This window comes from Rhinolophus sinicus, linkage group LG02 (assembly GCF_036562045.2).
Source record: "Rhinolophus sinicus isolate RSC01 linkage group LG02, ASM3656204v1, whole genome shotgun sequence".
Classification (NCBI taxonomy): Eukaryota; Metazoa; Chordata; class Mammalia; order Chiroptera; family Rhinolophidae; genus Rhinolophus; species Rhinolophus sinicus.
The window spans coordinates 90,050,699-90,172,594 of NC_133752.1; the positions used below are offsets into that span (position 1 = coordinate 90,050,699).

The window sequence follows — 121,896 nt, forward strand, 5'->3', positions numbered from 1 at the left end:
CCAGTGGAAGAAAAACAAGAAAAATGTCTGGATTCGTTTTCTTTTTCTTTCTCTCTCTGATATTGCTAACTGTATGGGGAAATGATTTTTTGTTTATTTATCACATGTTATCTCTACAGAATAATCAAATTTCTAAGTCTGAAAACAAAAATAAAAGGGGATACCAAAGTGTTTGGGCTGAAAGATGGGTGGCAATCAGAAAATGTTTCAAAATATTAGGTAAAGGACACTGTTTGACAAAGAGATTAGCACGTTGATGAATGTTTGAGCTTGAGAGGGCAACCTGAAGTGAAGAAATTGTGCATGTAATTAGAACAACACAAATCCATATTACTACTGATTACAGCAATAGTTTATTGAGAACTACCCAGCAGTCTTCTACTTGCTTTATGTAATATAATTTAAAACAAACCTATGCAGTAGATATTATGACCCCAATATTTGAAGGAGGAAAATTGAAGCTCTGAAAGTTTACCTTCATGCATGCCATCACATAGGCAAGGGGCAAAACAAGGATGTAAATTCCAAGTCAATAGGTTGCAAAATCTGAGCTCTAAGTCCAAGATTCTGTGTTCCGTTATCTCTTATCCGGATGGCGGGAAAAGCACTCGAGTATCAGTCTAGTAGATACATATTTAGGATTCTCCTGATTTTCTTGGATAATATTATAAATGACTTATATGACCCTTCCCTAAATCTTTCCTGAATCAATATTTGGCTTGATGTTTGCTTTTTAACTTCTAATTCTCTTACAAAAACAGGCATCTTATTATGGGACATACCCAGAGTGTTTAATGGGTCCGTTCTTAAGGATAATGAGAGAAGCAGAGTGAAGCTTCTTTCAGACAGTTAAGTGAATAATGACAAATTGACATAATTGAACATTGGTAACCATACCTTTTCATCAGGAAAAAAAAAAAGTTTTTGCAAGCAACAACTACAACACTTGAAAGCAAGCAAAAAAACAACAACATGAATTAAAACTTAGTTATAAAGCAGCAATTTTTTAAAACATATGATTTTGAAAAATCAGATATTCTCTGCAATAAATTTTCTTCTTTGGCCCGAAAAAGGAAAACACAGATCTAAACGAAGGGATTAGCTTGGATTCATTTAAAACTCCTTACTTTTTTCAAGGGACTACTATCTGTTAAAGTTGTAGAAATTACTAAATGCAATTATTTATCCTTCCACCTGTTGAGGACTTCCGCCGGCTATCATCACTGATTGTCGGTCACAAGTCCTGCCAGTTCACTGATTCAGCACCTCAATTGACCAGACGTTGACATCTGCCATCATCCAGCTCTGACAAAGAGATAATATATAGCTGAGTGCAGTCAGTGAGCAGTGAGCTGATGATTCCATTGCCAACATCTCATTTCTTGAGTGGTCTCACAGCACATTTAACAGGAGAAATGGCTGCAAATGCATTCCTACGACACTGAGATATAGCCCTCGAGTCTAGAATTTCCACTGCCAAATGGTATAATGTCTAATCGTCTCTGGCGTTTTCTCCAAAGTGGCTATCGCCATGATACCTAGGCAATTAAGGAATCCTATTGGCGTAAAGTTCTACCATTCTTCTTGTGGTTAAAGAGATGACAAAATTGATTGTCTGAGGTCACGTGTAAGGTCAGCACTCAACAATCACTCTACAAATACTCAGTGGTATTTGGGATGATTTCAGGTGAGGAGCAAATTGAAGAGTACAAGTCTCTGTTGGTCGGACGCTTTGCTCTGACTTTGAAATAGGCTTCTTCCTAATGCAACCTTTATCCCTAGAAGCACAGAATGAGAAATACACCTCCAGACAATTCAAAGAAAACAGTAAATTGGCAGTTGCTTAAAAAGAAAAGATTAACTTACAAAAGATCATTTTAAGGTCCCCTTTTTGTCAGTGCTGGTTATGTTCAATTGTGGTCATTTGAAGTAGCTAATCAAGACTTTATTTCTCTTTTTGAATGCTTTTCTGCTCATTTGACATTTATTGTTGCTGATATAAATGATGTTTGAACAATAGTGCCTGCTTGGTCTGCTTTATGGTTTTTATATTTCTAAGAATGTATTATATTTTAAGAGCAGAGACTGGACCCATACAATGATAACTTAAAATGATATGGCTATTTATGAATTGATTATTAACTCCTGTTAAGTGAATTTTAATAACTGCCTGTGAATTAGTTAATCACTGTAAGTGAAGGTGTAGGATTAAGAACAGCAGATTTAAAAGACTGTAAGTTCCTATGACTACAGCAACACTCTTCCTTGCTGGGTTTTATTTAGAATAAAATCCCTTCCCTACTGGTCATTTATGACATGTTCAGATGCATGAAACAAAACACAACTCAGAATGGTGTCAATGATAAAGGCATTTATCGCAATGATTAAAGTCCAGAGCCAGGCCTTTTGCAGAGTTGGTGAACTCAGCAGCTTGATGACATTGCCCAAAACCTGGCCTTTTCTTCTCTAGGATGACCAATTTATTCCTGTTTGCCTAGAGCATTCCTGGGCTTAGCACTTCAAGACCCAAATCTGGGAAACTTCCTCCATCCCTGACAAAACTGGATGACTGGTTACCCTATGACCCCGTCTGTCCTTAGAGTGTTCATTTTAGTCCTCAGGCTGGGCTCCTGGTGCTAAAAATGATTACATTAGCTCTAGTTCTCTTCAAATGCATTCAGAAACAGAAAGGTACTTCTCTTTCTATGCCTCTGTATAAGAGCAAATCAACTGTCCTGGAACCTAGCAAACAGGCTTCCCCCATGTCCCATTGATCAGAATGGTAGGCCATCCCTTTTCCTCAAAGCATCATTGGCAAAGGAAATGGAATTGGCATGACAGGCTTACCCCATCAAGATTCAGCCCCCTGGGGCTGGGAAGTCATTTTCCCCAAGCACAGTAATGAAGAGAACAAGGAAGAAAGGCACATGGTGTTAATGGGCTTGGGTGGCATTTGTATAGAAGATATTGTTGGATTCCTATGGGGTTTACTTTTTAGTTGATGATTGACTCCCCAGCCCTGGGGGGAGGAGATCTCTTCCCCATTCACAGTTGAGAATGTCTAGGGGAAGGAAGGAATAGGACCTTCCCAGGTGATTCTGAGATGCCTTCTCTCCTCCCTGCTTTATGATTAGAAGCCCTAGTAATACAAGCTGGACTTCCAGGACTTCAGACGAGTGGTACTAGTATTTCTCAAGTTCCCGCTCTCCAGGGAAATCAGGCTCCAGCTTCGCAGTTCCAAATTCTTTATAAATACAGGCCTGTTGGTGTCCTCATAGTGCACCCCTCATATTTCCAATAGTCAGTAATATCATCACCCCGTCTACCATTGAGGGGTTAAAATATCACCAGTTCCGATGGTATCACAGGCACAGAAGCTATGCGGAGTGGGTGTGGGGCAGGAGTCTTTCACATGGTCTACCGTTTATTTGGCAAGCTACCTTATCATTTGTATCAGAGAAAGCTAGTTAATAAAAGGCTCACTAGAAGAACTACCAATTTATGTATAAAATATCTTTTAATTAGAGGGAAGTTCCTGCCTCGTCTTCCACAGCTAGCAAGACCCATTTAGAAATCATTTTCACTTTTGTCCAAGTTTCTCAATAGCCAAATCGTTAGATTTAAGCCTGGATGCTCTTGAGCTGTAGCATTTCAAAGACAGACTGAAGTTGCGTCTCAGTTACAGGCTTAAAAACTCTTAAACCGAGGTGTCAGACATTAAAGTAAGCCATTTTCTCCCTAACCTGGTAGATATCTTTGTGAGACTTTAAAATGACTGAAGTAACACCTTCGATATTTTCAATGAACTGCAATGTAATGACCCTGTTAGCTGCTTTTTCAGGCTGTCTGTGCGAGGATTTTTATGTGCACCTATGTCCCCTCCACAGAGGATCTTATATGCCTTATCTGCCACATCAACAGTAGTGAATGTCTTTTGCAAATACAGATATTTTGCAAAAAATTATCAGAGTAGGTAGGGAGAGAGTTTGCTGATAGTTTAGAATAATTAAAGGAGCTCCATGTGCAAATGTCAAAATAGGGAAAAAAAATAGCTGAAAATGGGGCAAAGTGACAATACAAATGGCTAGATCTCCCTATTATCACTTGCTGTACATCTCACAAGACAGCTGACGCCCCGCTCTGTATGGGTTCCAGCAGCCAGTGATTTATTGGGTAATTCAGCATTTGCCAGTATGTCTTGTGCTAATTAAATGCATCGCACTCTATTCAGAAATGTCACAATTGATTTGTCTTCTGCAAGCACTGACTTTATTTCAATCTTCTGAAAAAGATTTTATGAGCCCCAGATAACTTATCCTGGCACATTCATCTCCCAGGGTAGCGTCTGTGTGTGAGGGCAGTAAGAGAGGAGATCCTCAGTGAACATTCGATACAAATACCTTTATGAACATCTTATGTATCTGTTATGTGCCATATGTCTGAGAAATAGCATAGGTATAACAAAATTACAAACTGCCCCATTAGCCTATAAAAGCATTTAAACATGACAGAAGCTAACATAAAATGATATTGGCAGTTCCTACTGAATGATGTTAGATCAATCCAAAAAACAGGTACTTTGGAAGTGTTATTTATTACAAGGTGTTTACTAATTCACAAATTGATTTTGACTGAATTTTAACTATTAACTAACTTTCACAGAAGAGGAAATTGTATAATGTCATTTCAGGGGCAGGGAGAGGAAAGGAGACATGGCAGGACAGTGGAGTTTTTTGGAGTATTTAGGAGATGTTAATACATCTCGAAACTGGTATAGGATCACAGAGGTTACAGACTGACTAGTAGCCATTATTTAATTCCAGATATGTTTTCCCACTGTACTCCACCCTCTGCACCCGGTTCCAACGTCCACATTCAACGCCTTTACTAAGGATGAGCCACAAGAATAATGTCCACCTCAGTCCAGAGAAAATCAAAATTCAGCCCCAAACAGCCACCGCTTATGAATTGACAATCTATGCCTCACCAAGAGAAAGCACACCATCTATGTCCTATTGGAAAAGAGCGATTGCTGCCTCTACGTGACAAGGAAAAGATTAGACCTTAAAGAAAAGACATTATGCAATCTTCAGCAGGAAAATTTTAGAGGGCATTTTTCCTGCAAATTAGAAACCCATGAGCTTGCATTACGTCATTTGTCTTCTTGTTTACATTAACATTTGGATTTGGGTGAAAAAAATGCATGAATGAAGAGTAATAATATCAACTTGCAGAGTCCATTTGGTCTTCCTGTAAAGACCCACTTTTCCTTTGAAACTAAGTGTAAGGCTAATCATAAGGGCAGAACTTTTTATGGGGTTCAAGTAGGTGTTCTATTGAAAAAGCCACTGCCTGTTCACTCCTATCTACTTTAGGGTAAATCAAGCCTATGTGAGACTAATTAATCTATTCAGAGGTTCTCAGAATCATCCACTCTGCCATGCTTCTAAAACACTGCAATCAAATATTTTTAAAGTCACTCCATGGGATATGGTTTGTGAGAAGCTAAAGTAAATCTGCAAATGACTATTGAAAGCTCTTTAGCAAAAAACACAAAAAGAATGTATAAGGTAACAGCTTACCATATAATTTCTGATGCCTTTAAACTTTAAGACACTTTTTTTTTTCACTGAAAACAGATGTAGATTCAAGTGACCCTACCTACAAGTACAAAAGAGAAACTCAAAAACAGCTTTCTATCTCCAAATTCCTTCTCTTCCCATCAAGCACAGTTGAAACTGCGTTGTAGGACACTAAGCAAAATCAAAATATCATCAAGAAACATATGGATTAACCCGATTCTAAATCATTTGGTCTAATACCATATCTTCTTAAACTCAGAAGTGCAATGGGTGCTGTGGGGTGTTGTCCAGATCTCACCTTTAGGATTGAGACCCCCATTCCCTGGCTTTTGGAAATATTGGTGACTGAGTTCTTAGCAGTCTCTCTCCAGGAGCTGCCCTTGGTCCAAGGTCACATGCCCTTCCAGAGGGCAGCCCACAATGACTGACCCAGAGAGGAGTATAATCCTGAACCCACGTCTCAAGGTGAGATGACTCTGAAGACCATCTGAGCTTTAGCAGTTCCTGTAAAAATCACTGAGGTCTCTGTTATAATTGCATCGCAATTTGCCTTCCCCATTGATGCACTTTGGCTTCCCTCTCTCCCTTACAGGTATGGTTCCTAATAAACCTCCTGCAATCTCATCTCCATCTCAGAGCCTGTTCACTAGGGAACGTGACCACCTCTAACAATAGCATCAGACTGATCCCAAAAGTCAAAGAATTTCACATTTTGAGCACATAAGAACTAACTGTGCATATACGTTTTCTAAAGATCATTTTTACCAATTATTATTTCTCTATTTTTGGCCACATATAGCCCACGCTTCTTTTGTTAACTTTATTTCTAAAGTTCTAAAACTAGGTACAATCATTATTTGAGTTGTAGGCTCACAGGAAATAAAACAACACATACAGAGTGTAACAGACTGAAAATATAAGTAAATTGGAAAGTTTAAACGTATGTTTTGGGGTGTTATCCATTAAAAAAGCATGAAAAGTGAAAGTGGTTTCAATTGGTTTATAAAAAATATAATATGTGAATTAAATAAATACCCTTGTTTTTTTTTTGTTTTTTTTCGGTTTTACTCAGGATACCAAAAGACAGTTTTCTAGAATTTTAGGGAAAATATGGAAATAAATATAAGAAAACATCAAATTATATTATCCAAGTGATGGTAAAACAGAAAATAAAAGTAGGTTCTTAAAAAATTAGTGAGTCTGCAAATAACAAAACTATAAAAAATGACTGACAATCATTTAAATAAGTTCCAAAAAAGGATTTGCTAAAATTCAGTACTGTTCACGACAACAAAAAAACACTTAAAAAGAATAACAGGGACTTCTCTAATCTGATAAAGAATTTCTCACCCAAATCCATATTTAATTGTGAAATATTTAAAGCTTTCCCCAAATTGAGAAAAAGATGAGGATGCCTGTTTATAAGTCTATTGAAAATCATATGGTTCTTGACAATGTGATAAGGAATAAAAAAGCATAAGAATTAGAAGGTAAGAAATAAGTGTTCATTATTTCTAGTTAACATAATTTTCCACACATGGAAAATGCAAAAGAAAATAAAACTATTAAAATTAGTAACTAAATTTAGCAAGGTTACTGGTTCCAAGGTCAATATATAAAAGTCAATTGTGTTTCTAACGATGAGCAACAAATAAAAAGTGGCATTTTAAAAATTATGCTAGTTACAATAGCATCAACAGACATAAAATAAGTTGGAGATAAATCTAAGAAAGGGTATGCAAGATTTCTACTCTGAAGACTACAAGACATTATAGGGAGAAATTACACAAGATTTAAATAAGTGGATAAATATATCATATTGATGGATTATAAAAATCAATATTGTAAAGATGTCAGTTAAAGCTAAACATATACCCATATACCTGCCTTACAAACCAGTAATTCCACTCTCAGATATTTCCTCAAAAGAAATAAAAATAAGTACCTACAAAAAGACATCCAATAATGTTCCTACCAGCTTTATTCATAATAGCCAAAAACTGGAAATAACTCAAGTGTCCATTAATAGCAGAATCGATAAACAGATTGGGGTATGCTCATATATTGAAATACTGCTTAGCAATAAAAGAACAGACCACTGACAGACACAACAATATGTGCATCTCGAAAACATCGTGATGAGTAGAAAAACAGACATAAGAGAGTACATACTGTATATTCCATTTATATAAAATTCTAAACAGGCAAAACTAATCCATAGAGACAGAGAGCAGACCCATTGTTGCCTGGGGTTGGGGCAGAAAAGAGACAGACTAGAAAGGGACACAGAGAACTTTTCGGTGTGATTAAAATATTGTTTAACTTGATTGGGGGCTGATTACACAAGCATATACATTTTTCAAACTCAAACTATACACTTAAATGGGTGCAATAAATTTTATTTCAAAAATCAAAATTGTGAAAAATCACTAGCTATAAACATATACAGAATGAGAACTCATTCTAAATAAACTCAATGTATTCATAAGATATACATCAATGGTGCTAGCTAGTTCTAGGAACAAAGAGATGTTGAAAATTTTAGATGGATATTTGAAACTCCATACCAGGATTCTAGAGAAAATGAGATGATATACTCAAATGAGATACTTTAAGGAGAATTTAATAAAGGATTTTATTTTTTATTAAATAAGAGAATATATTTAAGAGACATGGGCAGAATACATATAAGAAGACCCTAAGAGAAAGTGTGGTACCCCAGAGGGTTATCACCTTAAAACCAAAGGGAAAAGAAGGGAATGGTTATCAGGACATATAGAAGAGAACACTACGGACAGGTTTGCCTTGATAGAACCTTCAGGAGGGAGAACTGTCACCAGCGAGAAACAACCTACAGGGAGGGGTGAGTGAGGGTAGGGGGAATAAATACATACCGTGTTTCCCCGAAAATAAGACCTAGCCGGACCATCAGCTCTAATGTGTCTTTTGGAGCAAAAATTAATATAAGACGCGGTCGGGTATAATATAATATAATATAATATAATATAATATAATATAATATAATATAATATAATATAATATAATACAATACAATACCAGGTCTTATATTAATTTTTACTCCAAAAGGTGCATTAGAGCTGATGGTCTGGCTAGGTCTTATTTTCAGGGAAACACGGTAGACTCACCCTCCTTTTTCCCTCCTATCTTCTGCTAGGGCCCGCCTTTGCTGAGCACAGCTGGAAGCCAGAAGGCAAGGATGCTCAGTGATACTGTTTGTACAGATAAGCAGAGTGGAGAAGGCTCAAGCATAGATGTGGAGAGGCAAGTGAAATAGATAAAGCATTACTTCCAACTCTTCCAAATCCTTCTCACTGGCCGCAGTTTTTATTTAGTAGGTCAACAGTAGGCCCAGGAATTTGAAGTTTTAAAAGCTATACAGGGGACCCTGATGACCAGTTAAGTGTTTGGATCACTGCACAAAACTATCTGTCTGCGTTGATCACCAACACGCACAATTTATAGTACGGACACACATAGACAAATTTCATGAGAGGCCACCGATAATTACACTTACTTTTAAATACTTATATGTAGTTTCCATCACCTAAAAATGTAAAAAGGCACTGAATCTTTATAATGCATTCTTTCTGGGGGTCTGAGAGAGCCAGTACCACAGGCCAACAGGGCTTTGGCGACTATTAAAAATCCAAGGTGGAGTTAGGCTCCTTCCTCTCTGGGAGTGACAGAGCTTACTACTCAGGTCTTTATCCCAGAAGCTTCCTGGAGAGCAGTCCTGGCGGTCACAAGAAACAAGAGAAATCAGCAACATCAAGCTGCTCAATGGTTCAAGACAGCGGCAGGGACATGCTTCTGTAAAGGCAGCAGCTCCTTGGGGTTTAAAGGATTAGTTTTGCTGAAGGTCATGCCTTTCTTTCTTTTTGCTCATTTATCTATTTATTTATTTATTGCAGGGGGAAGAGGAGGGATCTAGAATTAACTAAGAGGCATCAACTCCCTTCCCAGAGGTGTTCAATGGCCCCCTGCTCCCTTGTGAATAGAATGAGAGAAGCAAAGGAGGAGAGAAAGGCACTGGCTCTCAGGTGCTAGGCAGAAAAGTTCATGACTTTTCCCGAATGGCAAATCACATGGCCTGTCCTTTGGTCCCTGCAGATTAATTTCACTGACAGCATGGAGTAAGGTGAGAAAAACTCAGCCAACTTCAACCTCAGCACAGACATAGTCACATTTTCACAGATGTATTTTTTGGGGAGTACCAAAAAAGCCCTGTTTTCACTTTTAAAATACTTAAAAGGCAAAAAAAAAAAGAACTGAAATTATAATATGAATTTTGTAAAGAATGCACTTTGAATATATTTTTATCTTGAATCCACGTAATCACAGTGTGATGCATACCTCATGAGAAGACAGTTACTAACGCATCTGTAAATGCTTCCCTTTTCATTTAAATATCAGTTAAGTGCGTAACATTTTTATAAAGGAATAGTACATAAATATGTTCATCCTCAAAATGACACAAAAATGTAAGCATGGTTTTCAGCAAAAATGACATGTTTTACATGTATCTAATTTTTTCCACAATATGACATCAATTCCACATTTTTTGTTTTTTGGTGTTTTTTTTTTTTTTTTAGAGGAGTGGGTATTATTAATTCCACCCTCGAATTCCTTTTCGTTCTCTAGATCAGTATTTGACACAGTCTACTAGCAAAGGCTCTGTTTCTATAGACAAGGGCTGCTACAGAAATTTCTGAGATCAAGGAATTGGAATGTGGGACCACAATGAACTGACATAGAGATGCATGTGTCAGCTTCTGTGAAATCAGTATAGATGATGCAATTCTATCATGTGGCCATAAAGCTCTTTTCTGTAGTCATCTCTAGAACTCAGGAGAAATGAAGGTAATTGTCTTCCTGCAGACGTGCCGTTCCCTCTGCTTTAGTCTACACCTGCCCTGTGTATTTGAATTATAAGAGTTAAGATAAAAAAAGCAGTCATAAAGTAATTATACCTGTCTAATTATGTACACATTAAAAAATCAGGCTGAAAACTATGAAATATGTTCTTCCACCTAAACAAATATACCTTCAAAATAACAAAATGAAAAAATGTATGTAAAGCTATGGCTTCTGTAACACTGAAAATCAGTAAAATAGCAAATGTCTAAATTTAGTTGTTTTTGTTTACATCAAAATATTTTGATGGTGTACCAATGAGTAATAAGATAAAAAACTTATAACTCAAAATATAAATAATTCTGTATGTTAGTTTTCTTATTTTCCTTTCTACAAAATAAATAATTATGCTGCTATGATAAAGATAAGTATATTTTTGTTCAATTGTCAATAATCACCTAAAGAATTGTTTACTATAGTGATTTTAAATGACATTTGAATGTAATTTTCATCCAAAATGTAAATTAATGTAAATGTAAAAAAATCCAAAACCATTTTTCATATGCTTTTCAAAAGATATTTTCTTCTATAATAGAATTAGCTAAAATAAAGAAAATACTAATTATATTTAATGTATAGCAAAATTTTTAATTTGATTAAATTTAGTAAAATTTTAAGCAAAATTATATATTCATTTTTGATAGTTTAATTAAATGTCATTAAATATATTTAAAATAAAACAGTTAATTCCAGGGTTCAATGTTCATTTAATTGCCATTGTAAAGAACTGATGTCATGCTTCATACACCTAGACCTACATATGCAAATTTAAGAGTGGGATGAGCTATTTAGTGTCACAACACGTTCCTCTGCCAACACCTGCAACTATTGCAAATATTACAAAAGTTGTGACTACCTCCAAAATCATGGATTAGAAAAGGAAGGGAAACTGGACTGTAGGTTCTACTGGAAATTACACTTGTTATGCAAGAATCGATTGCATTCATGGCATCGTAGAGGAAAGATTTGGTAACAACGTCTATTCCCCCAATTAAGAGCTTCCACTGTTCAAAGCCTACCCAGCCCCCTCCTTTTCTCCAACCCAGCACTACAAAGTCGGCAAACCCACAGAACTCAGACGGTGTTCAATAAAATCGCCTTTTGTTTCAAGGTGAGAGAGCAGAAACTGTGGGTCCATTTTCCCTGGGGCATGAAGGTTCTTAGACCCCACTGCAGCCAAGCAGGATTATGGATATAGCTGTGCCCGTGGTGAGCACAAGTACGTATCTGTGGTAGGTGTTTGCAATTATGTAGGGCCCCCTAAATTTCAGGGCTTGGATTTAGATTAGAGGATCCCACCCCACCACCACCACATAACTCAAAACTGCTCTGTGTGTCACTAAATTCACAACTTCAATCAGACATTGGAGGAACAGGGCAACTGGGTGAAAGGTGACACAGTAGGAATACTGGAACTTGTGACAAACGATTATAGAAAGCTCATGCCTTCCGAACTTTGAAATTCAAAAGCAATTTGTAAACACTCTAAAGTCAATCTTAAGTGTTCTTAATGCACACACACACACACACACAAATGATAACTATGGGAGGTGATGGATGCTTAATTAACTTATGTGGTAGATATTAAATCATCACACTGTACACCTTTAAAAAAATTACACTGTACAAACTAAATATATACAATTTTATTTGCCAATCACACTTTGCTGTTTGGCAGCCGGTTTGAAACCACTGTAACCCATCCTATGAGACTATTACAAAATTATACAAAATAATTTTTGCTACAATACCAAATATGTATATTACAGATATAATGCTTACAGGCGCTACACAACTCCCAGTCCCCAGTCCCAAGTGAAAGAACACAATTCAACCAAACCCCAAAGCTTGCACTGAGTGCAGTGTTTTCTTCACCATAATGTCTCTTGCAAACACGCACACACACACACACACACATACTTCAATATCAATTTCTGCTTATATTGACACTGCTTATATTTCTAGACATGGGGGTAAGTTCCTTCTCTGGTTCACTCTAAAACTTGTTTGTTCGAGGCTAATCAAGATTTAGCTTAGGTTAAATTTCACCGAAGAGTCAATGAAAATGGTGCTCCATGTCTCGCTCAGGACTGAGATCTCTCTTACTTTTTCTCAAGTCGTATCCTCTACGCCTAATGAGCAGTCTAAACAAATCAAGAGGCTTTTATCTAAGCATAAACAACAGCAGAAAGTGAATAATAATCCCCCAAAATGAAACATTTAGTAGTGCTATGTGCCAAACATACTGCTAAAATGCTCTACTCGTTGATTCCTCAGAACTACCCTATAAGACTATGAAGTATTATTATCACTTTCATTTTGTAAATGAAACGAACAAAAAAAGTAGTTAACTTACCTGCCCAAGGTCACACAGCTAGTGTGCTTTAGCCAAGACTCCAGACCATGTCTGCTAGACTTCAGGGTTCATTCTCCTTATCTTTCCCTTTTTTTTGTCTGATGGACATACTTTGCCTCAGATTTTCTACTCAAACAGCTGCCCTCCATTCACTCCATCTTGATTTCAGCTTCTTACCCATTCAAGTCATTCTTTTTGTAAGTTTTGAGTACAGTGTTGAAGCCTATGTATTAAAACAAATATGGCCTCATCTCATATAGATTGCTTTAAAAATAGGATGACAAACTCTTTTCTACATCCTAATATTGCAAGTAATTTCAATAGAAATTAACAAGGACTTTACACAGCGATGCAAACACATTTCTCTACAGAAGACTGCATAACAGTAGTTTATATCACCTAAGATGACCAAGGAATAACTTGGAAAATTAATGGAATTAACTTTTAAAAGTGATGAAATTTTCATCAAGTGGAGATTTTCATAAGGTTAAGGAAACTTAAATGTGATTTAATGAATTTTTAGAAGTGAAACTTTTGAGTGATCTGAAACCACCCTTAGTACAAAGAATCCTTTGACAAAGAAATAGAAAGTTACGTTAAAACAAACAAACAAACAAACAACAACAACAAAAAAAACGTACTGAAGAGTGCAAAAATCCGGGATCACTGCAAACTAATTTTTACCACATTGCTGACCCATTTTTTGACCTACTCATCACTTTCTGCAACTTTGCTCAACCAGAGGTTTAACCTAGAGCAAATGGTTGACCTTTACTTGAAAAGTGAATAATCATCCACAGAAGTTCGTGATTCAGAGGTGGCTCATTGGTGACTGCTGTCCATGAGCACTGTCCTGTATGGATGGACACCTGCTTCATGATTAACCTCTGTTATGGGCTCAGTTGACTTGAGGACTGAGCAAGTGATTAATGAGTGAAGAATTTGGTTTTTTTCCTCAGCTACTTACAGTGCCTGCATCAAGAGAGGATGCTATGGTGACCCGAATATAGAGAAGTGATGGAAAGATGTTGCAAGTGATGACAAAAGCATTATGCAGGAAGTACTGAAGCTACAGGAAATGAATATGAAACAGAAATTAAGTTTTAGGAAGGAAAAAATCTCAGAAAATGAAAGGAGAGGAAAAATTCAAGAAAGCTGGACCTTTAGGAGAAATAATAAAACTTTACATACATTAAACAAAATGAGAGAAACTTCTGGATAACAGAGAATAAGTACTAGCAACAGAATCCACAATTCAAAACCTGTTAAGGCCATCAAATAAAGTAGGTAATTTTTCAATCACATTTGAGCAGGTATGATTTGTTACCCAAATGTCACAAACCATCACCATCACCTTCCACAAGCATCTAGCAAATGTCAATCGTGCTTGATTGGGGAGGTTCTGTTTGGTGTGTGTGTGTGTGTGTGTGTGTGTGAAATTTTCATATTCTTAGTTTTTACCTAGCACATCACTTTGGTACACATGAAGTACATAATAATTTGCTAATTGTTTTGTTCAGCTGACAAACATTGTCATGTATAGGAATACCAAAGCAAAAATAATCAGAAGTGGTCCAAAATATGTCACTGAGTAGCTACTTAAATTAAGGTGTACATAATCAAGATGGCTTCAAAGAAAGTAGCCACTGAGTTTAACACTCTCACTGTGAAAGGAAACGGAAAGCTCTATTCTCATCTCTGAGAGGCCTGAAGAGAGAAGGAGGGAATTCAAGAGCATTTCTAGTGATGGGTTAAAAGGAAACAGCTTAGTGTCCTGGCGAAGAGAGGGAGTCGAGGCAGGGCCTCAGCAGCTGGCCTAAGTGGGTGTGTGAGTGCCTGACCCACTGTGTACGTGCCAGAGATAAGTGGAGACCATGGGCTGCGGAAGATACCAGGGAAGATGGAGGTAAAACAACTGCAAAAATCCACATTCGGAGGGCAGGCCTTGGCACTGTGGATTAGAATATTCCAGAATGTAATGTTTTTCTTTGCTGAAAATCTTATTTTCTTTTTTTCTGGGCATGGAAATCTCCAGTGGGAAAAACAAAACAAAACACGTGAACACAGGAGTAGGCATAGTTGGGATTATGTAAATCCAGCTCAATCCACACTGAAATTGGAAAATCTGAACAGAAAAAAAGAGCAACAAGGCAGATGTAACCCTGGCCCCATCAAGTGCACTTGATTTAAGGGAAAAGACTTTAATATTAGTCTTACCCCCTCCTCCAATTGGCTGTATCTCCACTTAAGGTAAGTCGCGACAACTTTTCCTTCAGGGCCTACAGATACAGCGTAGAAAAGCTACACCTAAAGGCAGAGAAATTAATCTAACCACCAAGCCTATGAACCCACTGAAGCTCTCATTAACAGTCCAAGCTTCCACCCCGAAATCTCCTGTAATCTGAAGACTGCAGTAAGACCTCACGGAGGACAGGGCTACTCACACCCTGTACAGAGCATACCAAATATACTACAAACAGGTTGTGATTGGATTGAGGCTTGTTTGCTAGTTGTTTACTAGTTGTTTATAAATAAGGTTGTTTTTGGATTTAGGCTTACAAAACAAGTTGTTTACTAGTAGGGACTGATAAGAGGGAAGTGAAAGTAAACATGTTTATGTGTAGAGCATACATATGAAAGTAAATATGTTTATGTTTATGTGAGAAACTGAGCATAACAACAGAGGGGTAAACACGTTCACAAAACAACTTCTGGTTATCACCTAAGAAGTAAACAAGTCCAAGGAAAAGAGGATAAAAGCAGAGCTCGAAAGCAGTGCCATGAGTAGTCAGTCCAACTGGGCTAAGACCCTCTGTGAAGTGTAAGGCGCGATATTGGGACTCTCCAAAGTTCTTCCTTGCAAGACCAACTTGCCTCAGATCCATCGTGGGCCCAGTCGTCTCTCCCAGACCAGGCACCTTCTCCATCTCGATTGACTCTGGGACTTGGTTCGTTATTAAATTATATTCTATCTTGTATGACCTATGGTGCTTACCAGAGCATTGGCTTCTGGAGGGACATTGGTTCCCAAATAAAGCTGTGTTACTCACTCTATCTGACCCTGTGTGTCGGGACTTTGTTCCTCACTGGCGTCATGAGTACCACTCAGGGACATAGGGCCCTGTCGAGGGGTTAACATCCCCTTGACTTCCAGGAAGAGACTGAAAAGTGGCGACTGCCCTTCCAGCCGCTCACGACAAACCCACAGTCGACTTTCTGGTAGGAGAACAGGGTTGGCTGGGTAACGTCTACAAAGATAGGGGTGAGATTCCTAAGGACCCAAATGGTACTTATGAATGGTGAGCTCTCTCTGGCCAAATCTCAGCCAGAACTGAGGAGGGAGGCCATGTGGTCTCCAGCAGGGCTGATGTCTAGTAATTGGTGTCCAAGAGGCAACAATTACTTTTCAGGTGTCCTGTCAGTGAAGACCTAAATATATGCTGTACTCAAGAAAATGTCCCAACTATTTGTTATCTGCAAATCCATTACCGGCAAGTAGCCTATAGCTTTTGGCCCTGAAACATGGATATTCGCCTCTTCCTATTAAATATCTTAAAAGGGAAGGAAAGGACAATGGAGCAAAATATGACTAAGCCATCCGTCAGGTCGCCTCTGTGACTATTTCCGCAGACCCTTTGTCCCCTCTCAGTCAGCATTAACTATACAGCCCAATTAAACCTAGCGCTGGTCGTCCACAGGGATTCCTTTCATACAGAAATGCAATTCTCTCCAAGATTCTCAGCATTATCTAATGGCCTGCATAGACTGGTTCCCAGGGGGACAAATTGATCACCATGGCAATAATCAGAGGCTCTCACCCTATAGAGGGGCAAGGTAAAATTCCGAGCCATGGAAGAAGCCTCTCTGACAATCTTCAAAGGAATGCCTCCCTGAGACAGGCTGCTGTTGCCAATTAGGCTGTTCGTATGTACACGTATGCATGTGTATACACACACACACACACACACACACACACACACACACCACCACCACCACCCCACACCCCAGAATCTGACTGGGTGCATCTGTCTCAGCTCAGGTGGTCGCGGTCCGCGCTCTGGAAATAAGACCTGCTCAACCCCCGGAAAGGACACTGGTGGATGCCAGCAAAAATACAACTAACTGGATTGAAGTCAGGAAGTCACTTCACTAGCAACACAGTAGCAGGAAAATCAGGGAAATGTGATCTTTTGAAAATGTTAGAGAAAGCAATGGGAGCCTAAACTGAAATGCTACCATAATTATAAATTGTTGCATTTTACAACACTTTTGTACAGGTTATAACAGGATGAACTGTATCTAATTTAAGTATTTTTCTGCTATCTTGTCCCAACATAGATTTGTGATTTGTGTTTGAGATATCCTCTAAGAGAATAATTAAAAGATGGATGAGGGAAAAATGTAAAAGAAAATATGTACCTGTACTGTATGACCTCTAGAGTAAAATTAGCTTCCCAGTAGCCCAAACAAGACCAGAAAACCAGTTTCCTACTCTTTCTTCCTATAAAATCAATGCACAAAAGTCCATTGCATTCCTATATACTAACAATGAAATCTCAGTAAAAATTAAAAAACAAACAAACACAATTCCTTTTGCAATTGCAACAAAAAGAATAAAATACCTAGGAATAAACTTAATCAAGATGTGAAAGACTTACATACTGAAAACTATAAGACATTTTAAAAAGAAATTTAAGAAGACACAAAGAAATGGAAAGATATTCTGTGTTCATGGATTGGAAGAATCAACATAGTTAAAATGGCCATATTACCCAAAGCAATATACAGATTCAATGCAATCCCCATAAAAACCCCAATGGCACTTTTTGAAGAAATAGAACAAAAAATCATCAGATTTGTATGGAACCACAAAAGACCCCGAATAGCCAAAGCAATCTTAAGGAAAAAGAACAATGCTGGAGGTATCACACTCCCTGACTTCAGCTTGTACTACAGGGCTACAATAATCAAAACAGCATGGTATTGGCAGAAAAACAGATACACAGACCAATGGAATAGAATTGAGAACCAGAAATACATACACATAAATATGGACAGTTTCCTACTCTTGTGTGAAGTTGGCAATTACGCACTCACAAAGCTGAGGTCAAACTGCTCCAGTCGGAAGTTAACATCTTGCATTCATTACCTGTTGTAAGGCAAACGCCTACTTTATTCCTCTGCGCCTTCTAAGACCTTCAAAGCGGGCATTTGGTGTGGAGAACAATCTAGGGAGAATTCTCTACATATTCTAAGGAGAGGTATTTCCTATGTCCTCATGGAAATTTCCCATCTTTGTTAGGTCAGAGGCTGACACGCAGCCCCATGTGACAGGACAGGCACAGGTGGCAGTCAGACTGCTTCTCCGGGGCGCTGCGTGCAGTGGGTTCTAGGTAGAGCCTGTCCCTTACAGACTCTAATGAGCTTGCTGAAAATTGCGCTGAACCCAAACACAGAATGATTTCACAATTAGAAGTTGGAATTGTCTGTTCTCTTACGTTCTTGTCACATTTTTGTATTGTGTGTTAACAGGTCCTTCAAACTCTTTTTAACTAACTCCTTAAATAGACTGCAATTAAAGAATTTCGACGGTGTTATACCACATAGGATAAATCATACTTCGTATCTGTGAAAATAATTTTTTTTCAGAAAAACACTATCTTGTGTTAATTTGCATTAAAATAAATGCAGATTTGACACTGCGTTTTGCAGAAATCCTTTTTACTTTAAATGGCTGCATTTTAAGATAAATAGCAACCTCTTCTTTGCTGTGATAATAGTATAGATTTGACCTCTTTGCTTAATCTCCGAGTCTGTTGAAGAAACTGAGATGTGTGAGTCTACACCATCGGTTCGCTTTGCGGATTACATGCTTGGCCTGTCAGTTTCTCAAAAAATTTGAGTTACGGATCGCTTCCATTCACTAACAATCTTTCTGTCAAGATTTTATGTTAAATATTCTTAATAAGATTCTAACTTAGTTCTATTACTCTTTCATGAAGTCAAAATGCAAACAAAAGAAAGTTGTTTTTAATTCCTCAGACCCATCATTTTGTGAATCTTTGGGAAATTGATGAGAGGGAAGGGGGCAGAACACACGGCCTATAAACCTCACCACAGAGCCCTGTCTTTCTAGTCCCCTTGGTGTTTTTTCTCACTTCAAATGTCTTCATTCTTCCTTATCCTCAGTTCAGGGTGCGCAGGGATATCCTAAAACAAGATGCCACCAAAGCCCAGGGCAGCTGGGAGCCTCGGGCACTTTTCATGTGAAGAGGTCCGTGGTGGCTGGTGGCGTGAGGGAGTGTAGCCTGTGAGTGAAGCAGGTCTGGGTTCTAGTCCCACTGCTACCAGATTTGGCTGAGTGACCCCAAGCAAGGTGCTCAAACTTGCTACGTGTCAGTGTTTTCAGTTGTGCCACGGGTTATACACGCGCCTATCTCTTAGCATTGTTCAAGGCCCAGGTGGATTCACAGTGGAGGTAACGAAGCTTAATCTCCAAGACTGCTCACCTGCCTGGTCTCTTTAAGACCCTGTACCTGATTCTGTATTTGTACTTTTACTTCCTTTCCTTAAGCAGAATTTCCCAACTGGAATAAAATCCAGATTGGCCCCATAAATCCTGCATCTACTCTTGTATGACAATTAAACAGGATAATAAATAGAAGATAATGAGCCCATAACAATCATTGAATAAATGGTATTATGTATTGTCACCAGGCTCACAGGCCTTATCTTGGAACTCGCATTAAGTAAATGCAGAGAAGTCGACCACATAATGACACTGCTTACAAGTTATATAAAGTGTAACGCATCCTACAATGTGTCACCCTGAAGCTGGTAAGATGCCTGAGTAAGCTGCTAGCAACGTATTTGGTTTCAGCCTTAATATCCAATGTGTAACTATACTTGGGTATGTTAGGAAGTTAGGCTGCAAGTGACCGAATCACAGGATGGGTCCACATCAATGTTGAGGAAGAAATATGAAAGTCAAGGGCAAGGAGCCATCTGCAAGGGTGGCAGGGGGAAGGCCTCATCATGGAGGGAGTGGGGAGCGAATGAACAAGAACCAAAACTGATGCTTTCCTTGCACTCAGTATGACTATTTATGCACATGTTTCTGTCATCCATCCACATCAGCACCACCTAAAGAACCTCGATGGAAACAGAACCTCCTCGGCCTAGCCCAGCCCATTAAATCACCCTCTGGAGATGGAGTCCAGGCTTCTGCTTTTTTTTTTTTTTTAATATGCTGCCCCACCCAGGTTTATTCTGAATCCCAGTTACTTTAAGAACCCCTGCTTACAGATTGAACCTGAAATAAACAACAGATCAGATATTTTTTAGGATTCCATATACGTTCCTGCTTGGCTCAGAGGACGACCAAGTTTCTACTGCTAGTACTGCCCTTCTCTGCCATGGTAAGAGACAAGTGTCTGGTTTGTACATTTTCCTTCTCAATAGGTCTATCACAATTGTAGACAAAGAGCATGCCATTCAGACACGTATCACAATTTCAGCAAGGTCAGGTATTTCTTTATATACTGCGGATAAGATGGTTTAATGTTAGCTGAAATGTGGATCTACTGAACAGAGGGACACAATCCTCCTGAAGAAGGTGGATTACCAGCCACGAAAGCCCGAAACAAGGTTTCTGTTAGAAATACAAAATGCTCACTCTTGTGTTCTGACACATTCAACCTTGTTGCCAATAATGTGAACAAAGACCTTTGAAACATGCTTACAAATATACAGACGATGCAAAACATGGAAGGAATAAATGCCCAGAAAGCATGATTAAGCTGCAAAGTAATTCCAACAGATTGAAAAAGAACCAAAAACAAGTAAGATCATGGAATTGAAGAGGGTGAGTGGAAAGAAAAGAAAACCAGGGCTGTTTCAGGAGAGTGTCATGGATACAAGGTTTGTTTGAGCCAATAGTAAAATACAGTTAATACTGTTACTGCTCTTCTTATATGCGCATGTTTTTTGTTTTGTTTTGTTTTATTTTCCAGTTCTTGGAAGAGAACAGTGCTACTCTATTTTGTGCTATTCGAACTATATTTTTTTTGGAATAGATTCATTTCTGAGCATGATTTTAAGAAGATACAGGCTCAAATTTTCATGTAGCCAAAAAGGGATTGCTAAGGTGGTGAGGAGTCTATAAATTAATACCGGGGGTGACAAAAAATGTACACAAGTGGACACTTTGGTCAACGTGGCTGAAGCAGTAGTTCGCCATAATCAGAAGTGTCTGGACGCTGATGGTAACCATTTTGAGCACCTCTTGTAACTGCAGAAGTCAAATGTGACTTGTATTCATCTTTTGTTATTGGTGTATATTGAGTATTACAATATTAATAGTTTTTTCCTTTCTTAAAGTGTGTATACATTTTTCCTTTGACACCCTCTGTGTATAGGCCATACGATAGCTTGGGGGAAACAAAGCCTTGTCTTTCTTCAAAGAATGGATTGTCCGTAAACTTACTCAGTTGGTGCTAGACAACACCATGAGTATGTGATAGTTGTAAGAAGACATATTAACTGTAAAAACAACAACAATGAAACAACTGATATCTTCAAAGATACAAGGAGAAAATCCTGTATAGAAGTGAGCTCCCTGTTGTGAAGGTAATCAAGTGCAAATGAAATGATGACACGGTCAGAACTGCTACAAAATGGATTTTCTCTAATGATATTCTTTGGAGATGGGAATGGACAAATATGAGGTGCTTTAAACTCCATAGTAAGGTTTCTGTGATTTCTTTCCTCTTACCTAGCTAAAGGTTTTAGCAGCAAGTTGAAGAGAGTGAGCTGAAAGCACCTAGGAGTGGGAATTAAAAACAAAAAGGGAATACAGACGTTCAATAACTGTGTATGGAGCGCATACTAAGTGCCAGACCCTATTCTAAGCATTAGAGATACAGCAGAAAAACAAATCCAACCCCAACCCCTGCCCTCATAGAGCTTCTATTCTATCAAGAAACAGTTATGCCAGGGGATTTGGTAATTTCTTCCTGCTATGAGACGGCAGAATAAAATAAATGGAAGTGAAACGGAAGCATAATTGTGCCAAGAAGGACTTATTTGAACAAATACGTTTCAGTCTAAATAAATCCCAAGATTGCTTATCAATGTAATCTATCCCATAATAAAATTTCACTGACTTCTCCAAAGCACTGCAGTCTATTCATTTAGAGAGGGCACGTTTTCTGGCCCTACCCCCTTTTTAAACATCCCCAAATGACTTTCTGACTCTATCAATATTGGCTTCTTTACAGGAGGTCACCACCTACCAGATGTTCCATCCATCACTGCAAACAAGTTCCCCTTGATATATTGATTATTTCATTTCTCTTGTCTTGTGGCCACAACCTCCTCTCTAATTAATGGATCACTCTTGGTTCTAACAGTGTGTACGTCTTTGATGTTCCCGATTGTAGTGTCCACCTGAATTACATACTCAGCTGCCTACCTCTTTTAGCGGCTATTTCCTATCTCTGACTTAATGATCTTCTTGGACCCTGGCTCTGTTTACCTTGCTTTAGGAGAACTTCAAACACTTTGCCAAATTCCAATTCCAGTTTTGTTTCCGTTTCCTTTCGCGTCTTCTAAGGTAGACTGTCTTTTCATTGTCTCCAGGCACCTTTGGCAGTGAATGGCTTTAGCGCTAAGTCTTACAGAATCAGATAACCCCCCTACTTTCTCTCTGCTTTTCTTCCTGGTTTCTGTGCAATTCTGTTCACCTCCAGGAAAACAGCTGTTGGGCCGTGAAGGTCAACGGTGAGGGTGTTGAAGTTAACAACCTCAGCAAGCCACTCTACATTGATCTCTAGTCTGCTAGAACACTCATATTTCTCCCCCTAGAATTAGATGCTCAGCTAGCTGCCAGGGGACCTCTTCCCAGACAGGGCCCAATTTGAACTACCTGAGAGCTTTTCACCAAGCTGTTATGGGAGACTAACAACCCACATAGCTCATGCTATGTATGCCACGTTGGTGAGGGTGCTGCATTCTTGCCAACCAATCAAACCAATACCTCAATCATAGAAGACTAATGTTCCTTTGCTTCGATCTTTGAAAGGGAAAAATAGCTAATGTGATTTTCTCCTTCATAAAGGCTTCTATGCAGTAAGTGGCTGGGATTAAACTATGCAATCACGTCATCTATCTGTTTGAAAGCCTGTCACTCTTCTGCTGCATTTGCCAACTTGTTCCTTTATCAGAAGGGCTCCATAGCGTGAGAAGTGGGAAACGGAGCATTATGATACTGGGTAATATAATTCTAAATACCACCAAGGCCATAAAATGGGAAGTAAGTGATAAATAATTTATATTTATCAGAATGACTGACTCTTATTACAAGTTTGGCAATATGATATCCTCCAGTACCGCACAGACATATATGGGGAAAGAGATCAGAATTTCAATAGTTTGCTAGGGTTGGATTGAATTCTTGTTTAAAGCCCTATGAACCTCGTGTGAACCTCATGGCCTTTTTTTCACCAGTCTCTAGAAAAGAGAATGCTAGTCTTCTAACAGAGAAATAGACAAGTGGAAAAAGAAATCCAATTCAACAAGATAATTTAGAAAAGAAAATAGGGCAGTAAGCAAGAGAGGTAACATGCTATTGATATTTCTATTCTTGTTTTCACTCCAACTCTACCAGCATAAAGTAGAGAAATCCACTCATTCCTTAATTAATTCACTTCTTCACTCATTCATTGTCTTAAACACCTCAAGTGTGTAAGATACTGTATTAGCAATGGCGGCTTTCTGGACCTGGGGGAGCAGGCGGGTGCCATCATGAGAGTTGACATCTGTCACAACAAAAACAGAAAGTTTCGGTGCAAGGAGTCCAAGAGCCAGGACGTCTACCTAAGGCTGTTGGTCAAGCTATATAGGTTTCTGGCCAGAGGAACCAACTCCGCCTTCAACCAGGTGGTGCTAAAGAAATGGTTCATGAGTCGCACCAACCGGCCACCTTTGTCCCTTTCCCGGATGACGCGGAAGATGAAACTTCCTGGTCGGAAGGGCAAAACTACTGTGGTTGTAGGGACGCTAACAGATGACGTGCGTGTACAGGAGGGCCCCAGACTGAAGGTGCATGCCCTTCATGTGAGCAGCCGTGCCCAGAGCTGCAACCTCAAACCCAGGGGAAGATCCTCACCTTCGACAGCCTATCCTGGACTCCCCCAAGGGCTGTAGCACTGTCCTGCTCTCTGGTCCTTGCAGGGGCCGAGAGGTGTGCAGGCATTTCCATAAGGCTCCTGGAACCCCACACAATGACACCAAACCCTACGTGTGCTTCAAGGGCCGGAATTTCAAGTGCGCCAGAGGCCGTAGGGCCAGCCACGGCTACAAAAACCCCGGATCATGCCATGTGATTAATAAGCTTTTGGATGCTGATTGAAAAAATGAAAGAAAGAAAAAGAAAAAGTAAAGAAATTGTGGAAGATGCAGCAAAGATACAATTCTTGCCTTCAAGAAGCTTATTCTCCCATACCTCACCCTGGTCTAAAATTTGGGAAGCATAACTCCAGCTTTAGGAAGGAAAAGTGAGCATATACCTGAGTTAAACACAAATTATCTTTTTCTTCATCCTCCTATATTGATGATATCTGCCTAAATCAGAGCTGTTCCCATTTAAAAATGTTTTCCTGGGGCCAGGTCCCTGATTTGAAATGTGAAAGTTCAAATACTCTTTCATTTCTTAAGTAGTATAATCAGGGAAAAGTCATTTCTCAAATGGTCACTTAGACTTGAATACATCTTTCATGACAGATGCAGAAATAATCAATGATCAGAGAGGCATCTCTCTCTAAAAATAAACTTATCTCTACACACATGACCAAAACTCCAGACTGCCTTTTTTTTTTCTTGGCGGGATATACACATATGTCATACATGAACACAGTGTAAGATACGTGGTTATCTTCAGTATAGGCATACGTCAAATATATTGCTGGTTTGGTTCCAGACCACCTCAATAAGGCAGGTCTTGCAATCAAGTGGGTCGTACTCTTTTTTGCTGATGTAGGGTCTTGCCTTCCATTTGTAAAACATGCAACATCTATGAAGCGCAACGAAGCAAAGCTAATTAGTTATACCTGGAAATACCTGCCAATGCAGTTAATTAAAACCACCAAGACATTTTGCCTTTTCTGCCTAAGGGGCAGCGATCTGTTCCAAGCAAAGCAGTAGTGGCAGTTCAGCGTGCACGCATTCTCCTGCCACCTAGCCATCTTTCTTTTAGGGGAGGCTCTTTTAAAGGAGTTTATTTTCCAGTCCAAAAAAGGTTTTTCAATAAACGCTAAGCTCAGAATACACATTTTGCAACATTTCTCTCCCATTGTAGCTGCACACGAACTTCCTTTCTTTAGCATGCTTTCTGCTTTAATCCAACTATCTTTGTTTAGCCTGATGGAACCATGACTCACTTGCATTCTTCCAACCAGCTTCTCCTACCTGCACTCATACCATATGTCCACTCCCTTTAATCATTAAGCCCTTAGGACACTAGGTTCTGGTCAGCGTCAAACTCACTTAAGAATAAAGCTTCAGGTCTATCAACCATGACCAAGATACAATAACCAAGCCTCCAACTAGAATAAGGTTTTAGTCAAAGATAATACCGCGGCCTCAGTTATGTTTTAGCTCTGGACTTACGAAAGCAGAACAGCCCCCACACACCGCATCCCCTGGAAACCAGATAGAACAATGCTATGATTGACACCAGGACCTGGAGCCATGATCAATTTCTCCCAGGCTTAGCCCCAACCAATCAGTAGAGCCCATGACCCCAGCTCCCATAGTAACCATGATTATTGATTGTGCCCTTGTGTGATTGACCTAGCCACTAGAGGCCATCTGGGAGCCAGGATTTTGATAGCACTAGCTCACCTCTGTGTCCCGGCTTGGTACCAACTCCTTAAATAAACCTTTACTCCCTTCTCTACAATCTCTTGTTCATGGCTTGTTTGGCTTGGATGCGTGCGGGCAAGCAGATCCTTTGAGTCTGTGGTAACACCATGCCTGCAGCTGCAAGCTGCACTAGAGAGACAGCCAAGATGGGAACACTAAGGGACACAGCAGTGCCCTCTAGTTACCAAATTTCAGTGACAGTGAGTAGAGGTGCTGGGCTGGTCCCCTTTCTTCCAGCCATGACATTGAGGGCTTTGGGGCACATGAAAGAAGGAAGTAGCACTTTACCGACATAATAGCTTATAAATGACCCCTTTCTCCTCCACACACATTCTACTTCGTTCTCTACAGCCGTGCCGGAACATAACCTCGACGTTGAATTAGCAAATTTCTCAGAATTGCCCAAACACAACAAGCTCTTTTTGGCCTCCGAGTCTGTTCTTACACTTTCAGGAACAGTCTTTGCTTCTCCAACCCTTTCCTGCCTCCAGACGCTGACTTATCTTCCAAAACACAGTTCAGAAACCACCTCCCATGATCTTTTCTGCACCCTACTCCACCTCAGAGGAATAAACTCTTCCCCACCGTTAGTTTCCTACTGTGGTCGCAACAACAGAAACTTATTATCTTACAGTTCTGGTGGTCTGACGTCCTAAAATCCAGGTGCCAAGCAGGACTACATTCCTTCTGGAGGCCAGGTGACAGGGGAGAACCCTTCCCCTGTTTTCTCCACCTTTTGGAGGTTGCCTGCATTTCCCGGCACTCGGCCCCTCCCTCAAATCACCCTTGATTTGTGCTCACATTTCCCTCATTTCACTGACTCATCTGACTTCCTCTTTCCCTCCTTAGGACTTTTCTAATTACATTGGGCCCACCTGGATAATCCAGGCTACTCTCCGGATCTCAAGATCCTTCAATTATTTCCCTCTGCAAAGTCCCTTTTGCATGTAAATTAACATACTCACAGGTTCTAGGGATTAGGACAGACACCTTTTTTGGGGTGTGGGTATTATTCTGTCTACCACATCTCGGTTTGAAGCACTACTGTCCTGTGTCAAATGCCCATGTTAGCTGCATAACATTTGGGTACATTTTATTTATAAAGGTCACCCCAACTGGCTATTGTCTCTCACAGGGAGGTACCTTGGGTCTTTAAATTGTTTCTTCAGTGTCTGGAATTTTGTTCGTTACTGAGCATTTGTTCAGTAAATCAAACTGAATGCTTATGGAAAAGAAACTAAGAAAAACAAACAAAAAAAATAGTAAGGGCCATTTAACTATAACACTATTATTTGACTATAAAATAGAATAAATGAGTTTCACATCTACATGGACACCAAAACAAATGGTTGGAAAAACACAATAAATTTAGCATGTTGGCATAATGTTTCATAGATAATCACAGAACAACAAAACACAACTGGTCTAGATCAGGAGTCGGCAAACTACAGCCGTGGCCACGTGTTTTTGCAAATAAAATTTTATTGGGATACAGCTATGTCTATGTCTTTACCTAATAGCGGCTTTTGTGAGTTAGTGGCAAAGTTAGATAGTTGCAATAGAGACTATTGCAAGTGAATAGAGAATATACTAGTGAATATTGCAAGCCTAAAATATTCACTATTTGGCCCTTTACATAAAACATTTGCTGACTCCTTGTCTAGAAAGTGAGGAAGATTAAATCAGAATTTTGATCTAGGCAGGTAGGATTAAATCATTCTGAAAGCTGAATTCACATAGTCAACCGTCATGCCATTTGAACACCAACGATTTAGCTGAGTAGGCTAATATTCTAATCCAGCCATGAAATGATCAAGGTGGTTAATTGAATTATTTTGGGTATCTTAAGAGAGCTGAGATAAGCTAGGGGTGTATCTAATTTCCTAAGAAATGATCAAATGTCAAATTTCCTAACTCCTTCTTTACGACTATGGACTCAATCGTCTTGTCAGTGCTGAACAGAAAATTATTTCTAAGGTGCCCTTAGATAATTATTCCAGGATTCAAGATGCATCATTTCTACTTCCTACTTGCCTTTTCTGAATGCATTCACAGACACTAAGGCGAAAGTCATTCAGTTCTCTTTGATAGAAATTAACCTATTTGTAACAGGAAATGAAATGAGCAAAAGAACAAAAGTCAGAAAGTAAATTATTTTTCTGAAGTATTACCTTTCAACAAAGATGGTTTTGTAGTTTAAAAAACAAAGGAAAAAAAAAAACTAGGCCACTATCTATGGTATTTGCATGAAGTTAGAACTTTCATCATGTTTAGTTTGAGAGAAAATATTGATTGGTCAAGTCATTTTTGCCACAGCATTTTGAGCAATATCCCTTTCATTTTAAGAAACTGTAAGACAGAACATCAGAAACCACTATTATAGAACTACTACCATTGAACCTAGTTTCTAATTCTCAGGAATTGACATTAAGAACCTTGAGTAATAATTCCAGTTTTGCCACTTGTCATATGAGCTAAAAGTCACACGAATTTCTGTGGCCTCGATTTCCCCATATGTAAAATTACAACAATATCTTCTGTGCCTAACTAATCCATAGCACTGCTGTTTTAATAAAATGAGGTCATCTTTGTGAATTTGTGCAAACACTATACAAGTGAAAGATATTATTATTATCTGATTGTCGCATTAACGTCTCCCCAAATTGTCTATGGTATTAAAAATGTTATGGTCATAAACATCTATAATAAGGCTGTATAGTTGACTATGAAATTCTCCTTGTGAGTTTCATAGTTCAGATTTTATTCTGATGTAATAAATGAGCCTAATTAACTTTTATTGCATGCATTATTTGTGGGAATGTTTTAACATGGTAAGTATAGCCATCTTTCTTAGCATTGCACAAGGACTACCAAACCCAGAAGTGCTGTCGTTAAAAATGGGATGATTTCATTTGGAGATTTGAGTTTGGTTTTATTGCTGAGATTAACAAATGCTGCTGTTGAAAATGAAACTGTTTTCTTTCCAGCACTTCATATTTTTGCATGGTTAAAGAAACAGCAGTAACATGATTAGATGTCAGTAATTAAATATCTTTGTAGAACAGTATTTTAATAGCATATATTTAGAACACAGCCATATCCAAAACATTCAATTACATAGATACAGCTTTAATATTTAACAGCTTGTTTTTTAACTACCAACCTTCTGGTGAGCTGATGTTGACTGTGTATAAAGGAAAGCAATCAGCTTAGTGTCAAATTAAGAGAAGTGGAATATATTATAATGGCATTTTTTTATGTTTTGCTATTCTCACACTCAGCCAAGGATAATGTTTTTATTTAATACATTTAAATATCGATTCATCTCTCTTATTTTTAGTAACAGGAGCCTTCAATTTTCTCTAAGGAAAATGAAAGTTTATCCAAGAACTAAAGAAGCAAAACAAAAAAATGTCACTTCACTTAAGCATCATGGGAAAACACGTGTGTAAGAAGCAATAGTCAGTAACCCAGGGCCCCCCTGAATTCCCAGAAAATAAAACATTGAAACCACTGGAAAGGCATCTTGGGAAGTAGAAAAGAAAGGCTACTTCAAGCCTCTCTCTCTCTCTGCCATCCCCTCAAAGGGAATGGCAAGGAAGCTAGGCTCCTGTCACGAGCCTCTGTGTGTCTTTTACCTAATGTTAAGTATGCGTTTATAACAAATTCATTTATGTTGCACTTTGTTTTTGAAACCAACTCAATATTTTTCCTAAATTTTGATTTTGATTCCAGTTTCATGACTCATTACTCTCAGCCAGGCCTCAGTTCTTTTCACTAAACAACAATGAATTATCCATCAGTAGGGTGATCTTTAACAACCTGTGAGGGTAGGGACATGGCTTATGCTATTTCTAGGTCCCCAGAGCAATCATGAGCAGGAGGGTTCAGAGAGCAAGATGTTTATCAACTACTGATTCATTTCTCTGGTTCGGTCAAATAAGCAGATAGCATAGACACAACTGAATCTGAAGTTAAACGCTAGGGTTCAAAATTGAGTGTCTCCACTTGCTCCCTGTCTGGCCCAGGGCGAGTTGCTAACTATCCACATCACAGTCTATTATCTGTGCAATGAGAGCTAATAATAGTACCTACTTTCTGGAACTGTTAGAATGTTTAAGCCTAGTGTGTAATCAGTACTCAATAAGTCTCAGAAGAACAAAGGGGAGGCAGAGCTAGAGAAAAATCAAGCAAAGAGGAAACATTATAGGTAGAGAGAGTGCCTGTTTCGATTGGAGCAAATCTTTTGGGGGAGAGGCGGGTAGGAGGGCAATGTAGGGAGAGGTGAGTTTTACAGGAAAGCAAATGAGACACTACTTCACCAGCGGGTTTTTGTTCCCTCATAGCAGTTTTCGTTCATGGGGTTACCCCGAAACAAGAAAGTTGTGACGAGTGCAGTATACTCCCTCTTAGAACCTTAAAATATTGTCCATGGCGTCTGTCCTTTGCACTTAATTATGATGACAATACCACTGGGTGTAGTCTGGAGCAGGCCACGTCATTTGGGTGTGAACAACTGGGTATGAGCCTCAATACTCTGGTGATAAGTGAGTTCCTGGGTAAATAGTCATTGTTTAGCTGATCTTTCTGATAAACTTGAAACTAATCCCCACCATTACCCCTGGAGCATCAAGTACCTTGTATAGAGAAGAGGAAGGCCAGCGGGGGCTCACATTACTTCTAGGGCATGAAGACACTGAAGCCCCCAGGGACATGCAGCTGAGTGACGGCATCGTGAAGGCAGCAGCCTGGGGGGGGTGGGGGGGATACAACCAAGGTCTACTCCGCTCTCTCCTTCTGCTGTGTTCTCTACCCAAGATCATCATCAATATCCTTTAGCACTAAATGGCCTATCAAGGGTTGAAATGGAAGAAAAAAACAAAAACCTTTATTTCTGATTCATCTTTCAAGCTCTCCAGAGGAGGGGATTTTGATAAAGAAGGACCATAAACGTTCTTTGGGCTGTGGAGCCGGGAGAGGATAAACACTGGTCTCATTCAATCTGTTAGGAGGAAGAACTAAAACGGCACTGGAAAAGCAATATTTCTATGAAATCCTCCCTGATCATTTCCGCCAGGGTCTGCCCAGCTTAAAAGCCACACTATTTAAAAAGAAAGAAGTGCAGATATTTCTGTGAATAATGTGGGCATGCATTGGGAAAAAGCCCGGCAGAATAAGTCAGAGAGATAGCATGAAAATGCCTTTTCATATTCGGCATAGAAGAAATCTTATCTTCAAAAAAAAGAAACCACACACAACATTCTGATGAATATATGAGCTGCTAATACGCTGCTATAGCTAAGATTCCATCTTGGAGGGAAGAGGAATGATTTCATTATGCTGTTTTGAAAAGAAACCTACAGAGAATGAAGAGGAAGTGCCTCCACTTAAAGATTGGAGAGTGTGATATCACATTCTGCGACGTTGTTCTCTGTCACCCGCCATAATAGCATCCCAGATAGCTATAGAATTTGACACAAGCAGAACAGTAGAAAAAGCCCTTTTTACCTCTGGTTTAAAAACAATGGGAAGAGTGAGGATGCTCCGTCCATCAAGGACCAAGCAGGGAGCTATTTTTAAGTTAGTAGTTACTTCAACGTCCTTAACGTGAAAGAGCACTTGAAAGAAGAGATTACTAACTACTTTGCATCTATAGAGTAATAGCAGATCATCTCTCAGCCTATCAGAAACAAACAAGCAGAAACTTGTTTCATTCATTCTGAAATAATTTCAATCCAATTCATCGGAAATAATTCAGTGAAAACAGTTGGCCCCACAAAGACAAATCAGTGGAGTAAAATGAACCAGAGTGAGCAATATTCTCCACTCTGACACCTTCAATTCACCACAGCCCAGGGTTTCTCACCATTGACATTTGGGGCCAGATAACTCTTTGCTGTGAGGTCCTTTTTAGCAGTATTCTCAGCCTCGAACCACTAGATGCTAATAGTATCCACCCTCCAAGTTGTGACAACCAAAAATGACTCTACACATTGCCACGTGTTCCCAGGGTGGGAGGAGGGAGGGATGCAAAATCACCCCCAGTTGAGAACCACTGCCCTGAACACTGTCTTGCTTTTCATTGATCTGTAGCCTGTTGTCCATTCAGATTCCTCATAAGATTCATCTGATATCACCACCAACTTCTCCACTATCTCAGGCCTCACTTCCAAAGGTGTTGGTCCATCTTACCTTTAGCAGTTCACCCTTTTCTTCCCCTTAGATGCTCCTTGTGCAGGTCACTTCGTTTTCTTAGGCACTGGTGGGCTGACAACTCCACCAAACTGCTTTAAGGCCTCTATACAGTACTTCTTGCAAAGTTAGTGAGCCCTGGGTTCAAATCCTCCTCTGCCACTTAGAAGCCACGAGACATTTAGGCAAATCATTTTCTTTTCCGGGTGTTGACTTCTTATATGGAAGAGAGAGAGAGAGAGAGAGAGAGAGAGAGAGAGAGAGAGAACACATATCTACCCTAAAGCAATGTGACTGATGAAGTGGTACTGTATGTTAAGTCCCTACCAGGATCTGGAGGTACTTATTTCATGACAGCCTATAAAATTGGATATATGAGATGGCAATTAAACTCGTGAACTCATCCGAGAAAAAGTGCTACATACCTCATTGCTGAGTATAACTACAGTCACTTTTGAAGTGCTCCCCTTGGGAAGCTATGTGCTGATGTCCACCCTTCGAAGCAATTTTGGAACTCTTTCTAGAATGGCCATCAGAGCTGTCCTGAATGTATCAAAATATCTTCCTTTCAGTATTTCCTTTATCTTTGGGGAAAGAAAGAAGTCATTGGGGGCCACATCAGAAGAGTAGGGAGGATGTTCCAATGCAGTTATTTGTTGACTGGCTAAAAACTCCCTCACAGACAGTGCCCTGTAAACTTGTGCATTGTCGTGATGCAAAAGCCATAAACTATTGGCAAAAAGTTCAGGTCGTCTAATTTTTCACACAGCCTTTTCAGCACTTCCAAATAGTAAACTTGGTTAACTGTTTCTCCACTTGGTGCAAACTCATAATGAATAATCCCTCTGATATCAAAAAAAGTTAGCAACATCATTGCAACAAGTTCACAAACTTAATTGTCAGACCTCATATATTGCGTAGACACAAAGAAATATTTTGAGGGTAATAACAGGAGGCCAGTTGGAGTTGAAATACTGTTTGATCAACTAGGACAGGAATCAAAACCACCAGTATTGGGAATGAAAGCACGGTCAGGAGAGACAGCAGGGACACAAGTGGGTACAGATCACTTGGGCATTTGCAGGCAGTTGAACGGTTATGATGATCAGGGCCAGGAAATATGGTGACTGAAGATGGAAGTAAAAATAGCTGGTATTGAGAGAAAACACTACGTATGCCTAAAATGGACACACATGAATCAAGGTATATAGCTGTGATCAATGCTTTGTTTCCTTGAGTTTCACTAGCTATTTTCATTGATTCTCTAGCTAATTTGGAAGCAGTCACCTGTTTGTAAAAGAACTCCCCATCTCCTTTAGATTAATGTTTTACCTGCTCAGTGTTTCTCTGATTGGTTCATCACTTCAAAATCAAAACTAATTCCTAATGAACTGTGACATTTCTATGGCACCTATTTTTGTAACAATGCAAAAAAAAAAAAAAAAGCCTGAAAATGTCTTAGTTGCATATAAAGTCATTCTAATCCGTATTTTTAAAGGGAAGGTAAGTACTTAAAAAAACAACAATTTAGAGAATTAGGATTTCAGAAAAATAATACAAAATGTATTGCATTGTTAAATCCATTTGTAAAGTGGATTTCTTCATGTCTACAATAGTACATGAATGATAATTAGGTAAGGTTTAAAGATGAATGCATTTACAATCTTCCCTTTAAATCCAATATTAGTATAAAATTTCATTGTTGCTTAATTAGAGGCTGAACTAGTAGGCCAATATATTTCTTTATGTAACAATAGTCGTGAGAGAAATTATTGTGTAGCATCAAAATAATAGAGCAGTACCTGGCAATTGCATTTTTCTATCAGATGGATTTCTAATAGTTCTATACAATCACTATTAGACCAAGCCTCAGCGAGGCATGTCAGGAAAATTAAAACAGACAGGCACCTCTTTAAGGCACTTGGTACAATTTAGTTTGACTTAATAGGGTCTTTCTCGGGGAGTCTGAATAGAAGTATAAGCAGTTCCACCAAAATTTTCAGATCTTATTTATGTTAGAAATGTCACTTGCTTTTGATCATGTTGTCACGTGGACCTTTAATTTGACTGGTACAGAAGGTTGGGCTCCTACAAGATATTATCTTGTTCTCTACACACTTAAATGTTTCTCTGCTTTCATTTCAGTTTGAACAAATGTGCATCTGATAATAACTCACCGAATCGTGAGGTTCCTCACGTCAGTATTCTGTGCACATCTTTTCAGCCATCTCTCTTCAGCTGCTATGTATGGCTTTCTCTGCATCCATTTTTAGGTGTCTTGTATGTTATATCCAGTTTTATCACTCTATTTTCGAACAACTACAAAAGAGATCTTGCCTCTATAAAAATTACAAATAGAGACACTTATTTTCCATCTTAATAGAAGAGAAATCCTATAAATTTTATGATCAAATGCTTTCTCTCTTTTAAATGTTAAAATAACGACGAAGTTCACTTTTATTGCATTGTCTGCTCCATTTTTGAAAACAGTTTAGGGTGCATATCCAGACTGTGAAACTTTCCATAGCAACAAGATATATGAAAGAATATGGCTTTCTTTTGCATTTTCTAGGATAAATGGCTGTGAGCTACCTTGATTTTGCCTTTTAAATGCATTCCTGCAACATTCACAAATAGGACCGACCCCAACATTTATTGTGCATGCCTCAAAACCAACTGAGTGAATAATTTTTCTTTTCTAGCTATATTTTTAATTATGACTGGTATTATACACTGAATTTCAGAGAAGTAAATTTTTGTACTAGGTACTCACATAAGAGATGAGATCAGTTTCTTTTTATATAATCTGGGGGATAGAAGTTAGATATGTGCTTAAGGAAGATCTCTCTCTCTCTCTCTCTCTCTCTCTCTCTCTCTCTCTCTCTCACACACACACACACACACACACACACACACACACACACACACACACGGCTATATGACCTCCAGGATCTGAACCATGCCTAGGATTTGGTGAAAGCAGGAGTGAGGTAGAGTGTGTTTGTATAGTGGGGAACACAGTGGCCTTTGTTGACAGTGTTTAGACTTGGGGTAAAGTCCGTACATTCTAAAATCTTAGACCTCCCTGTTGTGTTCCCTACCTCACTAGATATTTTATCTCCTATGAGATGAGAAGCCTGGCCAACTACAGTAAATGGGCATGAGGATTCATTTAACATTTTCTAAAGCCCCAAAAGTCACCCATCTACTAGCGAGAGATTCCTTGGTTCAAGAGTGTGGCCAAGAAATCTTAAATCAACAGTCAGACAACCTGGTGTGGTTTGGAAGGCTAGTGGTGCCTGGATAATAATATTTAAAAAGGAATTATTGCATTTGTGACCAAGGAGATAAGGAAGAGTGATCCTTATTTTTTTTTAATCTTTATTAAATTTATTGAGGGGACATTGGTTAGTAAAATTATATAGGTTTCAAGTGTATAATTCTATAATACATCATGTATATATCACACTGTGTGTTCACCAGCCAGAGTCAGTTCTCCTTCCATCACCATTTAGTTGGCCCTTTACCCTCATCTACCTTCCCCCTCCCCACTTACCCTCTGGTCACCACTAAACTGTTGTCTGTGTCTGTGCATTTTTGTTTGTTTGTCTTGTTCGTTTGTTGCTTTCAGTTTTATATGCCACATATCAGTGAAATCATATGGTTCTCGACTTTTTCTGTCTGACTTGTTTCGCTTAGCATCATAATCTCAAGATCCTTCCATTTTTAATACTTGTGAACAAAAGGAATTTGTGTTATTGAAATGTAAGGAGCTAATGATAGCTCTACAGCATGATGCTTTGGAAATCTGGCAGCACATGTCTCTGTTTGCAGAACTGCATCCCTCACACAGGCCGTGTTTATAGAGTTCTGGTTTACTTTAAGCAAAGGTATCTGTTACATATTTGTTGATGTTCTCTTACCTTGTGTTGTTGATGCTGTTTTGCGTTTATATGAAGAACTACCAAAGTACAAGGTTCTGTTTCATGTTTCTCATAAACTATCTATTTACTTAAACATGGAAATCTGTAAAGGAATAGTAGGGAAAAACAACACAAGAGAAAAATTTGCTCTATATAAGATGTGCATGTTCTTGACTTTTTAAAAATTGTTTTTATTAAACACGGAATGGATACCAAAGAATAATTATGTGTATAAGGTATGATGAATCACAATAAATTTGACAAACATGCAGCCTCCACCCTGGATAAGAAATAGAGTGTTTAGGGCACCTTGGAAGGCTCCCAGGTGCCACTCCATGATGTCATAATGCTCCTTCCTGGAAGAAACCACTACCGTGGATTTTGGGTTCTCATTCCCTTGCTTTTCTTTGTAATTTGGTGTATATGTTTATATCTTCAATCCATACTTTAGTATGGAATGTTTTGAGTTGATATAAATGGGATCACTGTCTGAATTCTTCTGCAAGTTGATTTTTTCACTCAGGATTATTTTCTGAGATACAGTCAACTTGATGTGTGTAGCCATATTTTCTTCTTTCCCACTGATGTGTAATACTGTCACATTATTTAAAGAAAAACACAGGAAGGAAACTTGGCTGTAAAATGGCATACAACTTCAGTATTTGTTGTTTTAGAAACTTGTATGTTCATTTCTATTTTAGCCTCCGACTCAACTTTATGCTTCCTTGGAGAAAAGGAGTGATATATTATTTATTATTGCTCAATGGGAATTTAGAGATTGTTTTTCTCAACTATCTCACCTTACGTGTGAGATGCCTAAAATCCAGGTAAATGAAAAGATAAGAGGACACTGCTATAATCAGGCCTCGGTGTGCCTAGCTCTTGCCTACATTTCATACCTTCTCAATTAAAGGAAGGCTTTTTTACTGTGAGAGGGGCCGGGCCTAGACTCATTCCAAAGTGATCAGAGGTCCTGATTTTTAGGAAAAATGCAGGGACTTGATTGTATAATGCCTATTCATACTCTTAACTACAGTCGTCCCCCCTGATCCTCAGTTTCTCTCTTCTCAGTTTCACTCACTTGCAATCAACCACAGTCTGAAAATATTACATGGAAAATCCAGGATACAGACAATTCCTAAATTGTGTGACATTCTGAGTGACATGATAAAAATCTCGAGCCGTCATGGTCTGAACCACTCGGGGTTTGAATTATCACTTTGTCCCACGTCTCCACACTATAGATGCTGTAGAAGCTTCTCGTCATTAGTCACTCAGTAGCCATCTTGGTTACGTGTGTGTGTGTGTGTGTGTGTGTGTGTGTGAGTGAGAGAGAGAGAGAGAGAAGGAGAGAGAGACCACATTCACTTAACTTTTATTACAGTATTGTCATAATTGTCCTATTTTATTATCCATTATTATTATTAGGCTCTCACTTGCCTAATTTATAAATGAAACTTTACCATAGGTAGGTATGTAAGGAAAAAAACATAGTATCAACAGGGTTTGGTACTATCCAAAGCTTTAGGCATCCACTGGGGATCTGGGGATCCCCAAAGGGTATCCCCAAAGGATAATGGCAACTGCTGTACTTATTTCATTCTCTGTCATCTAGAAAATAGGCTCGTTGTAAGTTGCAAAGTATTTCAGAATGCAGTATGCACAAGAATCTCCTGTACATTCAGTATTTGTGACTACCCTCCCAGAAACGTTGATATATTCAAGAAGGATTATGGAAAAGTCCAGGAATCTCCATTTTTAACAAGCACCCAGCTAATGGATACAGTCATCCAGTAACCTCCTTGAGAAAATACATAAAGGAAATAAGCTTGTATAGTGTCTTGGAAAATAAGATATCAAGAATATTCTTGGTTCCCGTGAACAGAATTAAAAAGATAGGAGCACAAAAAAAACAAACAAACAAACAAAAAAAAAAACAAGAAGAAGAAGCAATTACAAGCTTAACTTCAATAACTACATGAGGAGGGTGGAGAATAGAAAACAGTGTAAAAGCTGTTATTTTCCTTTTTTATTGATATCTAACTGACATATAACATTATATTAGTTGTACAATGTTATGATTCAATATTTGTACAGATTTCAAAATGATTGCCATGGTAAGTCTAGTTACCATTCATCACCACACATAGCTAAAATTTTTTTTCTTATGATGAGAACTCTTAAGATGTACTCTTTTAGCAACTTCTAAATATTCAATAAAATATTATTAACTATAGCAAACATGCTGTATATCACATCCCCATGAAGTCATGGGGATTATTTTAGTTTATTTTATACCTAAAAATTTGTATCTTTTGACCCCTTCACCTACTTCTCCAACCCACTACCCCTCACCTCTGACAACCATCAGTCTATTAAATGGCAAGGTTTCTTTTTTTTAATGTTGAGTAACATTCCATGATATATATGAGGTCTGACAATTAAGTTGGCAAACTCATCCTGGAAAAAAGGGCTACATACTTCATTGCTGAATATCACTATGGTCACCTTTGAAATACTCCCCTTGGGAAGCTATGCACCGATGCCAGCGCTTAGTCCACCCTTCAAAGCAATTTTGGAACTCTTTCTGGAATGGCCACCAGAGCTGTCATCGTACTACCCTTGATGTCCTGAATGTCATCAAAATGTCTTCCTTTCAATATTTCCTTTATCTTCTGGTAAAGAAAGAAGTCATTGGGGGCAGATCAGGTGAGTGGGGAGGGTGTTCCAATACAGTTATTTGTTTACTGGCTAAAAACTCCTTCACAGACAGTGCCCTGTAAACTGGTGCATTGTGGTGATGCAAGAGCCATGAATTGTTGGCGAAAGTTCAGGTCATCTAACTTTTTCACGCAGCCTTTTCAGCACTTCTAAATAGTAAACTTGGTTAACTGTTTGTCCACTTGGTACAAATTCATAATGAATAATCCCTTTGATATCAAAAAAGGTTACCAATATCATTGTAACAAGTTAGAGAACTTAATTGTCTGACCTTGCGCGCGTGTGTGTGTATGCCAAAAAAATGTATACACATTTTAAGAAAGGAAAAAACTGTATTAAAATTACACTGATGGTAACCACTTTGAATACCTCTTGTAATTGCAGAAACCAACGTGACTTGTATTCATCTTTTATTATCGGTATATATTGAGTATTACAATTATAATACAGATTTTCCTTTCTTAAAATGTGTACACATTTCTTGGCACCCTCTGTATACATATATTTGGTATATATATACATGTGTATATATATATATATTTGATATACATATATATATATTTGATATATATGTATATATATATTCATTTAATATATATGTACACATATAACAAATGTTTTATATATATGCATATAATATATATAATTTTCTTTATCCATTCATCCCTCAGTGAACACTTAGGTTCTTCCCACGTCTTGGCTATTGTAAAACTAGAACTGATCATCTATTAAAGTAAACTGAATAAGAAAATCAACTACTCATAGATTGCTAAGGCGGCGCACACAGTGTGACGTTAGGAATATTGAAAGACTCTGACTGCAAAATGCTTACCCAAGGTGCCACCCTGTAATCTGAAATTCACACCATCAGACAAATCACTGCTTTGGATTAAGGAAATATATCTCAAAGTGTGTTCTCCATGGAGCATTAATAGGTGTTTTATTAAGAAAAAACCATACACACAGATAGGTTCTTCAATGTCATAAATTTGGGAAAGCCTCAGGTTTAAACAAATAGCTCTCTTTACTGTAGAATTTAACCTGTGCTTGGGAAAAACTACAACGTTTTATTAATCTTCAATAATGGACATAAATAGGCAGTCTTTTCCAAATGTGATTGACCACGGGATACTTTTTTTTTTTTTTTTACAATGTACTGTATTTGTCTGGTGTTTCTCAGATTAGAAAACTCACCTTTCCCAGAAGACCCCTAATAGTATGCAAATGTCCTAACTAGATGGACAACTCATGAGCCCATTATCATTCATGAATACTTGAGCATGGATTTCTTTTCCATCAACATAATTAGCTTTAGAGAACAGAAACTTGCAGTGACAAGGGACTTAACATTTCGGTGTGACTGAAAGACAAAGAGTGATGCCTGGAGGATTCTAGCATAGGCTTGAGGAGCATGCCAGGCAGGTGAGCTCAGGTGGAGCACTACTCAGTAAGAATTACTACAGATCCCAGCGCTACCAGACAGGGCATAATGAAGAGCCCAGGGAGCACAGGTGACAATCACCAAACAGACTAAAGTGGAAGTGAATAGGGAAAATGGTGGAAGATATTACAGGCAATTTTTGTTCATGGAAATCTTTTGCCAAAGAGTACCGTTCCTGGGGGGTAAAAAAGAAAAAAAAAATCACTGTTTCTTATTCCTAGAAGCTATGATCACCCTCTTTACTTGAAAGTCCATTGAATGTAATTCTGTCTGCAGTCAAATATAAACAAGTATAACTACAGTTGCAAAATAGTGGAGATCTTCAGGAATACAAAATGAAAGCCCAATAGTCAATATACTGTGACTCTCCAATGCTCTGGAGTTTAACACCAATCATATTTGAACTACTTTTTCTATGGAAAATAGGTTAATTTCACTATTTTAAAACCATTACAGGAAGCCCTCACTTAATGTCATCAATAGGTTCTTGGAAACTATGACTTTAAATGAAACAATACCTAATGAAACCAATTTTACCATAAGCTAATTGAAAAAACAAGAATTAAGTTACTACAGTCTATACCTGGTAAGAAGAACAGCAGCAAACTTCTAAATGAAGACCTGAAACACTTCTAATATTAAACATTGAAATACGTGTGAGCTATTTCACATGTTTCTTAACATACAGTTAAGAAAGATTCATAAAAACAAGCAAGAATGATTTTCCAACCCACTTAATTTCAAGTTCAGAGTCACAAGTGGCTGGAGCCTCTCCTGGCAGCTGAGGGAGAAAGGCAGGGACCTACCTGGACAGGACACCCTTCCATTACAGGGCCACTCACACACCCCACCCTCACTTAGACTGCGACACACACACATGCCGATGAACCTCATGTGCACATCTTTGGGATGTGGGAGGAAACGGGAGTCCCCGGAGGAAACCCATGCAGGTGTGGGGAGACCATGCCAACTCCACAGGCAGTGACTCCCGCCGGGAATCGATTTTGTTTTTTCTCATCAATATTACAAGAAAACAACATCGAGTGGAATGATGTTGAGGACCTGCTATACTCAAAACCACACAATTTTAAATTCTGTATTTTGAACGTATTCTTATGATGAGTGTTTAAGATTCACCCCCTAGGAGGACATACAGATGGCCAATAGACATATGAAGAGATGCTCAATGTCACTAATCATCAGAGAAATGCAAATTAAAACCACAACGAGATACCACCTCACCCCTGTCAGGATGGCTACCATCAATAAATCAACAAACAACTAGTGCTGGCGAGGATGTGGAGAAAAGGGAATCCTCGTGCTTTGTTGGTGGGATTGCAGATTGGTGCAGCCACTATGGAAAACAGTATGGAGGTTCCTCAAAAAATTAAAAATAGAACTACCTTATGACCCAGCAATTCCATTTCTGGGTACTCAAACACTAATTCGAATAGATAGATGCGTACACCTATACGTTCACTGCAGCGCTATTTACAATAGCCAAGATATGGAAACAAGCTAAGTATACATCAGTAGACAATTGGATAAAGAAGAGGTGGTGCATATATTCAATGGACTATTACTCAGCCATAGAAGCAATGAAAGCTTGCCATTTGTGCCAACAAGGATGGATCTAGAGGGTGTTATGCTAAGCGAAATAAGTTAGACAAAGAAAGACAAATACCTTATGATTTCACTTACACCTGTTTGTGAAATCTAAAAAAAACAAAATAAATGAACAAACAAAACAGAAACAAACTCACAGATACAGAGAACAAACTGATGGTTGCCAGATGGGAGGAGGGGTTGGGCGGCTGGGTGCAAAAGGTGAAGGGATTAAGAAGCACAAGTTGGCAGTTACAAAATAATCATAGGGCTGTAAGGTACAGCATACGGAATAGAGGCAATAACATTGAAACAACTACGTATAGTGCCAGGTGGGTACCAGACTAATTGGGGGGACCACTGCCTAAATTATATAAATGTCTAATCCCTATGCTATACAGCTGAAATTAATATAAAATAATATGTCAACTGTAATTAAAAAGCAAAAATTAAAAAAAAAGACTCACATCCTAGGGAAAGCACCTATAATAGTTTCCCATGGGATAGTAATTGCTACTGCAAAGTGAAGTTTCAGTCAAGACTCTGAACTAACATGGGAACACTATTCTAATTTTAAAATGAAAGTTCTCAGATATTTTAAACGATTAGGGATTCACTTGAACCTAAAAGCAACTTTTGTACACTACCTCTCCTAACTGAATATAGTTCAAGAGAAAGTGGTGACAGGTTTTATTTTGGGGAGATGCGCCTGTCACATCAGCACCGTTGTTCAATGAAGACATGATACGTGTGTGGACTGTTACTTTGAACTGCATCTTTTTCCAACTGAAGAAAAAAATGTGTCTTGCCATAACAAGAGTTTTTTTTTTGTTTTTTTTTAATTCTTCCCACCTAAAGCCATGTTTCCCACTTTTAATACTCACATTCAATGAAATATTTTTATGGGAAGTTTGTACGGCCTGTCAAAAGGCGCAATCTGCCTGTTATACGATGTGCTAAGATATTTGTACCCTATCAACTGTTAATTAGCATGACAACCTGCGAGTATTTTTTTTTTTTTTTTCCGATTTAGTGTACCTCTTGGTTTCTAGTCTTAGGTTAAAAGCACAGGCTGACATAAACTACTCTCATTTAACACTTTGTCCGCATTCTCTGGATGCTGACAGAAATATTTTTGACGCTGATATGTCAGGCTGTCCTGTTATCTGAAAGAGGAAAGGAGGCAAACAAAAAGGTAGGGAAATAAACATTTACAGGACTTCACCTGCTCCCAGAAGAAAAATAATAATCCCATCTCTGAAGGAGTCTAAGCAATATCTCATTCCTACGGACTTTATTTTAAAATATTGAATTTGACTGATGTTTAAAAAAATGATGTTGTTTTCTATAATCAATGATGTAAGAGTACCTTGTTCTTTTAAATAGGTCCCTGATTAATCTGAAATTCTGTCTTTTCCACCTGTTTTTCCTCTTGGCCTTTCTGTCTGTCCCCCAGTGATTAGGAAGTCATCTTTAAAAATAGGCTGGTTTGGGATCGAGAATCTGAGCTGAACTATAGTGATCGCTGAGGGCAGGGGTGTCTGCTACGTCAGGTGCGAGCAGTGTAGAGCCAGACTAGGTTTTCATGCAATTTATGAGCAAGAAACGACTTCCATCCAAGGCAAAGGGATTTCTATCCAGTCTGTGGGCCAGGTAGAGGAATAGCACAGCGCTGCTTTGGAACGAAGTACAACCTAAACAACTGAGTTAGAACAGGCATGTATTACCCACCAGCATCTTCATTCTGAAAGCTCTGCCAGTGTTACCACTGGAACATCGTTTGCAGAGTACATGACCAAAGGCACATACAATGGACCAAAATTTGCTGCAAAATAAGACACAAGCAACATTTCCTTTCAGACCACTGATACCAAAATACTGCTCCAATCAAAATAATGAAACAAGTTATTTAACATGGTTGCCTTTTTCCTTCCCTTCTCTCTCTCTCTCTCTCTCTCTCTCTCTCTCTCTCTCTCTCTCTCTCCTTCCTTCTTTCCTTCCTTCCTTCCTTCCTTCCTTCCTTCCTTCCTTCCTTCCTTCCTTCTTTCTTTCCTTTCTTTTCTCTCTATCTCTAATTCTATCTCTATTTCTTCCTTCCTTCCTTCCTTCCTTCCTTCCTTCCTTCCTTCCTTCCTGCCTGCCTGCCTGCCTGCCTGCCTGCCTGCAAAAAACAAAGCCAGCACTTGCTTGCATTGTCTTCTTTCTCCACCCCCTGACAAAGTCAAAGGACTTCTTATCTCAAACCATCATTGGCTCCAGGTCTCTGGTTACCAGGTTTCATTTTATGTAGTGACTCAGGACAGAATGTTTAGTGGGACAGCCCAAGCACCATTAAGATGGACTACCTACCGTCAGTGGTATTCCTTGGGTACCATGGGCTTAACCGAGGCCAGACGCTCTAAGTGACCTGCAGTGGACATGAAGTCTTTCCTGGTGCCCCTCTAGGCCCAGGCTCTCCAGATCTGCCCTGTCCTAATCCCAGCAGGAAGCCACTGAGGACAGAACCATTCCCATCAACGTCTCATCTTCTCTGCCAAACTTCCCCGCCCCACACCGCACCTATAAAAAGGAAGCCCTTGGGAGAAGTGCTACATCATGTTTCACCAGGGAAAGCTTGGGAGCTCTGATTTAAGGGGCAGAGAGGAATAATCCAGGTCTTCTCCTTCCTTCAAAATCTGCCTAATACGAAACAGTCTTTCTTGCAAATACATAGCTTTTGACTTAGTTAAGCCTCTGTACACTCACGCTCTGAATGCTGGAGAATTTTGAGTATTAGCGTTAAAATAGTCTCCTCAATGTGTGAATATTGTAGACATTATCCTTTGGGGAATTATAATCCCTACAAGGCTGAGACTAGGTCAAGTGTATTCATTTATTATGGAATTTAACTATTAGTGTTCTATGTGTGTAATTCTGTTGTTGAGGGAACTTCTGTAAGTCACTTCTGCCTTATTTTCTGTTTGTAAAGAGTACCACCATTAGCTCATTTTAAAGACAAGTTAAATTGGGGCAAAACTGTGTTAAGAAATATGTCATTTGCTGTCACTTTGCGCCCCTGATTTGTAGCAGTAATCCTTTCCCTGCTTTATAGAATCCTACACCCAGGAGAGGGTGGTGGTGGAGGTGCCTGAAATACTGGGTGATTCTAAGAATAGCAAGGAGATAGTTAACATCAGAGTTGGGAGAATGGCTGCTTCTGGTCTGTGAGAGGGGGTGAGTGGGAGGGTAATGAGACTAGAGAAGAGTGTGCAGGGAGCACCTATTACATTGGTAGTGTTGGGTGGTGGGTTCACAGATGTGTATGAGTATTTTATTACTAGGCTTTATAACTACCATAATATTTATTGAATACATTCTTCTTTGTCGACTAAAATTACCGTGTACCTACTATTCAAATAAGACTGTCAGTTGAAACTTCCACACATTTATGCTCCTTATGTTAAAACAGACGGTTCTTTATTAAGACGACCACACCATCCTTACATCCTATTATCATCTAAATATCAGAATAATTAAATGAACTATTTTAAGGAACCTTAAGAAAAAGAGTGCCAAAGACTAATATAGAAGTTTTCCCATTACATTTGTTATTATTAACACAAACTCTACCCTTAATCTCACATATGGGCCGTGATTATGGGGTCCTCTGACTCATTCTGCTTCTCTAAAGTTCAAACCTTTCTCTGAGACCTCAGATTCTTTGAGTTAAAAAACCTTTTTGAGTTTGCTTACGCTTTAGCAGTGGGTGATTTTTTGAAATCCCTGCAAATGTACTTTGCCTCCTTCCAAGAGGAGAGGGTTAGATACTAAATTGTTTTAAGATCTTTTTCTGGCTCTAAAAATCTCTGATGACCAAGGAAACATCTGTGACAACCAAGGAAAGTGTTAGCTTATCTTTCCAGCTCGCCTGTTGTCAAAGAATCCAGTTCCTTCTTCACACAATTGAAGAGAAAGAAGAATGCCTGGAATTAGGAATGACTCTGTCCCCTGACTCCTTACTTCTTTACTCTCCCATGTGAGTCAACTATCCTTAGTCACCAGTGGACCACCTGTTGCATCCTCCCACCTGCCCAGTGCCCCCCACCATCCACCACACACATCACATATAGGCGCCTGGCCTCACAGTTTCTCTAGATTAGCTCCAATCTCGCTTCTGCTCATCTGTGCCAGACACTCATTCCCTTGTCTAGATAATAACAGCTAACATTTATTGATCCCTTCACTATGTACTGTGCTAAGTACTGAATTGCTGGGTAGTTAGTTCTTAGCTAGTCCTAGATTTGAATCTCAGCTTAGTCCTTCATTAGCCATGAGACCTTGAGCAAAAAGACTTCACATCTCTGAGCCTCCATTTCCACATCTGTAAAATGGAGATTGTGTAAGTATAAAATCGAAAAAAAATGTTTACAAAGGGCTAGGAGAACAGAGATGGGTACATGGGCTGTCAATATCTGATAGTTATTTTTGTTACTATTATTAGCATTATTGCCAGGGCCACTATGTTGGTCAATATCCCTAAATCCTTACACCTAGGCTCCTTCCCAAGACTCTCCTGCTTGATTTTCCTGCCCTTCCCCTGACCTCTGGATGTCTGATGCTACTCACATGGGTGATCTCGTAGAGTGCTGCACTCTGAGGCCCAACTACCCTCTTACCTAAAAGCACACGATTCACTTCATTCTATTTGCTGTTTCTGACTTCTCTATACCTCAACCCTAATTACCCCTCCTGTCTATCCAACCTCTCAGTATTGCTCTGAAGACTCCAAGTAAGACACTTTCATAGTGCATATCACGTAAGCCCCATGCAAACCCTATGAAGGTACAGGGTGTCTGCCATCCTCAACACATAAACTGTATCTCTCGTCCCAAAGCAGCATCTTCAATTCTCATCATCTCCCAGTGGGACATGGCATGTATCAAATCTGCTAAGTCACATGGCCATGCCTACCTGCAAGAGAGGCTGCAATGTGCAATCTTTAACTGGGTGGCCATGATCCTGCTAAATTGCCAGGTTTCCCCGAAAATAAGACCTAGCCGGACAATTAGCTCCAATGCATCTTTTGGAGCAAAAATTCATATAAGACCCAGTCTTATTTTACTGTAATATAAGACCAAGTCTTATATAATATAATATAGTATTATATTATAATATAATATCCGGGTTTATATTAATTTTTGCTCCAAAAGACACATTAGAGCTGATTTTTCGGCTAGGTCTTATTTTCGGGGAAACAGGGTGTTAGCGTGAGAGAAAAGGAGAACAAGGAGAACAGATCTTAAGGGCAACCAGCAAGCTGCCAGAGTGAGGTAATTTTCTAGCAGTGTCATTTTCTATGAGGACACTGTGGCTTGGGGAAGTTAAGAGGTTCCACAGCAAGAAAGTAGAGGAGCCGGGAACTGAAGCTAGAATTCTGCAGGTCCTGGGGGGTACTGCCTGGCTTCCCATGTTCAACAAGAAGGTAGCTGCTTCCAGCACTCTGTCAGGAGGTCAGTTCTAACAGAAGACCCTGGTTTCTCCCCTTATTCTAACAAGAAGATTGAAGCAAACTCTTTTCTTTAGTTATTTTATCTACAACACGATTTTTACATACCCTCGTATATTTTTATGTACCCTAGTATATTGTTACTTCTCTTAACAATATTTACTAAGTAAGTGACACAATTTTGCCAACTAATCACAAAGAAGAGTTCTTTGGCAACTAAGGTTGCAGAGGCTGTGTTCCTTACACAGTACAAAATACTGTGCCCCCCCCAAAAAATGTACACATATTTTAAGAAAGGAAAAAACTGTATTAAAATTGTAATATGAAATATATACTGATAACAAAAGATGAATACAAGTCATGTTTGACTTCTGCAATTACAAGAGGTGCTCAAAGTGGTTGCCATCAGCGTAATTTTAATACAGTTTTTTCCTTTCCTAAAATGTGTATACATTTTTTTTTGGCACCCTCTGTATTTAAGACCAGGTTTAAACAAGGTTTCTGAATAGCAACTTAAACTAATTCCATGTCAAACCCCTCCCCCAGCAGATATGATTTTAAAAAGATCGTAAAATGAAAGCAGTTATCCATATTACTTAAAGAAAAGAACATGTCATGTTATTTGAATTGTAAATTCAAGTCATCCTTTTAATGTTTGCTTTGAGTCCACATTGTTTTGTTTTTCAACACTGAGAAAACTGCCATTTGGTATTCTTCACAGACACATACGTTCGGACTTACAGTTAATGAACAGCTTTCCTGCTGACTTTTTTGGGTTTAATTTTATTCTGTTTAAGTTAGCTCTTACCACTGTATTTATTAGAGATCAATAATGACATTGTTGTGTGCTAATAGATGCCTCTAACACTTAAACAATTCTGTCAATGATTTGGAAGCCATCATGGAAGCCATTTAATATTAGTTTTAATGACTGGCTAAAAGAAGGTGGTTTTCAATTTGCATATAGAACCATCCAATTCTCTTCCCAGGACAAACACTACCTCAATCAGGGTAGGCTACCTGCTATAACAAATAATCCCCACATCTCAGTAGCTTAAGACAATACAAGTAAATTTTTCACTCCCATTTTTTCATAGTCAGGGTTGATAGGACAGCTCTGCTCCACATGACCATTCAGATACAGCCCCATTCTCTACTGTGGCTCCATTCTCCAGGTTCTAGGCATTCTCTCCATCATGCCCCTGAATGAAGAAAGAGTGGAGGATGGTGGGTGGGTGGAAAGTTTTTTGATGGGCCAGTTCTGGAAGGCACAGACCACTTCTATCATCCCATTGGCTGGCACTCTGTGGCAGGACCACACCTAATTGCAAGGGAGGCTGGGAAATGTAGTATAGCTATATGCCCAGGAGGAAGAGGAAAGCTGGGTTTAGTGAGCACCTAACTGTTAAATACCTTTGATTCTCTGCCACAAATACCAAAAGAAATAGCTAGTCAAGAAAAACAACAACAGGCAATTCAATTTAAAAGCTTTAAAAATTAATGCTATAATTTCAAATTCTAACCTTTTATTTATACTAGCAAATCTAATGAGACTAATAGGTTTTGCAAATTCAAGTCAACCTTTTACAAGTTATTTACAAACAACTGTCTAAAGTAAAAATATTTTTTGTTGTGGTAAAATATTCATAACATGAAGTTTACCATTTAAACCATTTTTAAGCACATATTCCAATGGCATTAACTATACTCATATTGTTGGGCAACTGTAAGCACTATCCATCTCTACAATTTTTTCATCTTCCCAAATTGAAACTCTGTACCCATTAAACACTAACTCCCAATTCCCCTGCCCCTCAGCCCCTGGCAACCACTATTCTACTTTCTGTCTCTATGAAGTGGACTCCTTGTAGGCACTTCAATATTGGTGAAATCATACAATATTTGTCTTTTTGTGTCTGGCTTATTTCATTTTGCATAATGCCTTCAAGGTTCATCCAAGTTGTAGCACTATCAGAATTTCATTCCTTTTTAAGGCTAAATAATATTCCTTTGTATGCACATACTACATTTGCTTATCCATTAATCCATCAATGGAGACTTGGGTTATTTCCACCTTGTGGCAATTTTGAATAACAGCTGCTATGAACATGGGTGTACAAATATCTGTTTGAGTCCCTGCTTTCACTTCTTTTGGATATATAGCAAGAAGTGGAGTTGCTGGTTCATTTGCTAGTTCTATGTTTAATTTTTGAGGAACTGCTCTCCTGTTTTCCATAGTGACTGTAAAGTCAGAATAGTATCAAAGACATACTTGTAATTAGCATTTACAAAAGGTTGTTATGATTAATCTGTAATGGTATAGTTCCCAATAAAAGCTTCCTTGAATTGGGGGATTATGTGTTTTCAATTTTGCCCTTTAAGAACTAGAATAATTTTGAATGAAGAGAGATCCAAGATGGCATAGTAGATAAACACTGTGCCTGCTTCCTTCAGTGAACACATTAAAATTACAACTAAATTACAGAAAAATCAACCTGGAGAACCATCTGAAGTCTGGCTGAACAAAAGTTTTATAACTAAGGATATAAAGAAAAAGCAATGTTGACACTGATAGGAGGGGCGGAGACAGGAAAAGGGATGGCCCCAAACCTCTGTGTGGCAGTTAAGAATCAGGAGGGATATCTCAGTCATGGAAGTTCTCCCCAGAGGATCTAGAGACCCAGCCACATCCCAAGCTCCCCAGCCCAGAGTACCGGTGCCAGGAAGAGCTGCCCTCACAACATCTGGTTGTGAAAAACAGTGGGGATTCTGGTCATACAGATGGGATGGAAAGTTGTGGGAAACCCAGTAGTCCTTTTAAACGGCCCATGCGCAGACTCACTCACTTGCAGACATTCACCCTTGGCTCTGGCAAAGGGATGGTGACTTGGGAGGTGTTGGAGGCATACAGGGGGCTAATTGAGGCTTCGAGGGTGAGAGCCGAAGGACAGTCGCCATTTCCCCTGTGTGTGGGCCTTCTCCCCTGCAGCCGGCAGGTGGGTGCCATCTTTCCTGTGTTCAGCCCTCCTCCCAGAGGCCAAATCTGAATCTGGTTGGCCTGATGAGCTCCTGCTGAGACCAGGCTCCACTCAACTCCCCCAATGTCAGAGGCACTGTCTTGTGAGCAGCCAGCCTCACCCACATTGCACTCTTTCTTAGAAAACTAGGCAGATCCACAGTCCCCAGGTGGGCAGCAACTGGCCTCAGGGTGCTCTGAGACTTTTGCTGAATCACTCCAGGCTCAAGCTCAAACCAGAGTTTACATTCACCTGGTGACCACAACTCTTCCCACTCTAGTGGTACTCTGAGATCCTGCCTCACCTAACTTGCATACCGTTTGGGGCTTTATCAGTGGCTAAACCTTAAGGGAGTTGGCAGGTGGTAGCAGGCCTCAGAATGTCCTGGTGTTTTGTGGAGATACCCAGGCCTGGTACCAGTGGCAGCTGTCCTCAGTTTGTTCCATGGCCTCTCCCACATGCTTTCAGATTTAGCACAGGCAGCACACAAATATGGATCACTTTGTAGCTCCTACCAGGTAGTCCCCAGCCAGTCACAGTCAGTGGTTGACTTGGGTCTGCAGTGGAGCCCTTCCCAAGATGCCACACACACACACAAAATAGTTGGATGTTGGTTGGCTTCAGATCACAGCAGAGTATCGCCCAATTAGCATCACAAGATGCACAAACAAAGGGTGGCCACAACGGACACCAGAACCCGCTGGAGTGAATCCCATTCAGTGTGTGGGGGGGGGCAAGTCCCCTACACAGCAGTTAGTAAGCTGTGGACATGGCCAAACCCCATAGCCAATCAGCCTATGGGTCAATCCCACCTCTTGAGGTGCCAATAGGAATAAAGTCTCAATTATAACAGGAGGCACACACAACCCACACAAGGGGCACTCCTGGAGCACCTAGAGCTAATGACCTGGGAGACTGTGTCAGGGCACATACTACATAAGGCCACCTGGCCAAGACCGGGAGACATAGCAGATCTATCTAATACATAGTAACAAACATAGAGAGGCATCCAAAATGAGGAAACAAAAAATGCATCCCAAATGAAAGAACAGGAGAAAACTCCAAAAAAGGAAACAAAACTAAACTAAATGGAGGCAAGCAATGTACAAGATACAGAGTTGAAAACAATTATTATAAGGATGTTCAATGAACTTATGAGAACTTCAACAAAGAGATAGCAAGCGTAAAAAAGGGACCTAGAAACCATTAAAAAGAACCAGTGAGAAGTGAAAAATACAATAACTGAAATGAAGAATGAACTAGAAGGAATTACCAGCAGACTAGATGAAGAAGATGATCAAATAAGTGATTTGGAAGACAAGGTAGCAGAACACACCCAATCAGAACAGAAGAAACAAAAAAGAATTTTAAAAAATGAAGATAGTTTAAAGACCTCTGGGTCAACATCAAGTGTAACAACATTTGCATCATAGGGGTAACAGAAGAAGAGAGACAGAAAGGGACTGAGAAGCTATTTAAAGAAATAGTGACTGACAACTTCCCTAACCTGGCAAAGGAAATGGACATACAAGTCCAGGAAGTGCAGAGAGTCCCAAACAAATTGAACCCAAACTGGCCCACACCAAGACACATTATAATTAAAATGACAAAGATTAAAGACAAACAGAGAATCCTAAAAGCAGCAAGAGAAAGGCAATTAGTAATTTTTAAGGGAGTTCCCATAAGACTATCAAGTAATTTCTCAACAGAAACTTTGCTGGCCAGAAGGGATTGGCACAAAATATTCAATGTGATGAAAAGCAAGGAACTACAACCAAGGGTACACTACCCAGCAAGGCTATCATTTAAAATCGAAAGACAGATAAAGAACTTCCCAGACAAGAAAAAGCTAAAGGAGTTCATCACCCCAAACTAGTATTAGAAGGAATGTTAGATGAACTTCTTTAAGATTGAAAGCAAGAGAGAGAGAGAGAGAGAGAGAGAGAGAGAGAGGCGATCAAAAACAGGAATACTACAATGGTACTAACTACATATCTACAACAATTACTTTCAATGTAAATGAGATTAAATGCTCCACTCAAAAGATATAGGAGCGCTGAATGCAGAAGAAAAAAAAAACCCTTACATATGCTGCCTACAAGAGACTCACTTCAGATTGTAAGACACACACAGGCGGAAAGTAAAGGGATGGAAAAAGGTATTTCATGAAAATAGAAACGAAAAAAATTAAAAGCTGGTGCAGCAATACTTATACCAGGAAAATTGACTTTAAAACAAAGGCTGTAACAAGAGATAAAGAAGGACCCAGTAATCCCACTTTGGATATTCACCCAAAGAACCCCAAAACACTACTTTGATGGGACATGTGCATCCATATGTTCACTACAGCATTGTTTACAATGGCCAAGATGTGGAAGCAGCCTGGGTGTCCGTAGATGGAAGAATAGATAAAGAGGAGGTGATATATATATCTAGTGTCAGATGCAGAAAGACAAATGCAATGTGATTTCACTTACATGTGGAATCTAAAGAACAAAATAAACAAGACAGAACTACAAACTCATAGATACAGAAAACATTTTGATAGTTGCCAGATGGGAGGGGGTTCAGGGTGTGGGTAAAAAAAGGGTAAGGGATTAAGTACAAATTGGTAGTTACAAAATAGTCATGGGGATGTAAAGTAAAACATAGAGAATAGTCAATATTATGGTAATAACTATGTATAGTACCAGGGAGTACTAGACTAGTCAGGGGGATTACTTCTTAAATTATATAAATGCCTAACCACTATGCTGTACACCTGAAATTAATATAAAATATTGGGTGCAACTGTAATTGAAAACTTTTTTAAAAGGGGGGTGACGTGAAGGGGTATAAGAGATGCAAATTTCCAGGTATAAAACAAATAAGTCATGGGGATGTAATATACAGCATAAGGAATATAGTCAATAATATTGTGATAGCTAGTACAGTGTCACATGGTTGCTGAACTTATCATGGTGATCACTTCTTTAGGTACATAAATGCTAAATAACTATGGTGTAATTCTGAAATTAATATAATATTGTATGTTAGCTATATATATGTGTGTGTATATATATATATATATATATATATATATATATATATATATATTTAAGTCTTAGAACAACAGAATAATTTTAATTTCATTTTTCTTTTGCCACTAGTGAAGTATTAAAATATATTGAGTACTTAGCTGTATTCTCTGGGAGATATAAAAACTAGGAATTTATAGAAAAATGTGTGTTGAAAGCTCTGTCCTAGCCCTCTTGTGATATTGGTATGTAATCAATTTCCTGGAAATGATGGGAATGATTTATTACACCATGACTAAAAATTAAAGCAGGAAAATCTCTGCAGTACTGTAAATTTTAACTTCCAAATAACAATTAAAACCTGACAGCAACACCATTTAGGAAATGATATCATCATCACTGTGCTTTTTTTCTGCTGCTCATTGTAAATTTTCTGAACTGTTTTATGTTTTGTCCTCTCCAGACTCTTTTTTTTGTGTAAATATTTAAACAACTAACTAGGTGAGATGAAAACCTGAGTGCTTTCCAGAGATTTAACCCAAACAGCAAGGGGTTTTGGATGTTTCATTTTGATTGCATTCTCTCCTCCAATTTAGTGTTTCTGAGTACAGGTACTGTCAAAATTCAAAGACACGATGAAAATGAAAAGCAGGTACTGTGGAAATGAGAGTGCATTTGAACTAAACCCTTAACTAAGAGATTCATTTGGAAACCTTTGGTTCCTTAATAATGTGATTTTTAACCTCACTGTTTCATCACACACATATGACAGTACATTGATATTCTAGGGTTCAAAAAAGTATCTCCAAGTTAAACTTTTCCAACATGAAAGGCTGAAAAATGAAGCTGGGTACAAGGTTTGATGCCAGTTCATCATTTTTGACAGCAGAACATCATAAAAGATCTCTTTTATCCATTCTTATCCGCCTGTCCTCAGGGTGAGTAGATTTGAGGGCCAGTACTAAAGAATATTTATTTTTGTCAATAATTTTTAAATAGGATAGCATGTGATGCTTAACTAACAGTAGTGCCTAATAATCACTTACGATACAAAATGAAATTACAGTATATATTCAAATACTATAGACCACCAAAGTTTTTCACTGTTGTGTGTTGGATTTGCATGAATTTCTCTCCCCTTTTTGGAAAACACCTGTTCACAATAGTTTGACAAATCTCCTGAAATAAAACTCCTGCCTATTAATTTGATGTTTCTTTGAAGCTACTTCTTCCAAAGAAAAATTAAATCTAGACTAGTTCCTCTCTAACGTTTTCTTTTTAAGGAGTAAAGCCATAGAAATGAGAGCCTGCATGTGAAATCCATCACAAATCTTATACAATGGGTGCATGTGGGCAGTGGAGAATTTAGTAACTTCCATAAAGGAAAACTGAAGTCATTTTTTAACATGAATCTGGTGTATAATTTCATGTCTGGCAGCATGGGCTAGTAAAATACATAATATTATAAATAATGGACTTTTAGGCCTCTCCTTAACAACCATTGTCAGGTATACATTTATCCGGCTTCATGGTTAGAGCACATGTAATCTAAGTGGTAGCCAGCACTGAAATCACTCTAGAAGGTTCCCTTTATCCACCTATTCATTATACAACCTCAGTATGAGCCCCAGCCATTCCTAGTAATATTCAGCTCTCTCAGTACTCATCCCTCTGAACTTTTTAACCTCTACATTTATTCTGCTATCTCCTACCTCGGGGCCCTAGTTGTATCCCCTTCCCTGTTCCTTGTATTGAAGCAGCCACCATTCTTAAGGACCACTGCTCTCCCTTAATATTTTCTCCCTGCCTAGCCTCTCCTAGCCAACTTCCCGATAACTTCTTAGGCTTTTTCTTCCTGAAAAAAACAAAAACACAAAATGAAAGCTTTATATCCTTTTCTCCTCTTTTTCTGACTTCAATATGTTAATTTGTTTCCTATCCTTCTAGCTAAGTGCCCGCTCTCTACTAAGGTTTGGAGTAGCATCAACCAAACCGTCCAGGCCCTTCTCTCTCTAAGTCTGTTTTCTTGTCTGTAATCGGAGGAAAGAGAGATCCTACCACATGCAGGTTGTTCTAAAAATTAAGGTAACACATACAGAGTACCTGTTAGGAAACCTGGCAGAGTTGGCCTCAGGAAACACCATCTATTATTATTATTATTATTATTATTATTATTATTATTATTAAATGTCCACTTTCCTTTCAGATGACAATTGGAGGTTCTACTTATGTGAGTACTTGTCCTCTTTTTCTCAGAATCCAGGATACGATTAATTGTGACACTTAAAGGTATTGCTCTGTATTATGGCAACTGATCCTAGTACAACATTTTGTAGGCAGTGTCACCCATAGTCAGTAAGCCTACTTGAGTCCCACGAGTTGCTGGGACTACTTCAAGGACTCTGGTACAGGCTCTATTTTAAACACGAGAAACCTCAGGCCCAGGGACATGAGACAACTGATGAATAAACAAACCCAAAGCTGCCTGTATTCAGGATGGCGATCCAAATCCTAGTCGTGACACCAAATTGCCGATGCTGCCCCTCTGATTTGTTATCCTTGGAGAAAACTCAGAGAACTGCTAAAGCCTCCACGTTCCAGGTTTTTCTATGGAGGAGAACCAGGATTGGAGGTAAATGCAGCTGCTTCCCATTCCCCGTGGGGTCTAGCCCCTAACCCATTAGACTTGGCCAAACTAGACAGAGATGAGAAATCTCTCCTTCCAGGATATTTGGGGATAATCTACAACAGGCTCCTGTGCAGAGGAAGTGGGTTCCCAGCACAGCCACTTAGAGGATCTTGGAGCTACAAGCCTGCTGTCCCTTCCTGGAGTAGGACAGGGACACGCAAGCAGGCTGGAGCCCAGACTTGGCCCGGAGGTGGGCGGGGCGGGGTGTGGCTCTGTGGGCGTGGCCTAAGGCCAGGGTGGGGCGTGGCCAGGACACCCAAACACAACCCAGGGGCCTGGGGGCGGGGAGAAGACTAAAAAGGAAGGTGAAGTGGGAGAGGAGCGGGGAGACGATCAAGGTCCGCGAAGTTGCCCCTGCTGAGCGTCCCAGGGGAGAAGGCTGCGCTCGGCGACCCGAGGGAAGGCGCCCGGGAGCCGGAGCGGGCACAGAAGCGGTGGGCCCGGTAGGAAGGGTGGGGTCCCACGCCAGGAGCCGCCGGAGCAAGGTCGCGGCCGAGCTCTGCGCGTTAATCCCTGCAGGGAGCCCCCGCGGAGGTCCGCCCTGGGGAAGGAGTCTTAAAACCGCCCGCGCTTTGGCGTGCTGCTGCCTTTCCCCGAGAGGTCGGGGAAAGCTGCAAAGTCGAGGATCTTGAGGCTGCGCGAGGCCTAGGAGGCTGGCCTGGGCTTGGAGGTGGCTGGTTGCCCCAAAGACTAAGGTCCGGCGAAGCCCGGCCTGAAACCTGAGGCCGAGAGTCTGCGCAGAGCGAGGCCCGAGGGCCCCACGTGGCCAGCGCTCAGTGTTGCTTGACTGAAATGCCCCGGGTGGCGGTGGGCAGTTGTGCTGCGGTGGGGGTCGGGGGGCCGGGAATGTATTCCATGTCATTCTCCTTTAATAAGTTTTGAAATCCTACCTCTAAGTCTTGGGCCTCAGCCTCGCCCTGTATTTTTCAGTCTCATAGTTCTTATATCTTAAAGATATTCCAAACACACTTAAGTGTGCCTTCCCTATAGATACGAGTATGGTATTTACAGCTGCGATTTGGGGATGTTTGGGGGTACACCTCAGGTGCACTGACACCGCTTAGGGGGGCACGTTTACAGATGAGAACTTCCTCCCTGTGTAAGGTCCGTTTGTCCTTAAATCTCCACTACAGTGGAGGAAACTGACAAGCATTTACTCCTATCCTAAAGTATCATCACATTCATTGTCATGCAGAATGAACATCAGTAAGAAAACAGCCCTAAGATGTATGACACCTACTTATCCAGTGACATATTACTCCATATAGATAGGAGGGATGTATAGCAGTTATCCTATAGGCCTGATGTAATTCCAGAAATAACCAGCCCCCTTCCAAAAGAAAAGTCCGTGCACATTGCAAAGAATAAAATCAGATAACTTGCTGACTGTTGACTGCAAGATGGCAACCTAATTTTTAAAAAGGATAATTCAAACACGAAATGCAGAAAGTGCTAGTTGATGAAATTAGGTTTTCATTGGTGGAGGCTAACTGTTGCTTGATCGTTATAAAAATTACTAAAATATATGTAATACGGATTTTTGGAATAAAATAGCAAAATACATTTTATTGCCATGCCTTGATCTTAGAATCATAATAGGAATGTCCAAGCCTGTATTTTTGGACAGTAAAAGCTAATCCCCAGGGGTCTTCTCTGAGCTCTGTGTGCTCTAATTTAATCTTCTCCACAGCGCAGTGAGATATCCTTATGTCAGAAGAGGAAGGTAAGGCACAGAGGGTGAGGCTACACTCCTGGAAAGCTTAGGGAAAAAAAAAAAATCTGTGTTTTTGGAACTCTGCAACCTGTGTTCTTACCCCTTAGCTCCTTGTACTTTATTTTTCACAAGTAGACAGTAAGAGAAGAGGTTGCTCCTTTCAAGAACTCTGGACCCGTGAGAGGAGCCTAAGCTAGTTCTGCTTCCAGCTCCTGACTTTGTGCCTACTCGTCTTTCCCAGCCACATGAAAGTAATTGGTCTCTATGTCTCTACTCGACCTAAAAATCTATAGATTTGTAAAAATAAGATTCTGCTTTTGCCAATTAATGATATTGCTGGTCACATTTGGTGCTGAAATTACTGGGTGGTCAGGAAGGGTCAGTTTATTCATTCAATTAATGTGTGCTGTGTACCTGGGTAGCACTAGGCTCCAAGAGACAACCGGCAGATGCGGAGTCCCCTTGGACTTTGTCTTCTGGCTTAAGGCAGAGGAGCCTGGAGAAACGCAGAAGGAGCTAACAAACAAGTTAATTAACAAACAGCTCCCAGTTGTAAACAGAAGGCTGTGATAAAGAAAAATGGAGGGTGGGGGGAGGAGAGAGCCCATTGGATATGGTGGTAAAAAGGAGGCCTTGCCAAGACCTTCTGATTTAAAAGGATAAGTCGGGCCTAATGATGTTCATTGCCTGCATTGGGACCTGCAAGAGCAAAGGAGGCCTGAAACAACTTGGCATGTTCTAGAAATTGCCAGAAGGTGTTTGTGGGTGGAGCTTGAGTGATTGGTTCCAGATGAAGTTGGAGACTCGGGGTGGGACCAAGTCGTGCAGGGTTTTTTGCGGCCTGGTGAAGACTATAGATCTTCACCTTATAGCAATGGGAAGCCACTGAAGGGTGGCAGGCAGGGGGGTGACACGCAGGGGACTATAATGAAACCCAAACGAAAGGCGATGATGCCTCAGGTTAGGGGAGTGGCAGCACAGACAGAGAATGTGGAGTTTTTCAATGTCACTTGATCAGTGGGGACTTTCTGACAACCCTATTTAAAATAATGTTCTAACGCTCCTCAAACTCCCTGGCAACTCTCCAGCCTCCTATTCACTTTAGCTTTCCTCCATACTACTTACTCCCATAGGACACACTATATTTTGTTTGTAGATTGTTATTTACTCCCTCCCTTGAGAATGTCAACTACATGAGGGTTGTATGTTCTGGTTACTGCTGTTTCTCCAGCACCTGAAGCTGTGCCTGATGCAGAGAAGGCCAGGGAAACGTTTTGTTGTATGAATGGATTTAATAAAATGGTTTGGGTTTGGATTCCGTAGAACTTGCTGATTAATGGGATTTGGTAGTGAAAGAAAAGGAGAAATCAAGGATGGTTCTCAATATGCTGGCTTAGAAACTGGGTAGATGTGGATATCGAACTCTTTCGCAGCATAAATTGATTTCATGTTGTTGTTTTTTTGTTTTCAAAATGTGTCAGAAATCCACAAAAAAGAAAAAGTTGGTATTTTGACTATGTATTTAATAACAATTTGAGCTTCTTTGTATATGCCATTATTTTATGTATACAAATTTCCTATTCATTCTCGAAAAACACAAAAACATAGAAAAATGTACATCTGCTTTCCTAAACTTCCTTTCTGGAAGTTTCCATCTGCAGTCAGCAGATGGAAATATTCATTCAGATATATCTGATCGTCATGGCAAAAGAGTTAAGAAGGTGAAGGCTAGGGAAAGAATAAATTGGGAATTGGGGTAGGTGAGATCAAAAGTTCTGTTTGGTACATATTAAGTCTGTGGTGTATGGATTAGTTATCTATTACTGCATTAAAACAATTAGCCTACAATTTAGCAGACTAAAACAACACATAAATTATCACACAGTGTCTGTGGCTTTGAAGTTTGGCGTGGAGTAGTTGCGTGATTCTGGCTCAGGATCGCTCATGAGGTTATGGTCAAGCCATCAGACAAGGCGGCAGTCATCTCAAGGCTTAATTGGGGCTGTAAGACCAGCTTTGGGCTTTTCTACATGGCTGTTGACAGCTGGCTATTGGACAGAGACTTCAGTTCCTTGCCGTATGGATCTCCATGGGGTTACTCATGATATGGCTTCCCCCAGAGCAAATGACTCGAGAGAGAAAGAGAACCCAAGATGGAAGCCACCATCTTTTTAGAACTTGATCTGTGGATATGACAAACGATAACCTCTGTGATTGGTCACACAGACCGCCTGGTACAGTGTGGGAGGGTGTGAATTCCAGGAGAGATAGAGTTGTTGGAGGCCACTGGAGAAGCTGCCTACTACAAGGTCTCTGAGATGTCCAAGGGGAAATGTCATACACGCTGTTGGGTATACTGTACTGTAGTTCACGGGAGAGATCTGACTACAGTTCATTATTTGGAAGTCATTCTTCATGATATACGAAGCTGTTGGAAATGTACAAGAGGACCCAGAAAGAGACTATAGATACACAGGGGAAGAGGACCCTGGACCCGTTTGGGAAGAGGCCAACATTTAGAGGTCAGTGGAGGAGGAGCCAGCAAAGGAAGATGAGAGAGGTGGGAGGAGAAGCAGAACAGTGTGTATTCTGGAGGTGACGTAACTGAAAGGTAAGTTTCACCAGACAACTTTCTCTTCCCCATGAAGGGCAGAAAATACCTTGAATATGGCTGAAGAAAAAGATTTTTCTGAGAAAATGCAATCTCATACAACTTAGAGTATGAGTAGTTAAATTTTGACCCAGATAGGAACTAAGAACAAGACAACATATATCCAAATAGAACATTTAGAGGCTTGAAAAGTCTATCGCTGTATACTTAGTGCCCTCTAGATCTGGGGTGTGGCCATAAGATCCCTGGGATTAGCTAGTGGATCTTTATGTAAGACTGTTAGAGGTTGCTCTTGGAATTAGCTTGAAGACAAAATACTTAACTGTATATACAGCATGGGAGGAGCTGGTGACCTTGGAAAAATACCCATCCTTGATTCCATATTGCTTTCAAGTGTCACGGTACAAGGAGCCGTTTTCCTCAAACGTCTTAAATACCCCAGTGAACTACACAGTAACCATGGTAAGCATTCCTGGTTAAGCTGTGTCCTGCTCAGTAGTCCTGTGAACTTTACAGTTACTAGAAGGACCTGAGATGGTTGTTAAATATATTTTTCATACACCAAGTGTGGCCTCTTCCTTCTGTTTTCTTTAGCTGCTATTTAGAGTATTTTTTCAATGGTCCAGGTTTCTCTAAAAAGACTTGCATTAAAAATAAAACAAAACAAAAGCCTTGTCATTCATACACATCCCTCCCTCACTTAAAAAAAGAAAAATGAAGAAAAATAAAATGTCTGCTCCCACCTGGCCACCTGGCACAAACTGGCTCTGTGGTTCTGATTACCTGTTTCATGAAAACAGTATCTGCCTGAGTACTCAGCATGGGAGGCATGAGTGTTAACCTGTCCCCTCCCAATTAGGCAGGGCCATGTGACTTGCTTTGCTCAATGAAATATAGGTGGAATGACCTGTGTTACTTCCAGGTGGAAGCTTTAAAAGCCAGTGAGAGATTTGTCACACACTCTTTCCTCTGCCAGAGTGACCATCAGTTTTCTAGACCATGGTTATTCTGTCAGCATGGGTCATGGGACAATGACAATGAGCAGAGCCCCCGGCCCCCCAGTTACTCTGTAGTAGACATATAGCGTGAGCTAGAAATAAGCTTTTGCTGTGCAAGATCATCAAAAAGACCTTGAGATTTAGGGATCTGTCTGTTAATGCAGCATGCCCTAGTCTATCTTGACTATTGTACTCAGGTAAGGTCTGAGCCACATGCATGCAACAATTACTGGTCTCCAGTTTACCAGACACCTTGGGATCCTAAGAGGGAAGGTGCTGCAGGGGGCTTGCTCTTATAACTAATGCTCTTCTTACTGTCGGTGAGCTAGCAGGTGCCCTTGTTTCCTGAATGCACAAGTCAGCTTCATGATTTTAATCAAAAGTAGCAAAAATGGCATTTAGATGTTCAATTACATTCTGTAAGGGCAGCTAGTGTTGAAAGACATAAAATGAAAATACAGAAAGTTTCAATGCCCAGAGAGGATAGGAATTAAAGCTCTCATTTATATTTTAACAAACACTGTGTGTGTGTATGTATTTTTTAATTTTCAGCATCCTACCAAGTTTTGCAACATAGAGGAATGTTCACAGTTTCATTGTTAAGACATGATTCTTCCCAAATGTAGTTATCAATGGATGCATTTCAGAAATTATTTTGTCATCAAAGGACATTTGAAATGAATCATCCATACTTACCATTGACTATTTTTTATTTTTAAAAGCAGCTTCAAAGAGTATTTTAAATGTGATTTCCTGGCTATCTTATTTTGGATCTAAGAGTATTAGAACTAGGTTTTGCTCTCAACATCCTGGAGGCAATGTGTTCACTCATTTACTCTGACTTAAGCAGAAATAAAGCAGGGAGCATTTAGCTGTGGGCAGAGAGAGCCATGCTGCCTTCGTAGGGATGCTGGCTATAAATTCACTCTCCCTAGAGGTTAACAATCAAAATTCTCCCCCTCTCTTACTCACACGAGTGATATGATGATGATAAATTGCTTGGACATGACTGCCCTAAGCACGAGTGTGATAAATTATGTCATTTGGGGCATGGCTAAAGATTCTCCATTGTCAGTCTGCAACATTGAATATCGGCAGTATTCATAAATAACCTTCTGTCAATTGTGGTCTCCACTGCGCATATTAAATTCTCTGTTTTCCCCCATCATGGTTCTTAGTTCTTAATCATCCTCTATCTTCCCTTGAATTCACTTAGCTAATCAACCTTTTTTATTTTCTGTTCCCCACTCTCTAAAAAGGTGGGGTGTTCTCACAGCTGTGTTCAGTAAACATTGAGTCTTTCTTCACAGAAATTGTTAAAACAGTAATTATTAGTGCTTTTCACTAAATCCAGAGTAATAACAGCTTATCTTGCAGTAGCTTAATTGGGTAATTATTTAGTGTTTGAAAAGCACTTTAAAGAAAATATTGGTAAATACTGTTGTTCATTTAATGCTTCTTTGTGCAGTTGAAAGTCCACTGCAACCACAAAATCCTCAGTTGGACTGTGTGCCAACAATGATTTCTTTTTTAATATGGCTTACTATTTTCAAAATTATGTATGTGTTGATTTCTGAAATATTTAAAATATTTTCATAGACTCTCAAGGTCATCATGTTTATGCCATCCCAATTCTATGTCTCATTCACTACCATCTTTATATAGGAATACGTATTAAGGCTCTCATTTTTATTTTGAATAACACTATATATATATATATATATATATATATATATATATATATATGTATGTATATATGTATAATTTATATAATATATAGCATTTTTCAAAATAAAAATGAAAGCCTTATATATATATTATATATAAACATATATATATAATATATATATTTTGTTTGTTTGTTTGTTTTAATTTTCAGCATCCTTCCCAGTTTTCCAATATAGAGGAATGTTCACAGTTTCAACTGAAAAGTTAAATGTTACCAGTCTTGGATTCTGAAAGTTTGGAGGAAATATAAAGTGGGACCCCCAGTTCAGAGGTATTTCACATCACACAGCTTCCATAGACATCCTGTGTGGTATCGGCTCAACTTTTCAGCAAGCTTTCCTGTTAGGCCCTGACAAATAACTGCAATAATGATTTATTTACTCTGAGTCTGTACATTGAGCTACCACCTCACTGTCATCCAAATTTGTCAAAAAGGGTTGGATTATATTGCATATGCCCGGCCAGCCCTCTCAACAAATTTCCTACTCACTTGACGAACCCAGAGCCTCCAGGTGTCATTAAAGGCCACCCCTGTAGCTTGGATTAGATGGCCTCTGTTACTAACTGTATTCATTTACTAGGGCAGCCATAACAAAATATCACAGGCCGGATGACTTAAACAACAGAAATTAATTTTTTCATAATTCTGGAGGCTAGAAGTCCAAGATCAAGGTGTTGGTAGATTGGGTTCTCATGAAACCTCTCTTTTTGGCTTGCAGATGGCCATCTTCTCCCTTTGTCCTCATGTGGTCTTCTCTCCGTGTTGGAGGGTCCACTCAGTTTAGGAACTTCTCTGTCACATTTCTTGGAGGACAGCTTTGTGCTGTAACTTGAAACATTGAAGTAATTAGATAAAAACTAAAGAAATTTTATAAAATGCATATAATCAGGTATATACCTTGTTATCTGAACAACTATCCAAATATTTGTTATAACAACTTGCAAATGTATTTACCCGAGATTTCCTCTCTGAATCAAACACTTGCCATGACTAGTCTACAAAGGGCCATCAGCTAGCGTGACAGGACATAGCTTACGCTGTCAGCTTCATTCACAGCTTTGCCCTAGGGGGTGACGGTTTGTGCTCACATTGTTTAAATGTGTGGTTCATCATTTGCCTCCATATTATCAACTGAAAATGTCTAACAAAGCAGAAGAATCTCTGAAGAGAGATGATGATGAGCCTAAGAAGTGAGACAAACTCTTACATTTGAAGAAATATTGGGAATGTGAAACCAGGAAAGGCCTCAGTTTGACCCTTACCTGTCTACATCTACCATGCATGGTATGGTTGATTCTGGAAAACGTTCTGTGTTTTGCTAAGCGTTGCAATGTACCTTCAAACTTGAATAATGATGTCTTTTTAATTGTAGAACTATGTCTTTTGTTGTAAATGAATAGCCAGAAGTCCTTAGAGGATTGTTATGTGGTTAGATAGGCGGAGGTTAATAATTTGGGGGATAATTGGTTGACAGTTTTGAATGAGCTGCACATTATTTTTCCCTTGAAAAACTGTTTTTAATTGGAATTTATTGTTGAAACTGGGTGATGGAGACCTAGGGGTTCACTATACTACTTTCTCTATGTTTGTGAACTTTTGAAAATGTCCATATTAAAAAGTTTAATAAATTTAAAAAAAGAAGAAATGAATGAAATAGATAGCCTTCTGCAATACAAAATTTGATACCATCACATTTTCAAGGATAGATTACATTTGAATGTTGAGGTAGGCGTGCATATGTAAGAGAACACACATGTAGTAGAATGTGTTTTTTCCTATCAGTTGCTCCACAGAAAAGAATTGTTGAAACCCTTCTTCAGGAAAACTATCACAGCGTCTTTGCTAGTTCTGACCTAGATTACTTGACACATGTTTTTATTTATTGCTCCCTTGCGTACGGCGTGTCTATCACTTCATGAGTCAATGCCTTTTGACTAGTTACAGAGCTTCCCAGGCTGCATTTTCTCCAAGTTCAGTCTTTAACTTTAGAGACTTTCCATTTGCCACTGTACAAATCCATTTTACACAGGAATTCAAGAAGAGGGCACTTGCTTCCACCACACCATGCCTGGCTCACGCCTTCTGCCCAATGCTTTTCAACACAAACGTCCTCCACTGCTTCAGGAAGATCTTTATAGGCTGACAGTAAGCAAGAAAAGTTTTCCACTGAACGTACTTCAGAGGAACGGCCCTGCCTGTCACGGCCATTGCCTATCTAAGTTCTCCCAGCTTCCACATGTAGGATTAGGGACTGTCCTGGGCCTCACTCTAGAGTCTCTCTCACATTTCTGCATAAATATAAGGCCTGACATCCATTCCCTTTGCCTCTGTGTTGCTTGGAACTTGCCCCATTTTCCTTCAGAAAAGTACATCTTCAACATGTTTTTCTTTCTCCCACATAACTAAATATTTTGGAGCAACTCAGTGCATACGTAGTCAATAGTTTGCCATTTTAAGTACTGACATTAATGAGCCTTTGACTTCCAGCCATATTTGATGTGGTGGCCATACAGGGAGAGAGAAGTTTCTTGCAGATCAAGTTGTCGTGCCCCTTTTTGACCTTCCTCATTCCTTCCAGCCATTGCCTTTTCAGTTTATGTCTATCAGTGTATTTCAGGAGAAAGAGCAAAACATTTCAAGCTAACAGACCCAAGTTTAAAATGATCTCCATGACGATTCTATATAGTTCTATATGTTCTTGTCTACTGAATTTCATTTAATTGTTCGATTTGAAATATGTCAAAGAACATATACAGTTTTTAGCATTCAGGATACCTCATGGACCATTGCTACTACTTATTCTCGCTATGGTGAGGTCAAAATGATTAATTTCTAAATTCCTTTGCTTTTAGATATACCAAATTAGGACTGTAAAAGACTTTTATGTGGAATTTTCATAGTGCATTACATAGGGATGCTGTAGTTTTTTTTAAACTTGTTTCCACTTCTTTATTTTTATATTGTGTTACCATGTTTCCCCCAAAATAAGACTGGGTCTTATATTAATTTTTGCTCCAAAAGACGCATTAGGGCTTATGTTCAGGGGATGTCATCCTGAAAAATTATGCTAGGGCTTATTTTCCAGTTAGGTCTTCTTTTCGGGGAAACACAATAGTAATACCTAGGCTAAAGTATGCTTTCACTAATTATTTGTATGTTATCTAGTGATTTTACAACATTGGCATTAAAGGGGAGTTTCTTTACCTGTTGTTTATGTATGAAGAATGATGTATTAAACTGTGGAGTTTTATTCTATAAAAACTAGAAAGCTTATTAAGTGGCTATACTATGTCTGAACATAATGTCCCTATCCATATTCTTTACAGCATATAATATCATATTTATGTTTTTAAATTAACATAAAATATCAGCAATTAGAGGATCAACAAAATGGTCTGAGAGTTAGAATTGGATAATGGCTTTCTCTGCCTAATTCGTAATCAAGATTATATTTCTGATCAGTTAGGGAGTTGTTACACACAGAACAGGAGTTAGGCCTGAAAATATAAATGTGTTTCAGGACGTTATAGAGATGTTAAATGCCCTTTAATTTTTACAAACTCAGTACAATATTCATAGAATGAATGAATAAATTTATCATTCATTAATATCAAACTGGTCAAATTTGATTCATTCTCGTGTCATCTTTCAGAGTGTTTGCTATGCCTAGATACTACCTTTATTACTAATTACTTAATATTTTTCTTTAAACCAACTCACTGTTGTACTTCAGCCTCGTCCTGAGCAATAATATCCATGAGATTACAAGCTTAAAAATAAGTACTTGTTTAAAACATTTTAAAATGCATAAATAGCACCTAAAATTGGCTTGACCCACCAGTGAGATATATGTCACACCTTCTTGAAAACACTGACAAAAACCAAGCAGATTATTGACTTTTTTACTTATTAATAAAATAATTGTTGGTTGTAAAGTTGGTATGAAACAATTTTCAGAATAGTTTCTGTACTCGTATGTGATGATTAGGAAATGTGAAAACTGTGTATGTACACACATACACATAGGTAATGGATTGTTTTAGCTGTTATTTGGCAAATAGTTAAGTGTTTTCAGTAGCTTACACAGTCCACATTATTTATTTGAGGGCTAATAAGGCCACCCTTATTGTATACTATTTCATTCTTATTCATAAGTACTATCAGGAGTTATAATAAATAACTAATAACTGGAATATCTGGGTTTTCTTTATTTCATTCATCCCTTAGTAATAGTCTGAAGTTTAAAGTATGGTAAATACTGTACTATGGTTTGTTAGAGTATGGTTTGCCCTGATGTGAGATCAGAAGAAGAATTAGTATAGAGAAAGATATCAGCAGGTTTCACATTCCTTGTATAGAAACATTCTGCCTGATTTTCTAGAATATGTATATGTCCCCATTCATTTAGGTCTAAACAAGATGAACCAATGGAGGAGCTGCTGATGAGGTGGCTTAGAGGTCATTTAGTGCCTCTTCACTCGGAATCATAGAACATGCATCTGAAAAGAACGTTAGAGATCTGCTTGTTTAACTCCTTTGTTTTATTAATGAGAAAACAGACCCACAGACTAGGTGATTTGCCCCAAGACACACTTTTAGCATATCAACTTTTTGGTAATATTTCTATAGTTAACATTCTAGCTATTCCTTCTCTTGGGAACATCATGATATGTTCATAAGAGCATTATGTTGTCCCATCTGTGTGCATTCTGCCATTTGTGAGATAGAGTTAACATTAATTTTTGGTGGCATCCAAGATATTTTACAGCTACTATTGTTTGTATCAAATAAGAGATTATTGACTATTATCAGGAATGATGTCTGTTGCCTTGAATACATTTGAAGAAGAGAGGAGAACTATGATCTTTTTCTTAGAAGTGTCAAGATATATTTTACATAATAAATAAAATTTCTGTTCTTATGGTTAGTGCACTTGGATTCATGCATCCCAGAGTCTTGATTTTTAATCTGTGAGTATGTCTGATAACAGAGCAAATAATATTAAAACTGATATCCAATGTAATAAACATTTCAACATGAACGCGTAATGAAAAATGTATGGAATGAGTTACAGTGAAGAACAGGCCAAGAAGGGAGAGTTCAACTTCATGGGCTGACTAAACAAAAAGTCAAGGTAGAATAGGGTAGAGAGTGCCTCAAATTTCACCTATGAAATTAAAAATAACTTCTGAAGACAGGACAGCTCATTTTGCTTATGTAATAAATTTAGATTGCTCCACAGCTTGTTGGTGAAAGTAGCTGTGAGCACTAGGAGGGCATATCTTTATTCCTCTGTGTTCCAATTTCAAGTGTTATTCCTTCTTTTTGGAAACTGAGCTATGGAGCAGTGCTGAGATCTCACAGGCACATGTGAGTCGAGAAAGGGAAAACTGGCAGCCATGAGCCCTCAGAACGTGCTGATTTGCCACAACCCAAAAGGCAAGCGAGTCTTGAATAATTCCAGAGACATTGCCGGTTGTTAGTTCCTCTGCTGTGAACTCCTTGAGAGTTAGGATAATCCATTTGCTATTCTCTTGTGATGTCCCCAGAGAGAATCGGATGATCAGAGGCCCCTCAAATGAACACTCCACCCTGCCAGTCTCTGCAGTGTGTGCCATTTGTCATGGACACGACATTGTCATTACACCTTGGCTTTAAACCGGAGAGAGTACTGAGGGCTGGGCAGTGCTTTCCTGAGCTGGGGTTTCCTTTTTCTAGCCCTTGATCTGATGCTTGCAGAGAACATCTCTGCCCATTCTTCTCAGCAATAAAGAATGAGGCTCTGCCTTCCACTCTCTGCTCTGAGGGCAGTGGAGATCCCTGCTGAGAGGTTTCCTGCCCACAACCTGTCTTCTTGCTTCCTCTGCAGGGGGCTGTGGCTGCGTCCACTACTGGGGTCTTTGGTGGCCTTTCTTCCTCCCCAGAGTTAGTGAATGAACCCTGCTAACACTCACTCCCTGTCTGCTACACAGCCTTTATGTTTAATATGTTTAACCCTTTGGTTATTTACCAAACATTCTGTCTTCAGGAAAACATGGTTTGGTTGCTCTGACATCTAGGTAATACCAGTTACTCCATCGGACTTGGTTTATCCCAAGAGTCTTAATTGCATTTACCGACACGCTGTATATCATTTGTTGTAAACCTGATTACATTGGAAACTCCTTGAAGACAGCAACCGTGTCTGCTTTTTCTTTCTTTCTTTCCTTTTCTTTTATTTTTTTAATTAAAGTTTATTGGGCTGACAATGGTCAGTAAAATTACATAGGTTTCAAGTGTACAATTGTGTAATACATCATCTATATAATACATTGTGCTTTTTCTTTCAATACCCCAGAGAGGGCCTGACCTAATTTATCACTGTGGTTTGAGTACTAAGCCAACAAACAAAAAGAACAAACCAAAACAAAAACCTTACATCCTGTGAAAGAACGTCTATTCAGTTAAGGGTTGTGTGGCAAACCTGACTGCAAAATGCACTGACCTTTTGAGAAGTGAAATGCTTCATTGCTGAGCACCGTATTTTTTTTTTTTAAGCTTTCGTGTCATAACAACATGGCTCCATCACAATTAATCTTATATGGTAATGCGGTGACGAGATGATTTCTCCGGAGAATCTATGCTAATACTATTAAAATGCTCTTACAATGTCAAAATGATTGCAGTGGAAGCACGTGGGGACTGTGCTATGTGATTACGATATTATAGTGATGGGCGATTACCATAGGAAACTACTAATTGAACTCTACAGGGACTTGCATTATGAAGCCATTATAACATGAGATTATAATGACACAATAACTTGGATGCACTTTTCGTGATGTGAAAACTAAAAGCTAATTGGAATGCAAGTAGTATTTCCATTAAATTGTAATTAAACACTGGAAGCAATGCTTGTTTAAATTTAAGACGGAGACCTGCAATCCAGAAAGGAAAACTGGGGGGAAGGAATGAATGCCAAGTATAAGCTTAGGATTGGGTAGAAACCATTTACTACTCTGCCCTTTAGTACTTACGAGAGGTGTAAAAGCTCTCAACTCAGGAGCCTCCGCAGACTGTCTGCCTCTCTGCTGGCCCTCTCAGTAACCCAAACCACCATCAGGACACGAGGACCCTGGATCTAACTCCCATTTCCATCACTACCGCCACTTGACATTTCAAGCCTTCTTGTTTTCATTTTCGAAGTGGGTAGGATTGTACCTTACCTCCTTCAATCCAAGAGATGAAAGCAAATTATTTTTTTTTCCATGAAAAGTAACCTTTTCAAAACTACAACAGAATTAATCCATGTCCAAAATCAGACTAAACAGATAAGCACAAAGAGGAAAAAAAAAAATGTTACTCCCTAGAAATGACCTGGATGAGCATCTCTCGGTATTTTCTTTCAGACTATTCCTGTGTATAGTACCAGTATGTATTATTTTTTTGCTTCAAAAAGGTGCATTATACAATTCTTTTAAAACATAAGTATTCATTCTTCCCCTCCCTTCCAGTTGTAAGATCTATTTCTTATTCAGGGGAATCCAGTTGATAAGTTTTTATTTGTTTTTTAAAGGTCAGCTCAAGCTGGAAGATTTTACATGTCACCCAGGACACATATTTTACTGTTAGGAAATGGTATTTGGCAGGATTTATGCCCCGCATATATTGGTTACAGGATAGTTTTGTAGTCAACTTTTCAGATTCTGAGAGCAACATGTTGGGGCAGCTCATTAACACTTCCCTCTGTTTACGATTGAATGATGCAAAGAGTTGTAGTTTGTTCTCAACTGGTAGTTACTCTACGGCTTAGGTCAACCTAAAGACAGGTTATGAAAAACTAGGAAAATTTAGGAGCAATGGAACTTGTTACATATACCCCTGCATTAACTTGTTCAGCTGTTATAAGGACACACACTAGCTAATATATACTCCCTCTTAAATATGATTCAAAGTAGTTATTACTCCTTGGTTTAAATATAGAGAAGATGAGTTGTTTTTATTAAGTATTTAGTTCTCACTTAGATACGCTGTATGCTTTAGAGTTATTTTTATTACCACTTTTGGCAACAACCAATTTAAGTAGGGAAGTCTAAATTACTCAGGTAATTTTTTGTAATTAGGAAAAATGAAAGCACAGTGCAATTAAATGCTTTGCTTCTTCATGTCACCGGTGGAGTTGGTGTTAGCTTTTCCGGTCCTAGATAATCATAGCTTCTTCCTTAGGCCAGTGAGTGATGCCACCCCTGAATAGTCCCTCCATATTAATGGACACGAGCATGACTTATGTGATGTTTATAGTTAAATAAAAGAAACATTTGTCTGACCCGTTAGGAGTTTGGGTTCTAATCTGGCCTTCAAAAGATCAGGGACTCAGTGTTTGCATCTAAAAATAAAGTCATTGAATTAAGTGGTGTATCTCCATAGTCCCTTTCAGTTCAAAAATTCTGAGATCAAATAGCATTTAACATTAACTGAAACTTACCTATTTTAATTATAAATACAGTACTATTCATATTAACATTTAATAAATATATTTTACTTACTGGAAAACCATTCATCTTAATTCAAAACAATACCTTATTTAATAATGTGATGTGTCTTAGCAGATTTGTAATTTGACTTAAATTTATTTTTAATTTAGGAAATTTATTAACATTATTAAAGTTGCACATATAAATCTAATCCAAAGATTAAAAGTATATTCCTTTGGTCTACGTGCAATATTGTTAAAGTACAGTTAGAAAGGAAACTTTTGCACAATTATACAAGTATATAAATAGTTATATTGAATAATATTTAAAATATGTTCTTTCTGTGAATTCTTAGGAAGCAGGTGATAGCAATGATTAAGGTACCAAGTTAAAATACGGTGCCAGACAAATCTTTCTAAATCTTTTATGGCACTTTATTTTTCATGGGGAAATATATAAGAAATCACATCCCCTTTATGTTTAAATGCATATAGGTGACCAGGGATTAGTTAACATTTATTTGGCTGTAGGGAATTTTCCTAATTTTGGAAGTTTGTTTTAATCTAGAGAATCCATTAGATTTTTTTTTTTCATCTCAGATTGGGAAAGAGTGATTATTCCTCTACATCATGTGTAATTATTACAAATTTGCCCCTGATCCCATTGCAGTAAATCAGTTTTCAGGAGAGGAAATAAGCTCTTTGTAAATTTATTTTTAGTACATTAAACACTAGTCTTCCCCTAAAAGAGGTTCTGTGTCAGGTGCCGCCCTCTTTTAGGACTAGGCAAACTGTTGTCTTCTTTTCTAGACCCATTAATAAACACTATCTTAAAACTTTTTCTCAAACGTGAGGATCTACAAAGTCTCAACAAAATTTTTGATTCTGTGTTTTCATTTTTATGATAATCTAAATAATTTTAAGTATATTGTAGATGAATATAACCATCTGACAACCAAATACTGCCATAGGATATCATTATTTGTATCTCTATTTGTTTTTCAGACTTCAGTGATACAAGATTATTAGTAAATGATAGCATTTATCTTCTTTATGATTCCCCCCCCCCCACACACACACACACTGGGATCTTTGCTTCCTGGGAGCCATGACTATATTTTCTGGGATGTCAGGAGGTGGATAGATTGGGAGAGTGGTGTCACACTCTGGTAAAGTGGTTTGGGCCCTTTCATTTCCTTTATAAACAGTGGAGTTGGTTTATCCACTAGCTCATATATGATAACTGTACATGTGTTGGCTTTACAGAAGTTGACTTTAGAGTCGGTACTATTAATATCACCCAAAGGGTAGAACCAAGGCTCAGGTCTAGTTTAGTTTTCTACTCCTTTCCATTTTGTCTAGCCCTGCAATTTACACTGTGTCTTTAGCATAACCAACTCTGCTCCCAATATGACACCCTTAAGACTGGTGCCCACTCCTCTCCCCTGGGCGCCTAGGGAAGGAAGCTGTGGGCAGCACCCTGCTGAGTTCCTGAGGAACCAGTCAATCAAAGCTAAGGACGATTCTTGTCCTGTGTTCTTTTGTGAGAAAAGGGCGATGTATATTTTCTTCGGTGCGCATTTTCGGTGCTCATTTTGTTAAGTGTCAGTTGACTCTCAGAGATCACGGTTTTTATACTGTTCTTTAACGTCTCCCAAGGGATGCTTCCAGAGCCTACAGCAGTGTATTCTGCCTTCAGTGAAAACGGAAGATAGGCCATCATCTTTGTCTGAATAATCCCCCCATTTCCTTGGTGGTGAAATGGGAACAATAATAATAAAAGTGGATATCATCCTATGTCCTATGGTCCAGTCTTCTAGTTGGGTACTTTTCGGTGACTCACCTTCTGCGGATCCCATGCCTACTTCACAGGGACGTTAGGAGATTTAATTAGTGTGTAGAGTGCCTTATGTTCCTCAGAGAAGCACACAGCCTTCTTATTGTAGATAATACTTTAAAATTCCATCATCTCTTGAAGGGAATGAAACCAGCAATATAGGAAGCTGGGCTCCAATGCAGTTAGTGTTTCAGGAAGACACATTCATACAGTGCTATATTAATAGTGGTCATGGTGTGGGTTTGAGAATTGACAGTTCAATAACCATGAACTTTCTCATTGTTGTAGATGTTTAGATTAAATTTTTTCCCATTTAGGGTCTCTATATATTGAAGTCGTGCTGATTTTAGTTAACTTTTAAGACTTTCCAATTTGGTTTCCAAACTATGGTTGTGAAAAGTACCTTATACAGCTGTCGTTGTAACGCTTTTGTAAGTTTGAAGGGGGGAAAAAGAAAGAGTGCTCTTCTAGATTTCCTGTGCCCTGAAAATGTAGTCCTACTCTTAAAATCCCTGAGGAACAATGAAAAGTGCTTTAGTTTCCTAAATCGTCTTCTGGCCTCCTGTCTCCAGCATCCGGTGTGTACTCATACTGCTCTTTTAACTACCATCCTCATACAGACCTCATCCTTCGGGGACAGCCCAGGAGTCCGTGTTTTCCACTATGGACCTGACCTACAACCTGTGTTTGAGACTCGGCAAATCCTGAAACATGCCCTCCATTGTTCCTGTCACCAGAATGCCTCCTTGTAAAAATTCTCTTAATGTTCTGTGGCCTAGCTGAAATGTCACCTCCTCCAGGAAGCATTTCCAATCCCTCCAGTAGCAGTGAATGTCTAGACGCAATGCCTTGATGCACTTGGCTTTGGACCTCTTTTCTAACATTTACTGCACTGTGTTTTATATCATAGGTGTCCCACTAAGATATAAAAAAATATCAATCCTGCATTGAATGCTCACCATGTGCCAGGCTGGTTTTAGGGTGCGGGGGAGGGTATAGTGTGGCTCTTCAGCTTTCTAGGGCAAGGTTGTTTCTTTTTCATCTTTGTTTCCCATAGTATCCTCCTTTGGACATAGTAGATCCTCAGCAAACATTTGCCACATTGACGTGAAATGTATTCAGCTGAAATCTGTGGGTGCCTGGAAAGCAACTCCTTTATGTTGCCTTCCTATGCTCTGAGAATTTAAGGCTCATGGTATCCCCTCAAACCTATAAATCAAAGCAGCTTTTCTCAATATTTCAAGGAGAATAACACTAGCTGGTTACACGACTATAAGGAAGCCAAGATGCTCATGAAAACATCAGACTACTTTTGGCCACCAGTGTGGAGCTGAAGCAGGGAAAGAACGAAAACTGTTCATCGGTTGAACAGACACTTAAAGAATATCTGCTTCCTTGCCAATTGCTAACATAGCTCAGTTGGTACCTACTTCTCTGTGGGTGGCATGGGATTAAAGTGGTTACCAGCACAAAACCTAGTTACATGTGAGACTCCCCTTTTCATCACGCATGGGTGGCATTTGTCATTCACCTGTCCACGTAGGCAGCAGGCCGTGTTTGGAAATCAGGAGAACAAGACAAGAAGGGCTAGAATCAGGATGGAAGAGATTGCCTTACAGTGACACTCAACCATTTTTCAGCCTAACTACCATGTTTTACATGAAACAGAGTAGGCCTGACAATCTAAAAGTACACACACCTCACTGATTCTTTTAAACTCTGAATTAGTTAAGCAGGATAGCGAAAGTCAAGACTTTCCAAAGAGAGTCTACTGTGTAGTCTTCAAAATAAAGAACCTGAGATGATTTTCTGGGAAATACCTTTTAAATATATAGTTATTCGTGCAACTGAAATGCTCTCTGTGATTCAAGGAAGATAGTTTAAAAATTAAACTGCCTTAAAAAGAAATTAGTGTGGATGGTCGATACATCTAAAAAACTAGCCTAACAGCCATTATCTAGTGTTTCTCCTGTAAAGAAATGGTTCCTGCTATGAATTACCTACTGTAATTTTACTAAGTATTTTTAGTTTCCTGATTTATAATTGGCTACTACCCATTCAGATAGGAAATGCCCTTGAAGAGAAAGTCACTTACTGTTGTTTTTATATGTTCTAGAGTCTTATTTAGCAACGGAAAGTTTAAAAAAAAGCACATGTATTCCTGTGTGGTATTGTGTTGGGCACAGATGAATTACCTAAAACAGCATGTTTATGACCATCTGAGAACTTGGAGCATAAAGATACAGGAAAGTTGTAAAACCAAACATGGTATCAAAATCCATAGCCCAAAAAGTTGGGGAAAACATTTGCCATGGTTTTTCATAGTTTTCAGCTGTTTTGACTTAGGAAAATCATGTGATATGCCATGAAAGGGGTGTGTTTTGATCTCCTGTCAGAAATATATTAAATATCCCAGGACAATTTTTTTAGCCTTTTGCTAACAATTGCTAACCTGTTCTTCCTTTCTGGTCCTGATTTTTCTTCCATTTCTAATGTCCCTGCTCCTGCTTTTATATTTGTTTTCTTCACCGTATGTGTGTTCTGTGCAAGTTACTTCAATTTCTTTGTGGAATAAAGCTTGATTAAAACAAGCAAGCATATAAATGTGAGTTAAGTACCCACTATGTGCCGGGCATTGCAGGAAGATGGGAACTGAGAAGTTATACATGTGCTCTGCCCTGAAGGAGCTCAAAGTCTAATAGAGAGAAACATTAATGTACGAGGTTGAGTTTCAAGGTTAAACTTGACGTGCTAGGAGAGAACCTAAAGTCAGCATCTCACCCAGATTGCTTAAACAACAAGGAAGAACATCTGGAAATGCTTCTAATTAGAAATGGCGCCAAAGCCCCACCCTGAAGGTCCAGTGAAAGTTAGCCAGGAAAGGAAAAGGGTTGGGGAAGCGGTGTGGGAGTGGATTGGGTTTGTAAGCTCAGGAAAAAGAGGCAGAAACACATTCAAAGACCTGAGACCAATGCAGACGTGTTGACTTCAGAGAAGGACGGGCAGTTCAACAAGGCCGGAGCCCTACATGGGTTGAAGGGGCACCACCAGGCTCCAGGTTCAAATTTGTTTCTCAGGGTCGGAAGGAAGGCTATTCAAGAGATACGTCCAGGTCTGTAAGGCAGGGTGAAGGCAGATCAGAAAGGCATGCAGCACCCGTTTAGAAGCTCTTACTGTGATCCATCTGAGAGATGACAGTGGTTCCAGCTAAGGTAGTGGTTACGAGGATGAAGAGGGAAAGGCGAATTAAAGAGCCAGCAAGTGGTGGGATGTATGGCATTTAGAAACCAAGTATGTGGGAGTGAGGCAAACGTCTTGGATGAAACTTGGGTTATTTTTTGACACGGGCAGTTAGGTAGAGGTGATGTCGGAAAAAGAGTAGAGAATGCAGTCGTCTAAATTCTGTCTGAGGACTAAATATGGTGACCTAAGTAAATTGTTATGTGCGGTGCTCGACTCATAGTAGTTATCCAGTAAGGTTGCAGTTGTTGTCATCGTTGGCTAAACTGGTCTGATGAATCCCAGGAGAACTCTGTGAAGTGCTGGTCATAATCCATCTTTGGCATTCTCCACACAGACCCAGATTCCAATTGCAACTTTCCAGCTCTGTGACTGTAGATATGTTTCTTCACTTTTCTTGGCCTCAATTTCCTTACAGAATACCAACCCAGGCACATTTGAGATAAATACAACATGCTTTGTGTGGTACCTAATACACGGTAGGAGCTCAGTAAATAATAGCTTAGTAAATGAATGAAAGGCATCACCGTTGGTTCCCAGACTCCAAATAAGGGTGGGCATTCTCTCTTATCTTTGTATCTCCCGTTGGCCACACCTGCTTAGCATCTAGTCTTATACTTAAGGGATGCCAAATATTTATTGAATCTATGATAACTGTTTTTTGTTTTATCTTTCTTACTGTTTTTCTGCTAACCTGCCAAATGCTGTTAACCCTCCTAAAAGAAAAAAAAATTCTTTTTATGGTTTTCTTTTTATATGGTCTATCTTTAATTAACATTTATTTCTTGTGATCCTTCTTTTTCACTTATAAATAAATGATGACCCATACTTTATAATTTCTTTCCTCTGAAATGTCTCCTTGACAACCCCTATCTGCATGCCTAAGCCCATACAGGAGCGTATTCAATAGAGGGATCTTGGTCCTTGTGTGGTTTGACTGTGACAAAAATTACTCAGGCTGCTGAACCTTTGCCAGAATTCTCACTGGGCTTCAGGACTTCCACTAGAATCTAGATCAGTCCATGAAGGACTTGGTCAGACAATCTGAATTTAATCAAAGTGAACCAGAGCCACTGCAAAGACCTGTAATTTGATCAGAAATATTTGCACACGAACAACATCAAATCTCAGGCATGACTGGCAAATTAGCAATTCTATGATAATAAAGAAGGATTTGAAATAGCTCTAGAGTTCATAAATCTTTTCCTGTCTGTGTATTTTAGTTGGAGGGTTCAAGATCTATATTCTATTATTTTACCTGTGATATTAGCATAAGCATCAGATAGGTTTACACTGGTAACATTGATCTTTTCCCATTTTATTCCCCTTTACTTATTATAAATGAAATAGATAAACATAAAAATCTGAAAAATACATTAAATTGCATCAAAGAAAAAAAGTATCTATCTTTGTTCCTTCTACTACCCAAAGACACACGTAACATTTTAATATTTCTACTTAAGCTCTACATACGTGTAGATATATACACTCTCCATAAATTTATAATATGTTCAATAGTTTTGTATTTTGTTTTTTCTTATAATAAGGGCATTTTCCTCCACCATTAAATAGTCTTTGAAAATATAACTTGAATGTTTGCATAATGTTCCATCGTATAGGTAAACAGGCCCACGTTATAGGCTATTTTGGTCTCTATTCTAAATAACGCCGTAGTGAAACATGTGTGCATAAATATTTCTTACACGTATCTAAAGATTTCCTTAAGACAGATTCCTAGAGGCAAAGTAATGTTTTAGGACTCTAGGTGCATACTGCTAAACTGCTTTTCAGAAAAGTTGGGTAAATTTGCATTTTTGCCAGTATTGTATATTTTTGCTGGTATTGTATATGGACTGCCATTGCATCACCACCCTCTCTAAGGTCCCTCTTTCTTATCTTTCACAAACCAATCAGTAAGCAGTTGGATGTCTTTTCTTTAGTTATAATTGACAATATTATATTATGTAGTTTTAAGTGTCTCCTAAATGATGCTTTCTGTTGGATCCTCACAACATAACCGCGTCTGTTAACTTTTAGAACTAAGCTGGCATGTAAGCGGACAGCTTTTTCCCTGAAGTGTGAAGCTAGGTTTCTAGTCATGAAAAACTCCAAATGGTTATTGGATGCTTCCTGTGTTTCAAATGCAAGTTAAGTTTCTTAAATGTGTTATACATCGTAAATGATTTTATTCCTTAGCACTATTCATGAGAAACTAAAATCAAGTATACCTCTCTCCCACTATGTTTTGGGGTTTCTCTGGCAGCAGTACTTCCAAATAAATATCTGAGTTAATTGTTATTTGGTATTTGGACAGTTATTTGAAGTTTATACAGTATTCCATTATGTTGTATCATCTGGAATTATTTTTTGAAAAATACACCATGCTTCAGGTTTAGTTTGTAAGCATGAGAAGTTTATGTATATACCCACTACGCTCTTCACCTGTCACTAAGAATGTGTAATTTCAACTAGACTGTGATGTTTGTACATAAAAGGAAAAGTAATTATTTGTAGGATATTTTCATTCTACAAATTTGGATTTGGAGTCTGATTCTATATATTACATGTGCATTTCACTTGCAAACTTCAACAACAAAAAAAGGGAAACTTTCATCTTATTGGCATTTCAGATTTATACTAAATCTTTATTCATTTTACAATGAAATTTTGGCTATTTCGCTCATTCTTTAATTAAGGCACAAATTAATTACAGTTGACCCTTGAACAACATGGGTTTGAACTACGTGGATCCTCCTATACATGGATTTTTTTTTTCAATAAATATACAGTCGGCCATCCATAGCTCTACTTTCACATCCTTAGGTTCCCAACCTTGGATCCAAAACACTGTTTTCAATTCCTGTTTGGTTGACTCCAAGGATGGGGAGAGCTGACTCTATGCGTTGTTTTACATAGAGACTGCAGCACCTGGGGATTTTGGAATCCGTGGGGGTCCTGGAACCAGTCCCCCTCTGATATCGAGGGATGACTATAGTTAAATTTTGGGGGAGTCAAAAGTTATACTTGGATGTTCAACTGTGCGGGGGTTGGCACCCGTAACCCTCGCATTGTTCAAGGGTCAACTGTCCTTTCTTTCTCTCAGTTCGGTTTCAAAGATGGAAACCAAATGCTAGAGACTATGTAAGTATAAGGGATGAAAGAGAGACCCCCCCCCCCGTTCCCCTCCTACACACACACACACACACACACACACACACACACACTGAGCATACAGTTAAACAGAGTCAAATCCCTTAATAGATCAATTCAGTACAATGTGACATGTGCTGGGAGATGCCGTTAAATCTCGTTATATGGTATCTTCAATACATGTGCCCCCGACCCGAGTTAAGAGGTAAACCAAATCGATGCACTAATGAACTGACCACTCAAACATGAATCCCCATTCAAGCATTCCTACTTACACTAATTTCTGTTCCTGCCTAGCATCCAGCATCTTTTTCTTCATTGCTGGCTGATTACAATAAACATGCATAAATATCAAGTAATAAGATGTGAATAGATTGCAAAGTAAACTTTCTTTAGAAGACGCAGTTTGTTATGGAGTTGATAAAAGTAATATTGGAGAAATGCTAACCCACATACGAAGTCCAACGAGGATGTGACAGTCTTAGACTCTTGACAGCCCAAGAGGAAAAACTTGGGCATGGAAAGTGTCAGGGTAAGTGCTTCTGAATATTAAGTTACATAACAATTGGTTAATAAGAGGACTTTGGTAAAAAAAAAAAAAAGTGAAATGTATTTACAAAAATCACCTTTTTCATCACTGGTGTGCAAGAGTCAAGTAAAGGATGTCATATCACATAATTTTGTCCTCCCCCAAATTCCAACATTCAATTAATTCTTTGTTCTAAGAATTAGGACATATTTATAATTATGACTTCTTTTTGTCAGATTTATTTTATTTTCCTAATTTGAAATCTTAATCAACTCCTTTAAATGTGGCTCAGCATTGGTCTCCATATATTTTGGTTATCTCTTGCTATGTAACAAACCATTCCCAAAACACTAGTTTCAAACAACCATTTATTATCTCTCATAATTCTGCGGATGGGTGAGACTCTGCCGGGTTGGCTATAGCTGGGCCTGCAGTCATGTGGGATCTGGGCTGGGTTAGAATGTTCAAGATAACTCACTCACTTTTCTAATCCCTTGACAAGGCTGAGTTCAGTGGGCACCCTAGGGTGACGGGTGAGGGGGGGAGGCTCTCTCTCCACGTGGTCTCTCCTTCTCCACATGGGAGGGTAGCCAGACTTCCTACACTGCATCTCAAGGTTCCCCAAAGCACAAAAGCAGAAGCTACTTCCAAAGATTTAGGTCCCAAGTTGACATGTAGCATCACTTCTGCCGCACTCTATTGGTTAAAGCAAGTCACAGGTGAGCTCAGGTTCAGCGTGGAAGGGGTCTCCGTGAGGACGTGACTATTGGAAGGCACGGTTCACCGAAAGCCATCTGTGGAGACCAGCTAACACTGTACTATGTGCATTCATTTAAAAAGGCATTCCCAATACCAGTTATCCATAGAGAACAATGACCTCCTATAGCTATAATCACTTCTGTGGGTCATTTCCCAAAACCTAATGAGCTGAGAGGTCAAGCGTAAAGTCAAACTGCTTTGAACAACCACAGGCCTCATATGAAAGAATTCATTTATAAGCAAAATTAGAGCCTCAGTTTGATCAGAGACTTCAGCCCCTTATTGTTTTTTTTTTTAAAGAACAAATTTAAATTCATTTGCCTAAGGATACTCAGAAAATATTTGGAAAATAAGTCGAAATGTAGTAATTCTGGACATTTATACCATGTTTCCCCGAAAATAAGACCTAATTGGAAAATAAGTCCTAGCATGATTTTTCAGGATGCTTGTAATATAAAATAAGCCCTACCATATTTCCCCAAAAATAAGACAGAGTCTTACATTACTTTTTGCTCCAAAAGACGCATTAGGGCTTATTTTATATTACGAGCATCCTGAAAAATCATGCTACAGCTTATTTTCCGGTTAGGTCTTATTTTTTGGGGAAACCCGGTAATTTAGGTAGTGCTTTTATGTATCATCTTGCCTGTTTTTCATTCCAAATCTTATGCAGTAGATATGATTCCAGTTTTCAAGTGAGGAAACTAACTCACTGTAATCTTTTTTTTTTTTTTAATTAACGTTTATTGGGGTGAGAATTATAAGCTTTTACAATCACACAGCTAGGAAACACTGGAGCCTGGACTCCCAGTTCAGGGTTATTCATCCCTCCTACAGTTCTCATTTAAACTTAGAAGGATGTAAAACTTAAATTCATTCACATAATCTCAATCTCTCTCTCTCTCTCTCTCTCTCTCTCTCTCTCTCTCTCTCTCTCTTTCTCTCTTCATGTACATGTATGTATGTATGCACTTGTATAAAATATACATTTGAAAAACTGTTCTTAAAGTATAGCCTTTGTGGATAGTAAATAATCTATAGAAAGTCAATACTATCCATTTCCAGTTAAAGGATATCACAGAAGCATGGATGTCATCTGGAAGTCATCTGGTTCAACCCCTTCATTTCACAAGTGGGAAAACAGGCTCAGAGTAGTTAAGTAACTTGCCCAAAGTCACACAGCTACTTAGTGGAAGAGCCAAGAGCTCTTGATCCAAACTTAATGTTCTTTCAACAAAACCAAACCACCTCAAGAATAGCTTTCCAAATGAAATTGTGTGAGGAATATGGGTGTTTTATATGTTTTAAACATTAATTTGTGATTTTCCAGGAATTTAACACAAATTTTAAGCTCTTTAATGACTAAATACAGTTAAGGGCCAGCTGTGCAATTTGCTCAAAACAGGAGACAACCTATTACTAGGAATCCATGGAAGAGAAAATTTTCTATGAAAAGCTGAGCACTCACTTCAATGTGGAGAGGTCTTTATGAAGAAAAAAGTTGTAACTGCTGTATAAAGCAGTGTGGTATATGTTTCACTCCCAGGATTATATGTGAGTAGCAAAATCAAATTTACATCACACATTCTCACAGTACTGAGTGTGTAACCTTCTTGTGAGAATGAGAAGAGCTAAGATGAGCTAGATCTCAGTTTTCCAAGTGAAGAAAAACATAAAGGTCAGTTTCATAGACAGTGTTTTGACAACACTACACTTGTCCTAACTCTCGGATGTTACTACCGTGTTTCCCCGAAAATAAGACCTAGCTGGACAATCAGCTCTGATGCGTCTTTTGGAGCAAAAGTTAATATATGACCTGGTCTTATTTTACTATAAGACTGGACCTTTAATATAATATAATGTAGTATAGTATAATATAATACAGGGTCTTATATTAACTTTTGCTCCAAAAGACACATTAGAGCTGATTGTCCAGCTAGGTCTTATTTTCAGGGAAACACGGTATAATATGTGGTGAGTAATGCTGAATTTTGACCTGAGTAGAGATAGTGGCTTTTTCCTCCCGCCCTCTCCTCCCCTCCACTCTCTTTCTTTCTTCCCCTCCTCCTCCCTCTCACCTTTTCTCTTATTAAGGAGAAAACATTTTCAGTTTGTTGACAGATAACAAATTTAAGAAGCCAGTACAGTGATGTACCGCTTAATGATGGGGATACATTCTGAGAAATGAGACATTAGGGTGATTTCATCGTGCGAACATTCTAGAGTGCACTTACGTAGACCTGGATGGTCTAGGCCACCACACACCCAGGCTCTATGGTACAGCCTGTCGCTCCTAGGCTGCAAGTCTGTACAGCATGTAACTGTCCATAACAACATGCGACTAAATCAAACACAAGAGAAATGATACGATCAAGAAACATAATAAACATGAAATGCATGAGGCTGCTGCTGGCATAACAGCATTCTGTTTTACAATGCACTGTTTAAAAAAACTATCCGTAGAAAGAGTACACTCTAAAATAACAATTACAAGTATAGTAACTAGATAAACAGTATCACAGTTGTTTATTGTCATTATCAAGTATTAGGTACTGTACATAATTACCTGTGCTGTACTTGTACATGACTGGCAGCCTAATATGTTTGTTTCCACCAGAATCACTACAAATAGGTGAGTGACGCGTTGCATTACCACGTTAGGAGGCTACGACATCACTAACCGATAGGAATGTTTCAGCTCCATTAAAATCTTAGGGGACCACTGTCGTATATGTGGTCCACCATTGACCTCAACGTCATACTAATGCTATTGACCAACGAACGTTATAGCGTGTGTGTGACTTGAAGGGTTGGCCAGTTAGCACAGGGTTTGACTAGAGTCAGTTAAGCCACAAGCCTGATGCCTTCAGTGGAGCAGCCCGATGTGATTTCTGACTTTAAAAATCACTTGACTTAACTGACCTGTCAGCTTAGATGAACTATTCACCTCAAAGAGTGCAGGGCAGGAAAGGCTTGAGCTGACCCAGAGGAGGGCACCTTCCCCTGGCAGACCCGTCTGTGAAAGCTTTTTTCCAGGAGTGTCACTTCCTAGGTACATCTCTGCCACCATCTTTATATTTGTTATTTGGAATTTGGAAATATCCCCAGGTTGTACGTCCTACTTCTTTAGTCACGGGGGGGGGGGGGGGGGGGGGAGGCTTGGGAACGACACCTACCATTTTTTTTTTTTAATACAAGATACAAGCTGCTCATTCTATCTCTGAGTGGTTTTGTTTTATTTATGTCATAGCTGGAAGAACTTGCTGGGTCCCGTTATTGTTCGGCACACTGAAGTGGTTGGATTTCTTTCTCTTTATCCAGAACATGGTTATTGATTTTTTTTGACAATGTTTAATATGAAAAGTTATAAATCTCCATGCACTAGGGCCATTTAACCATAAATATCTGAGCAAGTGGACATGTAATATGTGCAAGGAGGAAATCCTTGTGTCACCGCGGTTCAGCCACCAGACCCACGCTGTTTGAGAAAAGACATGTCACAGGCTTGAACCTGCATGTGGCAGAAATATTCAAAAGAGCTTTAACAAATAGTATGTGGTTTTTAAAATATTTTGGTCACAAATCAAAGTCAGCTTTAAGGGCAGTGTTCAGAGAGTACCGTCGCTCTGTGGTGTGATATAACCCATAAAAAAATAGGAGTGCCCACATATTTGCATCAGCCGGGACTTTTTTCTTAGGCGTCCATTTATGTGGGGGAACTTTTATAGCACCAGCAAGACCGGTTAGAAACTTCCATCTGCTGCACCTCTTAACTGCTGCTGCTTCCTCACCATCGCCACTGGTGTCATCTTAAAACAAGCTACCACCTGATTTTTTCCCAAATTCTGGCAACACCCACTGAACCTCCTTCTGTCCCATGCTCCAAGGGGCTGCCAGATTATTCAGTTCATACCGCCTCCTGCATAAAACTCTGGAATGCCTTCCCATTTTTGATCAGTTAGGGTTTGATCAGGGAAAGAAAACAACTATAAGTGAAATGTACTCAGGGATTTATTATAGAGATTAGAGTTTACACCCCTGTTAGATAGGTGAACTGAAAACCAATTCGCCAGACATAACTTGCCAAATTGACGAGTATACGTAAAATTGCACCGCAGGGACCTTTCACCAGGTCTATAGAACCCGATGCACCAGAGCCAGGAAGAGGGCATATGTCTGTGACATACGGAGGACAGCAAAATGCATTCAAGAGAAACTCCACTCATTCATACATAGAATATTCAGGAAGGCCTACCTTCTGAAAGGTGAAATGTAACTGAAATGGATATTCAGCCTAGGTAGACAAAAAAAATCTAAGCAGCATGGATGAAATAGCTGTGGCAAAAGCCTCAGTGAAACTAAAATTGCCTGGGGACTACCCACCTACCACCCAATCTTCAATACTTGGGCAAATTTGCTATATATTCTATAAAAGTGAATTTATGCCCATATTTTCAAATTGACAAATCCTACCTATTGTCTCTGGTTTCTAGCTCAGTGTTGAATACTGTTTTCTTATTCTCTTCTTCTATTGTTCTTCCCTTCCCCACCCCCGCTTTTAATGTTCTTTTTTGAGTCTATACCCATTGGAATTAGAAGGATTGTTTCTTTTGACCAGGATGTAATAGTAATTGCCAACCATGCTCAGTCTCTCCATCCACTCAGATTTCTGCTTTGAAGCACAACAAAGCTTTGACACACGTGTTTATAGCTCCAGTTATTCCTTTCCCACTACCTTGTGTTACTGCTGAACGTGTTAATGCTGAATGAAGCTTCCCATGGATTTTCAGCAAAATGTCAGAAGCCTGCATTTTATTGTTGGGGGTCACTCCTGTCGGGGGGTCACTGCAGCTCTCACTGTCCATTACTGTCCTCTGTGTCTAGGGAACCCTCATCTCTATGATGGAACGCTGGCCTGTATTTGGAGGAAAAAACAACTTCCAGACTGAGTGTGGACCAAAGAGTATTCCCTAGCTGCACAGAAACCATGAGCTCTACAAACATATTTTATCCCACTACAAGATACATTCCAGCTTAGAGCCGTGCTGGCTACAGTTTGTTCCTTAATCTTTTCTTATCCTTTAAGTAGGGGTTACATTGTCTGTGATCATAGGAAGCACCAACTAGTTCTGCCTGAGAGCGTTTAGAGGAATTTCCCAGAAGAGGTGACATTTCGTAAGTGATTTTTCCCCCCCCACAAAGACTCACAGCTTGTGAGCTTGAAACTTAGCAACACTGCTCTTTCAAATGTATGTCAATTAAATATGCAGTTTGGTAGTTTGCTAGTAAAAGTGATAGTGTTTTTATCAGTCTTCTGGCCCCCAGTGACTCTCTAGGAACACATCTATAAGATACTCAGCCAAAAGGAAGGAAAGAACAAATGAACGGCCATCAAAGACTGAATCGATTATTAATGGTACTGTGAGTTCAACTAAAAGAACTAGCTATGTACCTCTTGCTCTCAGTAAGAGGGAATAAAGCATTGAAAAGTAGTTCCTAGCCACCATCAGTGAAAAATATTGCCCTGTGTTGTGACAGGCAGCTACAGTGATTCTCTAAACAGATGCCGTCGTCTGTCATCATGGCCACCATGTGAATTATTTAGATGTTGGAAACTTGGCTTACCAAAGAGTACTGTCAACCAAACATGAATGGCCATGCCAGCTACAAGTCCTAAAGTTCTCTGGTACACAGTCTAAATCAATCATTTATACGTCTTGGGCCAATATGCATCACACACCTAACTAAGTTCCAGATAATCGCAGTAGCTTGATGCAAATTGGTCTTTAACTCAGTGCTCCCTTTTTCCCAACCCTTACCTTGCCTTACGTAGGCATTTTGTCCATTAAAAATTTGTCTTACTCCCACTGCTCCCCCACTTGACTTCTTCTCTAATCAACCACTCTTTGTGAAAAGAAATAACCTAGGAGATACATCATAGCTCCTAGAACTAGCGTAACAAATCTATTTGTTGAGTGTGTGCTACCATGTTTCCCCGAAAATAAGACCTAGCCAGACAATCAGCTCAGCTCTAATGCGTCCTTTGGAGCAAAAATTAATATAAGACCCGATATTATATAAGACCCAGTATTATATTATATTATATTATATTATATTATATTATATTATACCAGGTATTATATTATATTACCCTATATTATATTATATTATATTATATTATATTATATTATATTATATTATATTATATTATATTGACCCGGTTTTATAGTAAAATTAGACAGAGTCTTATATTAATTTTTGCTCCAAAAGATGCATTAGAGCTGATTATCCGACTAGGTCTTATTTTCGGGGAAACACAATATGTACCAAATTCTTTAACAGGTCTTTTTACCTGTGGTACCTAATTTAATTCTTATGAAAGCCTATGAAATGTACGTTTTACTCTAATTTACAGATGAGAAAACTGATGCTCAGAAAGTCAGAGAAGTCTTTCAAAGGGATGTAGGGAAACATCATTTCAGAATGTCTTTTAAAGGAATAATTTGAGAGCTTCCAAAGGCACTGTCTTTTACCCAGTTCCCAGCCAGTTTTTGTCACCATTCTCTGAATGTGTCTGGTGGGTGCTCAGTATGGAACACTGGTTTCTGGCAGGGGTTTTGCTCTTGGCCACCTTCATTGGTGCCTTTTTTTCCTCTCCAAGTGAAATCCCTTCATTTAGGAAAGGTACTTTTGAATGAAACTGCTGGAATTGGGGCTCTTGCTGTCACTGATGGAAACTTGGGGAAAACTTAATTTGTGTTACACATGAAAGTGAATAGAGGATAAATAGAGAGGTATTTACTCTTTTTTAAAGACAGCAGGTTTCAGTTTCAATAAATTATAGTTGCTTTCATTTTAACTAAGGATTTTTGCTGTTTTAATTACATTTATTGGGGTGACATTGGTTACTAAAATTATATAGGTTTCCAGTACAATTCTGTAATGCATCATCTGTATATTGCATTTTGCTTTTAATTATTTTTCATTGAAGTATGTTTCTGACGATGTGCCCTAAACAAAATAACATATCTAGAGTGGAGAGGCTTTGTTTGTTTTTGTTTTTTCATTAGTAAACCTAAGTGCTCCCCTCGGTTATTTTGTGGGGAATAAACTGGGAAATCATCAAGGTCAGAGATTTTGTCTCATGCCTCTTTCTATCTCTGATTGCTGACACATGGTGGGCCTTCAACAGAAGTTTGTTCAGTAGGATAGTGAATGAAGGCTGGAATGATCAGTAGCCCCAATACATTTAATTTAGCTGAAAAATGACAAATGAAACAGTTCTGATACATGGCTGGTTTTGATATGTTATTGATTATGAAGAGTTTTTTTTTTTAATGGTGATTACTGCTGCATTATCCAAGGAAGTATAGCTATGACTAATGAGATAAAATTAAGCAAAAGAAAAATGTGAACTGAATATCAAGACATATTTCCAGTAGATGAGGTTGGGATTTAATCAGGCAGAGGACTCCCAGTGGAAGTGCTTGGGGGACATTTAACACCTTGCATGTCACTTAGAGCTGCAGTGAACTTACACAATTTACAAGGGACAGACTCTGACTGTCGCAGGATGATAAGTGAGATCGTATCTCTGGTTTCATTGATTCTTTCTTACACAGGGGTACATTCACAGCCTCCTATCCCCTACGTAAAGAATTTATGTGTGTGTTAAATTTTCTGATTATTGTTTTCTTTTTTCCAGAAAACACTCTTTTTAAAGAATCTCCTGGTACCATCAGAAATGTCTTCCTTAAGTGGCAAAGTCCAAACTGTTTTGGGCCTGGTGGAGCCAAACAGACTGGGCCGCACCCTGAGCCATGAACATTTGACAATGACCTTTGACTGCTGTTACTACCCACCTCCTCTATGTCACGAAGCTACCTCTAAGGAACCTATTATGATGAAAAATTTGTTTTGGATACAGAAAAACCCTTATTCCCATAAAGAGAATCTTCAGTTGAATCAGGAGACAGAAGCCATCAAGGAAGAATTGTTGTATTTTAAAGCCAGAGGTGGAGGGGCTTTGGTGGAGAACACGACCACCGGGATTAGCCGGGATGTGCAGACTTTGAAGTGGCTTGCCGAAGAGACAGGCGTTCATATCATATCCGGAGCTGGGTTTTATGTGGATGCAACTCACTCTACAGAGACCAGAGCCATGTCAGTGGAACAGGTAAAAAGCCTTAAGTTCTGTAACAGTGTTTGTGTATACATTCTGAATAGCCAGAACTTCAGATGTTGGATTATCCCCACATGTCATCTACATTGGGAAATGTCATTGGCTCCGACGTAGCTGGGCGTGCTACAGAAATTTGCTAGCTAACAAAGACATCTACCAATTGAGACTCAAATTAGGAACATTTCATTTCACAACGAAAAAGTGATCAGAATGCACTGGTCACTGAAAAACTCAACGTGTTCATACTTAGATTCATATAAGAGTATTTCATATCCATGCTCAGTGTGGTGCCCCAGGCTGTTTGTAAACCTCAGTTTCCCATGATAAGCTTCAGGTATACAACCTCAATTTTCTTTCTGGATTTTATAATAAACAGCAATAAAAATTCACTGTAGGGTGAAACTTGGCAGGCAGAGACTTGGCACATTTGCAAATATGTTTCCTTTGCCTTTTACAAAACAGGAGGGGTGGAAGAAAATCCATTCCCCTGTTTTTGTCATAATAAGATTTTAAGCAAGAACGGGCAGGAAGAAGCAAATATTTCACGGACAAAAAGAACAAGTAAACAGTAAGCCTTTTTTTTTGCACGTATGTGCTCTCTTTCTATACATACATGTATGTGTTTATACATATTCGTATGTATCTTCCATTGCCTGCTTCATAGGCATAGCGTGTCAAGCTGCAGTCTTTGCAAAGAATCACTTAATCTTTAAAATACTTTTATTTCAAAATTTTATCTGCATTATTTTCTAATCAGGCCTTTCCTTTTTATATATATTTATACTATCTGAGGACTGTCACAATGTCAGCTATTGCACAGTATTCCAACCACTCGTAGCAGTAACTACACATGACCAAAAATGTAACATCAGTATTGTGTGCTGTGAACTTTCTACGCTATGTAGGATAAAGCACTGCATCAATAAGAGAGAATTAAAGAATTACTTGGTACAGTTGATACAGATTCAAGGGCAGTCTTTTTATGTTCTAGATGCTCTTAAGGTTAAATTACAGATTTCTTTTTCTCATTTGAATATATTTTCATTAAGTCATGCTTTTTTGTTTGTTTGTTTGTTTTTCCTGTAGCTTCCTAAAGCCATGACTTTCTTGTTGAATAATCACAGTGAGATATTACTGAATCTTTGATTTAGAATAACTTGTTGAATTTGAGATTTGGCCAGCAAAATGCCTTTTTCTTTGATCAATTATGAGTTGAATAAATTATGAATACATTTTGAAAACAATGAATGACTAAATGAATAAATTCATTCACATGCTGTGGTGACTCTATGGTGACAAATTCCACAGTCTATACCATATTTTCATTCCCACCCTTCCATTAGCTTACTGATGTCCTCATGAATGAAATTCTCCATGGAGCTGATGGAACCAGTATCAAGTGTGGCGTTATTGGAGAAATTGGTTGCTCCTGGCCTCTGACTGAGAGTGAAAGAAGGGTTCTTCAGGCAACAGCTCACGCCCAGGCTCAGCTTGGCTGTCCTGTTATCATTCATCCTGGAAGGAATCCAAGTGCGCCCTTTCAGATCATCCGAGTATTGCAAGAAGCAGGTGCAGACATCTCCAAAACAGTTATGTCACACCTTGACAGGTAAGCAGACTATGTACAAAGGAGTGCAAACTACCACATGATTATGGAGGATTAGCTATGTAGGGGCCAGCAAAATAACTGACTATATAAACAGACGTTGCCTGCAGTTCATTTTATGAACAAGCCTAACAATGTTGTAAAGGGTACACATTAGCGTTTCGATTGAATCAATTAGGGAATGAACACAGTACCAATGTGACTAATAATACATTGCAGTTACTTCTAAGTTGGGATTCCTGGAGATGAGGATGTATCTTTCATTGTTTCTCAAAAACCTTGGCATTCTCTTCAAATATTGCTTCACATATTTTCTTTATATTTGCATCATAAATGGCAATTTGGTATATGTGGGATCTAATTACCTATCCTCCATGTCTCTTAACATCTCCTTCATATTTCCATTCATTTGCATCTTTGAGTTGTAACTTCTTCAATTCTGTCTTCCCATTTACCACTTCTCTTTCCAGCGGAATCAAACTATTGCTTAGCCTATCGATTTGGTTTATAATACTAAGAACTATTATTTCTTCTTTATTTCTGTAAGTTCTATTTGTTACTTTTCAAATCTGCTTGGTTAACTTTGTTAATTTTTTTTTCCTTCAACCAGTTTTCAATTCAATTGTTAAAACATATTAGGCATACAATGTTTACCTTGTAATTTAATAAATCTAATTTCTATTCTTTTTACTGTAACTTATAGTTTGTTTATTCTTCTGGCTTTCATTAATGTGAGATTATTTCCTTGTATTAAAATTTTCTTTTATTTTGATGTTAGATTCCTTGGAAATTATCATGAGTCTGGCTTGGGGTTTTTTGCTTTTTTTTTTCCCTGTGTTTTTTGTTTGTTTGTTTGTTTGTTTATTTCTTGTAGGCAATTAGGGGCACTAGCAACCTGGAATTACTCTAAACTAAATTTTAAAAAAATTAATTGGGGTTAAATACACATAACATAAAATTTACCATCTTAACCATTTTTAAATGTACAGTTTGGTAGCAAGTACATTCACATTGTTGTGCAACCAATCTCCAGAACACTTTTTATCTAGCAAAACTGAAACTATACCCATTAAACAATTCCCCATTCCCTCTGCCCCTGGCCTATGGCAACACCATTCTACTGTCCCTCTTTATGAATTTGAAAACTTTAGGAACCTCATACGAGTACAAGTAAAATGATTCAGTATTTGTCTTCTTGTGACTTTTTAAACTAAACGTTTGACTTGAGGGGTTCAGAACTACACAGGTGCTATGAATTCTGGCCCCTAAACTCAGTGAGTACAGGTTGTGGTTATGGATTCTCAGGCGGGACGTTTTTCTCAACCTGCCTCCCATTCGCCAGAGGACAAGACTGAGAAAGACATATAATCTCTAAAGACTCCCTCTGTGGGCCAGTTTTAACCTAGTCCACCCACATGAGTGTTGTCTCTGGGTGAGAGGAGTTGTTCCTTTATGTGCTGGTAGAGACTGTGCATCCAATCTCTCCCACCGTATTCCGGCCCTGGCTCACTGTTACCAGGCCCCATAAAACCCCCAGGACTATGGTAGCTCTGGATTTCCCCTTACTCCTCATTTCCTCTGCTCTCTTGTTTTTGTCCTCTGAGCAAGCCCTTTACTTTCCCACCATCTCAACCAAGCATTTAAAACTATGATTTATCTCCCTTCCAGGTAGTTAGTATTTTACATATGCTATGTCTGGAAGGTTTTCAGTGAACGTTTAGTCTGCCATCCTGCTAAAACCGGCTCACAATGATCCTTAAAGAAGAATCTTTCTAGCACTATTTCCAGTTAGACATGTAGGTAAGTTAGGAAATTATGCTTGGCACGAAAAGGAAATACACTTTCATTGGAAATTGTGAAATAAACCTTAACTCCTAGCACAGTAAAACTTCCTTGCTCATACATAAACACAAACAATGTTTATTCCTTGCTCATAAAATCAATATAAAATAAATATATATGTGTGTCCCTTGCTCATAAAATCAAACATATATGTGTACACACATATGTGTATGTATTTTCTTTTAAACAATAAAGCTACATTATCTGATTTTCATTGACTACCACGTCAATGCCTCCCTCTAGAATGTCTCCGGATGAAATGGGGAGGTTGACCTGACATCATACAAACTCTGTGCATCCTAGAAAATCCTGAGGCCATTTCTAGAACCCATTCTGTGTCTCTATTAGGGATATTTCAGGGTTCTGCTACCTGGCAAAGAAATACTGGGGGTGCCAAAAAATGTATACACATGACTTTATTCATCTTTTGTTATTGGTATATATTATTACAATTTTAATACAGTCTTTTCCTTTTTTAAAACGTGTGTATATTTTTTGGGCATCCTCTGTACATAGAAGTATGAACATTTCAGTAGAAAGGCAACCGGGGAAAATGCCTTTAGAAAAAGCAGTGCATTTGGAAAAACAAACTGGATAAAGTAACAGAAAAAAATAATCAGGGAGGCAGATGCAGTCAACTTTAGCCTTTTGATGTGACTGTTCACAGCAAGACATTGCCAGGCTGAAGTTTGACTAGGTCAGCCTTTCACAGACTCTCTGAGGTCTGCTGGGTTGCACACACAATCTGATCTGTACTGAGCGGGCAAGGACTTCAGCTTTTATAACGGGGACAAATCACAAAAGGGCATGTATTTCATGCAACAAAGTGCACAGATGACATACAAAGAGGAAAGCATCCTGAAAACAAGGCCTCCAGGAAAACAAAAACAAAAACAGAAAATCATTTTGTTTTTCCCACCATGTTTTTCGGGCTTAAAGGAGAAGGTTCTGAACCCACGGGCTATTGTGATTGTGAGGTAACCAGTCAAGGTATTGGCTGTGCCCTGCAGTCCCTTTTAGACACTGGGCTTTCTAGCCAGACTGACGCTCAGCTTTGACTATCTGTAAAATCGTTCATTTATCCCCTTAAATGTAGGATTTCTATCATTGGAGAAAACAAAATAAAATATTCCAGGATGTCCACAATCACAATGGAACAATTAAATGTTTTTGAAAATATATAAATCTTCACTAGCATTCATGCATAAGGCGTTTAACCTTAAAATACACACACACACACACACACACACACACACACACACACACACACACACAGCAACAACAACAAAACTGCTGTCTGCCTGTCTGTTCAAAAGGAGCAGTTGGGACCCCGAGAGGGAAGAGTTAACAAATGGCCATCACCTTAGGACACCTCTGAACCACACTGTTGTCATGTGACCACTTGTGACCTGCTTAAGGTCATTTACCTGGAGATAACAGCCTGACAAGATAAATCTGCTTCTGTGTCTAGGCCCTCCCCTAACCATCTGTTCTCTTTAAGAAATATGGGCCTGTGGAAGTGCCGTGGACTGCTGTGAATTTAACCCGAGGGAACCTCGTAGGGGGCTGCCCTTGACAGTTACAGTCGCCCAAAGTCAACATTCATTGCAAAAGAAGAGCAGCACTGAGGTGTTCTTTTTGGGGCTGTTAATCTTACAAAGGCTTTATACCTTTTAATCATTTATTCTAATTTTACTACCTGTTAAAACTGTACCCACATTTCCAGGTGGCATATTATCACAGCACTGCCTCAGCCCTCGGTCTAATAGGGGTTATGTGATTGAAGAAGACACCACACAGATAGTCTTTTTGAGATCCATTTCCAAGGACGTTTCATCCTTAATATGCAGTAGAGTAGCTGTAAGTATTTTAATGACAACACAATTCTTTCATTACCAAGGATACTTGGGTAAAACAACATGGCTGGAAGGTATTTGGGTGCTAACTATTGACTGATTACATTTTGAGGCCCCAGGAAGGCATCAGACAGGTGCTATGCCTCAGTCTTTTTCTAATTGGTTATCTATTTAACAAACCAAAGGGCTTTGATGGAAATCCAGGGCTTAGAGTTTGAGGAGGGGCACAATAATAAATTAAGCGCAGGAAAATAGCACATCTCTTTGAAAATTGCTCCCTGTGGAAGGTGGAAGAATTTGACCCAAGTGTTTCTGACAGGGGAGAAGGGAGAACACAGATGATGGGCTAACAACACATTTTATTCTCTTTACCCCTGATTATTCATGCCAAATCTGCCCACCTCTTTAAAGGATACAATTTTGATACATTTTTTTTCACGCTGTTAATGAGACGTAGTGGAATATTCCTTCGTTTCCTTCCTTCCTTCTTCCTTTCCTTTCCTTCTTCCTTCCTTGCTCCCTCCCTCACTTCCACAAATATTTATTTTGTACCTAATTACCATAAACCAGACACTGGGAGGTAGCAGAGAGCAAGACCCAGTCTCTGCCTTCAAAACGATTATTTAATTATAATTATGGTGACTTTTAACCTTAAGATTGTCTTTGAAAAGCCACTAGAAAATCATTATCTGGTATCCTCGGAACTGTAGACTTTTAATTCCTGTGACTACTATTGAATATGAAATCAGTCAAAAACAATTCCAGGCAAATTTTTGGCAAACTGAAATTGAGCAAAACATTTTTATATATTTAAATAGTGGCACTTTTCAAATGAACAGTTGGAATGTGCGACACATGAAATGGTTTAAACATTTAGAATCCTGTGTGTACGGTCCTGTGTTTCCTAACGGTTTATTATCAGGGTTATGTGTGTGCAGGCATTATGTATAGTATGCACTGTGCAGTATATATATTGTGCACAACTTAGTTGGTCATATCGGCTTAGATCCAACCACAGAATGAGAAATTAAGAAATTCACTCTGGCAACAATAAGCAAGTAAACATTTCTCAAAGACTATATTTACTAAGAACACTTCGTTATTCCCATTTACTCGTGTCCACTGACAATTCTTCTGTTATCACTACAGCAGATGATAGGAAAATAGGAAATAAAAACCTTTTAAACATGTCATCGTGGCTACCGGTATACGTTCTTGGGTTTGACTATGGCTCGATTTTACGTAAAACCTACACTGGTTTGCAAAGAGTACTCACTGACATAGAAACACACACCTTGGATCCATTTCAGTTTGAAACTGTGTGATGACATTGCCACAGCTATGCTTTCATGAGTGCAGTGACTAGTCTCTGCCTGCATGGGACAATGGAGAAATAGGGGGTGCTGGGGTCACCAGGCCTCATTTTAGTTCTGACACCAGCACTTTCTTGCTGCGTGACCTTGAGCAGGTCACATAAGCCTCCAAGTCTTTTGCTCATCTGTCAAAAGGGGTTAAAAAAAGTTATTTTTAACCTTTTAAGTGTCATGCAAATGTCTTCCTTTATGATTTATCATGGACTTCTTTTCAGGGCCTGTTTACAAAGAAAATCCAGACAAATGTTTGACAAACTGAAATGTAGAAAAGCTCTGCGATGTGTATATGAGTGCTGAATAAAATACAATTAAGGCATGCCGGTATTGATATCTGTTGAATAGCTCAAACTGCATTCTTGAACAGACTTTTGGGCAGACCAGCCCAAGGTCAGGGCGAACACAGGCACTGGTCATGCATTCTCTCAAGTACATTTTACACACCAAAACCTTCCACTAGTAATTTTTTTCTTCTAAAGCAATTTTTCATGACTCTGACACCATTCCCATGAAATGTGACATTTTAACAAATAGGATTGCCATGTCTATGAGATTTATCTTCACTCTCCTCAATACCATCATTCCTTGAACTGTGTATCGCCTTACATGAAAAACACAGCCTCTTTTGTGCTATGTGGCAGCTGGAAAGTTCATATGGTAAAAAGCTGTATAAACAACAAAATGTATTTTAAAATAATATTTTAATTATATTTCACAATTCAGAGCCAACTTCGGGTGTTAGTCTAATTTAAACAAGGGGTTTCTCTCTTGCAGCCATCTGTTCCTTTTGCTGAAGCCTACACTTAAGTCATAATATTGAAAGTATGACATCATCCTTTCCTGTGATGTCATTAAACATCTCTGTATGGTATGGGCCCAAGCAGTCAGAGGACTGAAAGTGAGGGGGGAAGATGAGTGTTTAGATAACGCAGAATAAAATAAATGCATGGCAATCTAAATTATTTTCCTATTACTTTTCATTCCTAGTTACTCGCTAATATTGAAAAGATTATTCCGTAAAAGTAATGCCTTAACTCAGAAAGAATCCTATAAAAAAAGATGAATAAATCTTTAAAATACCTACATAAATGGTGATAAACTTGTGTATTAATGTCAATGCACTATTCTAATTGATGGTTTTGAGTTTGTGTGGAACCAAAGTTGCTGGTAAATATTTCACTGAAGTAACAAATTATACTTTCTAATGATAGACAGTGTTGAGGTCACACATTAAAAACGTACCTCATTCTATTTAGTAGTTTCTATTTTGACATTAAAATAAATTAATTGAAATTTATTGATTAATTTTTCAAGTTTTATAATTATGGTGGAACTGCCATTAGCAGTATAATATACATGAATAGTGTTTTAGAATTACATCAACATTTACTTTATTAAATTATAGTAACTTATGTATTAATTTCTTCTAAACATTGCATTAGAAATATTTTAAAATTCATTTTAGATTATTACATGAATAGTCCTAGGTGGGTTCAGTAAATCATTTAAGTAGTTGTTGAAAAACTCATAAAATAATAAAGAATCCCCCATAACACTGTACAACTATCCATTGGTTTTATATTGAGGAATTCAGTGGCGAAGGGTGTCAATACATTTTTATAATAATAAGTCATTGAAAATCAACATTGTTTGGAATAAGTCAGTTGTATATAAGCATCCATTTATTAGTGTATTTGAATGTCAATTAAAAATATATTTGGTCAAGTTCATAAGTTTTAGCATTGACTATATTCTGTGTTTCTCCATGTTCAGACCCTGCTAGTCTGGTCTCAAACTAGAGCTGCCCTCATGCTGCTCACCCTTCTAGGCCCGGGAATTCACAGGTCAGAATAGTTGATAGAAGGGGAACTGACTCTGGGTGGTGAACATACCATGTGATAGATAGATGATGTATTACAAAAATGTACATTTGAAACCTATATAATTTTCCTATCCATTATCACTCCAATAAATTTAATTTAAAAAAAAATGGCGGACAAACTGCAACCAAGTCACAGTGCAATATACTGGAAAGTGCACTAGACAACCAGTAGGAATACCTGGGTTATTGATCACATAGGAAACCCGAGCCTTAGTTTCTTCCTGTATGGAATACCGTTAATATGTGGCATAATTATTTCACCGGTTCATTATGAGTTTCAGAACCTGTTTCTCCCACGTTCTTGGTATCATTTAATGACACCGATATCTAATCAACTGCCCAAGACAGGCTTGATTCTCCTGATCCAGTGCTATCAGGATGGGACAGAGCCTCATGGCTTACTCTTCCCCTGCTCTCTGCATTGACAACAGCATTACCCAGCCAGATGTTAGCTTCCATTCCTCCCTCCCCTGTACCCACACATGGTAAGACCTGTCTGCCGCACTAAGAGCTCAGTAGACAACCCCTCTTATCCATCCCTATGCTGTCAACTTAATTCAGGCCCTCATTTGTCACCTGCACTATCATAGGAGTCTCCAAACAGGAGCCACTCCCTTAGCCCTACTCCCTCATCTAGTCTCCACATTGTCACCATTTTGAGCTTTCCAAATGCAAATATGATTACATCCCTCCACCCTGATTTACAGCCCTTTATTTGTTCCCCTTCATCCTCAGCACAAAATCCAAACATCTTGCTTATCTGATCCCACACCCATCCCTCCACCTCATCTCCCATTGTCTCTAATACACACACAGAATTCGGGCTAACGCCACACTGACCATGACTTTGAGCGTCCTGTGCTGATTGTTCTTACATGCTTCTTCTCACACAAGTTGGTCCCTCTGCTGTGAATATCCCATTTTCCCTTATCTACTCGACAGAATCTTTCTTCAATATGCAGCTCATCAGAGGTTTTCTTCTCTACAAAGCTTTTCCTGAACAAGACAAGCAGTGTTGGCCAGCTCCTTTTTTTGTGCCAGCCCAGTTCCTCGTAGAGCTTTTATTATTATACTGAGTAAGGTCAGTAAAGCAATTATTTGTTTCCATGTCTCTTTTCCCTCATAGACACTGAAATTCTTGAAGGATGGGACTGTGTGTTATTTGTCTGTGTTTTTCTAGCTTATATCTCATGGTAAGTAGATGACCAACAACTTCTTATTAGATGGATGAATGGGTGAATGGATGGATGGACATCGGGTGGATGGGTGGATGGGTGGGTGGATGGATGGATGGATGGATGGATAGATGGAGTGATGGATGATGCTTCTTCCTTCATGCACTTTAGCTCTGACAATTACAAGCTTACTTAAGGAACAACAAGCTCTTTTACTGCCTCTCAGATGGTTATTTTCTATATTGTCCATCCCTCACCCAACACTTGAATGCCACCAACTTTTATCTGAATAGTCTTCTTCAAGACTCACCTCAAATGAGTCACTCCTTTCATTATTTCATAATACTTTGCATTTACTTGTATTATAAAAAGCGTTCAACACATTTAGTGGCAATCGTTAGTATAAAATATCTATCTCCTTCCCTAGACTTTAAGTTCCTTCAGACAGCACTTTAAATTTTTTATTCGTATCTGTATTCCCAGCACAGAGGTGAGCACATGGTAGGTGACAGCATACGAGAGTAGATGTTTGCTGAATTAATTCAGGAGAGTGTGTTGGAATGCATGCAATGAAATAATGTATCTGAGAGTTCTTTAAAACTATAAAGCCCAAGACAGATGTAAGGCATTGTTATCCTATTGCTCACACCCACGAATCACATCCTTTCCTCTGCTCCTTCGTTCTTTCTACCTAAATAACCCATAGACCCTTGTCTAAGTTATCACTTCACACAGACTTCCTTGCTCTCACTCAGGGTGCATTTTGACATTAAACTAAACCCCTCAGCACTTGGATAAGATCTAGAATATAAAGAGGTATGAAAAAGAGAATCAACTGTCCTGCCTTTTAGTGCCAGCCTGAAAACACTAGGAAATGATAACCATATTCTGAAAATAAAGGTAGCCAAATCACTTTAGATACCATTTTCTTAGCTAAGGGCAATATGTTTGTCATAAATTTATGCCTGTTCTTTATATAGAGAGAATTTGTTTATTAGATGAGGAGCAAAAGTGCAAAACACGCAACAGAAGAAATAATAGAATAGGAATGCCAAGAACAAATACTTCATACAAAAATCTCTCTTCTTTCTGGGAAATCCCAGGATATTTTACAAATGACATTGCAATCACTTGATCCACCTTGAAGAAGGAACTTTCTCCAGTGTGAAATGCAATGGCTCTTTTGCATCTCACAATCGCCTCACTGATTGTTTAGGGCAAGAGGTGAAAAATACTTACCTTAAAGCCTGAGGAAGATTGGAATAAGAAAGTACATAATTATTATGGATAAAGAATATTGAATGAGCAGAACTGGCTGAGGCTGACACCTCCACTCATAGGAGAAGTGCTGTGAGATCATTGATGCCTAGGAGGGGCAGGACCTCTGTTTAATCCTTATCTGAAAGACGTCAAGTGGAGTACATTGTCCCACCTTACAATTCTGACATCTGGGGTCAATCCTTTCTCCAAGTGAAAAAAAAGTCACTTGCATAAATGCAACTTCAGTCGCACCTTGACAGTCCCTGGAAGTCATCCAACGGAATGCCAATTTCATGTGGTTAAGTCACCTTGTTAGACATTCACGGTGCAGGGTGCTCCGAGATGTCTTTATAATGGGGTGGATTTCTCCACGGGGAAGTGCTGGTGAGAAGGAATGGAGCTGCTGTGGGTGGGTAGGTGGATCCTCTCATCACCAGAGGGGCAGAGCGATCTAAGAGCATGGCTTCTGAAGACAAACGCAATCTGGGTTTATTCTCAACTCCTCATTTTGGAAGTTGAGTTGCTTATCTTTTCTGAGAGTTTCCTCATCTATAAAATGGGGACGATCATACTTTCCTCATATAGTGTTTGTAAGGATTAAATGGGTAGGGCTGCTTTCAATACCTGGTGATGATTAAGTGTTTTATTAGTCTTGCTTCACCTGCTTCTCCCCTCCTACCCCTCATTAACATATAATACCAAATTCTATTTTTTTTTCAGGACTTCTCTATGAAAAATATGCATGTCACTAACACTGTTTTCTCCCCATCAATTTGGTATTTCAGTAAGGAGAATTTAAGTGAATTCATTTCTTAATTTCCTACACACTAATGTTCAATTATCCAGAGGGTGTCATATGACTAAATGTCAGTAAAAAAATAATATTTAAATGTGTGTGTGTGTGTGTAATTCTTAATGCTAGCAAATTTGTCTGCCTCCTTTTTTTAACTGCATTTTCCTAATGTCCAAATAGCAGCATAATTGCTTCTCTCCTGAAGAAATCTTCTCCCCTACATATGACTGTAAAATTTTTAAGTGGTTTACAGAGGGGCCATTTCCCTCAAAGTCATGTTCCTTTCTATATGCTATTCCACAGCATAAGAATTCCCAGGGGCTACTCTTGAAACTTATATGTGTAGATAAATCTTATGGAATCTGCTAGTCTTTCTCTAGAAAGATACCTCTACCTATGGTGATATTCTTCAGGTAACACTGATAATGTAAGTAGCATTTATACATAACTGACATCTAGAGATATGGATCCCTACACATTCCCCATTCCTCTTTTAGATGAGGCTGTTGTAAGACCATCTCCAAAGAGACCACGCACTCTGAGTCCTGGGCTGTTCCTCTGAGGGAAGTGGGAAGCCATTGGTGGGTTCCGAGCAAAGGAGGGACCTGATTTGACTTGGGCATGAAGATAAACTTTGGTTGCTGTATTTGAATAGATTATAGTAGAAGGAACGTAGAAGAGAGGAGACTAGTAGGCAATCTATTGCAGGGATCCTGCAAGAGATGATGGTGATTTGGACCAGAAGGGTAGCAGGGAGGTGGTGACCTGTCTGGATTCTGCTCATATTTTGAAAGTCAAGCCAAAAGTCTGTCCTGGTGGGCTAGATGTGAAGTATGAAAGAAAGCAAGCAGTCAAGGGTGATTACAAGTTTTGGGCCTGAGCAACTGGATGAATTGCCATCAACAGAGATAGGGAAGGGTGTTGGAAAGCCTGGTTTAGGGTGGCAGATGAGGGGTTCAGTTTGAGACATGTTAAAATTGAGCTGTCTGTTAGACACCCAAGTGGAGATGACAAGCAGGCAATGAGACATGCAAGACTGGATTTCAGGGGAGAGGTCTGACCTGGTGGTAGAAGACCGATAATATGTGCCCCTTACTCCTTGTATGTAAGAGGCTTAGCGCATTGCCAGGCTCCTAGTAAGAAGGTAAGCAATGGCCATGATTAACAGTTCCTGCTCCTTTGACAATGACATTCAAATTGTCTGAAGTAACTGACGGTTACTCTCTGAACTAGCAATTACAGACCTCCACGAAGTAATCCTTTCTTACTGTTGGGGTTTATCACCCCCTTTGATGGTAAATTCCCATTTTTTAAAGTTCAATTTGAGGGTACTGTGGGGAGGAAATTAAATTTCAAAATAAATATGAAAAAACATGATGTGCACAGTCAATACAATTTTGGAAAACATCTTTTGAGTACAAAATATTAAGTGAAAGGAGAAGTCGTATAGTATATGATAGCTAAGAGAGTAGATTCTAGCCTTGAAATGAATTTATACTTCAGCAGATTTTCTCAAGTAGCTGTCTTAAATCCCAGTTTCCTCATCTGTAAAATCACCGTGTGATGGAATTGTGGGAATATTAAGTAAGATAATAAATATATATAAAGCACTTAGCATGATGCCAGACACACTGTAAGTTCCCATAATGTTCAGTTATTATGATAAGCAACTTTATTGTTTTCAGTTGGCTCTGAGACCAAAGATTTTCCTATGGTTTTTCATTTACCATGTACTTTTTATTGAATATATTCCTTGATAGATCATTTAACATTTAGGAAACTTAGTCTCGCGGCTTTAGGCCTTGAAGGAAACAGGTATTAGGAGCATAAATAAGAGTCTAATCCAGCCTGTCATTGGTACCACCATTCCTCTTCTTGAGTCCCTGCCCATCTGCCAGTACCTTGCTTATATTGGTAATTAAGCTTACATTGGTGATTAACAGACTGAATGAATTGACTCAAAAGGAAAAATACTAAACTCATCTCTTCCCCCTTATGTTATTTTAATTGTGTAAATTTTGTTTTTAAGTATGGCTCATTGAGGAAAACAGAATATGTTTACTATACGAGTAGAAAAACACAAACTTTCAGCCTAGAAATTTTGGAGGCAAAAGATGGTCTCCATGGTAAGAAGATGGAAAAGGAGTAGTATTAATAGAAGATAGCACAGAACTAATGTGTATTTTATAGTATAAAGATATTTTAGCTTCCCTGCCTAAAATAACATTGTGAGCTATAAGTTATGCTAAATTGGTGAATAGAATAAAAAGGAGCCAGCTATAATGCGATTGCTTGGCATGAACTCCCGGAAAGCATCTCAGGACAGCAGAAACCTCTTGCACTCATGACACACAGAGGCTTAATTGGTCTTCCTACAGCTTGGAAGGAAGGTTTGAAAATGCTTCTGGTCTCTTAAAAGCAGATTTATAGACATAAAATAGTGCTTTACTCCTTGTATCGTGGAGTTGCCAAAGTAATAGTATATTAGAGCAGATTAAAGCTTAATAAGACAATGATTGTCTGACATTCTAACTCTTCTCCTGACCAATCTTCGTTCCCAAATAATCACTTCCTTTTTCTAGGTCCTTAATTCCCTTTACACAATGTCTAATGGGTGTATTTTTCCCTCACATTGTTTCCATATTTGTTGTCTTTTGGTAGAACGTATTTTTTTTCTTGCTTTTTTATTTCTACCGCGGTATTTTGGGGGCTAACTTAATGCATCCCTTTTTATTTGTTATAATCGAAATTTCTTGAGATCATCTACTCTTGCTCCAGACTCCACTCCTCTGGCTATTTACTGTCTACGTACTTACAATTTTCTCCTTTCCCATTCATTTACATAGCTTTGCATCATAAGTAGTGACATTCTTACTGTGACTTCGATTGAAATGAGAAGATATCCACAAAAGTCATTGTAAAGTAATGCATTGTGTGTGTAAAGAAATAAGCACACCAGAACAAAAATATCTGTAGGAGTATCGCCCCTTTAAAAAAAATTGCAATGATATTCACACAGACTTTGAAATGAATGTTAGAACCACGTCATGAACTCCACAAGAAAGGACCCTATTAGCTTACCTTAGCTTCAGGTGTTACGCAGGTTACTCTTCCTCACCTGATTCGCCATGCCCAATGCCTTTGATAGTTTCCACAGTTCACAGCAGTTCCACTAAGGATTTTCAACTCATACGGACCATATCCTGAAGACAATTCTGTAGGAGAATTACAAAGTTGTTTTTGAGTAATGGTAGGTAGCATCATTAAAATGTCTATAGTTCCCAAGTACTTTGAAAGGGGAAATTCCCTTTTGGATGGGTAAACTCGCTCATGTCTGGTAACACAGTGCACTTATATTTTTTAGTCACATCATAAGAGCCAATTCAAAAGTTCTATTACTTAAACTATGTTTCAGTGCATCATGTGTCTAAAACGTTTAATCTGTGTGTGTGGAAAATAGGCTCTCGATAATAATGACACATCTGTCTAATTGTCTCTAGGACAATACTTGATAAGAAGGAACTACTGGAGTTTGCTCAATTTGGCTGTTACTTGGAGTATGATCTCTTTGGTACGGAACTCCTTCATTACCAATTCAACCCGGATATCGACATGCCCGATGACAATAAAAGAATTAGAAGGTAAATATGATTAAATCTCTCATAGTTCCCTTTTACCAGCCCATTTGATTTTCATGTCTGGGTGGGGATTAGCAAAGATTCAGAAAACGATAAGCAGGCAGAATCAGAGACTTGCAGAAAAAAATACATCAACGCTGTTTCAGGGAGCAAAATCTCTATATATTATTTCAAGAAGAAAATGAGTCATCCTAAATTGGCAAAAGCTTAGCAGAGACTTCCGTGTAGATGGGCAGCTAGCTGACAAGAAACACAGATAACATGCAACCCCTGCCATGACAATAAGAGAACAAAAGACATTTTCCTCTTCTTATCCCTAATGAAGTAAGCTGTTTCTTTCCCAGGTTGACCGTGCTCAAGTCATAATGTCATACAATGAGGTTTTGAAATGTTTTATTAAAAATACTTACTAAAGAGTTGATGGCAACTTATGTGTCGTAAATATAATGTCTAAAGACCCAATATCATATAAAATCCAACCTTTTGAAATTGTCTAATATGTGGTGAAAGCAAACAATTGTACAAGTAATTCTCTGTGACCAAGTGGAGGACTTGGGGAATCAAGGATAGATGGCTACCTGGTTTGTCTTGGTTACGTGGTGATATGAACATTGGTTGCACTAAGTTAGGGAACCTGGGAGGAGAAAGAGACTTGAGATTGACAAGAATGACTTTAGTTTGAGAATATCTACGTGTTGCTACCTAGTGGGGCCCTTGGATAAGAGTGTGAAGCTCAGGGTCGAGACTTGGACTGAGACATAAACCTAGACATCATTGGTTTGTATGTGATAGCTGGAAATATGGGAATAAATGAGATCGCTCAGAGAACAGAATGAGGACAGAGCCCTGGGGAGCACACACGTTGAAGGGATAGGAACAGTCACTCAAGGACAGGTTGAGAAGTTTGCAAAGTGATAATCTCAGGGAAACATGTTTTTATGGAAGTTGGTGAAGAAGGATGCTGAGAGCAGAAGGGCTTGAACACTTGTAATAGGTGGGATAACAACCGAGATAAAGACTGAAAAGAATCCATTGGGTTTCACAATCAGCAGGTTCTTATTTCACAATCAGTAAGTGCAGTCTTGGTGGAAAAGGATTGAGGAAGAAGTAGGCAATGAGAGAGAGATAATGTGCAGGTTTTACTTTCAAGAAGCTTGGCAGTAAAGGGAAGTGGGGTGTAGGGTTAAAGCTAGAAGACAAGACAGGATCAAGGGAAGGTTTTGTTAGGAGTTGAGCAATGTTTATGTGGCTGAAAGCAAGAGCAGAGAGAGAGAGAGGGAGGGAAGGAGGGAGGGAGGGAGGGAGGGAGAGAGAGAGAATCCATGGAAGTAAGTGGTACCTATTCTACAGCATTGTTATAGAATTTATATGAAACAAAATATGCCAGGTTTTTAGCTGAGTGTCTGGTACAGAATAGGGAAGTGGTCAGTCAATGTTAACTTTAAAAAATCTGGAGAGATAAGAGATACAAAGCAAGGCTCCTAAGAAGACAAATAGGTGGAATCTGGGAGGCAGATAGAAAGTTGGTTGAAAGGAGGTATACTTTCTCCACTGAAATGAGAAGAGGAGAGGCAAGTAATGGGATGAATACAGATAAATGTCTTGATGGGAGGAACATGAAACTGAGAACATGCAGCCTCATATGTTCTCTAACATGCCCGGGAAGTAGACACAGTCATCTCCTGAGAAAGGAGTAGATGCAGGGCCGGACCTTGCAGAGGAGGATGTAGGCTGGGAATGGATGTCGAGTGAATGAAAGAGATATGACGAGGGACTGTCAGTGGAAGACCCAGTGGAGGCTAGAGACCATGACAGCATGGCTGTATATTGGGACCAAGGCACACATGATTTGGTGATTATTTTCTCAAAAATGTTTTGTATTTTGGTGGTAGGACCAAAGAAGCTTTGTGAGTAGGAACAAAAAAGTGAAACGCTGGAGAGGTTGGGGGTTGAAATTCTGTCTGAAACATGGTCGAAAGCTGTGGGAATCAGGGAGGGGTTTACATGAAGGTCATGAAGTCCAAGCTGGAGGGAAGAAAACAGAGAGAGAAATGGGAAAATATGCAGCAGGGCCAAATAACCGGAAGCTTTAATGAAATGGAGAAATACAGATAGTAGAAGAGGGTGAGTGACAAAGTAGAAAGATGTAACTGGTGGTCAGAGTGGGAAACTGAAGATTGACATTTTGGAGAGGAAGTAGTTCTCCATGATGACAAGGAACAGAATATGGTGATGAGTGTAGAAAACTGGTGGAAACGGGAGTAAGCAAAACTGGAGTAGAGAAGTGATGTCCAGAAACTATGAGGCTCAAGGAGCAATAATTGAACATATGCACCCTGGGGATGAGGGGCAGAACCTGAGCTGTGGGCACAGCTGGGACAGCCTGAGGATCTTTGCCCTGAGAAGTCCACCTTCATATCTGTGTGCCTTGCGCTGTCCCTGTGTATTGGCTCCCCTTAATGGCCTCACTCACAGTAAAATATACTCCCAGTTTATTTTCATTGGAGAGAGCTAGTTGATCAACGTTACACTAGTTATGTAAAAATGGAGACACTCAGCTCTACATAAGCAAACTGCTCTGAAGTCCTGACCAGTGAAGCTAGGTCTTTCTTTCTTTCTTTTGCCTGCCTCCCTCCCTCCCTCCCTCCCTCCCTCCCTCCCTCCCTCCCTCCCTCCCTCCCTCCCTCCCTCCCTTCCTTCTTTCCTTCCTTCCTTCCTTCTTTCCTACTTAAACCAATTTGATAGATTCATTATTTCTTTGTTTAATTTTATGATTTCAATTATTGTCCAGAAGCCTCATTCAATACAGGCAGTTTTCCCTAGGGCCCTACTAGCTTATGCCGTATTCAGAGGTGAATATTGTCTGGAATTAAAATGGAGCGCTATGGTAGGTTTTCATCATCTGTCATGATCTCAAAACCATGATTTCCTGATGAATATCCTCAACACATGTTTTATAATTCATCTTAGAAATAGGAAGTTAGCTCCCAGGACCTGCTTCCTTTGTGGCAGTGAGGTGTATCTTTTGTACCCCTATGCCTTCCATGAGGCTCCAAGACCTTCTGGAATAAGAGAGAGGGGATCTGCAGAGGAGGAATCTATGCAGGCGATATGGGGGGAAGGATGACCAACAGCTCCCCCACTATTCGTTCTTAGCTCCTTTTGGTTATTAATTCAAGAACAAGAATTTAATTTTGTCAGCTTTCATTGTACCAAATGTAAACATTCTAGATGTATGGAGATATATATATATATATATATATATATATATATATATATATATATATATATATTATGTGTATGTGTTTATGTGTGTGTGTATATATATATGTGCGCTTACGTATACCTATATATACATGTATGTATGTATACTTAATCTTCCTTAAATTAAAACCAGGGGTTAGATCATTTGACACAGGTCAGCTCACAGTAGTTACTGAGTGACCTTCTGGGTTGTGTGTGTCTCAGTACCCGTGTTGCTCACCTCTTGGGCACTTGATTTCCACCATTCATTGGCAGTCCTTACCTAAGCCCTAGCAGTCTTAAAGCTCTGAAGTGCAATAACATACAAGCACGCGTCTGCCTACCTCTGGTTTTCAGCACCAGAAATTCTGTGTCTAACACCTGTTTTCAATCTTATGCTCCATTTCTCAAATCTTATTATATCTCTTCCTTTTCACACTTTGCAGTCTCTCTCTAATATTTGTTTGCAAAACACTAACTCATTTGTATTTCTATAATTACTATGATTTTTTGTCTTCTCATCTTTAGTGGTTCCTTCCTTCTGGCGGCATCTCTGGAACTACTGTTCTTCCATACAATGGCATAGCGTGACAGATGAGCTCATTTTAGGAGTGACCAGGCAATTTTCTTGATAGTCCGGATATAATTGTTTCTAGAGCCACATAACATTATCTTTCTCATGAGACAACTAGTCTCCAGATTCCTGACTTAATGAGTTCTAAGGGTTCCCATTTTCCAATGAGTATCCTACCCTTTATAGTCTTTTCATACTACTTCACAATTCAATAGCTTTGTAATTCAGGCTATGACATAAGACCTCCTTCAGGAATTTGTTTATCCATACGATATGCCTCTGTAAGTAACGAGATCTTTTTTTTTACCTTCAAAGAAAAGAGACAAAAACTTGGGGGGCGGATGCTCAGAAGAAATAAGGGGGGAAGTATACCCTAAAATTTCCTGTAATGTAATACTCCTTTTTGGTTGTGGAGCAAGCTTTGTCACAATAAGTTTCAGTACTATGTATTCAACTCTTTCTCTTCTTCATAAGTGATCACATAACTCTCTTAGTTAATTCCTAGTAGAGAGTTTGTTCCAAAAGTAACTTCACATGAGAACTTGTGGACATTACAGAAATTTTAAGGAGGCAAAGAACTGTGGTGGCACAATTAGCATTCCATGTACTTACGGGACACACATGGGATACATGTGACGTGAATGAAGAGTTTTAGACAAAATGCCTTGGTCGGGTCTTCTTTTCTGGCACCTGTATCCCTTTGACCGGAAAACACGTGATCTAATCTTCAATTATAATTTATTTTAAAATGTATGTTCTCAGAGGGCAGGGCTTTGTGCTTGAGCATTTTAGGGAGTACCCCACATTTTGCTTACTGTAGTAGCTATTAAATGACTCATGCACTAGGATGCCAAGAAATACTATGGAAACAAAAAGGATACCTAGATCCATTTGGGAATCTAGAGTCTGACAAGACGATCTAGCAAATGCCACAGAAGAGCCACTGTCTCCAAGTTGCATCACTGCCATCAGAGACCCATGGAAGTCACGACAGACACTGCCCAGAGTCCAGACAGATGCAGATGGTGGCTGTTGGAAGTGACGCACACTACAGATTACAGCATTTAACAAAGCAAAGAGGATTCCATGTTTGGACAATAGCAAAGTCCTTTTGTCAACTGACAATAAATTGAAAGGAACGACTCATTATTTATAACAATCTTGTTGAAATGGAAGGAGGGGAGAGGAAATTTGTATGGGTCAACCGAATGCTCCAAGAGTAAGTCAAAGTTCCCATAGACTTCGAGAGACAAATGCTCAAAATACAAAGGGACTGTTGCTGACCTTTTTAAAATGACTGTCTAGCTTATTATCAGTGTGCCCTTCACTTTCAAACCAACTGACTTTAGTCCTAGAATTTTTCACTTGTATGAAGATTCCTTTTGTTTCCCATTTTGATCACAAATAGTCATTGATGTTATTTGCTAGAAAAAAAGGAGAGAAAATGAGATCTGAAAAATGGGCCCACTACGAGAGGCATTTCAGTGGAGAGCTGGCTGCAAATGCAGAACAAAGTTATTTAGTGAAATGCCATTCATTCAAATGGACACCTCCTGTTAGAAGCTATCTTTTATGCGGTATTGCCAGGCGTTGTTATAAATATCACAGGCTACAAGTTTCTGTGTGCATGGAATAAGGATCAGGTTCCTACCACAATGCAGTAATATCTTTACCATCAGCACACAATGTTTATTAAGGGTCTCCCAGTACACATGCCATACGACGAGCACAATAGGTTTATGAGTAAGAAGTTTAAAGCACCTCGAGAATTGTAAATGTGAGACAAATGCCATATAATGAGTTAACATTTATTCACAGGGTGCGTCTTCTGGTGGATGAGGGCTATGAAGATCGAATTCTGATGGCACATGACATACACACGAAGCATCGGCTGATGAAATATGGAGGTCACGGCTATTCTCACATACTCACCAACATTGTTCCTAAAATGTTGCTTAGAGGTATAACTGCGAACGCACTTGATAAGATACTAATAGAGAACCCTAAGCAATGGCTAACTTTCAAATAGGATGGTTATGAATTCACACCTTGTGTATAAAGCTTAAAAAGAACATTCGCAGTGATGAGAGACATTAATCAGAGCTAAGTAGGACTGATGATGGATCGTTTCCTTTTGATGAGAATTAGGAGTTTTGCCTTCTCAGAAACTGGCTATTACATCTGCATCTTTAGGGGGTTAGTGAGCCTCACGGAGCCCTATTGCTTTGCCTTAACAAAATAAATACAGAAGTACCTATTTCCAAACAATCATTTACCGTCTATATCCCTTTAGTAGAGTTTGTTTTGTTTTCTTAATCTGTCAGCTGCACTACTTGAGAAAATTTAAAGTGTTTCTAGTTAAATTACCCCCTTCTGGAGCAATCTAATGTTTCTTGTAATATTGATGATCCTACTAATTATCCTGCTGTTCTTTAATTAATGTTTAATGAATAATATGGCACTTTAAAAGAGCTTCTGCAGCAAGGGAAGTTAAATTTTGAGACTTTTTTTTTCCAACAGATACTGTAAGACAATTACCAACTAATTCACAATGTTACCCATATCGTGGAAGGTTAATTATATGCTGTCCACCCATCTATATATACTTGTAATAAATCAATTGTGTTGCCTGTGGCTTTCTGGTACCCATTTTTACTCTAAATTTTGTTGTATTTTGAAAAATTTGTATAAAGGGGCACGAACACATACAAAGTACTGAATTATAAAAATTCAATCATAAAAGTCAAAATATATTACATAATATAGTTTAATGAATCATTACATTTATAATAACAAAGGCCACAATTTAATTAATAATGTATAATGCAAAAAAAGAAAAACTTTTGCCTTATATATATATTCTCTTTATTTCCTTTACCTTTTATTTGTTTTTCTTTGGGCCTAAACAGAGAAAATAATGCTTATTTATCTGAAGAAAAGGTCATACCTATTAGAAATGACAGTCTGATTCTAGGGCCTACTCTTTAAAAGGTATACAGCCCTGATGTTTTGTGTAAATAAAGCCTTTTTAAAAACTCTTAGTTAAAACTCTCCATTGATGTGCACTGCTGTTTATAAATTAATCTTTTGCCTGAATCTTCACTCTGCTGTTCAAAAAAAAAAAAAAAATCTCCAAACCCTTGTAATCAATTCTTCTTTAATAAGTATATACTGTTAAATAGAAAAAAAAGTCCATTGCAAGTCCTTTATGAGTTATCTTACATATTAGAAAGACCAAATAGAATTAGTCATTATTCTTGGTGAATGGACTAAGTGTTTTTGACCATATGAATCATGACAGTTACTCAGACAAAGCCATTTAAACCAAGCAAACAGGACCTTCAGTTGGGAACACCATACATAACTCTTTTGGAAAGGTGAGGTTTGCTAAATAAAAAATATTTCTGAGGATCAAAGATGATCAAACTTCCTGTGTATCAGAACAGAAAGAACCCAAGAGAAATGAGCCAGGAGAACAGACTCATTCTTTTAAATGAAAAAATGCAAATATCCTTCACCACTAAAACAAGCAGATTTTTAAATCTCTGTTTTTGAAATCTACTTGTCAAAGAGTCTTCAAAGGCAGCAGAGAGGGAACAGATTTTTCATTGTAATAGTGGAAGTTGTCGGATAGTTAGGATCTATCACAAGATGCATTTTTAATTTTTTTCTTAGATTTAAAGAGATGAATTTTGGCAGTGTAGTTTAACCAGAGAGAACAGATTTGCAGTACTACTCTCAAGATCTACTTTACTGTCAGCTTCAATCCACCTGAGAAAAAAAGGAAAAATTGATAACTCAAATGCATATAATTCATAAACATTGGAAAGAAGAGCCACTTTGTTTCAGCAGTTCTAATATTAACCATCGGCCACACAATGCAGTGAAAAGTATTGATTGGCAGAGGGTAATAGAGAAGCCATAGGCTTAATTTACAGACATGTGATGTATAGAGCATTTTAACCTAATAAAATTTAATTTTCTGGATAACTCTTAAAAGAGAAGTCACTTAAATAATTTTGCTATTCTCTATATTTTTTGTCATCCAAAATATATTTCAATCCAAAATCAAATAATTTGTGTGTGTTGGTATGTGTGTATACACGTACATTTTTATTTAAATTAAATTTTTGAGGCTATACCAGCCACTGTGCCTATGGGCTGAAGCCATATGCATATTATATTTCATCTAACATATATATGTGTATATGTGTGTGTATGTGTGTACATATATATGCACACACACATACATGTAGCAAGTATTTGTATAAAATATATACACTTTGTTGTCATACTGGTTGTATGTGAAATTGTTTGTTTTGGAATAACCTCAGGCCACGGCGTACAGTAAGTAACTATTTGAAGGCCTAACTTCGTGTCCTCTTGGTGATTCATGCAGTAGCTCAAATTAAACCTCTGTGCATTGGGTTATGAATAATCTTCTGTTCCAAAGAAGGCAAAAGCTTCAGCCTGATTTAACACTACAGAATAAATTTCTCTGACTTCCCAAGTAGATCTAAATGCATTCTATTAACAAAATGGACACATAGGGGATTTTCTAAATACCGTACATAATGACACGTTCTCACACTTCTAGGGTGATCCTATGATATAATTTCAACCTCCATTGTTAAAGATTATCACCAGAAAAGAGAGAAAAGAAAGTTCCTAAGAAAAGGAAAACGGGAACATGAGCACAGGCTTGGGAATTCCCTCACATCCAGAAAATTCCAGGTTAAGGCTTGAAGTTGAATCCTTCCCAGGTCTAGCTCTAAAGTTAACAAGAGTACAAGGCAAGCCATTTCTTTGGGGACAGCAGCATCATTTCAGTTAGACCTTCTGCAGGGTAAAATCATTCCTCTCCCACACACTATGGATGTCGGACTCCAAGTATAATAAGTAGGTACACTCACAAGAACCAAAGCTGACATGGGTAGAGCAGCAGGATCACGGTACACCAAAGGATCATATATATCGAAGAAATAATTCAGTGTCTTAGATTTTTCTATAAAAATTTGTGATCTATATAGGATTTCATTCACATGGACACTTACAATAAGGAGTATTTGCTTTGGCGGTAGTGGATCACACATCTGCTTATCTTGCTTTTAATATATTTTTTTTTGTTACATAGTGTTTCTGAGTATACAGATGTGAGTCAGGTAGCATTCGAATGCCCCACATATACACAACTGAGGTGCCCCACAACTGGCATTCCCCTGGGATCCTTGATGCACTGACGTTAGCCACACGAATCCAGTGTCCAAACTCAGAATCCTAAGCTTAGTGTCTGCACTATCAGTCAGCGTAAATAATAAATCCAGAAAATGTGCTGTATTTGTTGTTGTTTCCTCCGTGGGCTTTCCCGCCATCTAATTTGATGTAGACTTCATCTCCTGGCTCCAAATGGAGGACCACGCTGTTGCTGGCGTAGTCGTAATTCTGATCAGCGTCCTGGGCAATCGCGCTGGCACGCACCTACGTGGAACAGACGAGAATTAGAATCTGTCAGAGAGCATTCTCAAGTTGTCTTCTTTGCCAGTCACACAGCAGCAGAAGCCGATGCTCTGCCATCGCCCAGCATTGAGCACAGAACAGTCTTTGGCCTCAGAGCTCGACGAGGACATTTCTGTAACCGTTTCAACTGTTATTGGAAAGGGGGAGTGGAAAGGAGAAAATAGTGCTTTTGTGAGGATCTTTCCAGCGGTCTCCTCAGCTGACGTGTTATAAACAATGCCTATCAATGTATTCTCTTCCTAAATCACTACTTGTCCTACTGCTTGCATCTCTATACCCAATCCCTTCATTAAGTGGAAATAATATTATAGTAAAAAAAATTTTGCATTTTAATTTAAGCCAAATAGCAATATTCTAACGAGGTGTTGATGAATACATAACTTCAATCGAAACTTCAGGTAGTCCTCACGTTATTGGAAGATTGAGACCCACAGTAGGTACAGACTCAGAGAAATACCACTACTCTAACTCTGCTATATAGGAAGAAAAAAAGGAAGAAAGCCTTTTGATTTGGGGTTTTCAAAATCTCATTCAAGTAAAGCCCCTTTTACTATAGGTTAACTTATTTAATCATCTTTGGCTATATCACCCAACTTTTAAGAGGTTTTTTTTTCTCTCCTATCTGTGCCTTTTTATCACTTAATTGTGATGTGTGCACTTAAATCATTTAATTTCAACATATCTAAAAGTTATAGAAGGAGCTAAATTTCCATGATTTGAGGTCTCTCCAATTGCTAGAAGTTTTGAATGATCTCATTGAACACCCTTTTATATTTCAGTGATTCTAAATGTGGGGTTTGCTCTGAAGATGGAGCTTGCCTATAAACCCACTCATGTTGAGCCTGTGATCTCATTAGTGAGTTGATAGACATTTGCAAACAGTCAAATTGCCTATCATATCAAGTAACGTGGACATTCTGTCATATCCTCAACTCAAATTAGGCTTCATGTCCATGTAGCTATATTTTGATTCTGCCTTGGAAAAAACTTGCCAGTAGGCAGACTTGTATTTGATTTATTTCAGTAAAACATCTTCTAGTTTGTGGCTTGTTTCTGCTCCCGTCTAATGATATTTCCCTGAATAACATAGCAAGTGATTTAGTGGTTTTATAAACCTGCACTATGTAATAATGCATGAGTTGGGGTACAATATGCCAGGTTTTATCACTTGGCAAAATGAGGGAAATGAGACATAAGTCAAGAATTTCCATGCATGTCTTTCAAAATGTAAATGATAGGTTTTCAAATTAAAGTTTCATGTGGTATGTTCTCACATTAATGCTGAGATGTTAAAAAAGGAGAAGGCTCTTTGACACTGCTGAACTTGTCAAGTAATTTGAGTAGTATTTTAAAAATTTCTTTCTGGATATCATATAGCAAAAGGAGAAAAGGACTTACAGGATTTAGCATTGTTTAACACTGGACTAATTGACACTAATATAATGAAAGCAATATACCATTCAATTACGTTCAGAAGCACTGACTCAAATGTATACACCAATTTAGTGAGGTGATCTTTTTTGATTATTAAGTAATAATACAATTTCATGTCATAATATTTCCCAGGAATTAATCACAATTTGTAGGAGTTGAGTGCTTTGATTCATTAATTTCATTTAGTCATTAATTCCCAGGGGAAAAAATCTACAAGGAGGCCAGTGCTATTATGACCTGATACATTTTTTTATGTGTGGATTTTTAATGGGTGAGAAAAATTTAAATACAAAATAATAATTAGTCATATTAGCAAAATATCATCAATCCATAATATATTTCCAGCTATGATTAATAAACCAGACACATTTTATTTAGTGCTTTAGGCATTTAGTATATATTCTATGGGAATTATGTTTTACACTGTTTTCTATATGAAGGCATTTGGAAACAAGGACTCATTAAAATCACTTGATTTAGAGACAATAATCTTAAAAATATGTATAATGTAGTCTTTATTCTGTAGGTTACAACCACAAACCCATGTCAATATGACCATTTCTGTTCAGTAGTGGTAACCACAAAAACCTGTAAATGGCATTAGTGGGATCCCACAGACTGGAAGTTTCCCTTACGGTTTTCACTTCCTTTGTTGGATAAAGCCGGTGTGCTTGCTTTTTAATGAAAGTGATTCTCTAAGATTTTTACCTATCCTGTACCGTAAGACTTTCCCCATTAAATAACTGCCATATTCCAGTATACTTTGTATGACTTTGGTATGCCTGCTCACCTGCTCATACTCTCAAGGTATAATAGAACTTGAAATTTCAAGCTCTAGTCTCCAGCTCGGTGACTTCCAATGATTCTTCCTTTAAGCCATCAAACTATTGAGAGAGGTAACGCAACTACCCTGGAGGCTATTTACAGGTTCCTGCATGTACACTGATTTCAGTATTTTCTCTGGAAATATGAAGCATCCTTTCCTTAGCTCGATATACCCATTTCTACCTAAATGTATGCTAATATCTTTTCATATCATAAGTTAAGTATTTAGATTCTGCTTGATCTTTAGTGCATGTTTCATGGCCCCTAAAAAGATAATGAATTTGACATTTTACTCATCTTGCTAACAAAAGAATATCAACCTACAAACTATTCACTGTTTACAATATACTTGTATCTCTTGTTCACTGGTGCTATAACATACATTCTTAGAGTAAAAACTGGTCTTTAATTATACAGTTCTAATCTTGAGCTGGTTTTAGTTTTTATTATAGTGGCTTATTATAGTAGTTTACAGTGACTGTATTCCAATAGCAATATTTTTTATTCAGGTTTTCTGCTAAAAGTATACAAACACATGAAAAATATTTCCTGTTTCTAGGTAAGGCTATTTGAGTCCAGTTTTTACCTTTCATATGCACTATCATGGGCTTTCAGCAAATGGTAAGATTAAATTTAGGTTGATGGTTTCATGAGGAATTTGAGAACCACATTGCTTTCAGTGATATGTTTGTGACAATGGAATAGGTTGTGTAGCTTTAGCATTATCATATTAGTGAGGGTTTATCATTAGAGACAATATTTATGGTAACATTTGCTAATTGAATTAATTGCTACTGATGTTCTCATAATTTCATTTTCATTGTACTTCTGTGGAATCATAAACAAAAGGTTAAGTGGTGCATCATGTTAATTTACTGGTCTTTGATGTTTCCATCTGTGATCCTGCGTTAACGTGAAGCATAAATAAAATGGTTCTCATATGGTAACTGTCCAAAAGCATTCCTCTATTCTAGAGTGAACTGCATTTTCAGTTTAATTTTTGTGCTTCTCAAATCCACTTAAACCACAGAGCATTACACTGACATGGATCTCTGAGTTTCTGTTTTATGAAAACAAATTAGGTCAGCTCAGAGGGGGAAACTGCCATTCTAAGAAGTGACGAGAGAAGAGCATAATTGAAAATCAAGGATAAACTATTTAGTTAATAGTAATAAAGAAAGATTTTATAAGATTTCTCCTTTGCAACTGCCTGCAGACCAGACTCTACAAAATGGTTCTATACTAGAGATAAAATTCCTTAATAGTAATATTGTAATAACCATTCCCTCAAATAGCCTATGGGGAACTCGAAAACATACTGTTTGCTACTATATTTATTTTTTCTGAATTACTTGTTGCACACCTTTGCAGAGTAGCAGATTAAGAATGCCAATGGAAAGCATTATACATTTAAGGTCAGATAGTCTGCCTTGTTCTTTTTTCCTGATCCTCAAAGAATGTACAGGCTGGGATGATACAAAGGAGCAGTCTACACTCCAAACAATGAGCTCATTTAAAAACAAAATGCACACAGAACACATATGTGGGATGGGGATCTCGGAATCAATGTAACATACCTGGGCTTATCAGTCTAGACACCAATGTTTAAACTAATTTAAACGTATTGTTCCCTGGTTTTTTATGCAACTGTAATTTCTAGATATTTAAAGATGTGAGCACTTTTATACTTTGGCTGATAAAACTCGAATCTTATTCCATTTTAATGAATACCTCAAAAAACAATCTTTTCAGGGTAACAGTATTTTCCAGACCTAACCTTTGAGTCAGAAGAGAGCCAATTTGTAAATAAATGGGCACCTCATCGCTGCCTGCTGAGGGGCTGTTCATAAACCATTTTGTAAGTGTGACACAATAGCTCTATATTGGTACAGTGAGTCATACCCTTTTTATCCATTTACCTATAACTATCCCAGTGCTCTGTGACTAATTTTTATTTATCTTAATATTATTTTCATGCATAATAACTGTAATGAACAACCCTATCAGTGCCTCCTGGTGGCCACTTTCCCTCTTTTGTTCCACCAGTCCTGAGGACTTACTACTTCTAAATTTCTTTAGAAGGAAGGAGAGGTAGGAAGGAGAAGGGACAGGATAGGATTTTTTTGTCCTTTCTAGCTCTGGTACATTCAAAATATTTGTCTTTCACTTTTGAAAGAATTCTGACACTGAATTAGGTCTTTGGAAGAAATCCAGCTTTAATACTCTTTAATAGAAACCCGGGTTATAGCCAAAAAGTTGTGAATTCAAGGGGCTAGTGACCTGAAGCCCAAGAGCCCGTTAAATTAAAGTTGGCAATGGCAGGGTGGAGGGCCACGCCTGTGCTACCCAGTAAGCAAAGTTCCAGCTTCCAGCCCAAGAACTCAGCCTAGACTACAGACTTCAGGCTACAAGAACTCTGCCCCCAGAGGCTGCTGATTCAGGGTGTGCAGAGGGTCAAATTACACTTTTAGGCAGTTACAAATATTATTTTCCTCTTCTAAGGAATCACACACCTTGGTGTTGCAATGACCGCGAGTTTTTCACGCAAATAGGAAAGGGTCCCCTGCATAAAACTGAAGCCCTGTGGCACTTGTGGCAGCGCCGACTAGCTCGAGAGGGCAAAACCTCCTGGTCCGGGGCTAATCTGAGGCTATTTCACAGTCAAGGCCGAGGCCGCTGCCGGGTGTGCGAGCAAAAGCTGGCGCTCTCACGCAGGCGCCCTGGGGCCCACTGGCCGTGAGGCCCTTACCCGCAGGGCTGGGCTCGGCTTCTTGCCCTCCTTGCCACCTGCCTGTGCGTCTTAGAACCTACTCCAGTAAGCGAAGTTTCAGTTCTGTGTTTGGGAGCCTGTTTTACGGTGTAAACTCGTGAGTGTCAACTTTCCCTTTTGTTATCAGCACTCTTTACCTCTCCCCCTTCTTCTTCTGCTGAAAACTGAACGGGAGTTTGTGCCCTGAATTTGACTCTCCGTGGATTTCCAGGTCTGAGACATTGCTGGGACCATGCGACTGCAGGTCCCAAGGTCCTGCTTGGTTGGACTCGCTCCTTCGGGGCCTTTTTTTCTCCCTGGAGCCCTTGTCTTTCTCCCCCGGGTTTGGGTCTGTTGCCCTGGCACGCCCATTCCGGACACTCCCAGCCCTCCCATTCCCGCCAAAGCTTGAGAGCCTTTCTAAACTGTTGAGGAGCCCACAGCCGGGGGTCGCTTCCTGCTGCCCTTGGACTTCCACGGACACAAGCTGTGCAGGGGACCTAGCTCCTGGCTTCTGGTCCCTGGAGGGTCTAGCTCTTCCTCGCGTGCACGAATTTAGGTCCTCGCCTCGGAGCCGCCCTCTCTGGCTTAGGACCTCTGCCTCCCCAGGGTGGAACAGCGTCCTCCTTCACATTGCTCCCGGGAGCCCGGCTGCCGCGCCCTTCCTCCCAGGGCTCCCACCCCATTTCCGGGGTCTCCTCCCTCTCGCCTGCACCTTCCCGCGTTCCTTCCCCGCCCTCCCCGTGCCTGCCCGCACTCACCTGGTTGTTTTTGCAGAGATCAGCCCACATGCTGGTGCCATCCCCTCCTCGCATCAGGACGTGGTAGGTAAAGAAGTAGATGCCCGGGATAGAGCAGGTGAACTTGCCCGTGGTGGGATCGTAGTGGTTACCGAGGTTGGTGACCACGTCGTCGAACTTGAGCACCTCGTAGCCTTCGTGCTGCCGCTTGAGGCCGGCGTAGAAGGCGATCTTAGGCACCGTGCTGTAGGTGGCAGCGCTGATGGCCCCGGCTGCGTTCAGGCCGGGCGCCCCGGGCGGGCCCGGCAGGCCTTGGCGGCCGGGCTCGCCCTTCTCGCCCGGGGGACCCACGGGGCCCGGTGGCCCGGGCTCACCGGGGGGCCCACGTGGGCCCGCCTTCCCGGGCCTGCCGGCCTCGCCTTTGGGGCCCTGGATGAAGGTGGGCAGGGACTGCATGAGGCCGCGGTCCGGAGTGGCGGCGGTGCTGGGCGCCTTGGTGCCCCCGTAAGGGTCGCAGACCATGCGGCAGGTGCCCAGCATCTCATAGTGCGCCGACGTGCCGGCGGAGCTCACCAGCACCGGGATGAGGATGACCAAGAGCAGCACCATCACCACCCCCAGCGCCCCGGCGGCGATCAGGCGCCTCCTGCTGCCCACCAGCCGGCTCAGCGCGGGGCGATCCTCTTGTCTGCTTTTGGACAAAATTTTGAAGGTTGGGCGGGGACCTCTTCAGAGCCGAAAACAACCCCCTGCGAACCCCAACTCCCCTGGGCGGGTGCGCGCCGGCCGCTCCTCAGCTGCTCCTGCTCCCCCCGCTGAGGCTGCGGCTGGGGAGGGAGCTCGGATGCCAAGTGACTTGATCTGAAGTCCCAAGCTGGGGGTGGAGGCTGGGGGAGGGGTGCGCAGGGCACCCTCTCGCCTCCTGGGAGCCCAGGAGCCCCTTCGCACCTGTGGCTCCCGGTGGCCACCCACCACCAGGAGGGCAGAGCCAGCAGCCGCCTCTAGCGCTCACTCGGGCCGCTCACACTTTTATGCCGCCACCTGCGATCGACTTTTCGGTTTTTGCAGACTGCGCCAGTTCGCACCAACTTTCCGTCTGAAGTTGCCTTTTTCTGCTTCCTTCTCCTCTTCTTTCCCTCGCTCTGTTGGCCCTTCCTCTGCCTTTTTTTTTTTTTCTTCCTCCTTTGCAACCACCACAACTCTAATAGACGCGCACCCCCAAAGACCCGCACGGGAGGCGCAAGCTGGGGCCAGCCACCCCCGTGCGTGGAGCAGCGGACAGGGTAGCTCTGGGAGACCCCGGGCTGGAGCCGAGGCGCTAGCGAGCGGCGGCGAGTGCCTCACGGCCGGGAACCGAGCGAGAGCGAGACTGAACGCAGAATTCTGCCTGGGTACCACCTGCCAGGAGAAGAGGAGGCTGGAAACGCGCGCCGGAGCAATTTATAGGCACCCAAGGCACAGAGGAAGGGGAGCCGCTTTGGCATCTCATTGCAGCATCTGCTCCGCGCATCCCACTCAGAGAGAGTTTGGCATTACTCTGACAATGTGGGATTTTTTTTTTTTTCGGCCTCTCTCTCTCTTTCTCTCTCTCTCTCTCTCTCTTTTCCCTCTCTGCAAATGGATGAACAGTGAGATCCTGAATACTCCCTTGCTGAACCCAGGCGATGGCAGCGCTCTCTCTAGACATACATGGGGGGGGGGGGAGACAAATGTGCTGTAGCCTTCAGAACACAAGGGTCACACCTAAGTCCCCTATGTCCCCACTGCCAGCAGCGCCAGTTGGAAGGTGGAGAAGGTTGAAAGGAGGGTGGCTTGGTTGACAATATTTCTCTACAGGCTCACCCACAATCAGTGCTTCAGGTGTTTTTCAAAATGTCACTTTTAACATAAGGAAGGCCCTTTAGAATATTCCAGATGGTAGATGGGATTTTTTTTTTAACCTGTGGTTTTCCTCTCCAGCCTTCTAAAATGAAGTAAGATGTTATCCAGAGAGCAGTAGGGTGTGTTGAAAAGCCAAAGGATAGTTCCATGATTTTAAATGAAAATGCCCAACGCATAAGGGGAGGAGTATGGTTCTTTTTACAAACGCTGTAAGTGGAGAATGTACACATCTGCACTCCACTTACAGGCTTAACATTCTAGCAACCCTTCAGGAGCTACAGCCATTGACCTCAGGTTGCATTTACTTAAAGGTGCTGCCTGCATGAGAAATTATCGCTTGTCAAAATGCCTTCAAAAGTCTTAAGATAAAGCAAGCAACATTTACCAAGTACTGGACAAGATCTTTTCCTAAGATGTGGCAAGTCC

The 121,896-nt window shown here is 39.2% G+C and overlaps 2 protein-coding genes and 1 pseudogene across 5 annotated transcripts; 2 read left to right on the plus strand and 1 right to left on the minus strand.

Annotated features, from left to right (window-relative positions):
* Positions 1 to 23,676: 23,676 nt before the first annotated feature.
* Positions 23,677 to 24,283, plus strand: LOC109454900 (large ribosomal subunit protein eL18; annotated as a pseudogene).
* A 31,891-nt stretch (positions 24,284 to 56,174) lies between these two features.
* PTER (phosphotriesterase related) lies at positions 56,175 to 110,958 on the plus strand. 4 transcript variants are annotated; one of them, XM_074324808.1, is made up of 6 exons: positions 56,185 to 56,327; positions 57,734 to 57,849; positions 88,609 to 89,079; positions 90,429 to 90,694; positions 104,370 to 104,510; positions 110,143 to 110,958. In XM_074324808.1, the coding sequence occupies exons 2-6, from the start codon at positions 57,844 to 57,846 to the stop codon at positions 110,351 to 110,353; spliced, it is 1,095 nt and encodes a 364-aa protein (XP_074180909.1). In that variant the 5' UTR covers positions 56,185 to 56,327; positions 57,734 to 57,843; the 3' UTR covers positions 110,354 to 110,958. The 4 variants fall into 4 exon arrangements, with proteins under 4 accessions (XP_019601641.2, XP_019601642.2, XP_074180909.1 ...); XM_019746081.2 differs by lacking the exon at positions 57,734 to 57,849 and adding an exon at positions 79,913 to 80,147 and having other exon boundaries at positions 56,188 to 56,327; XM_019746082.2 differs by lacking the exon at positions 57,734 to 57,849 and having other exon boundaries at positions 56,175 to 56,327.
* Positions 110,959 to 111,172: 214 nt separating this feature from the next.
* On the minus strand, positions 111,173 to 121,102 carry C1QL3 (complement C1q like 3). Its single transcript, XM_019746077.2, has 2 exons — positions 119,611 to 121,102; positions 111,173 to 113,802 (listed from the first exon to the last, which is right to left on the minus strand). The coding sequence occupies exons 1-2, from the start codon at positions 120,196 to 120,198 to the stop codon at positions 113,623 to 113,625; spliced, it is 768 nt and encodes a 255-aa protein (XP_019601636.1). The 5' UTR covers positions 120,199 to 121,102; the 3' UTR covers positions 111,173 to 113,622.
* Between the last annotated feature and the right edge of the window lie 794 nt (positions 121,103 to 121,896).

Coding starts and splice junctions, on each gene's coding strand:
- PTER (XM_019746081.2), top strand. Junction 90,695..104,369: donor GTTATGTCACACCTTGACAG/GTAAGCAGACTA, acceptor AATTGTCTCTAG/GACAATACTTGATAAGAAGG. Junction 104,511..110,142: donor GACAATAAAAGAATTAGAAG/GTAAATATGATT, acceptor ATTTATTCACAG/GGTGCGTCTTCTGGTGGATG.
- C1QL3 (XM_019746077.2), bottom strand. CDS start 120,198: ATGGTGCTGCTCTTGGTCATCCTCATCCCGGTGCTGGTGAGCTCCGCC. Junction 113,803..119,610: donor ATCTCTGCAAAAACAACCAG/GTGAGTGCGGGC, acceptor TGTTCCACGTAG/GTGCGTGCCAGCGCGATTGC.